The following is a 144,179-nucleotide window of genomic DNA, read 5'->3' as shown; positions in this document are numbered from 1 at the left end:
GACAAAGATAAACGAATAAAATAAAGAAAATTGGGTAATTTTCATTAAAACACCAAGATAAAGCAGATCAAATTGTTGCGAATATGGAGACGATGGTAAGGATAAATTGCTTTTACAGCAATTTGAATATCAAATTTTGCATCAATAGAATTCATATGCCAGTAAAAATTTTCCATTCTGCATATCTGCCTGGGGCAAAGTCATAATTATGTTACCATTACGAACGTATAGTCCTCCAACCTCCAGCGTTCCAGAAAGAGTAACTAAATCTAGTCCTGGCCAAAATCCATAACTTGAATTTCATTTAGAGAGGCTTTAGAATTTCCATTTCACAGTCATAGTCATGGTAATCGTCCGTCCATATAAAACGACTTCAATTTCATTTGCATGAATCTTTCGATTTCATTTCATTTTAGAATATTTTTTATCAATAAATTGCATACAATTTTCTATAATTCTTTTGTTCAACGTTTTTGTTTTTGTTTCCTCTATTTGAATTTATTTTTTTTATATTTTTTTGCACATTCTTTGTCGATGTGCTAACCCACGTTTTGGCACATTGAACATTTCAATTGAATATATGGTGAATGAAGTTCCCAACAAACGGAAGGAATTAGCTTTCTTTCTGGATTAAATAAAATGTTGCAGAATTAAATAATAGAGGATTTAAGTGAGAGACTCTATAGCTCTAATGTGAAATGTTTGTAGGTTTGTTTAATATAAGGCCTTTTAAGGCGATACAATAACTGCGATTTTGATTCTTTACTTTATGCATAAAATCGATATTTCTGTGGAAGCTCGATTTTGATCGACAAAACTTGATTTTTGTCGAATTTCTTGACATATCGATTTTCGTTGATTTTTTAATGAAAACCCGATTTTATACGATTTTTCTATGCCAACTCGAGTTTTATCGAATTTTCTATGAAAACTCGATTATCATAAAATTTTGTATAAAAACTCGATTATCATCGAATTTTGTATGATTATCTTGGATTTTTGTACGAAAACTCGTTTATCATCGAATTTTCTATAAAAACTCAGTTTTCCTGGAATTTTATATGAAAACCCGAGTTTCTTCCAAATTTCTATGAAAACTCGATTATGATCAAGTTTCGTATGAAACCCCGATTATCATCGAATTTTGTACGAAAACTCGATAATTATCGAATTTTCTATAAAAACTCGATTTCCATAGAATTTTATATGAAAACCCGAGTTTGTTCCAATTTTCTATGAAAACTCGATTATCATCGAATTTTGTATGAAAACCCGAGTTTCTTCCAATTTTCTATGAAAACTCGATTATCGTCGAATTTTGTATGGAAACTCGATTATCATCGAATTTTGTATGAAAACTCGATTATCATCGAATTTTGTATGAAAACTAGTTTATCATCGAATTTTATACGAAAACTCAATTATCATCGAATTTTCTATAAAAACTCGATTTTCCTGCAATTTTATATGAAAACCCGAGTTTCTTCCAAATTTCTATGAAAACTCGATTATTATCAAATTTCGTATGAAAACTCGATTATCTTCGACTTTTGAACGAGAACTCGATAATTATCGAATTTTCTATAAAACCTCCATTTTCATGGAATTTTATATGAAACCCCGAGTTTCTTCCAATTTTCTATGAAAATTCGATTATCATCGAATTTGGTATGAAAACCCGTGATTCTTTTAATTTTCTATGAAAACTCGATTATCATCGAATTTTGTATGAAAACTCGGTTATCATCGAATTTTGTACGAAAAGTCGATAATCATCGAATTTTCTATAAAAACTCGATTTTCATGGAATTTTATATGAAAACCCGAGTTTCTTCCAATTTTCTATGAAAACTCGATTATCATCGAATTTTGTATGAAAACCCGAGTTTCTTCCAATTTTCTATGAAAACTCGATTATCATCGAATTTTGTATGAAAACTCGATTATCATCAAATTTTGTACGAAAATTCGATTATCATCGAATTGTGTACGAAAACTCTATTATCATCGAATGTTCTATAAAAATTCGATTTTCCTAGAATTTTATATGAAAACCCGAGTTTCTTCCAATTTTCTATAAAAACTCGATTATCATCGAATTTTGTATGAAACCTCGATTATCATCGAATTTTGTATGAAAACTCGATTATCATCGAATTTTGTATGAAAACTAGTTTATCATCGAATTTTATACGAAAACTCCATTATCATCGAATTTTCTATAAAAACTCGATTTTCCTGCAATTTTATATGAAAACCCGAGTTTCTTCCAAATTTCTATAAAAACTCGATTATTATCAAATTTCGTATGAAAACTCGATTATCTTCGAATTTTGAACGAAAACTCGATAATTATCGAATTTTCTATATAACCTCAATTTTCATGGAATTTTATATGAAACCCCGAGTTTCTTCCAATTTTCTATGAAAATTCGATTATCATCGAATTTTGTATGAAAACCCGAGATTCTTTTAATTTTCTATGAAAACTCGATTATCATCGAATTTTGTATGAAAACTCGGTTATCATCGAATTTTGTACGAAAAGTCGATAATCATCGAATTTTCTATAAAAACTCGATTTTCATGGAATTTTATATGAAAACCCGAGTTTCTTCCAAATTTCTATGAAAACTCGATTATTATCAAATTTCGTATGAAAACTCGATTATCATCGAATTTTCTATAAAAACTCGATTTTCCTGCAATTTTATATGAAAACCCGAGTTTCTTCCAAATTTCTATGAAAACTCGATTATTATCAAATTTCGTATGAAAACTCGATTACCATCGAATTTTCAACGTAAACTCGATAATTATCGAATTTTCTATAAAAACTCGATTTTCATGGAATTTTATATGAAAATTCGATTTTGATCAAATTTTCTATGAAAACCCGAGTTTCTGCCAATTTTCTATGAAAACTCTATTATCATCGAATTTTGTATGAAAACTCGATTATTGTCGAATTTTCTGTGAAAACTCGATTATCATCGAATTTTCTTTGAAAACACGTCTTCATGGAATTGTCTTTGAAAACTCATAGAACTTCCATAAGACCTCAATTTTTTTCAAATTGTTATGAAAACTTCATTTTCAGGAAAATTTCTATAAAAACTCGAATTTTTCGAATTTTAATGAGATCTCGATTTTTTTATGAAAACTCAATATTCATGGAAATTTCTAAGAAAACTCGATTTTCGTCTAATGTTCTATGAAAACCCGATTTTCATGGAACTTTCTATGAAAACTAGATTTTCTTCGAATTTCCTATGAAAACTGGATTTTCGTCTAATTTTCTATTAAAATCCGATTTTCTTCGAATTATCTATGAAAACTCGATTTTCGTTGAATTTTCTTTGAAACGATCTGGGTTTCTACAATTATCGTATGAAAACTTGATATATGTCGAATTTTCATGAGATCTTGATTTTTCTTCGAAAATTCTATTAAAAACACGATTTTCATGGAATTTTCTATGAAAACTCGATCTTTGTCTAATATTCTATGGAAACTTGATCTTCGTCTAATTTTCTATGAAAACTCGATTTTCTTCGAAATTTCCATGAAAACTCGATTTGTGAATACTCGATTTTCGTCGAATTTTCTATGAAACCACTTTCATGAGAGAAACCAATTTCATAAGATATTCAAATTTGCTATGAAAACTAAATTTTATGGACTTTTTTATGGAAACTCGATTTTTTATTTTTGTCGAATTTTCTACGAAAGATCGATTATCATCTAATTTTCTATGAAAACTCGTTTATCGTCGAATTTTTGTATGAAAGCTCAATTTTCATGGAATTTTCAATGAGAACTCGATTTTCGTCTAATTTTCAATGACAACTCAATTTTCTTCCAATTGACTATGAGATATCGATTTTTATCGATTTTTTATGAAACCTCGATTTTTTGTCGAATTTTCATGTGATCTCGATTTTCGCCAAATATTCTATAAAAACCCGATTTTCTTCGAATTTTGAATGAAAACTCGATTTTTTTCGAATTTTCTATGAAAACCCGATTAGTATCGAATTTTCTATGAAAAACCGATTTTAACCGATTTTTCTATGAAAACCCGATGTTTATCGATTTTTCTATGAAAGCGATTTTCTTCGAAATTTCCATGAAAACTCGATTTGTGAATACTCGATTTTCGTCGAATTTTCTTTGAAACCACTTTCATGAGAGAAACCAATTTCATAAGATATTCAAATTTGCTATGAAAACTAAATTTTATGGACTTTTTTATGGAAACTCGATTTTTTATTTTTGTCGAATTTTCTACGAAAGATCGATTATCATCTAATTTTCTATGAAAACTCGTTTATCGTCGAATTTTTGTATGAAAGCTCAATTTTCATGGAATTTTCAATGAGAACTCGATTTTCGTCTAATTTTCAATGACAACTCAATTTTCTTCCAATTGACTATGAGATATCGATTTTTTATGAAACCTCGATTTTTTGTCGAATTTTCATGTGATCTCGATTTTCGCCAAATATTCTATAAAAACCCGATTTTCTTCGAATTTTGAATGAAAACTCGATTTTTTTCGAATTTTCTATGAAAACCCGATTAGTATCGAATTTTCTATGAAAAACCGATTTTAACCGATTTTTCTATGAAAACCCGATGTTTATCGATTTTTCTATGAAAGCTCGATTTGCATAAAATTTTCGATGAAAACTAAATTTGTACGGATTTTTCTATGAAAACTCGAATTTTTTGTGAAAAATCCGATGAAAAAATATTTTCTATGAAAAAAAAACAAGTTTCGTCTAAATTTAGGTATTGTGAGAGACCGTTATTTTAGACTCACTTTGACTATAGTCGTGCTCGAACTGCGTTTCTATGAAAACTCGTTTGTTATCGAATTTTCTATGAGATCTCGATTTTTATCGAATTTTCAATGAAAACTCCATTTTCGTCGAATGTTCTATGAAACCCCGATTTTCTTCGAATTTTTATGATAACTCGATTTTTGTCGAATTTTCATGAGATCTCGATTTTCACGAAGTATTCTATAATAACCTGATTTTCTTCGAATTTTCAATGAAAACTCTTTTTTTTCAAATTTTCTATGAAAAATCGTTGTTTATCGATTTTTCTATGAAAGCTCGATTTGCATAAAATTTTCGATGAAAACTAAATTTTTATGGATTTTTCTGTGAAAACTCGATTTGTTTCGAATTTTCTATGAAAACTCGATTTGCATCATGAAAATGATGAAAACTCGATTTTCACCGAATGTTATATGAAAACTCGATTTTATTGAATTTTCTATGAAAACTCGATTTTGGTCGATTATTTACGAAAAATCGATATTTCTATGAAAACTGGATTTAATAAATTTTCTATGAAAACTCGATTTTTATCATTGTTTTTTTATAAAAAATCGAATTCATCGATTTTTCTATGAAAGCTTGATTTTCCTAAAACTTTGCTATGAAAACTATATTGTGATCGAATTTTGTATGAAAACTCTGAATTTTCTGTAAAAGCTAGAATGAAAATTAAAATTTAATCGAAATTTTCTTTAAAATATCGATTGCAATTCAATATACGATCAATTTTTTTAAGATCTCCATTCTCACCGAATTTTCCTTTAAATCTCCATCTTCATCGAATTTTTCGCTATCTTTCCTAAGGCCTTACCTACTTCGAGTCAATTGATATGTTCAAGTGTATGAGTGTGGAGATCTATATTCAGCTTATTAAACACTTGAGTGCATTTCAATGCTTAAAACTTTATTAGATTTCCGCTTTGGCTTTTGTGGGTATTGCAATTTCCGTTTCCGTTGAGCTCGCCATCATCACCAGCATTCCTGTATCAATGAATGAAGTTAAAAGAATAATGTTGATTTTTTATTATGGCATTTCGTTTGTTTTTTTTTATTTTTGTGCTGGAAATCTCCTCATACCCATCTAGCCACCTTCTCATTTCTATTCTGAATACGTTTAAGCGGTTGATGCAGTTTTTCTCGAATTGCGTTTCTTTTTTTTTGTATTTTCTCTCAATTTTGTCTTTGTTAAAATGCAATTTATTCTGCTCGGTTGTGGAAACTGCTGCCGGAAAAACGATAAAATGTCACAAAGTCAATAATGATGAATTGATGAATGTATAATGAAATTTATTTTTGGCTGAATGGTAAACACCATTGGCATTTTCTCAATGCATTTTAGTGGAGAGAAGAATATCAACGTGGTGTACAGACGATGATGATGATGATGTTGATTGGCAATATGCGATGACATTGAGAGAAAGCTAAGCGCAGTTTTATGTCAGGCATCATAAACGAAAACTCGAATTTCTTCTTTAATGTGGATTGAGTTTTGGGAAATGTTAAGAAACAAAATGAAATTAAGCAGATAACATGAAACAAAGTTGATGAATTGAATTTATAACAAGGCAAATAAAATTTAAATTGAAACTTGAAAATGTAGTAAAAACCAAATTCCACTTCGATTACAACTCTCGTTAATCCGAGGAAAAAATTCTAGCAAAATCAATGACCTACACGCAAAAAAATAATTCTTTCCTCCCAAACGAAATTTTAGACAAACAAAGTTCGTTTTTAATTTGCTTTTCTCTGTAAGGAAGTTTATTTGGAAGAAAAGTATATACTGTTTGTGATAAACGTTTACTCTTTTCCAGGATGTAAAAACAATTTCATAAAGACTAACTCAAAAAACAATCTTTTCTGGCTAATAGCATTTTCCCTCACATCTTTCTCACTTCCACGAGGTTTTTTAGTTCTTAGCGTCTTTTTCTGTAATACAAACAATGTAGAAGAAATTATACGATTTTATAAATTTTTAAAATTTTACCTTTCGCCTGGACGGAGAATCGAACCGCGGACCATACAATTTGTAAGCCAGCACACTATCCACTGAGCTACGTAGCTGTTATTGTCATCAATAGCTAACTATCCATATAAGTTATATTAATATATCATAGCCGATTAAACAAACTTTATTTAACAGAAACAAACATTTAGTTGGGCACCGTGGAGCAGTGGTTGCTACGCCCGCCTTGCATGCCAAGGGTCGTGGGTTCGAGCCCTGCTTCGACCGAACTCCAAAAAGTTTTTTTTTTGTTTTTTACATATACTCCAGATATGTTCGAATGTTCTTTAAAAATTTTTCTATAGAAATAAGAAATTGACAAAATTTCCTATACAAATAAAATTTTGACAAAATTTTTTATAGAAACAAATTTTGGCAAACTTTTCTATCGAAATGCAGTTTTGGCAAAATTTTCTATACAAGATAACATTTTGAAAAAATTTTCTATAGAAATAAAATGTAAAAAAATCTATAAAAATAACATTTTGAAGAAAAAAAATCTATAGAAATAAAATTAAAAAAAAAAAAATCTATGGAAGTAAAATTGAAAAAAATCTATAAAAAATAAAATTTTGACAACATTTTCTATAGAAATAAAATTTTAACACAATTTTCTATGGAAATAAAAATTGACAACATTTTCTATAGAAATAAAATTTTGACAAAATTTTTTTAAAAAAAAATTTGACAAAATTATATTAAGAAATAAAATTTTAGCAAAATTTTTTATAGATATAGAATTTTGACATGTCGACAAGATTTTCCATAAAAATAAAGTTTCTTGAGAACGTTGTATAGAAATAAAATTTTCTTGAGAAAATTTTCTATAGAAAAAAATGTTTTTGACAAAACAAAATTTTGGTAAACTTTTCTATAGAAATAAAATTTTGACAAAATATTCTACACAAAATAACATGTTGAAAAAAAATTTATAGAAATAAAATTTTAAAAATTTATTATAATTAAAATTTAACAAACTTTTCTATAGAAATAAAATTTTGACAAAATTTTGTATGGATATAAAATTTTGAAAAAATTGTCGATAGAAAAAAAATGTTGACCAAATATTCTATAGAAATAAAATTTTGACAAAATTTTCTGTTGAAATAAAGTTTTGACAAAATTTTCTATAGAAATAAAATTTTGAAAAAATTTTCTATAGAAACAAAATTTTGAAAAAATTTTCTATCGAAATAAAATTTTGACAAAATTTTCTATAGAAATAAAATTTAAAAAAAAAATTCAATAGGAATACAATTTTGAAAAAAAATTCTACATAAATAAAATATTCATAGTTCAACCCTTAATACCTTCCATCTACGTCTGCCTCCCTAACTAAGTTTATCGCATCTACAGCCTTCCGGGTTCCCTGGATATATAGTTCTGCCTCTGAGTTGTTCGAATCTACATTCCAAAATAGAAATAAAATTTTGACAAAATCGTCTATAGAAATAAAATTTTGACCAAATTGTCCACAAAAATAAAATTGTGACAAAATTTTACATAGAAATAAAATTTTGACAAAATTTCCCATGGAAATAAAATTTTGACAAAATTTTTTTTGTAACAAAATGTTGACAAAATTTTTTACAGAAATAAAATTTTGACTAAATTTTCTAAGGAATAAAATTCTGACAAAATTTTCTATATAAATAAAATTTTGACAACATTTTCTATAGAAATAAAATTTTGATAAAATTTTCTATAGAAATAAAATTTTGACAAAATTTTCTATAGATTTCAAATTTTCAATATAGAAAATAAAATGTTGACAAAATTTTCCTTAGAAAAAATTTGACAAAATTTTCTTTAGAAAAAATTTGACAAAATTTTTTAAAGAAATACAATTTTAGCGAAATTTTCTATAGATATACAATTTTGACATGTTGACAAGATTTTCTATAGAAATAAAGTTTTGACAAAATTTTCTATAGAAATAAAATTTGAAAACATTTTCTATAGAACTAAGAAATTTACAAAATTTTCTATACAAATAAAATTTTGACAAAATGTTCTATAGAAATAAAATTTGAAAAAATTTTCTATAGAAATACAATTTAAAAAAATATTGTTTTTGGTTTTTGATTGCAGCTTAAAACCATGCATTGACAAAACTACAGGTGTAGCTTAACCAACAGAGGAAAATAATGTTTGTAAAATTTATTTGGGCAAAGCCCTATAGACTGCAAGATGGTTGGATGGACGCACGTTTCGGAATTACCACATTCCTCATCAGCATCCTCTACTTGCAGCAAAACTATCAACCAATTATCAGAATATAAATAAAATTTTGACAAAATTTCCTATATAAATAAAATTTTGACAAAATTTTTTATAGAAATAAAATTTTGACAAAATTTCCATATATAAGTAAAATTTTGACAAAATTTTCTAAAGAAATAAAGTTTTGTCAAAATTTTCTATAGAAATAAAATTTGGACAAAATTTTCTACTGTGCAAGTAATTTTATTCCATAATCAAAAACTTTTCACCAACGAGTGAACTTTAATAGTTTTTTCCATGCTTAAAAATGCAAAACATTATTTTAGCTGGCTAAAAATCTCCTGACTACTTTTTGACTTCCTTTTTCTTGAAAATTGTTACCTTGAAATTTATGCCAAAACTTAAGAAGCATATAATTTTCCTATAAAAGGACATTTTATGATATTCCTTCAGAAAAAATGACTTTGGACTGATGTCCATAGTCATGGACCCCCCACGAGATATTCTTTAATATGGGAAAAGTCATGCTACTATGAAAATATTTTGGTGAAAGACATCATGGCGACAAGTTGTACTGAATTTCTTTTAAAAAATGTTTAACATATTCCTCAATATAGAAGACTACTAGAACAACTACAAAACCAAAAGCCCTTTTGTGCCCCAATCTACTTTAATATTCCGTCAACAGCCAACTATTCAAAGTGGTTGTAGCGAAGACGTAAAATTGTTAAGGTGATATTGTTTAGAGTTGCGGGTATTTTGAAATTCTTTTTGGTGTTTTTGTTTTTTTTTGTTTTTTTTCTTTTTTTGTGGTAAATTAAAACACAAAATGTACTGGTTTTTGCATAAAACAAAACCAAAAGCCATGAACGAGTGAGAAGTATTTGGTTTTTGCATAAAAAAGCAATTTATGAATTTTAAATGAGTCACTGCAGCATTAAAGGTGCATTTATTCATGCCTCGTTGGCACAGAATTTACCAAGATATGACCAGCATATTGGTGAACAGTGCTTTGGTTTAGACATTTTAGATTGGAAAATATTTTCCTACGGTCAAAGCATCTTTTACAATGGATTGCATAATAACAAGAAAAATTCCTGACACAAAAGACAAAAGTCCTTGTGTGGAATTTGTCTTACATTAAAATACTCGGACACTGACACAACAACCAAGGAAATGTTTAAAATTCGAACACAATTCCACCACTGGGACATACGATTATACAGTTCCACCACTGAGTTCTTCAGATCTATACTTTCACCTCTGAGTTCTTCCGATATACAGTTTCCCAGTAAGGTTTTCGGACCTTTAAGCTCTCCACCCTTTAAGCTCTTCTGGTCCACAGTTGTACCACTGAATTATTCCGATCTACTATTCCACCACCGAATTCTACGGTTATGCTGTGCCCGCTTTGAGCTCTACGGATCTACAGTTGTGTCACTGAGTTATTCGGATCTACAATTCCATCACTAAGTTCTTCGGTTCTAGAGATCCATCCCTTAGTTTTCCATCTACGTTCGCCCCCACCCGACCTCGCTGAGTTTTTCGCATCTACAGCCTTCCCTATGAGTTCCCTATGTGCTGCCTCTGAGTTGTTCGGATCTACAATTCCAGAATAGAGTTTTTTAAATATACATTTCCACCAATGATTATTGGTATGTAAAAGTACCGCCACGGATCTAAAATTCTACTGTAGAAGTCTTAGATCTAAAATTCCACCACTAACTCCTTCGGGTCTAAAGTTCCGGCACTTATTTTTTAGGTTCGACATGTTCACCTCTGAGTTCATAAAGTCTACAGTTCTACCACCGAATTCTTCGGTTCTTCCGTGTGAGTTCTCTAGTAGAACACCACTGAGTTGGTCTACAATTCCAAAACTGATCTACAATTCCAAAGCTGAGTTTTTTGAATCTACACTTCCACCGATGATTATTCGGATCTAAAAGTTGGACCTATAGTTGTACTATTGAGGTCTTCAGATCGAAAATTCCACCACTAACTCCTTCGGTTCTACAGTTCCGCCACTTACTTTTAAGTTTCAACATGTCCACTACTGAATACTTAAGATTTTCAGTGATCCTTCTGAGTTTTACGGATTTACGCTTCCCCAGTAAGGTTTTCGGATCTACAGTCCCCGCAACGAGTTCTCTGGATTTATAGTTCTACCACTGAGTTACGTTAATATACGGTGCACCCTTTAAGCTCTTCTGGTCCACAGTTCTACCACTGTATTATTCCGATCTACTATTCCACCACCGAATTCTACGGTTATGCTGTGTCCACTTTGAGCTCTACGGATCTACAGTTATGTCACTGAGTTATTCGGATCTACAATTCCATCACTAAGTTCTTCGGTTCTAGAGATCCATCCCTTAGTTTTCCATCTACGTTCGCCCCCCCCTCGATGAGTTTTTGCATCTACAGCCTTTCCTATGAGTTCCCTGTGTGCTGCCTCTGATTTGCTCGGATCTACAATTCCAGAATAGAGTTGTTTAAATCTACATTTCAACCAATGATTCTTGGGATTAAAAATTCAGCCCCTGAGTTCTTAGGATCAAGAGTTCTACCACTGAGGTCTTCAGATCTAAAATTCCACCACTAACTCCTTCGGGTCTACAGTTCCGTCACTTACTTTTTAGGTTCGACATTTTCACCTCTGAGTTTTTAAGGTCTACAGTTCTACCACCGAATTCTTCGGTTCTACTGTTCCACTACTTATTTCCTTCGATCTACGATTGCCTTCGCGATTGTTCTTCGCGTCTCCAGTCTTCCGTATGAGTCTTCCGTATGAGTTCTCTGGTAGAACACCACTGAGTTGGTCGGATCTACAATTCCAAAATTGAGTTTTTTGAATCTACACTTTCACCGATGATTATTCGGATCAGCGATCCCTCGAGTTATTCGGATATAATATTCTACAGTTTAACCTCTGAGATCTTCGTTTTACACTTCCACCAATGAATTACTCGGATCTAGAGTACCACGACGGAGATCTTCAGATCTACAGTTCTCCCAGTGAGTTCTTCAGATCTTCAGCGACCGAATTGATTTCTTCGGATCAACATCTCTACCACTCAATTCTTTTGATCTACGGTGACTGCACTAAGATCTCCAGATCTACGGTACCCCACATAATTTTTCGGATCTACGGCCCCACCAACTTCCTCAGATCTACGATTCCCAAAACCCGCTTGAACTGACCGGTGAGTTCTTCAGATCTCAAGTTCCAACACTTCGGACCTACAGTTCCAGCACTGAGTTCTTCGGATCTTTACTTCGACCAATGACTTATTCAGATCTACAATTCCGACACTGAGTTTTTGAGATCTTCGGTGCCCTGCAGTGAATTCTTCTGTTGTACAATTTTATCACTGAGCTCTTCAGACCTTCAGTGGGTACACACTGAATTCTTCTCAACTACTGTGTTCTCTACCACTCAATTATTTCCATCGACGGTGAATCCACTGAGATCTCCAAATCTACGGTACCCCACATAATTTTTCGGATCTACGGCCCCACCAACTTCCTCAGATCTACGATTCCTACAACCCGCATGAACTGACCGGTGAGTTCTTCAGATCTCAAGTTCCAGCACTTCGGACCTACAGTTCCAGCACTGAGTTCTTCGGATCTTTACCTCGACCAATGAATTATTCAGACCTACAATTCCGATACTGAGTTTTTGAGATCTTCGGTGCCCTGCAGTGAATTCTTCTGTTGTACTATTTTATCACTGAGCTCTTCAGACCTTCGTGTACACACTGAATTCTTGTCAACTACTGATTTCTTCAGATCACCGTAGCCCCCAATGACTTCATTAAATGATCGGTTCCCACCTATGGTCTTTGAATCTCTAGTTCCAATACTGAATTTTTCAGTTCTAGGGAGCCATCGTGGTACAATGGTTAGCGTGTTCGTCTTGCATACAAAGAGTTATGGGTGCAATCCCAGTTTCGACAAAACACCAGGATTATTCCCCTCAGTAATGCTGATGACATTTCTGATTTTTTCAAAGTTTCTCTATGGGGCTTCACCGCAATGTGATACATTGTTCGGACTTGGCCATTGTCATTGACCTAAACATGGAATCTGACAGCTAGAGAGAAGTTAACCACGTGTTTTATCGCAATGAACTGACTCGTTTTCGGATCTACAACTCAACCACTGAGTACCTCGGATTTACTTTTCGATCGATGAATTATTCGGATATACAATTCCACAGCGGAGTTCGTCAGAGCTTTCAACACAGTTCTGCCAATGATTTCTTCGCATTTACAGTTCTATATCTGAGTTCTTCGGATCTACACTTCCACATCCGAGTTCTCCCAATGTGTTCTTTGGATCTATAGTTCCGCCATTGTTGTTCTTAAAATCTAGAGTTATATCACTGAATTTTTCAGACTTAAGGTTTCTCCACTGAATTGTTTGTAAATAAAGTTCAACAACTGAGTACTTCGGATTGAATTTTCCACTAATGAATTATTCGGATCTGCAGTTTCTCCACGTAGTTACTCAGGTCTATAGTTCTCTCAATGATTTCTTCAGTTCCATCGCTCAGTTCGTAAGATCTACGATACCCCCACTGAGTTCTTCGGATGTACAGTTTCACCATGGAGTTGTTCAGATCTAAGGTCCTCCACTAAGTTTTTCGGATATACACATGCACTAAAGAATTATTCGGATTTACAGTTCCACCACGGATTTATTCAGATTTACAGTTCTCCCAATGAGTTCTTCGAATCTACCGTTGTAGACATTTCTGAGTATTTCAAAGCTTCTCTAAGTGGTTTCACTGCAATGTGGAAAGCCGTTCGGACTCGGCTATAAAAAGTAGGTCCCTTGTCATTGAGCTTAACATGGAATCGGATCTGAGTTGTTCAGATCCACGGTCACACACTGAGTTTCTCTCAGGCAGAAGATAAGGTATAAGGGTTTCTCAGGCAGAAGATAAGGTATAGCCCTGCTATGAGAATTCGTAGGGCTATCGGGGTCATAGCACTTTGCCACTTTGCAATTTGGTTCTATAGGCCAACGTCCACCTGATCAATTATAAACCTGTGGTGACAACCGAAAGTTGATTGTAACAAATATTACAATTTTACTTTTTGAAGTTTTTCCGAGTTTGGAAAGATTGCCCCACCACCTCTTGAGTTTTTAATGGATTGTCAGCAACAATATCAATTTTCCCTTTCAATTCCAATGTCAAGGATTAGTCGATGGTTGCTGTCAAATAAACGATTATTTATATGACTTGCCTACGATTAAACGATTTTGAGTGTGGCTAAAAATGCAATTTTGTCATCTGAATTTCAATTTACTCTCAACTGTATTAAATAAGTCGCTAAATTTCAACATCCGATTTCTTTTGAAATCGGTTCATATTTGAACCACTCATAGTCAAAACCATTCAATGCAAATATAGATCTGTTCATGAAGAGTAAAAAATCTTGATTCTATCACTGTGCATTTGAAGCAATGAAATCCTCAGTTTAGCAACTTCCACGAAAGCATAACAGCAATGAAGAATATCAGCAACATCATAAGAACAACACTACCATCACCATAACCACTAACATCATAAGCAACTCTAGGAAAATAACGTCAGTGTAAAATCATTCTAACAACTTTGGCTTATTTAGCATAGCATAAAAATGTAGTCCTTTCTGTCTCCCCAGCCTTCACAGCTTTGCTACAGCTACTACTCCTACTCTTGCTGGTCTTGGCTACATGTCTCGTTTCCTAGATAGTGAGAAACGGAGAGAGAGAGAGAGAGGGACTTCCATCATCACTATATTGTTAAAAGCAAAATTAAGTAAATTTTCTTGGTGGTCTTGGTCCCTGTTTTCTCTGCATTTTAATTTAGATCAAATACCAACAATGTACGTAAAGGAAAAGCAACAAACATGACAACAAGGACAATACCGCCATCAACAATGGTTATTCGGTTCTGTTTTGTTGTTTTTATGCGGAACCTCAAGCAGCATCAAAAGAGTTTTCACATAATATTACCACCGCAGTTTTTTACTCTAGTTGGTATTTTTACAAAATTTTTAATCAAAATTAATATGAAACACAATGCAAACGGTGACATTTACCATTTACAATTTACAATTTTCATTACTATCATGCGAATTTGTGCTATTATTTTAGAATACTATCGACGTCCACCTTTTGACAAGGCCAGTTCTTAACATAACAGGTTGGCTGATAAGTCCCCGGTCTAACAAAGAAAAACACATTTTTTTCAAATGAGTTCGGAAACTCATTATCAAGCCAAGTTTATGCTTCCACCGTATTTTTCCCCTTCAGAAAACAGTATTTTATCAAAACACGAAATTCCTTTTTTCCATTTTTTCACAATAACAAAAGTTGCTTCACAAAAGACGCTCTATCTCACAAACTAATTGACCTACAGACGTCAAATTTTGACACGAATCATTTGAAGGTTGGTACTATATAAAAATAATATGCATTTAATACTAGCGACGCCATCTACGTGTCAGACCGTGGACTTATCAGTCAACCTGTTATATTGCCTTTTAGGAGGCACTTTGTTCTTTGGTGTTAGTATTAGTATTAGTATTAGTATTAGTATTAGTATTAGTATTAGTATTAGTATTAGTATTAGTATTAGTATTAGTATTAGTATTAGTATTAGTATTAGTATTAGTATTAGTATTAGTATTAGTATTAGTATTAGTATTAGTATTAGTATTAGTATTAGTATTAGTATTAGTATTAGTATTAGTATTAGTATTAGTATTAGTATTAGTATTAGTATTAGTATTAGTATTAGTATTAGTATTAGTATTAGTATTAGTATTAGTATTAGTATTAGTATTAGTATTAGTATTAGTATTAGTATTAGTATTAGTATTAGTATTAGTATTAGTATTAGTATTAGTATTAGTATTAGTATTAGTATTAGTATTAGTATTAGTATTAGTATTAGTATTAGTATTAGTATTAGTATTAGTATTAGTATTAGTATTAGTATTAGTATTAGTATTAGTATTAGTATTAGTATTAGTATTAGTATTAGTATTAGTATTAGTATTAGTATTAGTATTAGTATTAGTATTAGTATTAGTATTAGTATTAGTATTAGTATTAGTATTAGTATTAGTATTAGTATTAGTATTAGTATTAGTATTAGTATTAGTATTAGTATTAGTATTAGTATTAGTATTAGTATTAGTATTAGTATTAGTATTAGTATTAGTATTAGTATTAGTATTAGTATTAGTATTAGTATTAGTATTAGTATTAGTATTAGTATTAGTATTAGTATTAGTATTAGTATTAGTATTAGTATTAGTATTAGTATTAGTATTAGTATTAGTATTAGTATTAGTATTAGTATTAGTATTAGTATTAGTATTAGTATTAGTATTAGTATTAGTATTAGTATTAGTATTAGTATTAGTATTAGTATTAGTATTAGTATTAGTATTAGTATTAGTATTAGTATTAGTATTAGTATTAGTATTAGTATATTAAAATTCAATTTTTCCAAATTTTGAAAATAAATGAAGCAATTTCAGGATCAGTTCAGCCAGTACGCTTCCGAAGATAAATTTAAAGATTCTACCTCTGAAGACTAGAACTTATTAAGGATTTATAAGAACCATTTTTGTTTGAGTTTTAGAGGAATCATAAACACGGAGTATACGCATCCAAAAAAAATGTTGAAATAAAGCCCCCATAAAATCCGGAAATTTTACAATACAAACCGATCCCAAGATTTGACCTCCGGAACCCCTTGGAAGAGCAAAATTCACCCGATCCGGTTGAAATTTGGTACGTGATGTTAGTATATGGTACCTAACAACCATGCGAAACTTGTTCCATAGCGGTCTTAATTATATGTGACTCCCATTTAAACCGATCCCCAGATTTGAAAATTTTATCAAAATGTTATTACTATACAAAATTTTTTCAAAATTTTATTTTTATAGAAAATTTGGTCAACATTTTACTACTATACAAAATTTTGTCAAAATTTTATTTCTATAGAAAATTTTGTCAAACTGAATTATATAAATACGTATTTAATCGGCCTTTTTTTGTTCAATATACCCCCGTATGGACTAACTTGCAATTTAGAAGACTGTGTTAAGAATTTTTAAGATACCTTGCCATCGGCAAGTGTTACCGCATCACAAATAATTTGATTGTGGATGACAATCTTTAGTAGAAGTTTCTATGCAATCCATGGTGGAGGGTACATAAGATTCGGCCAGACCAGGCCGAACCTGAATATTGGCAGAAATCGATTAATCGACTTTTAACAAAAAACTCGAAAATTTGAAATCGAATCGAGAATTGAAAGAGTAGTGTAATGTACATATTTTTATTCTAATGTCAAAAGTCAACATTTCAATTATCGCAAATATTGAAAGTCACTGTTTTCGGAAGACTTTCGATTTATTTATACATTGCTCGTTTTTTCTAAATAGAGTCACTCATAATTTGCCATGATCTTGACAAGATCTAGTCTGTCTCCCATTAAAATCGCTACCACTAAGTGATAAAAATAAAAATCCCCAGATTCATTTTCATTACGACTACGCGAGTATTTGCAATTTTCTCATTAGCAGCAATAAATTTTCCACATTCCCATTCAGATTCAATCGTAAATTACACAAAGAAAAAAAATCTGGCTAACGTAACTTAACAGATTTTATTTTCTTGTGATAAACATAAATTTTCACTATAAACCTCAACGGCGCATTACCACTACCGCAGACCAACCAACAAAGTGATGCCATATAAACAGACCATCATCAGATGGATGGATGGATGGTAAAGAACAAATATACGACAGGGCAAGGAAACCACCAAGCAAAACATCACTGCCAAAGAAACCACGTAAATGGTATGGTAACCAAACACAACAATACCAACAATAGTGGCAGCAGCAGCAACAACAGCAATAACAACAATCATTAATTTGTTATCTTAAATATTTTAATTACCCAACTGCCAACAGTGGTTATAAATACACTTAAACGAAGTCATTACCTTTTCTTTTTGCCACCCCTCCCCGCTTTTCTACCAAATTCTAGCTTTAGCACTGAAATCGGCTGAGTCTCTCTCAGCACACACTCTCTCTCCTTCTTTCATAATAACACAAGGGAAACGGAAATATAATGACATATAACTTGATGGTGTTGTTGTTAGTATAACTCTGTATGGGAAAGTATGTGTGTATATGGGTAATTGTCTCATTCACGTTTTTTTTTTACTACGGCACAGGCATTTAGAAATTATTTATGAAAAAGAAAAACAAAACATAATTGTGATGATAGTGCAAGGAAAACAATAAAAAAATCTTGAAAATAAAGATAATAATTCTATGAGCAATGTTTGTTGTATTCGTGATGGTGTCGCTTATTCGAGCCATTGTTCCTCTTGGTATTATTTTGAGGTTTTTTTGTATGCCCTAAATGGTGGCTGACTAAATCGTTGTTTTTTTTTTCGTTGTCACATTCATATTGCCACAGCTTTAAGGCAAAACGCCTTTTTGTGATAAAGAACCCCCTACCAAATAGGGCATTTAATTCTTTGGAACAATAGAGCGTGGGTTATGGTGACAACTACAACAAACACAACAGCAACGAATTACTTAAATAAATTGAGAGACACTTGGTTGTTCAGTTTGTTTATTTTTATTTTTTTTTTTTCTGTTTGCCTTTCAAATATTTCAGGGTATGAGTGTTGGCCTCTTAAATAAATTATGCGTGAATATTGTATACACTCAAGAAAAAATGTTTCACATAAAAATAAATAAGTAGACCATACACAGAAAAAAATTTCACAAATATTTTCCAATTAAAGTCTTAATTGAGTATTAAAAATATTCAATTAAACATTTAATTGGTACAACAATTTTTTAATTGAAACAAAAATCAATCACAAAAATTAATAGTATCAATTAATTTTTTAATTGACTTCCAATTAATTTTTTAATTGATACTATAATTTCTGTGATTGAAGACATTTCAATTAAAAAATTAATTGAATCAATTAATTTCGTGATTGAATCAGATATTTATACCCTGCGCCACACTGTGGAACAGGGTATTATAAGTCAGTGCATATGTTTGTAACACCCAGAAGGAGACGAGATAGACACATGGTGTCTTTGGCAATAATGATCAGGGTGGGTCCCTGAGTCGACATAACCATGTCCGTCTGTCCGTCCGTCCGTCCGTCCGTCCGTCCGTCCGTCTGTCTTTGAACACATTTTTGTGATCAAAGTCTAGGTCGCAATTTAAGTCCAATCGCCTTCAAATTTGGCACATGTTACTAATTTGGGTCAGAATAGAACCCTATTGGTTTTGGAAGAAATCGGTTCAGATTTAGATATAGCTCCCATATATATTTTTCGCCCGATATGGACTTATATGGACCCAGAAGCCAGAGTTTTGGCCCAATTTGGTTGAAATTTTGCACTAAGAGTACAATTAGTAATATAGTCAAGTGTGCAAAATTTGATTGAAATCGGTTCAGATTTAGATATAGCTCCCATATATATCTTTCGCCCGATATGGACTAATATGGTCCTAAAAGTCAGAGTTTTGGCCCAATTTGGTTGAAATTTTGCACAGCGAGTAGATTTAGCATTATAACTATGCGTGCCAAATTTGGTTGAAATCGATTCAGATTTAGATATAGCTCCCATATATATCCTTCGCCCGATATGCACTTATATGGACCCAGAAGCCTGAGTTTTATCCCGATTAGCTTGAAATTTTGCACAAGGAGTACAATTGGTAGTATAGTCATGTGTGCCAAATTTGATTGAAATCGGTTCAGATTTAGATATAGCTCCCATATATATCTTTCGCCCGATATGGACTAATATGGTCCTAAAAGTCAGAGTTTTGGCCCAATTTGGTTGAAATTTTGCACAGGGAGTAGATTTAGCATTATAGCTATGCGTGCCAAATTTGGTTGAAATCGATTCAGATTTAGATATAGCTCCCATATATATCCTTCGCCCGATATGAACTTATATGGACCCAGAAGCCAGAGTTTTATCCCGATTAGCTTGAAATTTTGCACAAGGAGTACAATTGGTAGTATAGTCATGTGTGCCAAATTTGATTGAAATCGGTTCAGATTTAGATATAGCTCCCATATATATCTTTCGCCCGATATGGACTAATATGGTCCTAAAAGTCAGAGTTTTGGCCCAATTTGGTTGAAATTTTGCACAGGGAGTAGATTTAGCATTATAGCTATGCGTGCCAAATTTGGTTGAAATCGATTCAGATTTAGATATAGCTCCCATATATATCTTCCGTCCGATTTGCACTCATATGACCAGGGGGGTCAAAGTTATACTCCCATTTACGTGAAATTTCGCATTGATAGCAGAATTATTATTCTAACTATACATGTCAAATTTAGTCAAAATCGGTTCAGATTATATAGCTCCCATATATACGTACACCAGAGTTGGGGAAATATGGTAGACTGTTACACATTTGAGACCCATTTTCAATGGAAGTTTCCTCCAATTAACTGGATAGCGTTAGCCGATATATATTTTAGTTCTACAGATTTAGTAGAAGTAAAAAAATTGTCTCCTTTATATAGCTTCCAGCAAATGTGAAGTAGTTGAGATGGTAACACAAATGTTGGCCTACATAGGGATGAAGGGTATAATATAGTCGGCCCCGCCCGACTTTAGACTTTACTTACTTGTTTTTTACTAACATAGTGTACCATCCCAGGGTATTAGCTGACTTAAATTTTAAGTCTATAGATTATTTATTTTGTTCAGATGGAGTCAGATTTAAATGTATGTATTTGGGACAAAAACTTTTATAGCACTCAACATATTTGACGGATGTGATATTGTATAGAAAATTTAGATCTACAAAGTGGTGCATGGTATAATATAGTCGGCCCCGCCCGACTTTAGACTTCCTTACTTGTTATACACACCACCATAGAATGGTGACGGGGGTATAATAAGTTTGTCATTCCGTTTGTAACACATCGAAATATCGATTTCCGACTATATAAAGCATATATATTCTTGATCAGGGAGAAATTCTAAGACGATATAACGATGTCCGTCTGTCTGTCTGTTGTAATCACGCTAAAGTCTTCAATAATGAAGCAATCGTGCTGAAATTTTGCACAAACTCGTCTTTTATCTGCAGGCAGGTCCAGGTTTTGATATAGTCCCCATATAAACCGACCTCCCGATTTGGGGTCTTGGGCTTATAGAAATCGTAGTTTTTATCCAATTTTCCTGAAATTTTAAATCTAGAGGTATTTTATGACCATAGAGAGGTGTGCCAAAAATGGCGAGTATCGGTTCATGTTTTGGTATAGCCCCCATATAGACCGATCTCCCGATTTTACTTCTTGGGCTTACAGAAACCCCAGTTTTTATCCAATTTACCTGAAATTGGATATCGAGAGATACTTTAGAACCGTAAAGAGGTGTGTCAAAAATGGTGAGCATCGGTCCATGTTTTGGTATGGTCCCCATATAAACCGACCTCCCGATTTGGGTTCTTGGGCTTATAGAAACCGTAGTTTTTATCCAATTTGCCTGAAATTGAAAATCTAGAGGTACTTGAGGATCATCAAAAGGTGTGCCGAAAATGGTCCGTATCGTTCCATGTTTTGATATAGCCCCCATATAGACCGATCTCCCGATTTTACATATTGGGTTTATAGAATCCGAATTTGCCTGAAATTGGAAATTTATAGGTATTTTAGGACCATAAAAAGGTTTGCCACAAATGGTGAGTATCGGTCCATGTTTTGATATAGCCCCCATATAGACCGATATCCAGATTTTACTTCTTGGGCTTCTAGAATCCGGAGTTTTTATCCAATTTGCCTGAAATTGGAAATCTAGAGGTATTTTCGGGCCATAAAGAGGTGTGCCGAAAACGATGAATATCGGTCCATATTTTATTATAGACCCCATAAGAACGATCTCCCGATTTAACTCCTTGGGTTTCTAGAAACCGTAGTTTTTATCTGATTTGCTTGAAATTGTAAATATTCTGGTATTTTAGGCTCACAAAAACGTGTATAGGATTAAGTTTTTATCGGTCCTTTTGGTAATGCCTCCATATAGACCGACTTCACTTCTTGAGGGTATAGAAGGCGCACTGATCATGAAAATTGCTTGAAACTCAATGTAAAATTTCCAGATTTTACTTCTATAGATTTAAGATTTCAAATCAAGACGTTATTTTATAATTTTCTCGCACACATACAAGAGATGTTAATGATTCCTCTAAAACTCAAACAAAAATGGTTCTTATAAATCCAGAATCTGATATAGTCCTCATAGGTGAAATTTTTAAATTTATCTTCGGGAAGTGTCCTCAAGTCCTCAAGCCCTCCTGAAATTTCAAAGGAAACCCTAATATTTGGTTCATGGTGGTGGGTATTTAAGATTCGGCCCGGCCGAACTTACTGCTGTATATACTTGTTTTTCCCTAACATTGTGTTCCACCCCAGGGCATTAGCCGACATAAATTTAAAGTCTATAAATGACCAGACCTGCTCAGATTTAGATATATGTATATGGGAACATAAACCTTTATATATAGCACCCCACACATTGTACGGGTTTGATATGGTATCGAAAATGTGGTTGTACAAAGTGGTGCAGGGTATAATATAGTCGGGCCCGCCCGACTTTAGACTTTCCTTACTTGTTTAAAACTCAATTAATTTAATAAATGAATTTTATTGAGAAGAAAATTCATAACATTTGATATAAATATTTTTTTCATTAATATTAGGGCATAAATCATTGAATTTTAGGCCCATCCATTCAAGTCGTTTGTCGTGGTGAAATTTCGAACGAAACAAGCTATCGACTTAAAACTTGACACAAGTAGTTGTTATCGATGTAGGTCGGATGATATTGCAAATGGCCCATAGCGGACCACGATTGGGTATAGCTCCCATATAAACCACCACCCAGATTTGGTTATCGGATTTTCTTGGAGGAGCAAATTTCATTAGATCTAGTTGAAATTTGGTACTTGATGTCAATATATGGCCTCTAATACTCGTGCAAAAATTGTTCTATATTGGATCATAATTTTATATAGCCCCTATATAGACCGATCTCCATATTTCCAGTGCTTCTTGGAGGTACGAATTTTATTCGATTTTGTCCATTATTATATATAGCATCAATATAAACCGATTCCCAGATTTGCCTTTATTTTCAAGAAGCCCAATCTTTGGCTCAGAATCAATACCAAATTCGTGGAAATCTTTGGAGCCAAGTAGACTTTGTTTTGCGTGTGGATATATTAAAAAAAAAAAGTTGCATTGATACACGTACTATTTCCTTGAGTGTACATGTTAGGTGTTGGTAGCAGTATCTCAATTTAGCATTGCTTAATACGCTTAACAACACCAGCCCAAAAAAATATAATAATAACTTTGGTGCTTGTTGCGACAAATGAGCTCTCAAGTCTTTGGCTTCTATTGTTCGCCAATTGTATGGCTAGTACAGACACAACATACTCACACCTACCAACAACAAAAACACTACATCAAAGCTTTATAAGTTTATAAGGATTACGCTTGGCCTGCGGCATGTGGAATATTCGTATACGAGTATGTGTGTATTTATGTTATATTCATGTACGAGCTCTCTCTCTCTCTATGGTGATGTAGAGGAATCCACCACTATCAAGATACCACCTCGGAGTAAGAACTTTGACAATTCATGGATCATGGGAATTTATAGTGACATGTTGTTGTTGACATAACTGTCTTGTTGTGGAGTGGTTTTTGTTGTTGCTCTTTATAAGTGTCTGCCCTAGTCCTGCGTTTACAATAAAATTCTCCACGATAAAAAAAATAGAACACACGCACGATTTCAAATGCTTGTAACCACGTACACAGAAAATTTCTCTCTCTGCTTAACCATTGTTTATATGTGAAGGTGGATGTCTGGGTTCGTATGCCTCTGTTGATGTGTATGTGTGTCTGTGTGTACTTACGAAGTATTGTTATTTCATTGTCGTTATTTGGAGTTTTTTAAGAGTATCTTGACAATCTTAAATACTTTTCTTGATACTGCTCATGCCACTACTCCTCTGGCTGTTGTTGTACTTTGTTGTCCTTTGTTGTTAATCTCATTCTGGTTCCTTGTGATAGTCGGGGGGGTGCCATATCACTTTAATTCTTTTTGTCATTTCGAACATAAGCTATTGCCGTTGTTGTTGTCATTGTTGTGGTTTGTCTTGTATACGGTGTGTTTAGAATAATTTATTAGATTTGCTTTGGCTGCATCTTTGTCACTGGTTTTCTTATTATTTTTGCGCCAGTTATTAGCCGATGCGTATTACATGAGGATAATGCTGGTCAAACACTCTACTTTAGGACTGTTAGGTAGTGTGGATAATCCAATTTAAGGAATGGAATATCTTCCAAATTATTTGTACAAAACTTACCAGGGAACGTATGTGGTGATTATGTGATAGAAAAAAATTTTCCACATTTTCCAATATCTGCTAAGAGAAAATGAGCTTCCCATCGAAGATATTTTTTTTTCAGAAAATTCTTAAAAACCAATTTTTGATTATTGATTATTTGATAGAAAAAATGTTTCCACATTTTTCAATATCTGCTAAGAGAAAATGAGCTTCCCATCGAAGAGTTTTTTTTTTTCAGAAAATACTTAAAAACCTCAAGTTTTTCTCATTAACTTTGTATGTATGCAGAAAAAAATATTTTTTTGTTTCAATCACGAAATTAATTGATTTAATTAATTTTTAAATTAAATATTTTCCATCACAGAAATGATAGTAGCACAACCATCAATTAAAAAAAATATTTAATCCAATTAAAAAACATAATTTAGTTATCGTTTGTGATTGGTTAAAAAAAATTACTTTAATTGAGTATTTTTTAACATTCAATTAAAATTTTAATTGTTAAAATTTTAGTTATATGTGTTGAAATCAATTAAGAAATATCATCAATATTACTGGGATTGAGATCCACCACGCTTTGTTTGCAAGGTGGTTATTTTAACCATTGTACCGCGGTGGCTCCCCTTATTATTAGATGTTGGGTAGGGATGGAAGACCTACTATATTTGGGTCGTCCGTACACCAAAATTTGGTATTTCATTTTTTATATGTGGACGCGAGGGTCCCTCTCTTGCTCAACTTGTCAAGGCAGAGTATTTATATCCTCCACCATAGGATGAGGGCTATCCTAACTTCGCTATTCCGTTTATTACACATCGATATCTTGGTCTCAGACCACGGTTGCCACTTCCGCCAAAAATATTCTACCAAAAATTTTAAGAAAATTTTACCAAAAATCTATCAAATTTAAAAAAAGAAATCTTATTTTTTTAAGTTTTTGATCAAATTTTTGTCAAAATTTTTTAGATTTTTTTGCACCATTTTATTTCTATAGAAATATTTTGCGCAATTTTATTTCTATAGAAAATTTCATTTCCATAGGAAATTTTGTGAAAATTTTATTTCTATAGAAAATTTTGTCAAAATTTATATTACACTCAAAAAACAGTGAACACACTAGGAAGAAAAATTTTGGTTAATTTTAGAAAATTTTGAATATTTTTAGATAATTTTAATTAAACAGTATTACAAACGCTGGCATCACACCGATATCATAAAAATAAGTAAATATTTGTCCACAAATTCAAGAAAATTTTTTACACATAAATATTTTTTTTCAATTGATAAAGAAAATGTTGTAGTTGAAGGATAAAATTGGAGTTCAAAATTGCAGCAATGTCTTTATTAACATACGAAGTTCATGATGGACGCATTTATAATAAAATTTTAATTTTTAAAGAAATAATGAAATATTTTGTGAAAAATACGTATTTATTAAATCTTTATGCTTAATTTGTGTATAATTTTTTCCTGTTTTTTAGTTAACTTAACTGTCGTAGTCCAAAAATTATTAGAGTCAATAAAACTTTCTCCAAACATAATAATTCCATGAACTAAAATAAAGTTGAATTGGCTTTAGTGAAATTGAGTGAGTTCACTTGTTTTTGACGGTACTGTTCTTGTCATTATTATTGGTTTATTCTTCACTCATTATTGTTGAACCTCCCGAAAAAAGGTTTTTTATAGTCGACTTTGTCTAAAAAAAATACAAGCATATTATTTTTCATTTTAAAAAGTCAAATCATAGATTTGAGTGTAGTTGCCTGGGTTTATTTTTAGCATGCTTCCTAAATCTTCAGTTATTTTGTTTGTTATTGTTGTTAAAGAAAATGTTTGCAAAATTTTATTTCTATAGAAAATTTTGCCAAAATTTTAATTGTATACAAAATTTTGCCATAATTTTATTTCTGTAGAAAATGTTGCCAAAGTTCTATTTCTATAAAAAAAATTTGCAAAATTTTTATTTCTATAGAAAATTTTGTCAAAATTTTATTTCTATAGAAACCTTTGTCAAAATTTTATTTCTATAGAAAATTTTGCCAAAATTTTATATCTATAGACAATTTTCTCAAAATTTTATATTTATAGAATATTTTTCCAAATTGTGTTTCTATAAGATATTTGGTCAAAATTTTATTCCAAAACAAGTATATACAGCAGTAAGTTCGACCGGGCCGAATCTTAAATACCCACCACCATGAATCAAATATTAGGGTTTCCTTTGAAATTGCAGGGGGGTTTGAGGACAGATCAATCAGAGCAGTTCAACCAGTACACTTCCCGAAGATAAATTTAATGATTTTACCTATGAAGACTATGTAAGATTCTGGATTTATAAGATTCTGGATTTATAAGAACCAATAAGAACAAATTATAAAATAACGTCTTGATTTGAAATCTTAAATCTGTAGATTTTCACCCGAGAAAAATCTGGAAATTTTACATTGAGTTTCAAGCAATTTTCGTGATCGGTGCGCCTTCTATACCCTCAAAAAGTGAAATCGGTCTATATGGAGTCATTACCAAATGGACCAATAAAGACTTAACCCGATACAGGTTTTTGTGAGCCTAAAATACCAGAATATTTACAATTTCAGGCAAATCGGATAAAAACTACGGTTTCTAAAAACCCAAGGAGTTCAATCGGGAAATCGTTCTTATGGGGGATATACTAAAATATGAACCGATACTCACCGTTTATGGCACACCTCTTTACCATTCACCGTTTACGGCATACCTCTAGATTTCCAATTTCAGGCAAATTGGATAAAAACTTCGGATTCTAGAAGCCCGAAGTTTTTTCACCAATGTGGTATCACAGTGGACTGAATAGTCTAAGTGAGCCTGATACATCAGGCTGCCACCTAACCTAACCTAACCTAACCTAGAAGCCCACGAAGTAAAATTGGGAAATCGGTCTATATGGGGGCTATTCCAAAACATGGACCGATACTCACCATTTTCGGTACACCTCATTACGGTCCTAAAATACCTCTAGATTTCCAATTTCAGACAAATTGGATATAAGCCCAAGACCCCAAATCGGGAGGTTGGTTTATATGGGGACCATACCAAAACATGGACCGATGCTCACCATTTTTGGTTCACCTCTTTATGGTTCTAAAATACCTCTCGTTTCGAATTTCTGGTAAATTGAATAAAAACTGCGGATTCTAGAAGCCCAAGAAGTAAAATCGGGAGATCGGTCTATATGGGTGATATACCAAAACATGGGCCGATACTCACAATTTTTGGCACACCCCTTTATGGTCCGAAAATACCTCTAGATTTCAAATTTCAGGCAAATTGGATAAAAACTATGATTTCTATAAGCCCAAGACCCCAAATCCGGAAGTCGGTTTATATGGGACTATATCAAAACCTGGATCGATATAGCCCATCTTCGAACTTGACCTGCCTGCAGACAAAAGACGAGTTTGTTCAAAATTTCAGCCCGACTGCTTCATTATTGAAGACTGTAGCGTGATTACAACAGACAGACAGACGGACAGACGGACAGACGGACATGCTTATATCGTCTTAGAATTTCTTCCTGATCAAGAATATATATACTTTATATAGTCGGAAATCGATATTTCAATGTGTTACAAGCGGAATGACAAACTTATTATACCCCCGTCACCATTCTATGGTGGTGGGTATAAAAAATAGTACATCTACCAAACCAACAAGAATTCTACCAATCTACCAAAAAGTAATCGATCTACCATTTTTGTAGAATTCTACCAACTATGGCAGCAGTGTCCCGCTCCCATAAAGTATGGTATATTCTGGGACGTGGTAAAATTCTGAGCCGATTTAGGGATGTCTGCTCTTTTGCTCGGCTTTCCGTTGGTCTCTCTCTCTCTTGAAATCACACTAACTTCCGCATGAAAGAATCCATCGATTTAAAAATTGACACAAGTAGTTTCTATTGATGTAGGTTAGGTCAGGTGGCAGCCCGATTTTTCAGGCTCACTTAGACTATTTAGTCCATTGTGATACCAAATTGGTGAACTGTTGACGTAGGTATTGCAAATGAGCCATATAGGACCACTTTTAGAGGTAGCCCCAATATAATCAAACTGCCAGATTTAACTTCCGGACCCTCTTCGAAGAGCAAATTTCGTCCATTGCGACTGAAATTCAATCACTATTTTCAAAGTTACAAGATTTTATACAATATATTACAGCAAGTAATACTTTAATCGAGGGATGTCAACAGACGGACGGACAGGGCATGTCCGACTCATCATTTCAAGTCAATCAAAAATATAAATGCATTACTAAATTCCGAGCCTTTAAATTTTCCACCATTTCATTATAGAGTCTAAATAAAATTTATGACAACATAATCGAATTATACCCACCATAGGGTACAAGATAATCTTTCCAAAAAAAATCATACCTAAAATATTCTCAATATTACTTGAGCTTAACGTTTTCATTTTAATCTTTGAGTTTGTTGGTTTTTTGGTGTAAAATGTTTTGTTAATTTCATTATTTTTGGCATGTTCTTTGGAGATTACATTTATTGCGTTTTCCGTTTGCCCGACTTGAGTTTGTTTTTCGCTATGAATTGGTGGCAGGAGAAACTCAAGGTCTGCTTATTATTTATTTGTTGACCTTGAGGCCATAATTGCCACCCTAATTAGAGGGCTTGTTGTCACGCTTCTCCAAGCAGTGACCATTTAGTGTTTGTGACAAAATCCACAAAACACGTGATAATCTTAATGATTTCAGCCATTAGCCACCAGTTTAGTATTAGCCTCTACACCAGCAGCAGCTGTAGTGAAATAAAAAAAAACATAACCACAACCACGTAACCGCAATAACCATGTTTAGGTCTAAATAACATACGGTCAATTAAAATGTATTATTTCTAGCCTATCATGGCCATAGGGATAAAAATCCTAATGAGATAGGTTTGCTTTTTTCGGCATTTTATTTGGTGTGGGGAGCTCCAGAATATTAAAACACCAACTGATTATTGGTCTATTAAAAAGGATTTCATTTTTTCCCTGTGATTATAATGGAAAAAATCCATTTTAGTTTTATCTCCAAATTTAATGTGGGGTTTTTTCTCGAAAACTTATTTGTCCCAAAACGTTCTAATTGCCCATTTAATGTTAAACACATAATTTTTATGTTATGCCTTTTAAGATAACGACAACAAAGTATTTAGAGCAATTAACTAAAATTTACTAGTTTTTGAATATACTTGCGGTATTCGTCATAGCCACAGGGTATTCAAAACTGAAACGTTTTATATCAGTTTTAGTGGATTAATGCAGATTACATGCAAACAAATTAGGGTTAATTTTAACGGGTTACAAATATAGAATAAAAATCCACTAGAGAGGTTTAAAAAGTTTCCAATGTAAGACTGTAACGGGGTTTTCTCGTCGGCTGAGGTAAGCTCAGTCGCCTCCCGGGTCTCCGTAAGCACCCACTAAACCTTCCGGAATATGAACAGAATTGTTTACCTTTTTCGAATTAAATTTTAATTAATTCGGGTTTATTGTTAAAAAACTATTTTACAATCTTTCTTGTGTGATATTTGCCAATCTCTCTAATATGATTGAAATCTTAAGGGAACAGGCATTCTGGATGTCGTCGATATAGCAACCCTGTACCACAGTAGTGGTGCAGTGTATAAAATCAAAATCGCCATGCCATCAATAAACACTGATCCTTGAGGGAGCTTCATCACCAAAAATATAATTAATTTCATCGATCCACTTTTTATTCCCTTCACCACTACTGTGGTACAGGGTATAATAAGTTTGTGAAATTGTATGTAACGTCAATAAGGAAAAGTCTGAGACCCATCGTTTAGTATACCGATCGTCTTAGAATTAAATTCTGAGTCGATTTAGCGATATCCGTCTGTCTATCCGTCCGTCCGTCTGTCTATCCGTCCGTCTGTCTGTCTGTTCATGTATTTTTGTGTGCAAAGTACAGTTCGCAGTTTAAGTCCGATCGTCCTTAAATTTGGCACAGACAATCGCTATTGATTTTGGAAAAAAATCGGTTCAGATTTAGATATAGCTGCCATATATATTTATCCCCGATCTGGTCATAGTTGGCGTGTTTATCGAAAAACTTGCACAATATCAGTCAAATCGGTTCAGATTTAGATATAGCTCCCATATATATCTTTCGTCCGATTTAGACTCATATGACTACAGAGGCCAAAGTTTACTACCGATTTTCGTGAAATTTTGCATAGAGAACAGTATTTATATTCTACCAATGCTTGGTAAATTTGATTTAAATCGGTTCAGATTTAGATATAACTCCCATATATATCTTTCGTCCGATTTGAATTTATATGACCTCAAAAGCCAGAGTTTTGACCTGACATGCTTCAAATATCGCATAAGGAGTACATTTAATAGTATCGGTAAGTGCACCAAATTTGGTTGAAATGGTTTCAGATTTAGATATAGCTCTCATATATATCTTTCGCCCGATTTGCACTTATATGGCCTCAAAAGCCAGAGTTTTGCCGTGATTTGCTTCAAATTTTGCACGAGAGGTACGTTTGATGGTATCGTTATGTGTGCGTAAGGAGTACGTTTAATAGTATCGTTAATTGTGCCAAATTTGGTTGAAATCGGTTGAGATTCAGATATAGGTCACATATATATCTTTCATCCGATTTGCACTTATATGGCCTCAAAAGCCAGAGTTTTGCCCTGATTTGTCTTAGTTATACTCCCAAATACATGAAATTTTGCAGAGATTGCAGAATTATTATTCTAACTATGCATGTCAAATTTAGTCAAAATCGGTTTATATTTAGATACAGCTCCAATGTATGTGTACTAGAGGTGTGCACGTGAATAATATTTTACTCACGCACACTCACGACGGAAAAATCTTACTCACGCACACTCACGCACGATATTGTTTGGTAGGACTCACACTCACGAAAAGAAAATTTGTATTCACGCACACTCACGCACGAAAATGTCGTGACTCACGAAAAATACCGTGACTCACGAAAAATATCGTGACTCACGAAAAATGTCGTGACTCACGAACAATTTTTTGAGTAATTTACTTTAGCGACGCGTCTGAAAACATGAGCATTATTAAAATCGAGAGCGTTATTACACTCTTAACATCCCAGGTGTCACAAAAATTGTAAATGAATTTAACTCTTAAGCGTTTTATGTTGGTGAGCAGGATTATTTTCGTGAGCGTAAATCTTTACTCACGCACACTCACGAAGATAACATTTTCGTGACTCACGCTCACGCACGACATTTTGGTTTGTTAATCACGCTCACGCACACTCACGCCGTTGCCATGAGCGTGACTCACGACTCACGCGTGAGTCACGAAAATTTTCGTGAGTCACGACAATTTCGTGTCACGTGCACACCTCTAATGTGTACGCCAGAGTTGGGGAAATATGGTAGAATGTTTCATATTTTAATCCCATTTTTAATGGCATTTTCCTCCAGTTGACTTGATAGTTTCTACAGAGAATATATTTCATTCGCTATTTAAGTGTGTCAAGTGTGATCTAATTTGGTTAAGATTTAAATAAATCCTCAATATAGTTGTTCTTCCGGTTTATACAATATAGCCAAAATACCCACATTTTACACAAAATTCTGTATTGATTTCCCAATATCTTAATCATGTCCTACACACTGTAATGCCAGACTTTCCACAGAATGGCTGAGTTTTAAATAGGGCTCCAACTTGTGGAAATATCGCCCGACTTGGCTAAATAATATATCATAACCCACAATAGACCACATATCTTCAAATCGGTTAAGATATACATATTTGAATATGGGAATATAAACCTTCATAATAACGCCAAACAAATTTGAAGGAGATGAGATGGTCACACAAATCTTGGTTTACATAGTGGTGTAGGGAATAATATAGTCGGCCCCTCCCGACTTTAGACTATACTTACTTGTTTTAATTAAACCACGTCGAAAGTTGCACGAAAATGTTCTCAAGTTAATTTCATTTTTTTGAATGAGGTGAATCTTTTCGGTACATTGCTGTAAACAACTCAAATAACGCTCTTATGTCATAAAGTTCTGAGTGCGTATAACATGAAAAATGTCAAGCTTTACGATAGAGTAGGTCTGCCCATTCCCGCCATATAATAGACAAGCCTCATATTAGGTCAATATTTTTCCGTTCCAGAGGCGATGTTACATTAGTGGCAGCCCGTTTTTATAACCTCCACCATACAATGGTGATGGAGGTTAAATAAGTTTGTCATTCCGTTTGTAACACATCGACATATCGATTTCCGACCACATAAAGTATATATCTATTCTTGATCAGGGAGAAATTGTAAGACGATATAACAATGCATGTCTGTCTGGATATCTAGAGTAATGACGGTCATTTTGCATATGATTGACTAAATCGGCCCAGATTTTGATATAGCCCCCATACAAACCGACCCGCCCCCCATTTTGGGTCTTGAGCGTCTAGACAACCCACTCCGAACCGGTTTGCCTGAATTTCAAAATTAAGAGGTATTTTGGATGCAAAATATGGTGTGATTGGTTCGACAGTTTGATATAGTCCCCATATATGCCGATGTCCTAATTTGACTTCTTGAGTTTCTAGACAACACAAATTGTATCAGATTCGCCTGAAACAAAAAATCTAGAGGTATTTTGGGTCTACACATAAGTACGTCGAATATGGTGTGTATCGGTCCATATTTAGTAATATATCCACCCCCTTATAGTGACCTATCTCCCGATTTGACTTCTTGGACTTCTAAACAGATTTGCAATTTTTATCCGATTTGCCTGAAATTCAATATTTTGAGATATTTAGGGATCGTAATCAGGTGTGATGAATATGGTGTGATTCGGTCCATATTTGAATATAGACGTAAAGCCGGCAGAGAACTGAACTGGGTGACGCCGACGCAAACTGTATGATATTTGAGAGAAGCGCCGAAAAAACCGCATGATATTAGATAAATTTTCCTCATGACTGACACCTAATGACGCAGTTTCACTTCACAGTTTCGTTCTCTTGTGTTTTTATTCTCTCTGGAGAACTGAAGTGGGTGATGCCGACGCAAACTGTATGACATTTGAGAGAAGTTTCCCTTCACAGTTTCGTTCTCTTGTGTTTTTATTCTCTCTGGTAATGTGATGACAAAAGTCGCCAGAGGGCCTGTGTTTACCCACAACAGAAATGAAGTCAATATGTTCAAATATGATTAATTTAGGAATAATATGATTGAAATGATTTTTTATGTTTAGTTATCCTATGTGAATTATTTGTTTTGTTTTACTATGATTAAAATAAAACTGAATAGAATTTTCTTTGATGTTAACTATTTGAATGTAACGGATAAGAGACTAGAATAACGCCATCCAGTGGATTTGACGGTTGATTGGGCAGTCAGCTGTGTAGGATAACAGCTGCTTAATGTGTGTGTGGGCGACCGGCATTGGCTATAAAAGGAGTAACGAGACAAAAAACTGGCAGTTGGTTGGCGATCGCCAAAGAGGTAAGAACTAATTTTGGTTGATGCGGAGTAAATCTCAGCTACAAATAAAATTAATAAAAATCTCAAAGGAGGATCTTCCATCCAGCGCAGTTCGATCAGCCAAGAATCTTCGTCTGACCACCCCTCGCCTTGTGCAGCGGGGTATAATCTTCGTCCGTCACCCCTCTCCAGCCACTCCCTGTGCAGCGAAGTAATAAAAACCTCAAAAGAGGATATTCCTGTCACCTCTCTCCTCTTGTGCAGCGAAGTATAATCTTCGTCTGTCACCCCTTTCCTCTCCCCCCTTGTGCAACGAAGTATAATTTTCGTCCGTCACCCCTCTCCACCCACTCCTTGTGCTGCGAAGTATAATGTTCGTCTGTCACCCCTCTCCACCCCCTTCTTGCGCAGCGAAGTATAATCTTCGTCTGTCACCCCTCTCCTCTTCCCCTGGTGCAGCGAAGTATAATCTTCGTCCGACACCCATCTCCGCCCCCGCCCCCTTCATCAGCGAAATAGAACTTCGCCCCCCGATCTACAACTCCTGACTCTGGTATCCGACTTCCCCTGGGTAGTCAGTTCAGAAAACGTGCCCGGATATCCCTGCGCCCCGAGGAGCCACTATCAGTGTGGAACGAATATATTAGTGACTATGTTTAACATCTTTGTGTAATTAAAGTGTTTAAATTGGTGTAAATAAATAACAGTTTGAGCATGTAAAAGAAATAAGAAGCGTTTTCTCTCTCTAGCAGTCAACTATAAATAAATGGTGAGTCTTCCCTGAATAAAAGTTATGAAAACATATCGTTAAGTAACCCGAAGAAGAGTTTTCAAAGAAAAAATATATTATTTGCTTCATGGTGGTGATTCTAGCCCATACTTAGAGACAAAAAACTGGCAGTTGGTTGGCGATCGCCAAAGAGGTAAGAACTAATTTTGGTTGATGCGGAGTAAATCTCAGCTACAAATAAAATTAATAAAAATCTCAAAGGAGGATCTTCCATCCAGCGCAGTTCGATCAGCCAAGAATCTTCGTCTGACCACCCCTCGCCTTGTGCAGCGGGGTATAATCTTCGTCCGTCACCCCTCTCCAGCCACTCCCTGTGCAGCGAAGTAATAAAAACCTCAAAAGAGGATATTCCACCCAGCGCAATTCGGCCAGCCACGAATCTTCGTCTGAACCCCTCTACCTCCCTCCTTGTGCAGCGGGGTATAATCTTCGTCTGTCACCTCTCTCCTCTTGTGCAGCGAAGTATAATCTTCGTCTGTCACCCCTTTCCTCTCCCCCCTTGTGCAACGAAGTATAATTTTCGTCCGTCACCCCTCTCCACCCACTCCTTGTGCAGCGAAGTATAATGTTCGTCTGTCACCCCTCTCCACCCCCTTCTTGCGCAGCGAAGTATAATCTTCGTCTGTCACCCCTCTCCTCTTCCCCTGGTGCAGCGAAGTATAATCTTCGTCCGACACCCATCTCCGCCCCCGCCCCCTTCATCAGCGAAATAGAACTTCGCCCCCCGATCTACAACTCCTGACTCTGGTATCCGACTTCCCCTGGGTAGTCAGTTCAGAAAACGTGCCCGGATATCCCTGCGCCCCGAGGAGCCACTATCAGTGTGGAACGAATATATTAGTGACTATGTTTAACATCTTTGTGTAATTAAAGTGTTTAAATTGGTGTAAATAAATAACAGTTTGAGCATGTAAAAGAAATAAGAAGCGTTTTCTCTCTCTAGCAGTCAACTATAAATAAATGGTGAGTCTTCCCTGAATAAAAGTTATGAAAACATATCGTTAAATAACCCGAAGAAGAGTTTTCAAAGAAAAAAATATATTATTTGCTTCATGGTGGTGATTCTAGCCCATACTTAGCCGAAGATTTGTACGATTTCACAATGATGACACTAAAACTCTTGAGTGATTAAAACCGATAGAGATTGATATCGGTTAACCAATATAATCGAAATCCATAATTCCCTATGATTTAATTGCAAGACTTCATATACCTTCATCCTATGATGCAAGAATGATTCTCCTTAAAAAAAATTAAATAAAACCACACAACAATTTAAGCAAGACGAAAGAACAAAAAACTTTATTCCTTACGAGTCACAATTAAATATTTCAAAAAAATATGGTTTTACAAAATAAACTATAAATTCATATATCAGAAAAATTAGAATATATAGATATATGCATGTATACATATAAATAATTCGTTAGTAGATAAAATTAAAAGGAGACATCCTATATGGCGGAAAAACAAGACTCCTTCAAAGTCATTCAAAAATATCGTTAGTAAATTCATTTAGGATTGAATTGAGTTGGATATGATGACAATGATGATAATCATAATTAATTGAACACGTAGAATAAAGTCTTATTGAGATACTTTGTTTTATGGAGGGACTAAATATTGCCAGAAGTAACATCATCAACTTCAGTGGGAGGAGCAGGAGTGGAAGTTTCATCGGCTACCATAGATTCCTCCATGGTGGTGGAAATTTCCTGAATGGTAAGGCATTTGTTTTCATTTGCTGCAGGCATTTCATTTACTTGTGTTGTTGGTGAAGTCTTATTGGATGTGTCGCCCTCCCCTTCGTCTGGTTTATTGCTGGGAAAAGGAAGTGCTTGCAAACGCCTAACCATATCTTCCAATGATTCTTCTTTTTGATCACAATTTTTACTAGCACTAACACTTTGTAGACGGGCTGATTTTGATCGGGTTGATAAGAGCTGAGTAGCGGGTTTAGTGGTTTGTCCCGCAGTAAGACTTTTGACTTTTGGTATGGCACCTTGATGGGCGGCAATTTGACTGGGTGTGGTGGTTATGGTAACACGCTCTGTTAATTCATCTCCCACAATGCTAGAGCAGGCAACATTTTTAAGAGGTGGTAAGAGGGGGTCTACCCCAGAGGCTGATGGTTCTTTGGCATCTCCCGTAGAGTCTGTTTCCCTTTGAGGTGTAGAACTTGAACGATTCTGACGACTAAGTTCTCTTTCAGCAATACGATTGATCATTTGAGTTCCTTTTTCTGAAGTCTCTGAGAGACGATTGATAAGTTGACGCCCCTCTTCTTCTAGGATACGTAAACGCTGTTCTCGATTCGAGGAGATCTTTTCGATGTTCTCAATACGTTGTTCGGTTGTTAGTTGGCCAGATGCTGGTGTATTTGAGGTAGTTGAAATACGAGTTGAAGTGGTTGGTCTTGGTGCCTCCAGGGATCCATGACGTTCGTGTAGAGTATCAAGACGAGAACCCAAACTATCACCACGTTGATTATTATGTGACAGTTTGGAGAGTAATTGTTTACTCTCAGCCTCAAGTCTTTGGAGACGAGCTGATCTCCGGGCTGTATAAGCTTCTTCTTCGGCGGTTAGAGGACTTTTCTTAGAGGATGAGGCCGTGGCAACATCGTCTCCCATTGAGGTATTTTCATTGAGGTTGGAAGGTAATTCTTCTTCAGATTTTCTAGCTTCGTCTTCGGTATTACTCTCGAAGCTGCCTTCTCGCGAGGGCGGAGCTCTACGTATACGATCCAAAGAGCATCGCAAATAATGACCTCGGTCTGAGGTTCGTTTAATACGGAACAATAGCTGACGACTCTCCTCTTCCAAGCGACCCAAACGTTCTGAACGGCGTCGTGTATATTCTTCCTCGCGAGGAGTTAGAGTTCCTGGTGCTGGAGCTGAACTGGCTCTGGTCATACGATCCACACGTTTTTTATTCAATAACTCATCCAAAGGAACAGCATATTGCACGGGCGACATTTCATCTTGGAAACGTTTCAATTGAATCTCAAGACGTTCACGATTGTCCGAGGTTTCCAACACCTGTTTGATCAAAGATTTGCATTGTTCCTCCAAACGTTGAATACGCACAGCTCTATCTTCGGCAGCCTCGGCCACAACTACTGGTTCTTCTTCATCTAGTTCAGTGGCATTTGAGCGCTCAACACCACGTCGTTGAGGTTTCCTCGAGGACCGAGTCTTGGGTATAGCTCCCCTGGGGTGAGAAGAAGACGACCCCATGTTTTCCAATATTCCACCTCTGAGTAGAGAAGGATCACCGCCATATGCTTCACCACCACCAGCTGCACCCGCACCAATGTCTCTCCAACCACAAGTTGGTGGAGCACTATTCCATCTTAGAACAACTTCATCCATATTGTCCATAGCATTATTGCCATTAGCACGACCAGGAGATGTGCTTTGCATACGTTTAATTTTCCGAGTATTCTCAAACATTTCCCTCAAACGTTTACGCCTATAATTGACACAAGCTCCAGCAGATGTGGAGGTCACATTCATTTCCTCCTCACAATCATCCTCAGCATCAAGGCCACCCTTTGGGCTTACACCAACAGCTCCCTCTGCCTCATCCAATGGCCCAATACCCATCATTGGTTCCTCATCCGAAACTGGGCCACCCGAATCACTATAACCACTCTCAGCTGAATTATTTGCATCTTCCAATTTGCGTCGGGCAAATTCACGTCGTAAATCATTGCACTGCTCTTGACTTTCATCGTTTTTGGCACGAGCTGCCTGCCACTTGCGGCGACAATACTCCAGCTCATCTTTCAGTTCGTGCAAGAGACGACGCTTCTGTTGTAATTGGTAGCGCAGGATCTGCTCCTGGGTATGCAATTGACGATGTTGACGTTGCATTTTGCCAACCAAATGCCAAGTTTTTGTCAACTCCAGACTAACGGCACTCAGGCGTTTCTCCTGTTCGTTTAGGCGATAGTCCAGATGGCAGTTTAATGTTTTCAGGCGATTAGTTTCTTTCACCAAGGACTTTTTCTCCAATATAAGATCCTGTGTGTGTGTGTATGTGTGTAAATGCGTACAGCATGAGACAATGTCGTATTGGTATTGGAGTTTTTCGTTGGTCCATAGTTTTTGCCAGCCCAGTTATTGATAGATAATAAATCATTTTTCAATAGTCCCAGGTTTGGTTTTTTGTTGTCGTCCAGCATACAGAGGTTATTGCCAGTCAAGTGAATCCCGGTAAGTAAGCATCATAAATGAGTTGAACATGATGGAGAAAAAGAAAAAAAGTGAAAGATAATTGATTAGAATTTTGTCGTTTATGATCTTATGACTAGAAAAACAATGGAAAAGTTGCATGCATATTTCCCAAGAGCTTACAACGAGACTATTTGGTTAATGGAGTTTACATAATTCATTAGATACTTTGATTGATTTATCCATGGTAAGTGAATTCAATAAGGACAAGCCTGAATAGGCTTCTACCACGATATAATAATGTCCCATTTTTTATCCATCTATCAAAAGTCTTTCTATCCCTTCGTCTCAGTTTTATCCAGAATTCGGAGGATTTTAGGCATCCTCCCATTTTTAACGAGACTTCCATGCTAGGAAACTAATCTTCGTCGGATGATCGACTCCCGCCCCAGCGAAGTAAATCTTCGACCGACGACAGTCACCCGTGACTGCGAAGTAAGTCTTCGTCAGATGAACGGCGCCCGTGGCGTCGTATTATATCTTCATCAGGTAAACGGCTCCCGTATCTGTGAAGTTAATCTTCATCAGACGATCGTCGCTCGCGACTACGAAGTTAGTCTTCGACAGATGAACAGCCCCCCATCTGCGAAGTAAATCTTCATCACATGAACGTCCTTCGCGACTGCAAATTAAACTTCGCCAGAGGACCACATCCCATTCTAGCAAAGTAAAACTTCAACAGATCGCCGTCGCCCGCGACTTATTTCGCAGTCGCGTCGGATGAACGACTCCCGCACCAACGACAATAATCCTCGACTTACGGCGACAGCGAAGTAAGAACGTCCCCTGCACCAGCGAAGTTAATCCTCGTCAGACGGCCGTCGACTTATGGGGAAAGCGAAGTAAGTCTTCGTCAGATAAACGCCCTGCACACTTTTGAAGTTAAGACAACCGTTGCCCAAGACTGTAAAGTAAATATAAATGAACGTCCTTCGCGACTGCGAAGTAAATCTTCGTCAGAGACGAAGTAAAATTAAAGCGGCAGCCCGATTAAGTTTCAGGTTCACTTAGACTATTCAGTTCATTGTGATACCACATTAACTAAAAGTACCTCTTACATATGGGCACTTCTAGTGCGAAGTTAGTCTTTGTCAGACGACCGTCCCCCGGGCTTCTGAAGTAAATCTTTGTAAGATGAACGTCCTTCATGCTGCGAAGTAAATTGTTTTTAAGACAACCATCACCGCGTCTGCGGTGTAAATCTTCGTCAGATGATTTTGCATATGTCAGCGAAGTAAATCTTCGTCTGAACGGCGTTTCACATTGCTGTGAAGAAGAAGCTTGAAGAAGCTTTGAAACACCCAGAAATTCACCAGCATTACAGAGAGGGAATAATCCACCACTGAAGATCTTTTCGGTGTACGGTCGAAACTGGGATTGAAGTCACGACACTTTGTATACAGGATTAAGACGCCCATGCTAGGAAACTAATCTTCGTCGGATGATCTCCTCCCGCGCCAGCGAAGTAAATCTTCGACCGACAACAGTCACCCGCGACTGTGAAGTAAGTCTTCGTTATATGAACGGCGCCCGTGGCGTCGTATTATATCTTCGTCAGGTAAGCGGCCCCGGTATCTGTGAAGTTAATTTTCATCAGACGATCGTCGCTCGCGACTACGAAGTAAATCTTCGACACATGAACAGCCTCCCACTTGCGAAGTAAATCTTCGTCACATGAACGTCCTTCGCGACTGCAAATTAAACTTCGCCAGAGGACCATATCCCATTGTAGCAAAGTAAAACTTCAACAGATTACCGTCGCCCGCGACAGCGAAATAAGTCTTCGTCGGATGAACGTCTCCCGCACCAGCGAAGTTAATCCTCCTCAGACGGCCGTCGACTTGCGGTGACAGCGAAATAAGTCTTCGTCGGATGAACGTCCCCTGCACCAGCGAAGTTAATCCTCGTCAGACGGCCGTCGACTTATGGGGACAGCGAAGTAAGTCTTCGTCAGATAAACGCCGTGTTCACTTTTGAAGTTAATATTCATCAGATGACCGTTGCCCACGACTGTGAAGTAAATATATATGAACGTCCTTCGCGACTGTGAAGTAAATCTTCGTCAGAGACGAAGTAAAAGTTCGTCAGACGACCATCTCCCGCGAAATAAGTCTTGGTCTAAACAAATCTTCGTCAGAGGACCGTCACCCGTGCAGCTCATAGGTTAAAGTGGCAGCCCGATTAAGTTTCAGGCTCACTTAGACTATTCAGTCCATTGTGATACCACATTAACTAAATGTACCTATATGGGCAATTCTAAAGGGTGATACGGTACAAATTTGGTCAAGGGAAAACGCGTGTAAATCGGTGAAATCGTTTATTTAAAAAATCAAATTAAATTTCTTTTTCAAGTTCAATCAGTATAAAATTCAGGAAAAATATTCAGTTAGGCTTTCGCTTTTCCAAATCCGAATTGCCGGGCCTCACGCTTGACACCTGCCACCTTGTCCACCTTCTTCGATGTAGAAAGCCAGTTTGCCTTGAACTGCTGCTCGTCCTTAGCAGTTTTTTTTTTTTGTCTTCTTTAGGTTCCGCTTGACAATAGCCCAGTATTTCTCAATTGGGCGGAGCTCTGGCGTGTTGGGAGCGTTCTTGTCATTGGGAACCACCTGCACGTTGTTGGCGGCGTACCACTCCATGGCCTTTTTACCGTAATGGCAAGATGCCAAATCCGGCCAAAACAGTACGGAACAACTGTGTTTCTTCGTTTATTCAAACACTCTTTCACGTAAATTTCTTGGTTGACAGTCCCGGAAGCTATGAAAATGCTGCTTTTCAAGCCACAGGTACAGATGGCTTGTCAAACCAGATATTTCTTTGCGAACTTTGACAGTTTTATGTGCTTGAAAATATCTGCTACCTTTCCCATTCCTTTTGCCGTATAAAACTCCTGTCCCGGAAGCTGCTTGTAGTCGGCTTTGACGTAGGTTTCGTCGTCCATTACCACGCAGTCAAACTTCGTCAGCATCGTCGTGTACAGCCTCCGGGATCGCGCTTTGGCCGTCGTATTTTGTTTATCATCGCGATTTGGAGTTACTACCTTCTTGTAAGTCGATAGTCCGGCTCGTTTTTTGGCTCGATGCACGGTTGTAGACGATACACCCAGCTTATTTGCGGCATCTCGGAGAGAGAGGTTAGGGTTTCGCTTGAAACTACCGGTAACTCCCTTTGTCGTCTCAGCGGCTTCCGGTTTTCGATTTCCCCCCGATCCAGACTTCCTGGCTGTCGACAAACGTTCCCCAAACACTTTAATTACATTTGTAACGGTTGATTTGGCAAATTTTAGCGATTTTGCCAGCTTTGCGTGCGAGTAGCTCGGATTTTCGCGATGCGCGAGCAAAATTTTGATACGCTGCTCTTCTTGCTTGGACGGCATTTTGACAACTGAAGAGTGAATTCCAAAATCAAAATAGGAGCAACATTCTACACACACACACCTTCAAAAGGAGGGGTGTTCAGGTTTTTTAAATGCAAAATTGAAAGAAATACGTCAAGTTTATATTGACCAAATGTTGACCGTATCACCCTTTAGTGCAGCCCATGCTAGCGAAGAAGTCTTTGACAGACGACCGTCCCCCGGGCTTCTGAAGTATATCTTCGTAAGATGAACGTACTTCATGCTGCGAAGTAAATTGTTTTTAAGACAACCATCTGCGGAGTAAATCTTCGTCAGATGATTTTGCATGTGTCAGCGAAGTAAATCTTCGTCCTAACGGCGTTTCACATTGCTGTGAAACCGCTTGAAGAAGCTTTGAAACGCTCAGAAATTCACCAGCATTACTGAGAGGGGATAATCCACCACTGAAGATCTTTTCGGTGTACGGTCGAAAGTGGGATTGAAGTCGCGACCCACGGTGGCTCCCAAGATCGGTATTAAAGACAAGACAAGGACACTGTGCCCTTGTGGGAAAAATAATATATATCATTTTTGTAGTATCTATTTGCTGATATCATCCTTCACTTTACCTCCTTGCTTTTACTGGTAATGCCATCTGCATAACTGAACTTAACTGAAGCCATGGGAGTTAATGGGATGTTTCTGAGCTGAAGCTATGATACCCCATTGTTTTATATGTATACCTAGTAGAGGTGTGCACGTGACACGAAATTGTCGTGACTCACAAAAATTTGCGTGACTCACGCGTGAGTCGTGAGTCACGCTGAGGGCAACGGCGTGAGTGTGCGTGAGCGTGATTAACCAACCCAATGTCGTGCGTGAGCGTGATTCACGAAAATAATATCTTCGTGAGCGTGCGTGAGTAACGAATTTCGGAAAAACACGCTCACGAAAATAATGCCGCTTGCGAACATAAAATGCTTAGGAGTTGAATTCATTTATAATTTTAGTGACATCCTAGGTGTTAAGAGTTTTATAACACTCTCGATTTTAATCATACTCATGTTTTCAGACAGGTTCTATAGGTAAATTACCATAATATTGTTCGTGAGTCACGACATTTTTCGTGAGTCACATTTAAAAGATTTTGAGACATTTAAAAGATTTTCGTGCGTGAGTACAAATTTTCTTCTCGTGAGCGTGCGTGAGCGTGAGTTCTACAAAAAAACATAGTGCGTGAATAAGATTTCACCGTCGTGAGCGTGAGCAAACTATTACTCACGTGCACACCTCTAATACATAGGTATCTCCTTTATGGCAAATCTACCTCACCAGTCCGTTCGTCTGTTAAAATCAGGCTAATTTCCGAAGGAAACAAGCTAGCGGCTTGAAACTTAGCACAATTACTTCTTGTGCATGTTCGGAGCCTCCTTCAAAACAAATTTTATCCGATCATGTTGAAATTTAGCACGTGATGTCAGTACAAGCATTTTTTATCTAATCAATAAATATCGTTCATAATCTATCACGCGGCATTTGGTGCGTATAAGTACTCATAATAATCACCATAGGGTGCGTATGAGTATTCTTATTGGTAGAGAAGCAAAATGTATACGCCATACTGTTTAATTTTCAAAATATATTTTCAATTGGTTTCTTTAATGTACAAAAAAAAAACTTGAAGACCCTTATGTTATTTCACCAACTATGTGTTAGTAGCTTATTTATGTATCCATTACGTTAAGCCTTTTAATAACTTTCGTCTCTGACAATTTCAATTTATTTCGAAAATCTTGTTATCCATTCACTTCATATCTCTTCCATTTCTTTTTTGTGTGTTTTGCAACATTCTGGTCATGTTTTGCGATTTTTTGTTTTGTCGTTTCCTTAATGTTGACCCATGCGAAAGCCTTCATAGACACATCATTAAATATATGGATGTTGTCCGGAAGACCCCAATCACTCATTCATTCTATACATTTGGGAGAAATTTGTCTTCAACACTAAAGATATTTTGGGGTGTAGAGTACCGGAGAAAAAAAAGCTCAAAACAACATCCTGTCAATCAAAAAATATCCTTTTATGTTCATATTTTTCATGTTGGTTCGCCTTTTTAGTGTTAGTTTATTTTGTTGTTTTTTTCACTTTACTTCTGGTGAAACAGACTAAGAAGCTTTAACAAATTCCTTCACATATTAACTCATCATTTTTCACAACAACGATAACGACAGCGAAAGCAACAAAATATGAAACTTATTTTTAAGTACATCAGGAGCACAACCGCTGCAGCAACAGCAGCAGAAGCATCAGTTGATGATACTGCCAGGGAGCATCTTCTCATATTAACTTCATTATTGGAATGGTTCGACTAATGGTGAAGAAGCTGAATTCACAGTCGGAAATCAGGAGCAAATAGTGAATATATCTTTGTTGTCATAGTTATTTTTGATAGTAAAGCTAACGACGAATGTTTCTAGGAAATATTAATGACAAAATGTGATGTCATTATCCAACTTCTAGTAAACATGGAAAAATTTGCACATATCGATACAATATTTTTTATAGGCCCCATATATATCGATCCCCAGCCTTGACGGCTTTAGCTTCATGCAGAAGCAAATTTCATTGGACCAGGTGATAATTGGGTATATGTCCTTTAACAACGATTGACAAAATTTTAAACAAGCGATCCGTCAATGCGGGTTCGTTGATATTTATACCCTGCACCACACTGTGGAACAGGATATTATATGTTAGTGCATATGTTTGGAACACCCAGAAGGAAACGAGATAGACATAAGGTGTGTTAAGCAATATTGCTCAGGGCCGATCTAGCCATGTCCGTCCGTCTGTCTGTGAAAGCATTTTTGTGATCAAAGTATAGGTTCCAATTTTAGTCCAATCAACTTTAAATTCCGTATAAGTATGTATTTTGGGTCAGAATAGAACCGTATTGATTTTTGAAAAAAAAAATCGGTTCAATTTTTGATATAGCTTCCATATATATCTTTCGCCCGATATCTACTAATATGGCTCCAGAAGCCAGAATTTCAGCCTGATTTACTTTAAATTTTGCACAAGGAGTGTAATCGATGGTGTCGTAAAGTGTGCCGAATTTGGTTGAAATCGGTTCAGAGTTAGATATAGCTTCCATATATATCTTTCGCCCGATATCTACTAATATGGCCCCAGAAGCCAGAATTTCAGCCTGATTTACTTTAAATTTTGCACAAGGAATGTAATCGATGGTGTCGTAAAGTGTGCCTAATTTGGTTGAAATCGGTTCAGAGTTAGATATAGCTTCCATATATCTTTCGCCCGATCTGCACTTATCAGAATTAACATTCTGAATATGCATGACAATTTTGGTTGAAATCGGTGCAGATTTAGATAAAGCTCCCATATAAACCATTCGCCCGATTAAGGCTCATATAACCACAAAGGCCAAAGTTTTACTCTGATTTATGTCAAATTTTGCGTAGGGAGTAGAATTAACGTTTCCTATATACATGCCAATTTTGGTTGAAATCGGTTTAGATTTAGATATAGCTCCCATATACGAGTATATCTTTCGTCCGATTTACACTCAAATGACACCAAAGCTCAAATTTTTAATTAACAATTAACATTGTAACTATGCATGCCAAAAACTTTGTCACAATTTTATTTCAATAGAAAATTTTGTCAAAATTTTATTTCATTATTTTTAAAAATTTTATTTCTATAGAAAATTTTGTTAAAACGTCATTTCTATAGAAAATTTTGTTAAAACGTCATTTCTATAGAAAATTTTGTCAAAATTTTATTTCTATAGAAAATTTTGTCAAAATGTCATTTCGATCCAAAATTTTGTCGAAATTTTATTTCTCTAGAAAACTTTGTCAAAATTTTAATTTGACAAAATTTTATTTTGTAAAAATTTTATTACTATAGAAAATTTTGTCAAAATTTTATTTCTATAGAAAATTTTGTCAAAACTTTATTTCTATAGAAAATTTTGTCGAAATTTTATTTCTTTAGAAAAATTTGTCAAAATTTTATTTCTATAGAAAATTTATCAAAATGTTATTTCTATAGAAAATTTTGTTTAAATTTTTTTTCTATAGAAAATTTTGTCAAAATGTTATTTCTACAGAAAATTTTGTCAATATTTTATTTCTATAGAAAATTTTGTCAAAATTTTATTTCTATAAAAAAAAATATGTCAAAATGTTATTTCTATAGAAAAATTGTCAAAATGTTATTTCTATAGAAAATTTTGTCGAAATTTTATTTCTATAAAAATTTTTGTCGAACTTTTATTTCTATAGATAATGTTGCCAAAATTTTATTTCTATAGAAAATTTGTCAAAATATTATAACTATAGAAAATTTTGTCAAAATTTTATTTCTATAGAAAATTTTGTCGAAATTTTATTTCTATAGAAAATTTTGTCGAAATTTTATTTCTTTAGAAATATTTGTCAAAATGTTATTTCTATAGAAAATTTGTCAAAATGTTATTTCCATAGAAAATTTTGTCGAAATTTTATTTCTATAAAAAATTTTGTCGAACTTTTATTACTATAAAAAATTTTGTCGAACTTTTATTTCTATAGCAAATGTTAACAAAATTTTATTTTTATAGAAAATTTGTCAAAATGTTATTTCTATAGAAAATTTTGTTTAAATATTTTTCTATAGAAAATTTAGTCAAAATTTTATTTCATTATTTTTAAAAATTTTATTTCTATAGAAAATTTTGTTAAAACGTCATTTCTATAGAAAATTTTGTCAAAATTTTATTTCTATAAAAAATTTTGTCAACATTTTATTTCTATAGAAAATTTTGTCAAAATGTCATTTCGATCCAAAATTTTGTCGAAATTTTATTTCTCTAGAAAATTTTGTCAAAATTTTAATTTGACAAAATTTTATTTTGTCAAAATTTTATTACTATAGAAAATTTTGTCAAAATTTTATTTCTATAGAAAATTTTGTCAAAACTTTATTTCTATAGAAAATTTTGTTGAAATTTTATTTCTTTAGAAAAATTTGTCAAAATGTTATTTCTATACAAAATTTATCAAAATGTTCTCTATAGAAAATTTTGCCAAAATTTTATTTCTATACAAAATTTGTCAAAATGTTATTTCAATAGAAAATTTTGTTTAAATTTTTTTTTTCTATAGAAAATTTTGTCAAAATGTTATTTCTACAGAAAATTTTGTAAATATTTTATTTCTATAGAAAATTTTGTCAAATTTTTATTTCTATAAAAAAAATATGTCGAAATATTATTTCTATAGAAAAATTGTCAAAATGTTATTTCTATAGAAAATTTTGTCGAAATTTTTTTTCTATAAAAAATTTTGTCGAACTTTTATTTCTATAGATAATGTTGCAAAAATTTTGTTTCTATAGAAAATTTGTTAAAATGTTATTTCTATAGTAAATTTTGTCGAAATTTTAATTCTATAGAAAATTTTGTCGAAATTTTATTTCTTTAGAAAAATTTGTCAAAATGTTATTTCTATAGAAAATTTGTCAAAATGTTATTTCCATAGAAAATTTTGTCGAAATTTTATTTCTATAAAAAATTTTGTCGAACTTTTATTTATATAGAAAATGTTACCAAAATTTTTTTTCATAGAACATTTGTCAAAATGTTATTTCTATTGAAAAATATGTCAAAATGTAAAAATCTGTCAAAATGTTATTTCTAAAGGAAATTTTGTCGGAATTTTATTTCTATCAAAAATTTTGTCGAACTTTTATTTCTATAGAAAATTTTTCAAAATGTTATTTCTATAGAAAATTTTGTTTAATTTTTTTTCTATAGAAAAGTTTGTCAAAATTTTATTTCTACAAAAAATTTTGTCAACATTTTATTTCTATAGAAAATTTTGTCAAAATGTTATTTCTATAGAAAATTTGTCAAAATGTTATTTCTATAGAAAAATATGTCAAAATTTTATTTCTATAGAAAATTTTGTCAAAAATTTATTTCTATAGAAAATTTTGTCAAAATTTTATTTCTATAGAAAATTTTGTCAAAATTTTATATCTATAGAAAATTTTGTCAACATTTTAGTTCTATAGAAAAATATGTCAAAATGTTATTTCTATAGAAAAATATGTCAAAATGTTATTTCTATAGAAAAATCTGTCAAGATGTTATTTCTATAGAAAATTTTGTTGAAATTTTATTTCTATAAAAAATTTTTCGAACTTTTTTTCTATAGCAAATGTTGCCAAAATTTTATTTCTATAGAAAATTTGTCAAAATGTTATTTCTATAGAAAATTTTGTTTAAATATTTTTCTATAGAAAATTTAGTCAAAATTTTATTTCATTATTTTTAAAAATTTTATTTCTATAGAAAATTTTGTTAAAACGTCATTTCTATAGAAAATTTTGTCAAAATTTTATTTCTATAAAAAATTTTGTCAAAATTTTATTTCTATAGAAAATTTTGTCAAAATGTCATTTCGATCCAAAATTTTGTCGAAATTTTATTTCTCTAGAAAATTTTGTCAAAATTTTAATTTGACAAAATTTTATTTTGTCAAAATTTTATTACTATAGAAAATTTTGTCAAAATTTTATTTCTATAGAAAATTTTGTCAAAACTTTATTTCTATAGAAAATTTTGTTGAAATTTTATTTCTTTAGAAAAATTTGTCAAAATGTTATTTCTATACAAAATTTATCAAAATGTTCTCTATAGAAAATTTTGCCAAAATTTTACTTCTATACAAAATTTGTCAAAATGTTATTTCAATAGAAAATTTTGTTTAAATTTTTTTTTTTTCTATAGAAAATTTTGTCAAAATGTTATTTCTACAGAAAATTTTGTAAATATTTTATTTCTATAGAAAATTTTGTCAAATTTTTATTTCTATAAAAAAAATATGTCGAAATATTATTTCTATAGAAAAATTGTCAAAATGTTATTTCTATAGAAAATTTTGTCGAAATTTTTTTTCTATAAAAAATTTTGTCGAACTTTTATTTCTATAGATAATGTTGCAAAAATTTTGTTTCTATAGAAAATTTGTTAAAATGTTATTTCTATAGTAAATTTTGTCGAAATTTTAATTCTATGGAAAATTTTGTCGAAATTTTATTTCTTTAGAAAAATTTGTCAAAATGTTATTTCCATAGAAAATTTTGTCGAAATTTTATTTCTATAAAAAATTTTGTCGAACTTTTATTTATATAGAAAATGTTACCAAAATTTTATTTCATAGAACATTTGTCAAAATGTTATTTCTATTGAAAAATATGTCAAAATGTAAAAATCTGTCAAAATGTTATTTCTAAAGGAAATTTTGTCGGAATTTTATTTCTATCAAAAATTTTGTCGAACTTTTATTTCTATAGAAAATTTTTCAAAATGTTATTTCTATAGAAAATTTTGTTTAATTTTTTTTCTATAGAAAAGTTTGTCAAAATTTTATTTCTACAAAAAATTTTGTCAACATTTTATTTCTATAGAAAATTTTGTCAAAATGTTATTTTTATAGAAAATTTGTCAAAATGTTATTTCTATAGAAAAATATGTCAAAATTTTATTTCTATAGAAAATTTTGTCAAAAATTTATTTCTATAGAAAATTTTGTCAAAATTTTATTTCTATAGAAAATTTTGTCAAAATTTTATATCTATAGAAAATTTTGTCAACATTTTAGTTCTATAGAAAAATATGTCAAAATGTTATTTCTATAGAAAAATATGTCAAAATGTTATTTCTATAGAAAAATCTGTCAAGATGTTATTTCTATAGAAAATTTTGTTGAAATTTTATTTCTATAAAAAATTTTTCGAACTTTTTTTCTATAGCAAATGTTGCCAAAATTTTATTTCTATAGAAAATTTGTCAAAATGTTATTTCTATAGAAAATTTTGTTTAAATTTTTTTTCTATAGAAAATTTTGTCAAAATTTTATTTCTATAAAAAATATGTCAACATAGAAAATTTTGTAAAAAATATGTCAAAATATTATTTCTATACCAAATTTTTCAAAATGTTATTTCTATAGAAAATTTTGTCAACATTTTATTTCTATAGAAAATGTTGTCAAAATTTTATTTCTATAGAAAAATATGTCAAAATGTTATTTCTATAAATAAATATGTCAAAATGTTATTTCTATAGAAAATTTGTCAAAATGTTATTTGCATAGAAAATGTTGTCGAAATTTTATTTCTATAAAAAATTTTGTCGAACTTTTATTTCTATAGCAAATGTTACGAAAATTTTATTTTTATAGAAAACTTGTCAAAATGTTATTTCTATAGAAAATTTTGTTAAAATTTTTTTCTATAGAAAATTTTGTCAAAATTTTATTTCTATAAAAAATATGTCAAAATGTTATTTCTATAGAAACATATGTCAAAATGTTATTTCTATAGAAAAATATGTTAAAATGTTATTTCTATAGAAAATTTGTCAAAATGTTATTTCCATAGAAAATTTTGTCAAAATATTATTTTTACAGAAAAGTTTGTCAACATTTTATTTCTATAGAAAATTTTGTCAAAATTTTATTTCTATAAAAATATGTCAAAATGTTATTTCTATAGAAACATATGTCAAAATGTTATTTCTATAGAAAATTTGTCAAAATGCAGCAAAACTATCAACCACTTATCAGAACAAATTCTGGTAGTTCACCAAACGCAAAGTGAAGCAAACTTGACCCTTCCGAAAAAAGGTTTATCATAGACGGCTTTTGCCGAAATAAATCTTTGTACATACATTTTTCTTTTATATAGAAATTTTTGTCAAAATTTTATTTCTATAGAAAACTTTGTCAAAATATTATTTCTATAGAAAATACATTTAACTGATTTGATATTGTATAGAAAATGTGGACTTTCCTTACTTGTTGTCAACTTATCTTCGGTGGTAACCATATTCGGGTACCTTACACCGTACGGTCTTAGATCCAACGGAGAATTAATTTTCAAATTTAAAAATAAAATTTAAAAAAAAATTTAAAAAAAAAAACAACAATTAAAAAAAAAAACATTGCACTGTCCCCAGTAATTTCGACCACTGTCTACGTAATTCTTCTTCTTCCTGTTCTTCTCCAGTTATTATATGAGTATGTACTCTTGCCTCTTGAGTGAGAGTGTGCTCCCTTTTTTGTTTTAAGTAGCATTTTGTAGTCACCATGATAACAACATCATTGGGGTTTTGAGTTTCGAAAAGTGATGGGTGTGTATTTAAGAGAGCGAGAGTGTGTACAAGTGTATGTGTGTGTGCGTGTATCTTATGAAGTTGTCTTCTCTTGTTATTGTAAATTTTTCTAAGTACCTTAAATGTAAACTGAAAAGTTGGCTTTAGCATCAACATAACCATCACCACCGACATTATTATCCTCATCATTGCCATTCTGCTATGTCCTTGGGATCCCTTTAGCTTCTGTGTTGGGGCAATTTCATCGTGTGATTATGGATAACTTAACATGAGTCCCAAATCACCCTGTGTGCGAACACTGCAGAGTACTAATGGTATTGTGGGGTTGTCCTTTCCTTCTCAAGTACTGTTGAATAACTGGTAATTGAATTTATTGTCTATCTCCGTTGAGGTTTTTTTTTCGTTTACCACCTTCAAGAAGGCATACAAGGAGTCCCAAAAAGCTAATGGCACCAACATAAGAAAAAAAAACAGATTCCCTAATATTGAGGAAGTAAATGGTAAAATAATGTGGAAATATTGAGGTTAGATTTTCCTGTCCTGTCCCTCGTAGACTTCCTGTTTCCTGCCACCTTTCCCTTTTCCTATGTATCATGGATGAAAATCTCTAACTATCGACTGTATATAAATATTTACAATATTGAAGGGTATTGGAAAAAAAATTTTGCAACACTATAAGACGTTAGTGCTGATGTTATTGTTGTTGCTGTTATTGTTGGGGTCTACTTGGAGAGTGGGCTGATGGTATATTAGTATTAATGTGATCGTATTGAAGGTTTTATGGTTATTCAAAGAGGATATACAAAATTTTTAACAGTTTGTCTTTAAGGAATCTTAAAAGGAAGAGAGTTTGTCATGGCATGGTTTTGTAGAAACAGAGGATATCGTTTCTATTGCCTTTTTTCATAAATGTATGCGGTTGGTTATTTTAATGAAATCGAAGAATAGGAAATTTACGATTTCTACAAGCTTGGTTAAGATGGCTAATTCTACTACTTTCCAATTGATACAAATGTTAGAGCAATTTACTATCGAGCAAGGCCGTATTCAGGGGGGGGGATGAGGGGGATCAAACCCCCCCCGAAATGAATGAATATTTTTATATAAAGAAATATATATTTTTAGCTGCATAGGTTTTATTTTGAAAAACGCTTACCTATAAAACTTGCACAAATCATAGAATACTAGTTGAAAAGCCCGTCAAACGACGGTCGAAAAAATCAAATTGTTTTTGTTCTCGCACTACAAATTTCATTTTTGGAAAATGTATTTCTGCTTTTTATGTGTGTTTGTTGTTCTTTTTGTGAACATGGCTTGCTTGTTCGGCCATAGCAACAACAACGAACCAGCCAAACACACATGTGTAAATGAAATGGCGCAAAACCTGCGAAAAGAACCTGCCTAATTCAGCGATGGAAGCACTTTGAGAGTGCAATAAAGAGATATTTCCAAACGTGCATATTCTTTTAAAAATTTTGGTCACTTTGTCAGTTACTCAGGGATGGAAAATACAATTTTTAAGAAAGTACAAAAAAGGTATTTTTTGAGCGGAAAGGTACTTTTTACTAAATTTCAACAAAAATGTCACTGGAAGATTATTGTCAAGAGACTGAATTTTAAAGAAAATAAAATTTTGACAAAATTTTCTATATAAATCAAATTTTGACAAAATTTTCTATATAAATAAAATTTTGCAAAAATTTTCTATAGAAATAAAATTTTGCAAAAAAATTCTATAGAAAAACATTTTGCAAAATTTTTTCTATAGAAATAAAATTTTGCAAAATTTTCCTATAGAAATAAAATTTTTACAAACTTTTCAATTGAAATAAAATTTTGACAACATTTTCTACCGAAATAAAAAATCGATAATATAGAATCGCATTCTTTTTTCGACTAAAACATTCTTGAAGTTCAATAAACTCCTGTTTTTGACTATGTCTTTTACAAAATCGAGATTTTCTTCGCACATGAACATGTCTGTTTTGCCATATTTGTAAAAGATTATTAGCAAATAAGGTTGATAAAGACTTTCTCAAAATATTAAAATATTTTGTCAAAGCTATTGTACCATAAATCTGATATCGACTCAAAAATGTCTACACAAAAGGTACTAAATCATTCGCGGGGGTACTACGGTACTGACCGGGGTGAAAAAGTATTGAAAAAAGTACTTTCGTACTGCATTTTCCATCCCAGCAGTTACTACACACAAAAATTTTTTTTCTGATTCAATCACGAAATTAATTGATCCAATTAATTTTTAATTGAAATGTCTTCAATCACAGAAATGATAGTATCAATTAAAAAATTAATTGAAGGTCAATTAAAAAGTTAATTGATCCAATTAAAAAATTAGTTGATACTATTATTTTTGTGATTGATTTTTGTTTCAATTAAAAAATTTGTTAAATCAATTAAATTTTTAATTGAATATTTTTTAAAACTCAATTAAAATTTTAATTGGAAAAATTTTCGTGAAATTTTTTTGTGTGTACGTGCTCATCCGAACGTTCATTTTCAACAATGAAGAGATTAAAGACGTATCTTAGAAATTCGACTAGCGAGAGTAGACTCAATGGATTGGCATTAATGTCGGTTCATCGCCAAATAAATGTGCCGACTGAAAAAGTCATTGATTTATTTGCTGCCCAAAAAGCCCGTCGGCTCAATTTAATATTATAACAAGTATATACAGCAGTAAGTTCGGCCGGGCCGAATCTTAAATACCCACCACCATGAACCAAATATTAGGGTTTCCTTTGAAATTTCAGGAGGGCTTGAGGACTTGAGGACACTTCCCGAAGATAAATTTAAAGATTTCACCTATGAGGACTATATCAGATTCTGGATTTATAAGAACCATTTTTGTTTGAGTTTTAGAGGAATCATCAACATCTCTTGTAAGTGTGCAAGAAAATTATAAAATAACGTCTTGATTTGAAATCTTAAATCTGAAGATTTTCACCCGAGAAGTAAAATCTGGAAATTTTACATTGAGTTTCGAGCAATTTTCATGATCAGTGCGCCTTCTATACCCTCAAGAAGTGAAGTTGGTCTATATGGAGGCATTACCAAATGGACCGATAAAAACTTAATCCGATACACGTTTTTGTGAGCCTAAAATACCAGAATATTTACAATTTCAACAAAAATCGGATAAAAACTACGGAAACCCAAGGAGTTAAATCGGGAGATCGTTCTTATGGGGGCTATACTAAAATATGGACCGATACTCACCGTTTTCGGCACACCTCTTTGTGGCCCGAAAATACCTCTAGATTTCCAATTTCAGGCAAATTGGATAAAAACTGCGGTTTCTATAATCCCAAGACCCCAAATCGGGTGATCGGTCTATATAGGGACTATACCAAAACAAGGACCGATACTCACCATTTTTGGCACACCTTTTGATGGTCCTCAAGTACCTCTATATTTTCAATTTCAGGCAAATTGGATAAAAACTACGGTTTCTATAAGCCCAAGACCCCAAAACGGGAGGTCGGTTTATATGGGGACCATACCAAAACATGGACCGATGCTCATCATTTTTGGCACACCTCTTTACGGTTCTAAAGTACCTCTCGATTTCCAATTTCAGGTAAATTGGTTAAAAACTGCGGTTTCTATAAGCCCAAGAAGTAAAATCGGGTGATCGGTCTATATGGGGGCTATACCAAAGTATGGACCGATACTCACCATTTTTGGCACACCTCTTTATGGTCATAATATACCTCTAGATTTCAAATTTCAGGCAAATTGGATAAAAACTACGATTTCTATAAGCCCGGTTTATATGGGTACTATATCAAAACCTGCACCGATATAGCCCATCTTCGAACTTGACCTGCCTGCAGACAAAAGACGAGTTTGTGCAAAATTTGAGCACGATTGCTTTATTATTGAAGACTGTAGCGTGATTACAACAGACAGACAGACAGACGGACATCGTTATATCGTCTTAGAATTTCTCCCTGATCTAGAATATATATACTTTATACAGTCGGAAATCGATATTTCGATGTGTTACAAACGGAATGACAAACTTATTATACCCCCGTCACCATTCTATGGTGTTGGGTATAAAAATATTGTATACATACCTATGCATAAATAAAATTTTCTACACATGAGATTATATGAATATTTTTTTCTAAAGTTGAACCCCCCCCGAATTAAAATCCTGGCTACGGCCTTGATCGAGCACTGACATAAGTCACAAGAGTTGCCTTAGTATTAACTAGTGCACAAGTGCACACCAGGGCTACAACTTTTGCCGATTTATCGGCATTTTGACGAGTTTTTACTCAAAAAATAGCAAATTCCAATTTTTGCCCCAAAATTTTATTTCTATTGAAAATGTTGCCAAAATTTTATTCCTATAGCAATTGTTGCCAAAATTTTATTCCTATAGGAGATTATATTTCTATAGAAAATGTTCTCAAAATTTTATTTCTATAGAAAATTTTGTCAAAATTCCATTTCTATAGAAAATTTTTGTCAAAATTTTATTTTGTAGAAAATTTTGTCAAAATTTTATTTCTATTGAAAATTTTATTTCTATAGAATATTATGTCAAAATTTTATTTCTATAAAAAATTTTGTCAATATTTTATTTCTATAAAAAATTTGTCAAAATTTTATTTCTATGAAAAATTTTGTACAAATTTTATTTCTAGAGAAAATGTTGTCAAAATTTTATTTCTATAGAAAATTTTGTCAAAATTTTATTTCTATGGAAAATTTTATTTCTATAGAAAATTCTATAGAGATTTTGTCATGGCATGGTTTTGTAGAAACATCGTTTCTATTGCCTTTTTTCATAAATGTATGCGGTTGGTTATTTTAATGAAATCGAAGAATAGGAAATTTACGATTTCTACAAGCGTGGTTAAGATGGCTAATTCTACTACTTTCCAATTGATACAAATGTCACAAGCGTTGCCTTAGTATTCAGTAGTGCACACCACTTTTGCCGATTTATCGGCATTTTGACGATTTTTATACCCACCACCATAGAATGGTCACGGGGGTATAATAAGTTTGTCATTCCGTTTGTAACACATCGAAATATCGAGTACCGACTATATAAAGTATATATATTCTTGATCAGGGAGAAATTCTAAGACGATATAACAATGTCCGTCTGTCTGTCTGTCTGTCTGTTGTAATCACTCTACAGTCTTCAATAATGAAGCAATCGTGCTGAAATTTTGCACAAACTCGTCTTTTGTCTGCAGGCAGGTCAAGTTCGAAGATGGGATATATCGGTATGGTCCCCATATAAACCGACCACCCGATTTGGGGTCTTGGGCTTATAGAAATCGTAGTTTTTATCCAATTTGCCTGAAATTTGAAATCTAGAGGTATTTTATGACCATAAAGAGGTGTGCCAAATATGGTGAGTATCGGTCCATGTTTTGGTATAGCCCCCATATAGACCGATCTCCCGATTTTACTTCTTGGGCTTATAGAAACCGCAGTTTTTACTCAATTTACTTGAAATTGGAAATCTAGAGGTATTGTAGGACCACAAATACGTGTGTTAAAAATTGTGAGTATCGGCCCATGTTTTGGTATGGTCCCCATATATACCGATCTCCCGATTTTACTTCTTGGGCTTATAGAAACCGCAGTTTTTGTTCAATTTACTTGAAATTGGAAATCTAGAGGTATTGTAGAACCACAAAGACGTGTGCCAAAAATTGTGAGTATCGGCCCATGTTTTGGTATGGCCCCCATATAAAACGATCTCCCGATTTGGGGTCTTGGGCTTATAGAAACCGTAGTTTTTATCCAATTTGTCTGAAATTGGAAATCTAGAGGTATTTTAGCACCATAAAGAGGTGTGCCGAAAATGGTGAGTATCGGTCCATATTTTGGTATAGCCCTCATATAGACCGATTTCCCGATTTTACTTCTTGGACTTCTAGAATCCGTACTTTATATACAATTTGCCTGAAATTGGAAATTTATAGGTATTTTAGGACCATAAAGAGGTGTGCCACAAATGGTGAGTATCGGTCCATGTTTTGGTATAACGCCCATATGGACCGATATCCCGATTTTAATACTTGGGCTTCTAGAATCTGAGGTTTTTATCCAATTTGCCTGAAATTGGAAATCTAGAGGTATTTTCGGCCCATAAAGAAGTGTGCCGAAAACGGTGAGTATCGGTCCATATTTTAGTATAGCCCCCATAAGAACGATCTCCCGATTTAACTCCTTGGGTTTCTAGAAACCGTAGTTTTTATCCGATTTGCCTGAAATTGTAAATATTCTGGTATTTTAGACTCACAAAAACGTGTATCGAATTAAGTTTTTATCGGTCCATTTGGTAATGCCTCCATATAGACCGACTTCACTTCTTGAGGGCATAGAAGGCGCACTGATCATGAAAATTGCTTGAAACTCAATGTAAAATTTCCAGATTTTACTTCTCGGGTGAAAATCTACAGATTTAAGATTTCAAATCAAGACGTTATTTTATAATTTTCTTGCACACTTACAAGAGATGTTAATGATTCCTCTAAAACTCAAACAAAAATGGTTCTTATAAATACAGAATCTGATACAGTCCTCATAGGTGAAATCTTTAAATTTATCTTCGGGAAGTGTCCCCAAGTCCTCAAGCCCTCTTGAAATTTCAAAGGAAACCCTAATATTTGGTTCATGGTGGTGGGTATTTAAGGATCGGCCCGGCCGAACTTTCTGCTGTATATGCTTGTTTACTCAAAAAATGGCACATTCCAATTTTCGATTTTTGCGCCAAAATTTTATTTAAAAAAAAATGTTGTCAAAACTTTAATCCTATAGAAAATGTTGCCAAAATTTTATTTCTATAGAAAATTTTGTCAAAACTTTATTTCTATAGAAAATTTTGTCAAAATTTTATTTCTATAGAAAATTTTGTCAAAATTTAATTTTTATAGAAAATTTTGTAAAAATTTTATTTTTATAGAAAATTGTGCCAAGATTTTATTGCTATAGAAAATTTTGTCAAATTAAATTTCTATAGAAAATTTTGTCAAAATTTTATTTCTATAGAAAATTTTGTCAAAATTTTATTTCTATAGAAAATTTGGTCAAAATTTTATTTCTAGAGAAAATTTTATTTCTATAGAAAACTTTGTCACAATTTTATTTTTATAGAAAATTTTGTCAAAATTTTATTTCTATAGAAAATTTTGTCTAAATTTTATTTCCATAGAAAGTTTTGTCAAAATTGCATTTCTATAAACAATTTTGTAAAAGTTTTATTTCTATAAACAATTTTGTAAAAATTTTATTTCTATAGAAAAGTTTGTCAAAATTTTATTTCTTAGAAAATTTTGTCAATATTTTTTCTATAGAAAATGTTGTCAAAATTTTATTTCTATAGAAAATTTTGTCAAAATTTTATTTTCATAGAAAATTTTGGCAAAATTTTTTTTCTAGAGAAAATTTTGTCAAAATTTTATTTCCATAGAAAATTTTGTAAAAATTTTATTTCTAGAGAAAATTTTATTTTTATAGAAAACTTTTTCAAAATTTTATTACTATAGAAAATTTTGTCAAAATTTTATTTCTATAGAAAATTTTGTCAAAATTTTATTTCTATAAAAAATTTTGTCAAAATTTTATTTCTATAAAAAAGTTGCCAAAATTTTATTTTTACAAAAAATTTTGTAAAAATTTTTTTTCTATAGAAAATTTGGTCAAAATTCTTTTCTATAAAAAATGTTGTCAAAATTTTATTTCTATAAAAAATTTTGTCAAAATTTTATTTCTATAGAAAATTTTGTCAAATTTCTTTTTTCTATAGGAAATTTTATCAAAATTTTATTTCTATAGAAAATGTTGTCAAAATTTTATTTCTATAGAAAATGTTGTCAAAATTTTATTTCTATAGAAAATTTTGTCAAAATTTTATTTCTATAGAAAATTTTGTCAAAATTTTATTTCTATAGAAAATGTTGTCAAAATTTTATTTCTATAGAAAATTTTGTCAAAATTTTATTTCTATTGAAAATTTTATTTCTATAGAAATTTTTGTCAACATTTTATTTCTATAAAAAATTTTGTCAATATTTTATTTCTATAGAAAATTTTATCAAAATTTTATTTCTATAGAAAATTTTATCAAAATTTTATTTCTATAGAAAATTTTGTCAAAATTTTATTTCTATAGAAAATTTTGTCAAAATTTTATTTCCATAGAAAATTTTGTCAACATTTTTTTCTAAAGAAAATTTTGTCAATATTTTCTTTCTATAGAAAATTTTGTAAAAATTTAATTTCTATAGAAAATTTTGTCAAAATTGGGAACACGAACAAATTTTAACCCCACCCAATGGTATTGCCTTGAAAACAACTGAATTTTGCATCCATTTCCTTATAACAAGGAAATTTTTACATATTCTAAAACTTAATTGATTTTTTTTTTTCAGTATAGATTTTTTTCTCTTTAAAATCCAATTTTCCCAATTTAACAATGCTACTTAATTTCTATTCAAATTATTTCCAACATACCTTGAGTTTCAAATAGGTCTTGCTAACACTCAACTCTGCCTTGGGACCATGTGGTGTCTCCACAGACTTGTAACAATCTTCACCCTTACCATTCTCTTCGAATGGCACTGGATCGGTGTGATGATGATTAAGCAGTTCCATTAGGACACGCCATACCTTCGGTAGGTTACCAATAATTTCTTGAGTTGAAGTAACTTTACCCATTATGGAAGCATCATTGAATTTCATTGTACGACGAGAAGAGGTAGTAGATGTAGAGGCGGTGGCCGTTGCCGTGGCGTTGGTGGCATTGGCATTTGTGGATGCAGACGATGACGACGATGATGCTCCTCCAATGGCAAGACTTGAAGAAGATGAACAACTGGCGGTGGCTTTTTTATTGCCACTATTCGAACCTTTACGATGATGTGAGTGATGATGTTGCTTTTTGCTTTTAGGTTGGTCCTGGGCAACACTAACTTTTTCATTAATGGTTGCCATTGGGACTTCAGCTGGAATAGCACCCATAGGGGAGCTTACCATAGATGCAACAACAGCATCAACATTATCAACTTGCTCTGTATGATCTTGGTTGGGTTGTTGTTGTTCTTGTTGCTGATGCTGTTGTCCTTGTTCATGAACATCAAACTGTTGTAGCCTTTGATTGCCATGGTCTAAGGCATTTGTTAATGTAGCTGAAGGTGATGGTTCTGGTACTGGTACTGGTGCATCATTGTCATTATTTGCTCCTAATGCCATCATAGATTCATCACCATGTTGCTGCTCTTCAACTTCAACATCATCTTCCTGTTGAGAATTTGTATTGCTGCCATCCCCATCACTATCACCACTACCCATGCCATCCTCATCCATGGGCCCATCTTCATTGGCATTGCCAACAATGTTGGAATTATTCTTTTGTGTCACTGGCATACTATCAGCATCCTTAAGGCCCAGTGATGAGAATGCAGGAGATGGTGATGAAGCTTTTTCGTTATCGACTACACTGGCTTGCTCCACTAATTCGAATAATAATTTTGGCAAAGTTGCACCATCCGTACACTCTTTGGTTGCCATGTCATTTAACAATGTACGATTCTCCTCCAACATGGTTGTCAGTCTATCGATGTCCAAATTGTTTTTGCCATTAAAACCCATCACCATTTGACTGAAGAGCTGAAACGACGAACCAAATGTCCAACAAATGAAGAAAATGAAAAGAGAAAGAGAAAACAAACAAAAAAAAATGTTAAAACAAAGTCTGATAGTGTATGTGTGTGTGGGTGTGTCTGAGAGATAAAATTGAGATTTTTTAAGGACCTCTCTTCGTCAAGGATTTGGTATCTAATGCTTCAAAAAAAAACTATTGTAGTAAAAGTTTTAGTAGCCATGCAATGGTGTTTGCAGCTATAAGTAGGGTATAAAATACTTCTTTGCTGCCACATAATCCATTGCTACTAAAGTGGAGCTTTTTTTTTTTGAGGAGTGGATCTATTTGGGGTGTTATTATCAGATAAGCTAGTGATACTACTCAAATTTTACTATTTGTACTATTGGTGTGCTTAACTTTAAGAGAGAGATGATATTGACAGGCGTTATTTTTTTTCTTAGAAAATCAAAATGTAGAAATTTTAACAGAAATACTCAATGACAAGTGATGTCCTTAACTCTCTTTTAGAATACAGAATATGTTAACAAAAACAAAAAAAAAACAAGTATGTACGGCCGTAAATTCAGCCAGGCCGAAGCTTATGTACCCTCCAACATGGATTGCGTAGAAAATTCTTCTAAACACTGCCATCCACAATTGAATTACTTAAGTTGTGGTAGCGCTTGCCGATGGCATGGTATCTTAAAACCTCCTAACACCGTCTTCTAAATTGTATGTATGTCCATACGTGGTTATATTAAATCAAAAAAGATCGATCAAATACGTATATAATTCAGTTTGAAAAAATTTTCTATAGACATAAAATTTTAACAAAATTTTCTATAGAAATAAAATTTTAACAAAATTCTTTATAGAAATAAAATTTTAAAAAAATTTTCTATAGAAAGAAAATGTTGACAAAATTTTCTACAGAAATAAAAATTTAACAAACTTTTCTATAGAAATAAAATTTTAACAAAATTTTCTATAGAAATAAAATTTTGACTAAATTTTCTATAGAAATAAAATTTTGATAAAATTTTCTATAAAAATAAAATTTTAACAAATTTTTCCATAGAAATAAAATTTTGACAAAATTTTCTATAGAGATAAAATTTTGGTAGATTATTTTTGGCTCGAGTGTCAACCATGATTATGAACCGAATAAAATTTTAACAAAATTTTCTATAGAAATAAAATTTGGTAAATTATTTTTGGCTCGAGTGGCAATCATGATTCTGACCGATATGGACCAATTTTTGTGTGATTGGAGATCGGCTATATATAACTATAGACCGATATGGACCAATCTTAGTATAGTTGTTAGCGGCCATATGCTAACACCAAGTTCCAAATTTGAACCGGATCGGATAAATTTTGATCCTCCAAGAGGCTCCGGAGGTCAAATCTGGAGAACGTTTTATATGGGGGCTATATATAATTATGGACCGATGTGGACTAATTTTTGCATGGTTGTTAGAGACCATATACCAACATTATGTACCAAATTTCAGACGGATCGGATGAAATTTGCTTCTCTTTGAGGCTCCGCCAGCCAAACCTGGGGATCGCTTTATATGGGGGCTATATATAATTATGAACCGATGTGGACCAATTTATGCACGGTTGTTAGATACCATATACCAACACCATGTACAAAATTTCAGCCGGATCGGATGAAATTTGCTTGTGTTAGAGGCTCCACAAGCCAAATCTGTGGATCGGTTTATATGGGGGCTATATATAATTATAGACCGATGTTGACCAATTTTTGCATGGTTTTAGAGACCATATACCAACATAATGTACCAAATTTCAGCCGGATCTGATGAAATTTGCTTCTCTTTGAGGCTCCGCAAGCCAAATCTGGGGATCGGTTTATATGGGGGCTATATATAACTATGGACCGATGTAGACCAATTTTTTCATGGTTGTTAGAGACCATATACCAACACCATGTACCAAATTTCAGCACGATCGGATGAAATTTGCTTCTCTTTGAGGCTCCGCAAGCCAAATCTGGGGATCGGTTTATATGGGGGCTATATATAATTATGGGCCGATGTGGACTAATTTTTGCGTGGTTGTTAGAGACCATATACCAACACCATGTACCAAAGTGCAGCAGGATCGGATGAAATATGCTTCTGTTAAAGGCTCCACAAACCAAATATAAGGGTCCCTTTATATGGGGGCTATACGTAAAAGTAGACCGATATGGCCCATTTGCAATACCATCCGACCTACATCAATAACAACTACTTGTGCCAAGTTTCAAGTCGATAGCTTGTTTCGTTCGGAAGTTAGCGTGATTTCAACAGACGGACGGACGGACATGCTTAGATCGACTCAGAATTTCACCACGACCCAGAATATATATACTTTATGGGGTCTTAGAGCAATATTTCGATGTGTTTCAAACGGAATGACAAAGTTAATATACCCCCATCCTATGTTGGAGGGTATAAAAAGGCCGATTAAATACGTATATAATTAAATTTAAAGTTTCTATAAAAATAAAATTTTGACAACATTTTCTATAGAAGTAAAAATTGGAAAAAATAATTCTATAGAAATAAAATTTGGAAAAAATTTTCTATAGAAATAAAATTTGGAAAAAAAATTCTATAGAAATAAAATTTTGACAAAATTTTCTATAGAAATAAAATTTTGACAAAATTTTCTATAGAAATAAAATATTGACATTTTCCATAGACTATAACTATATAGACCGATATGGACCAATTTTGGCATGGTTATTAGCGGCCTTATACTAACACCACGTTGCAAATTTCAACCGGATCGGATGAATTTTGCTCCTCCACGAGGCTCCGGAGGACAAATCTGGGGATCGATTTATATGGGGGCTATATATAATTATGGACCTATATGGACCAATTCTTGCATGGTTGATAGAGACCATATACCAACACCACATACCAAATTTCAACCGGATCGCATGAATTTTGCTCCTCTAAGAGGCTCCGGAAGTCAAATCTGCGGATCGGCTTATGTGGGGGCTATATATAATTATGGGCCGATGTGGACCAATTTTTGCATGGTTGATAGAGACCATATACTAACACCACGTACCAAATTTCAGCCGGATCTGATGAAATTTGCTTCTCTTTGAGGCTCCGCAAGCCAAATCTGGGGATCGGTTTATATGGGGGCTATATATAACTATGGACCGATGTAGACCAATTTTTTCATGGTTGATAGAGACCATATACCAACACCATGTACAAAATTTCAGCAAGATCGGATGAAATTTGCTTCTCTTTGAGGCTCCGCAAGCCAAATCTGGGGATCGGTTTATATGGGGGCTATATATAATTATGGGCCGATGTGGACCAATTTTTGCATGGTTGTTAGAGACCATATACCAACACCATGTACCAAATTTCAGCCGGATCGGATGAAATATGCTTCTGTTAGAGGCTCCACAAGCCAAATCTGAGGGTCCCTTCATATGGGGACTATACGCAAAAGTGGACCGATATGGCCCATTTTCAATACCATCCGACCTACATCGATAACAACTACTTGTGCCAAGTTTTAAGTCGATAGCTTGTTTCGTTCGGAAGTTAGCGTGATTTCAACAGACGGACGGAAGGACGGACGGACATGCTTAAATCGACTCAGAATTTCACCACGACCCAGAATATATATACTTTATGGGGTCTTAGAGCAATATTTCGATGTGTTACAAACGGAATGACAAAGTTAATATACCCCCATCCTATGATGGAGGGTATAAAAACAAATATATAGGGCCGTTCGTCCATGTAGATTCAATACCTATATAATTCAGTTCCTGACGGGTATATATAGAGAAATTTACAAATAATTACGAACCGATATGAAAGGTACATGATTTTTCTCTATCTGGTTGGGGAATAGTGACGTTGGGTTGTTTGTGAAATGCATATAGTGAATTTACGATATCTGGTTGGGGAGGAGTGAAAGAGGGGGTTTCCTTTTTGCCCAATTTTTTTGAAAATAGAAAGTAGAAGATTTTCGATGAATGCGAACTCGGTACATAGGTTAGGTTAGGTTATGTGGCAGCCCGATGTATCAGGCTGACTTAGACTATTCAGTCCATTGTGATACCACATTGGTGAACTTCTATCTTATCACTGAGTGCTGCCCGATTCCATGGTAAGCTCAATGACAAGGGACCTCCTTTTTATAGCCGAGTCCGAACGGCGTTCCACATTGCAGTGAAACCACTTAGAGAAGCTTTGAAACCCTCAGAAATGTCACCAGCATTACTGCGGTGGGATAATCCACCGCTGAAAAACTTTTTGGTGTTCGGTCGAAGCAGGAATCGAACCCACGACCTTGTGTATGCAAGGCGGGCATGCTAACCATTGCACCACGGTGGCTCGGTACATAATTCTATGATTTTTCCATAGGCTTCGGCCAGACATTTTTTAGTAAAAATAAGTGAGTAAAGTAGAAAGCCGGGCTAGGCCGACTATATGATACGCTAAACCAACTCTACTGAATTAGTAAACATCCCAGCAAAAAAAGCGTCGCCAAAAAAGTAATGAGAATGTTCTTTTTGGTTCCGGAAGTGGTGCAAAATTGACGCAGAAGCGATGAATATAACATGGGCTTGTCATAGGACGGAAGTCCTCCATTTCAACAGTCGTTGCACTGAATTTGCATCACTTTTTTAGGTGTGATCCGAATTCAATGTTTTGGATGTAAATTAAAAAATTCGGTGATATTTTGTCAAGTACATAATTTTTATAATTTTTTATAATTTTTAATGGATTCTAACGCTTGTTGGAAACGCTTGACCTCAAATATTTTTAAAAATTCACAATTTTTATACCCTAAACCACATAGTGGTCAGGGTATAATAAGTTTGATCGGTCAAAAAATGTGCCTACCAGAAATATTGATTTTAGACCCCATAAAATATATACCGATCGACTCAGAATCACCTCCTGAGTCGATCTAGCGCTTGGTGTCCGTCCGTCCGTCCGTCTGTCCATGTATTTGTTGTTCACAGGATTCCGGTCGCAATTATTAACCGATTTTGATGAAATTTGGTACAGGGAGTTTTTTGGGCACAAGGACGAACGCTATTGAATTTGGAAGAAATCGGATCAAATTTAGATATAGCTCCCATATATATGTATCGCCCTATTTCGACAAATGGGGTCACGTTGCGCTCTTTTTCAAACGGATCGTCACCAAATTTGGCAAAAGGTACTCTTTTCCATCGCCCTTCAAGTCTGCAAAATTTCATCCAAATCGGTTCAGATTTAGATATAGCTCTCATATATATATATATATGTATCGCCCGATTTTTCTAAATTTGGCCACAAAACCCTTATTTATCAACCGATCTTAGTCAAATTTGGCTAAATGTAGTCTTCTATAGCACTTACTATATGTGCAAAAAATCATCGAAATCGGTTCAGAGTTAGCTATAGCTCCCATATAATGTACCGCCCGATTTTTCTAAATTTTGCCATAAAACCCTTATTTATCAACCGATCTTACTGAAAGTTGGCTTAATGTAGTCTTCTATAGCACTAACTATATGTGCAAAAAATCATCGAAATCGGTTCAGATTTAGATATAGCTCCCATATATATGTATAGCCCGATTTTCCCAAATTTGGCCATAGAACCCTTATTTATTAACCGATCTTACTAAAAGTTGGCTAGATCCAGTCCTCTATAGTACTAACTATATATGCAAAATTTCATCGAAATCGGTTCAGATGTAGATATAGCTCCCATATATGTATCACCCGATTTTGAAAAATTCGCCCCTAATAACCTTATGTTTGACCATACAGGCCACATTTCTTAACTGATCTTACTCCTTTAACCTTTTGTGGTATTAATCAAACCAGCAAAATATTATGCAAATATAGCTTCCATATATATGCATCGCTCGATTTTCCCAAATTTGGCCATAGTACTCTTATTTATTAACCAATGTTACTCAAATTTCAAATTTTGATGTACTGGCCGATCGTATTTATACTGTGAATATTGCTCGATTTTTACAAATTTGTATTTATTACCCACACTAATTTAACGATTTTCTCTTTTTCTTAATAATGGGCTCAATATTAGTGGCATACTAACTCCGTAGGTGCAATATCAACACAGCCAGTGTTGCTAGAAGTAGGGGAAATTCCCTATATGTAGGGTTTTTCTAATATTTAGCGTCTTGTATGGACGTAGGGCCACAATGTAGGACATTTTCACTCACACAATTTGTAATAATTTTTACATTTTGGTGGCTCTAGAGGAGGAAATTAGAAGCCGGCAAGGCTTGATCTTTAACAATGTAAGGTAAACTTTATTCCTGTAGAAAATTTTGTCAACATTTTATTTCTATAGAACATTTTGTAAAAATTGTATTTCTATAGAATTTTTTTTCAAAATATTATTTCTATAAAAATTTTTCTCAAAATTTTATTTCTGTGGAATTTTGTCTCAAAATTTTATTTATATAGAATTTATTGTAAAAATTTTATTTCTATAGAAAAGTTTCTCACAAAAATTTGTTTATAGAAACTTTTTCCAAAATTTTATTTTTATAAAGATTTAACAAAAAAGATTACTAATTTGGGTAGAATTCTATTTATATAAATATAAATTTATATTCTAAGTTATATACGTTGCATATTCATGTTTTAAGACAATAAAGTACTTAGAACCATTTTTGTTTTGTAAAATTTTTTTAAATTTAACGACAAATATAGTAGGGAAAATTGTTTGGGAATGTATAGGAAACTAGGGAACTTTTTTTGTCCTTGTAGGGTAAACCGAACATTTTCCCTGGCAACATTGACTATGAGATATAGTCTGATTGACACAAAGCACCCACAGACATGTACCCCTTAATTTTCTTAAATATGCAACTGCGGTTTATCTCCCTGACCTATATGTTACCCCACAAATGCTTATGATTACTAATTCTGTAATGGTGGTTTAGGGTATGATATAGTCGGCCCCGCCCGACTTTCTACTTTACTTACTTGTTTTAGATTGGATTTATCTTTTTTTTCGACAAAAATTAAATGATTTGTACCATTTTATGAATTCTTAAACTGTTTTTAACCAAACAAAAAAAGTTAAAATTACCCATTAAAAATATGAAAAAGGCATGTTATAAAAAAATTCAATGAAAAGAACTTCCTGTGTATTTAAAATAAGGAACAACATTGAGAGTACATCTTCTGGAAGTGCTTTTAAAGTTGTGCCTTTGGCAGAACTTTCAAATTTTTTTGCTGGGCAGTAGTTCAGTTTTTGTGCCAGACTTCCCCTGACCCTACTGTTTAAAAGAGTTCAAATCTTTTCGAATTTATTTTCAGATCGAAGGATATGGTTGACTAAGTTAACAAAAATATGCTCTGGTTAGGTTAGGTTAAATATTACTACTAAATTTTACTTCTAAAAATCATCTTTCCTTTTAACCTCTTAACCTTAGTAAAAGCAGTGATCAAACACTGTGACACATTTTATGGAAAATTGTATGAGCCTCGTAAAAAATAAAATAGAAAACAAAAAACACCCATCAAAAAGTTTCAAATTCATCACCGTGTTATTACATTTCAAGTACCTCTTGAGAGATAATCAAATATTGCTAAATCGTTTGCTATTATGTCTTAATTCAAGAGCCAGTGAAAAAGGCACAAATCCCCCTCTCGGCCCCCTCCTCACCACCACGAAGTATACACAAATGTCTAAAAGTTGTGAATGCAATTTCACATTCTCGAAAATAAAATCAAGGAGCAAAAACAAAATTCAATTCAAATTCAAGGACTTGATTCAAATATTCAAACATTATTTTCGAACATCTATAAAATTTTCGTTTTTTTTTTTTGTTCTCGCTCTTCCTTTATTGTGAAACATAGAATAAAAGCCCAGCAATTTCGGTGCAGATTTTCAATGAACACATGTTCGTACATAAAATCTAACACTCGTAAACAGACACACAAACACACACACACACACGCATATATAAACAACAGCCCATATAGACCCACACAAGCTTAAGCTCAAAACCAAAAGAGACCGAGGGATAATCAAAAAATATGAATGTAAACTGCGGAGAAATAAATCGAAATCAATCAATTCAAGTACTTGGCAAATAATTTCGACACACTTTCAATATGCCACACAGTTAGAAAAAGCTTGTCAATAGTAGGAAATGTTTGAGTTTGTGTGTGTGTGTAAGTGTGTGTGATTTTGTTCTTTTATGCAGGTTTCTATTCAAGAGCAATACCACCCCCACCACCAAAGGCTTGAAAATCCCATTGAGAGTAGGATTTTTTTTCTATCACTTGGGAGCTGGAAAGGATATTCATAGTAAAAAAAATCTTATGATTTCTATACATATGTGATTGCCAACCTTATGAATATCCTGGCAAATTTTCGATTATATTATCAATGGTAATGTTTTCCCTAAGTGGCAGAGACGGAGAGTGTAAGAGAGAGAGAGAAAGAGAAACGCATAAAGAGAATCTATTAACTTTGTAGGAAATTAGTAGTTGTTTAACAAGACAAACTTAAGTGAGATCGTATTCTCTTCCGTAATTTTTAATGCATGGGGGATATTCTTCGTATTTACAAATGATTAAAATTTTTTTCCAGGAAATATATGAATTTTTCCAAATCAAAAGTTTTTCAGCATGTATACCCTCACATGGCTACCAAATGTGTGGTATTTGTCATAATTGAAAGATGTAGAAAGGGAGAATTGCAATTTCTTATTGCCCGTCGTATTATTACCATACTTGCTAGTATGAGGTCATTTTATCTGTAAAGGTGGGTATTAAGTTCGAGTTCGAGCCGCTAATTTTCACTAAAGTGAAAACTAAATGAGTAAAAAACGTCATAGAATTATACATATTTGTCGCAGATTTCATTATAACTTGATGGGGAATATCCCAAAGCAAGTTTTCACAAAGTTTGTATTCCTTAAAATGGATTATTACAGAAAAGTAATCGTGAAAAAATGACGATTTTAGCGGCTAAAATCGAACTTAATACCCACCTTATGACCAAAAATTGGGATGCTTAAATGTATCCCTATCACTTAAGCATCCCAATATTGCCCTTGAAAACATATACTCCCAAAAATATTCGGCTTCAAGCATATATATTTCCAGAATTTAAAAAAAAGAAAAACCCAGCATAAAAAATATCTTTCGAATAAAATATTCGATAAAAAATTAGCGCTGCTGGGGTTTGAACATGAAATCTTTTGCTTTTTATTCATAAAAATAAAGAACATCTCAAAAAGAAGTTAGGCCTTCATGTGATAATACGATGCTATCACACACATTTGAATTATCGTGAAATTCATATCAACTTTAAGGTTTCATGGTAGCTTACAATATTACTGATAGCCTCAAAGGCTTAATAGAATCTCAATGCTCCAGAGGATCCTCAATATCCTTCAGGAAAGATGAAAGTTACAGGTGAACCTAATAGGTCCAAGATTCTCTATAAGTTTCAGGCAGTCTGCAAATAGTTGGCAAACCAGAAGGATGAATGAGGCCGCATATCTTTCGGGAACTAAGACTAAAGAGCACGGTTACCACAGCTGGTAGGATTCTACCAAAAATGGAAGATTTGTTACTATTTGGTAGATTGTTAGAATTCTTCATGTTTTGGCAAATTTTGCAAAACCTAGAGGTACAAAATTTTCTATATAAATAAAATGTTGACAAAATGTTCCATATAAATAAAATTTTGACGAATTTTTCTGTAGATATAAAATTTAACTAAATTTTCTATATAAATAAAACGTTGACAAAATTTTCTATAAAAATAAATTTTTGACGAAATTTTCTATAGAAATAAAATGTGATGAGATATTCTGAAAAAAAAAAAACAAGTAAGGAAAGTCTAAAGTTGGGCGGGGCCGACTATATTATACCCTGCACCATTTTGTAAATCCACATTTTTGATACTAAAGGGTGATTCTTTTGAGGTTAGGATTTTCATGCATTAGTATTTGACAGATCACGTGGGATTTCAGACATGGTGTCAAAGAGAAAGATTCTCAGTATGCTTTGACATTTCATCATGAATAGACTTACGATCTGCCACAACGTCGAATTTTCAGTGAATGGGCCCTAGAAAAGTTGGCAGAAAATCCGCTTTTTTATCGACAAATTTTGTTCAGCGATGAGGCTCATTTCTGGTTGAATGGCTACGTAAATAAGCAAAATTGCCGCATTTGGAGTGAAGAGCAACCAGAAGCCGTTCAAGAACTGCCCATGCATCCCGAAAAATGCACTGTTTGGTGTGGTTTGTACGCTGGTGGAATCATTGGACCGTATTTTTTCAAAGATGCTGTTGGACGCAACGTTACGGTGAATGGCGATCGCTATCGTTCGATGCTAACAAACTTTTTGTTGCCAAAAATGGAAGAACTGAACTTGGTTGACATGTGGTTTCAACAAGATGGCGCTACATGCCACACAGCTCGCGATTCTATGGCCATTTTGAGGGAAAACTTCGGAGAACAATTCATCTCAAGAAATGGACCGGTAAGTTGGCCACCAAGATCATGCGATTTGACGCCTTTAGACTATTTTTTGTGGGGCTACGTCAAGTCTAAAGTCTACAGAAATAAGCCAGCAACTATTCCAGCTTTGGAAGACAACATTTCCGAAGAAATTCGGGCTATTCCGGCCGAAATGCTCGAAAAAGTTGCCCAAAATTGGACTTTCCGAATGGACCACCTAAGACGCAGCCGCGGTCAACATTTAAATGAAATTATCTTCAAAAAGTAAATGTCATGGACCAATCTAACGTTTCAAATAAAGAACCGGTGAGATTTTGCAAATTTTATGCGTTTTTTTTTAAAAAAAGTTATCAAGCTCTTAACAAATCACCCTTTATATCAAATCAGTCAAATGTGTTGGGTGCTAACATAAAGGTTTTTGTCCCAAATACATACATCTGACTCCATCTGAACAAAATTTATAATCTATAGACTTAAAATTTAAGTCGGCTAATGCCCTGCGATGGTACACTATGTTAGTAAAAAACAAGTAAGGAAAGTCTAAAGTCGGGCGGGGCCGACTATATTATACCCTGCACCACTTTGTAGATCTAAATTTTCGATACCATATCACATCCGTCAAATGTGTTGGGTGCTATATATAAAAGTTTGTCCCAAATACATACACTTAAATATCACTCGATTTGGACAGAATTTGATGGACTTTTACAAAATCTATAGACTCAAAATTTAAGTTGGCTAATGCACTAGGGTGGAACAAAATTTTAGTAAAAAATATGGGAAACATTTAAATCTTAAGCAATTTTAAGGAAACTTCGCAAAAGTTTATTTATGATTTATCGCTCGTATATATGTATTAGAAGTTTAGGAAAATTAGAGTCATTTTTATAACTTTTCGACTAAGCAGTGGCGATTTGACAAGGAAAATGTTGGTATTTTGACCATTTTTGTCGAAATCAGAAAAACATATATATGGGAGCTATATCTAAATCTGAACCGACTTCAATCAAATTTGGCACACATGACAATATTACTAATTGTACTCCTAGTGCAAAATTTCAACCAAATTCGGCCAAAAATCTGGCTTCTGGGGCCATATAAGTCCATATGGGGCGAAAGATATATATGGGAGCTATATCTAAATCTGAACCGATTTCAATCAAATTTTGCACACTTGACGAAAAGTTATGTTTGTACAAAATTTCAAATCAAATCAAAGCAAATCGGTACAAAACTCTGGCTGCTGGGTCCATATTAGTGCATATCGGGCGAAAGATATATATGGGAGCTATATCTAAATCTGAACCGATTTCAATAAAATGTAGCTCTCTTAACTACACTACTAATTGTACACCTGGTGCAAAATTTCAACCAAATTGGGCTAAAACTCTGGCTTCTGGGGCCATATAAGTCTATATCGGCGAAATATATATTTGAGAGCTATATCTCAATCTGAACCGATTTCAATCAAATTTAGCACACCCGACTATAATACATTTGTTCTCTTGGTGCAAAATTTCAAGCAAATTCGGGTAAAACTCTGGCTTCTGGGTCCATATAAGTGCATATCGGGCGAAAGATATATATATATATATGGGAGCTATATCTAAATCGGAACCGATTTCTTCCAAAATCAATAGGGTTCTATTCTGACCCACAACAGGAACATGTGCCAAATTTGAAGGCGATTGGACTTAAACTGCGATCTAGACTTTGATCACAAAAATGTGTTCACAGACAGACAGACGGACGGACAGACGGACATGGCTAGAACGACTCAGGGACCCACCCTGAACATTATTGCCAAAGACACCATGTGTCTATCTCGTCTCCTTCTGGGTGTTGTAAACATATGCACTAACTTATAATACCCTGTTCCACAGTGTGGCGCAGGGTATAAAAATGTGGACCAAAATTTTGTATAGAAATAAAATTAAAAAAAAAATTCTATAGAAATAAAATTTTGATATAAATTTCTGTAGATATAAAATGTTGACAAATTTTTCTATAAATTCAATTTAAATATTTCTTTCGAATAAAGAAACCAAAAATTTGATCAACAACTTCAAAATGAGATTTTTGTTTTAATTTCATAGATTTTTGGTAAAATTTTCTTCATATTTTGGCAGATTATATTGGGCAATTTTGACAAAATTTTCTATAAATATAAAATTTTGACAAAATTTTCTATAGAAATAAAATTTTAACAAAATGTTCCATAGGTATAAAATTTTTGACAAAACTTTCTATAGAAATAAATTTTTGACAAATTTTTTTCTGGAAATAAAATAAAATTTTCTACAGAAATAAAATTTTGACAAAATTGTCTATAACAATAAAATTTTGACCAAAACTTTTTAAAGAAATAAAATAAATAAAAAAATTATCTACAGAAAAATGTTGACAAAATTTTCAATAGATAAAAATTTTTAACAAAATTTTCTGTAGATATAAAATTTTGACAAAATATTCATAAATTCAATTTCTTTCGAATAAAAAAACAAAAATTTGATCAACAACTTCAAAATGAGATCTTTTTAATTTGGTAATTTTTTTTCATATTTTGGAAGATTATTTTTGGCAAAAAATTTGATAAAATTTTCTATCGAAATAACACATTTTTTTTATAGAAATAAAGTTTTGACAACATTTTTTTTTTTTTTTTTTTTGGAAATAAAATATTTGACAAAATTTTTTTATAGAAATAAAATTTTGACAAAAATTGTCTATAGAAATAAAGTGTTGACCAAACTTTTTAAAAGAATAAAATTTTGAACAAAATTTTCTATAGAAATAAAATTTTAACAAAACTGTCTACAGAAATAAAATTTTGACAATTTTTTCTATAGAAATAAAATCTTGACAAAATTTTCTATAAAAAATTAGAGGATTTTGATGTTCTCTAAAGATCATGATAACTGAAAGTAATCTAAACCGTTTATATATCAATGGAAGGCTCAAGGCAACCTACAAATATTTCAGGGTTATGGTGAACATCAAAGATTAGGGAATCTCAAGGGTTAAGAGGAGTCTGCGAGAAAATAGGTTCAGGGAAACCCAACAATTTTGAGTTACACCCAGACGGCTTAATAGAACATGCAGGGCTGGAACGTTTTGGTATCTCCAAGAGTGCAGGAGACCTGTAAGCTCCAAGGGCACACCAAAACTTCAATTGAATTACAAGGTTAGGTTAGGTGGCAGCCCGATATATCAGGCTCACTTTGACTATTCAGACCATTATGATACCACAGGGGTGAACTTCTATCTTATCACTGAGTGCTGCCCGATGCCATGTTAAGCTCAATGACAAGGAACCTTCTTTTTATAGCCGAGTCCGAACGGCGTTCCACATTGCAGTGAAACCACTTAGAGAAGTTTTGAAACACTCAGAAATGTCACCAGCATTACAGAGGTGGCATAATCCATCGCTGAAAAACTTTTTGGTATTCGGTCGAAGCAGGAATCGAACCCACGACCTTGTGTATGCAAGGCGGGCATGCTAACCATTGCACCACGGTGGCTGAATTACAAGGTTCGGGCGAATCTCAATGATTCAGAGAAACCAAAAACAATTAAGGAGAACCTATACGTTTCAGAGAAACCTGAAAAATTCGTGGCAACAGCAAACCTGAAGCGAAATGTTCAAGACTCAGAAGCATATGATGGGAAATTTCAAAAAACTCTTCATTCATGAAATTAAATGTTGGAGGGATGAAGGGTCAACCAACCCTCAGAAGCTTATGAGTTTCCAGGAGCTAAATCAAACCCGAAAGGTTGGGAGCAATCTAAAAATTTCAGAGGAACCAGAGAATTGTGTGGACCTGAAATTCAGTACAATATTAAGTTTTTGGAAAAATTTAAAAGCTAATGCCAACCTGAAAAGTTAGGAAAAAACTGGGAGATTGAGGGTAGTCTAAAAGCATATTGGTAACCGGAAAGGATCAGGGACCCAAGACGTTCAGGAAACCTGAATTACGTTAGATTCAGGGGGATCTGAAAAGGGTCAATGGGAAACCCGAAACGTCCAAGAGGGATCTAAAAGTTCCAAAGGGGTCCTTAAAGCTTCATGGAGGACCTGGAAGATCGAAGTAGCGTGGACTGAACATTTTTTAAGGATGTCGAGGGACCATTGATGGTTAAGTGGTAACAAAGATTCATGGAACTGGAAGATCCAAGGGGTACTGAAACATTGTGAGCATCCCGAATGTTTTGGCGACCATGGATGGTTTAGGGAGAATGAAGATTCAGGGAATCACAAAGGGTCAAGGAAATCTGAAAAATAAAGATGAATAAATTCGCGAAGATGTAGAATTTTGGAAATTTAAATACTAAGAAACTGAGAACATGAATATAGAAGATTCAAAGGTAGGTTAGGTTAGGTGGCAGCCCGATATATCAGGCTCACTTTGACTATTCAGACCATTATGATACCACAGGGGTGAACTTCTATCTTTTCACTGAGTGCTGCCCGATGCCATGTTAAGCTCAATGACAAGGAACCTTCTTTTTATAGCCGAGTCCGAACGGCGTTCCACATAGCAGTGAAACCACTTAGAGAAGTTTTGAAACACTCAGAAATGTCACCAGCATTACAGAGGTGGCATAATCCATCGCTGAAAAACTTTTTGGTATTCGGTCGAAGCAGGAATCGAACCCACGACCTTGTGTATGCAAGGCGGGCACCCAACCCATTGCACCACGGTGGCTTAAAACTTAAAATGAATTAAAATTTCCATTCAATTTCGAAGTTTGAACTTTCCCGAAATTTATTGTTAACGAATTCAACGAGTATTCAGAGAATTAAATACCGAAAAGGATGCTTGACTAATTTTATTCACTCAATGGTCATACATACCGTATTTACAGCTCCCATTTCTTCCTTCAAGGCGGCCTTTTCAAATCTATGCTCCTTACATTCATCACGTAGACACGCCAATTCATTGTTGGCCAATTCGATTTCACGGACCATATTTTGATTTCGTTCCTCAAGGTTCTTTGTCCTAGTAAAGCAGAAGGGAACAAAAGAAATTGATTAATATTTTCCTTTAAGAATAATGGATTATTAATTTTGACGTTTGTCAAACAAAATAGGCCTATTAACCCCATTTCGATTGCACTCAATGTAATTTATGGCCCTAAATTATCCTACACATACTTGCAAATCTGTTAACACTCTCACACTTCCTCTTTCTCTCTCTCTCTCTCTGCTTCTCTAATGAATTGCAATATATACAAGGGTAGCTGATATGTATTGTTGTCAACTGCAGGTCGCTATCATTTCTAATCCACTAGTTTGACAGCTGACAGACCGTTCATTGTTTTGTTTACAAGCTGACAAAAGCATTTTGATTTATTAAATTGAGAAATAGAGTAATTCGTGATTCGAGAGTAATAGTGTGATTGCCACAAGTGGCTACAGAGCCCTACAGCATTTAAATGTAAATAAATCTTTTGTGTTTCGTACCATTGCTCATTAACGTGATACCGGCAGTGTTGCATCGAAAAATCCCGTTACAACAAAAGAAATTATCCGAAAAATGAAGACCGATTTTTATGGAAATCTACGCCGCAGTGGTAGAAAACTTGCTCTTGACATGAACATATAGAGGGAACGGATGTCACATATATTACAAAATGACCTTGGACTAAAGCTATTGAAATCATATACTAATATATGAGAGCTATATCTAAAACTGAACGGATTTCTATGATTAATTGCAGGTATAGTTCGTACTATAGAAGATAACATTGTATCAACTATGAGTAAGATCGGTTAATAATAAGTCTATTATGGCCAAATTTGGGAATATTTTGACAAATTTTTCTATAAAATTAAAATTTTGATAGAAATAAAATGTTGACAAAATTTTCTATAGGAATAATATGTTCACAAAATTTTCTTTAGAAATAAAATTTCGACAAATCTGTTTATATGAATAAAATTTTAACAAATTTTCTATAGAACGAAAATTTTGACAAAACTTTCTATAGAAATAAAATTTTCACAAAATTTTCTTTAGAAATAAAATTTTGACAAATTTTTTTGTATGAGTAAAATTTTGACAAAATTTTCTATAGATCTAAAATTTTGACAAAACCTTCTAAAGAAATAAAATTTTGACAAAATTTTCTGTAGAAATAAAATTTGGACAACATTTTCTTTAGAAATACAATTTTGATAAAATTTTCTATAGGAATAAAATTTTGACAAAATTTTTTTGCGACATAAAAGTTTTGACAAAATTTTCTATAGAAACAAAATTTTTAACAAAATTTTCTATAGAAATAAAATAAGTCTATTATGGCCAAATTTGGGGATATTTTGACAAATTTTTCTATAAAAATAAAATTTTGATAGAAATAAAATGTTGACAGAAATTTCAATAGGAATAAAATGTTCACAAAATTTTCTTAAGTAATAAAATTTTGAATTTTTTTTTTTATATGAATAAATTTTAACAAAATTTTCTATAGAACTAAAATTTTGACAAAACTTTCTATAGAAATAAAATTTTCACAAAATTTTCTTTAGAAATAAAATTTTGACAAATTTTTTTATATGAATAATATTTTGACAAAATTTTCTGTAGAAATAAAACTTGGACAAAATTTTCTATAGAAATACATTTTTGATAAAATTTTCTATAGAAATAAAATTTTGTCAAAATTTTCTTTAGAAGTAAAATTTTCTATAGATATAAATTTTCACAAAATTTTCTATTGATATAAAATTGTGACAAAATTTTAATAGAAAAAAATTTTACAAAATCTTCTATAGAAATAAAATTTTGACATAATGTTCTATAGAAATAAAATTTTGACAAAATTTTCTGTAGAAATAAAATTTTGACAAAATTTTCTATAGAAATAAAATTTTGACAAAATTTTTTATAGAAAGAAAACTTTAACAAAATTTTCTATAGAAAAAAAACTTTAACAAAATTTTCTATAAAAATTAAATTTGGACACAATTTTCAACAGAAATAAAATTTTGACAAAATTTTCTAAAGAAATAAACTTTAGACAAAATTTTCCATAGAAATAAACTTGTGACAAAATTTTCAATAGAGATTTTCACAAAATTTTCAATAAAAAAAAAAATTTTGTACAAAGTTTTCTAAAGAAATTAAATTTTGACAAAATTTTCTGTAGAAATAAAATTTTGAAAAATTTTTCTATAGAAATGAAATTTGGTAAAAGTTTCTATAAAAATAAAATTTTTACAAAATTTTCTATAGAAATAAAAGTTTTAACAAACTTTTTTATAGAAATAAAATTTTGACAAAATTTTCTGAAGAAATAAAATTTTGAAAAAATTTTCTATAGAAATGAAATTTGGTAAAAGTTTCTATAAAAATAAAATTTTTACAAAATTTTCTATAGAAATAAAATTTTCTTTAGAAATAAAATTTTCACAAAATTTTCTTTAGAAATAAAATTTTGACAAATTTTTTTATATGAATAATATTTTGACAAAATTTTCTATAAAAATAAAATTTTGACAAAATTTTCTATAAAAATAAAATTTTGACAAAATTTTCTATAAAAATAAAATTTTGACAAAATTTTCAGTAGAAATAAAATTTTGACAAAATTTTTTTGCGACATAAAAGTTTTGTCAAAATTTTCTATAGAAACAAAAGTTTTAAAAACATTTTTATAGAAATAAAATTTTGACAAAATTTTCTTTAGAAGTAAAATTTTCTATAGATATAAATTTTCACAAAATTTTCTATTGAAATAAAATTGTGACAAAATTTTAATAGAAAAAAATTTTTTAAATCTTCTATAGAAATAAAATTTTGACATAATGTTCTATAGAAATAAAATTTTGACAAAATTTTCTGTAGAAATAAAATTTTGACAAAATTTTCTGTAGAAATAAAATTTTGACAAAATTTTCTATAGAAAGAAAACTTTCACAAGATTTTCTATAGAAAGAAAACTTTAACAAAATTTTCTATAAAAATTACATTTGGACACAATTTTCTACAGAAATAAAATTTTGACAAAATTTTCTAAAGAAATAAACTTTAGACAAAATTTTCCATAGAAATAAAATTGTGACAAAATTTTCAATAGAGATTTTCACAAAATTTTCAATAAAAAAAATTGTACAAAATTTTGATAAAATTTTCTGTAGAAATAAAATTTTGAAAAAATTTTCTATAGAAATGAAATGTGGTAAAAGTTTCTATAAAAATAAAATTTTTACAAAATTTTCTATAGAAATAAAAGTTTTAACAAAATGTTTTATAGAAATAAAATTTTGACAAAATTTTATTTAGAAATACAATTTTCTATAGATATGAATTTTCACAAAATTTTCTATAGAAATAAAATTGTGACAAAATTTTCAATAGAGATTTTCAATTGTGAGAAAAATTTCTATAGAAATAAATATTTTACATTTTACTATGTTGCATTACATAACAGCCATCTTGTACATGTTCTTTTGGTAGCAAATCAATCGAATTTAAATTATTCCTATATGTCCTACTATGTCCCTTTCAAACCACAAACATTTCTCAGTTATTGCATACAAATCCATTACCCCTTAGTATGTTCCAAACGATTGTATTTGCCTAAACTCATACATATGCACTGAAAAAAATATTGACGTGATATTAAAGATTACGCAACCTAAATTTTAGGATGCGAAATTTACAAAATGTTAAGGACAAATTCCATTAAAATACTGAAATTTTAATTAACCCTGGACAGTCATCCTTCGTCAAAATGACGACGCGTAATTTCATTTTCGATTTAAAGTGCTTTTTGGTCGATTGGGAAATGTTAAATTTGAGTTATACCAATAAAACCATTTTATGAATTTTTGTGTTATACCAATTAAAAACATATTGAATAAGGAAATAAACAAGTTTTTGGGTCTCATTTTTGCTCATGATGCAAATTATAGCGTCATGAAATAAGCCGTAGTCAAAATGACGAAGGATGACGTTTGTGTACAAAAAATAAGAATGACTTTCCAGGGTTAAAATCAAGTTTTTAATCTTGGATTCACTTTTTTTTCATTAAATTTAGAACAAAAATTTTGTAAATTTGCGTCCCTCCGTTAAAGTCACATGTCTTTGAACTGAGGCTAATTTTCCTTAAAGTAAAGAAACATATTTTTGATTTAAAGAAATTGTCCTTAAATTAAGTGAAATATTGAAACTTTAGGTTTAAGATAAAAACGCGTCAACTATAGGCTAAGACTTATTTTGAGGATTTAGCGTCTTTGGTTTAAAGTTTTTTTAGAATTAAGAAAACATCTTTGGCTCGGAATCAATACCAAAATCATTAGGGAAGGTCAAAATCTTTGGAACCAAGTAAACTTTTTTTGTGAGTGTACAAAGTGTAAATGGGCATTCGTGTATGCAAGCGTGTGTGTGAGTGCTTGTTTGTTTTAACCAAAAATTAATTTGGCTTTTTGCCACAAAAACTTTCCTAAGTTTTCGTTATGCGTCAGTAATCATGAGAGTATTGGTGTAACTACATACGTATGGTATATCTGTGTAAGTGTTCATCTCTTTGTGTATGGGTGGGTATGTGAGTTAGTGTGTCTGTGGACTTTTAAGTGTTTAATTTGATTTTGATTGATTTTCAAATGTTCGCTCTTCATTCATTTGGAATTGAATGGAATGGAGCCATCAGACTTCGTTTGCCAGAAACTCCGATAGCCCAGTCACAAAATCACACATCCCAAAAATGTACATTCAATCGGTTTTTGCATGGAAAGTTTGCATTTGCGAGGACAAACTTTTGTGTGTGTGGATGGAGAAACAAAAACCTAAAACGAATGTGGGTTTTAGTTAAAAATTTAACATTGAATTGAATAAACAAACGAACGAACAAACGAACCAACCAATGAAAGAACAAACGAACTGAACAAATCAGTGGAAGTAGTTAAAGTTCCACTTGGCAATTGTTTATTTACTTAATACTTCTCCCCCCATTCATTCTACCCCCACCACCCCTTCTTTTCGAGGATTCACACAAACAAGCCCACCACATTGTGTAAAATGATTTGTTAGATTATTGGAATGATTACTTGGGTATGCAGGACGAGACAAATTCCCACACACACATACACGTGTACGATGTGTGTTTGCGATATCCTAACTCATATTAAACTTTGGTTAAATAAAATTAAATTACAAAAGTGTTAAAATTCAATTTACACTATATTGGATCTAACGGGAAACTGATGGATATTTCCCCCATGCCCTTTGTGGTTGTGTTAGGGGGAATCAGTAAGTTTGTTAAAGCCGATTTGTACAAGGGAAAAACAAGTGTCAACACTGCAAATGGGAATGGGAATACAGTTCATCCCACCGGGGATAAAATGTTTAAATACTAATTGAAAATGAGCTCAACTAGAGCTAAAAGCTCTAATCTTTGAGTGATGAGTGTAGGACAAAGGAATTCCATTAAATCGTTATTATTAGCTGACATGGAGTTATTTTCTATTTTTATAAACGCCCTGCGAGCAATAAACTCCTTGTAATAATAAACAGATAACAAATTTGTCTGCTATCAATGTGTAGGGTCCATTCGGCCTGGGCGAATAAAAACTTGCTTCGAAAAATTTGCATCCTATCTTGTTACTTGCAAATATATCGAATTTCAGGTGGATTTGATGGCAGATACTCTTTCCAGTAGGTCGGCACAGTTTTGTTTGAGTTTTAAAGGAATCTTAAAAATCTTGTCTAAGGGTGCCAGAAATTTCTAATGGAACAATGCCTATGATTTTAAATCGAAATTCTATAGATTTTTACCCCCATTTTTCAAATGAGCACGAGATGTAAAATCGGGAAATTTTACTTCTAGTTTCGTGCAATTTATGATATCTCTGCCCTCAAGATGTCAAATCGGAAAATCGGTATATATTAGAATTATATAAAAGCCTTACAGATATAAAACAAATTTTTCAATTTAAATTTTAAAAAATTTTAAATTTTGAATTTGAATCAAATCAGATAAATCTCGGAGTGTCTAGACCACCGTTGCCACTCGATCCAAAAATGATATACCAAAATTTGGAGAAAAATTTACCAAAAACTACCAAACAAAAAAATCTTAATTTTCAAAATTTTATTTCTATAGAAAATGTCAATATTTTATTTCTACAGAAAATTTTGTCAAAATTTTATTTCTATTGAAAATTTTGTCAAAATTTTATTTCTATAGAAAATTTTGTCAATATTTTATTTCTATAGAAAATTTTGTCAATATTTTATTTCTATAGAAAATTTTCTAAAAATTTTATTCCTATAGAAATTTTTTTCAAAATTTTATTTCTATAGAAAATTTTGTCAAAATTTTATTTCTATAGAAAATTTTGTCCAAATTTTATTTCTATGGAAAATTTTGTCAAAATTTTATTTCTATAGAAAATTTTGTCAAAATTTTATTTCCATAGAAAATTTTGTCAAAATTTTATTTCTATAGAAAATTTTGTCAAAATTTTATTTCTATAGAAGATTTTGTCAAAATTTTATTTCTATAGAAAATTTTGTCAAAATTTTACTTCCATAGAAAATTTTGTCAACATTTAATTTCTATCGGGAATTTTGTCAAAATTTTATTTTTTTACAAAATTTTTTCAAAATTTTATTTTTTTACAAAATTTTTTCAAAATTTTATTTCTATAGAACATTTTGTCAAAATTTTATTTCTATAGAAAATGTTGTCAAAATTTTATTTCTATAGAAAATGTTGTCAATATTTTATTTCTATAGAAAATGTTGTCAAAATTTTATTTCTGTAGAAAATTGTGTACAAATTTAATTTTTATAGAAAATTTTGTTAAAGTTTTCTTTCTATAGAAAATTTTGTCAAAATTTTATTTCTATAGAAAATTTTGTCAAAATTTTATTTCTATAGAAAATTTTGTCGAAATTTTATTTCTGTAGAAAATGTTGTCGAAATTTTATTTCTATAGAAAATTTTGTCAAAATTTTATTTCTATAGAAAATTTTGTCCAAATTTTATTTCTATAGAAAATTTTGTCCAAATTTTATTTCTATAGAAAATTTTGTCCAAATTTTATTTCTATAGAAAATTTTGTCCAAATTTTATTTCTATAGAAAATTTTCTCAAAATTTTGCTTCTATAGAAAATGTTGTCAAAATTTTATTTCTATCGGAAATTTTGTCAAAAATTTTATTTCTTTACAAAATTTTTCAAAATTTTATTTCTAAAGAAAATGTTGTCAAAATTTTATTTCTACGAAAATTTTGTCAATATTTTATTTATATAGAAAATTTTCTAAAAGTTTTACTTCTATAGAAAATTTTTCAACATTTTATTTCTATAGAAAATTTTGTCGAAATTTTATTTCTATAGAAAATTTTCGTCAACATTTTATTTCTATAGAAAATGTTGTCAAAATTTTATTTCTATAGAAAATTTTGTCAAAATTTCATTTCTATAGAAAATTTTGTCCAAATTTTATTTCTATAGAAAATTTTGTCCAAATTTTATTTCTATAGAAAATTTTGTCAAAATTTTATTTCTAAAGAATATTTTGTCAAATTTTATTTTTATAGAAAATTTTGTGAAAATTTTATTTCTATAGAAAATTTTATTTCTATAGAATATTTTGTCAAAATTTAATTTCTATAGAATATTTTGTCAAACTTTATTTTTATAGAAAATTTTGTCAAAATTTTATTTCTATAGAAAATGTTGTCAATATTTTATTTCTATAGAAAATGTTGTATAGAAAATGTTTGTATAGAAAATGTTGTCAAAATTTTATTTCTATAGAAAATGTTGTCAATATTTTATTTCTATACAAAATGTGTCAAAATTTTATTTCTATAGAAAATGTTGTCAAAATTTTATTTCTATAGAAAATTTTATTTCTATAGAATATTTTGTCAAAATTTAATTTCTATAGAATATTTTGTCATATTTTATTTTTATAGAAAATTTTGTGAAAATTTTATTTCTATAGAAAATGTTGTCAATATTTTATTTCTATAGAAAATATTGTCAAAATTTTATTTCTATAGAAAATGTTGTCAAAATTTTATTTCTATAGAAAATTTTGTCAAGATTTCATTTCTATAGAAAATTTTGTCCAAATTTTATTTCTATAGAAAATTTTGTCAAAATATTATTTCTATAGAAAATTTTGTCAAAATTTTATTTCTATAGAAAATTTTGTCAAAATTTTATTTCTATAGAAAATGTTGTCAAAATTTTATTTCTATAGAAAATGTTGTCAATATTTTATTTCTATAGAAAATGTGTCAAAATTTTATTTCTATAAAAAATGTTGTCAAAATTTTATTTCTATAGAAAATTTTGTCAAAATTTTATTTCTATAGAAAATGTTGTCTAAATTTTATTTCTATAGAAGATTTTGTCAAAATTTTATTTCTATAGAAAACTTTGTCCAAATTTTATTTCTATAGAAAATTTTGTCAAAATTTTACTTCTATAGAAAATTTTTTCAAAATTTTATTTCTATAGAAAATTTTGTGAAAATTTTATTTCAATAGAAAGTTTCTGAAGTAACTCTTGTTGGAGAGGAAGGAATTTGTGTGGTACCTCTTGTTAGAGAGGAATAATCTACCAAAACATCAAGAATCCTACCAATCTACCATTTTTGGTAGAACTCAACCAACTGTGACAACCGTTGGCTAGATCCCCAGGAAGACACACCCAAAAAAATAATGGAGAAAAGTTTACTTGATTTAAGCCGCAGCGGTGTCAAAAGTACGGTAAGTACGAATTTTCTAAATCCAAGAAGAAAATTCTTAATTTAATCCCGAAAATATTATGTACAGATTTCTTAATTTTAGAATTTTTCAATCGTGTTTGTGCTTCCTTTAAGTACGGGAAGTGCTTGATTCAAGCCTAGTGAATGAAATCCCTAATCGGGACTTGATTCAATCCACATTTAAACTTTTCTTAAGCCAAAAGAAACTTTTTTTAAGCGGAATCAGGGCTTGGAGCAATATTTTTTATTCTTGAATATATATAATGTGCTTGTTTCAAGAACGATCTGTTCTTAATGTAATCCCGAACCGTATTTAATATTATTTTTATATGGGCTGGATTTTATTTTTATATATATATATATATATATATATATATATATATATATATATATATATATATATATATATATATATATATATATATATATATATATATGTATATATATATATATATATATATATATATATATATATATATATATATATATATATATATATATATATATATATATATATATATATATATATATATATATATATATATATATATATATATATATATATATATATATATATATATATATATATATATATATATATATATATATATATATATATATATATATATATATATATATATATATATATATATATATATATATATATATATATATATATAATTTTTTAAAAAAATAAACTTTATTTTTACTTTTAAATATTTATGTGATGCATTCACTTCTTTATATTCATAATTTTTCATTCTCCTCGCTTTCACGTCACTTAGGTTCTAAGTACACAATAATACTAAAAGAATTTGACAAACAAAATGCAATCGAAAAACCAGTTTTTGGAGGTTAAACATCTGTGCGAGTAACAAGGAGAGCAAAACTTTATTTTGCATTCCAATTGGCTCATAAATGAATGTCAAGTAATAGTTTTCTTATTTTAAGCCAAGTCGGCTTAAGATAGCAAATCAAATGCAAGCCAAACAGTAAGCACACACGCACGATGCTCGGGGGTTCGATGAGAGCATCGAGGAGAAAAAAACTCTATTTTGTGCTCTCAGCACCTAACTCTCACAGACGAATTAAGTAACAATTTTCTTGTTTTAACTCAAAACAAGATTAAATCAAACTTTAAGTACTTGAATTGCACAAATAAGCATATTATGTACTTAATATGAGCAAAACTTAGTTTTTGCGTACTTAAAATTTTAAATACGAATTAAGGCTAAAAATAAGAATTTGAAACTTGATTTTAGAAATCTACTATTCTTGGGGTACAAATTGGGAAATCGGTCTAGCTCCCATACTATACGAAAACATGAACTGATACACACCATATTGGGCACACCGCGTTGTTAACCTAAAATAGCTCTACAATTTGAATGTCCGCCAAATCGGATAAAAATTGAGGTGTCTGGACGCCCAAGTCAAATGACGAAATCGGTCTATAGCCGGCATGGATATACCAAACCATGGACGGATATATACTATATTTGGCACACCTCTTTGTGAACCTAAAATAGCTCTAGATTTCAGGCTAATTGGAAGAAAAATGCCGTGTCTAGACAATTAAGCCACACTCAAAAAGAACTTCATCTTGTTCCAAAGATTTTGACCTTTAAGACTTTGGTATTGATTGCGAGCTAAAGATGCGACCAGCGTTGCCAGAATTGTTTCACCAAAAACCGCTAGATTTGCCCAAAAAAATAGCTAAAAAAAGCTAAAAAATGCTAAAAAATAGCTAGAAAAAAAGCTAAATTTTTTTGTATCAAAAGTCACATTTTTGATTGAAATTTAACAAACTTAAAGGCTTTTTTTCATTTACAATGCATATTATTTTCATTTTAATTCCACTTCTGTGAGACTGTAACAATATCTAAGGGATATTAGCTCTGTTTGCGTATTCGATACATTTTGATTACTATCACAATTTTTTTACTGGAAGTCCTTCGTTTTGTGGGAGCTACCTTCCCAACACCTCTATTTTATTTACATGTTATTTTAAAATATTAAATGATCTAAGCATGCTTTGGATTTGGTAAAAAAATGATTTGTCATTTTTTTAAATAAAATTTTAGTTTGGATTTGAAATTGTGAAAAATTCGAAATACATTACTTTTATTTAAATTGTAGAAAATACCTATAGTTTACATTTCCCAGTAAAAACATTTTCCTTTTCTTCATGAGCTACCAAAGTGCTTTAAAAACGTGCTAACGCCAACTTAAATTTCCAAATTCAGACTCGACTTCAAGTAGAAATTATTGTATATATACGTTTTTAAAATAAAGTGTTGAAAAACATCTTCTATTTTTGAACGCTATTTTGGTTTGTGGTTAAGATGCAAAAACTCCTCACATTTAAAGACTATTTCATTAATTCTTCCTTCTTTCATGAAAACATACCCATTTTTAAGTTGAATCACTTAATTATAAGGACAAAACGACTTTATCGTCTTTTGGACAAGGAAAACAGTTTATATAAAAGAAATTCACAAATGCTATTATAACCAAAATTCGCGTTCGTATTTTAAGGAGACGACAATATTTTTTCAGTGCACAAAGCTATTCACATCTACTATTTTAATTCGCGTTCGTATTTTAAGGAGACGACAATATTTTTTCAGTGCACAAAGCTATTCACATCTACTATTTTAATTTAGTAATATCGTAATAACTTTAGAATATTATAATAACATAAAAAGGATAAACTAGTCAAATGATAATATTCCCAATAATTTACTGACAGTTTATCTAACAAATTTGTATGGTAATAGTAGATTTAAAGTTTACGATAACTTTTATGTATATAATGAAAAAACTTTACAACAAGGTGTATTTGCTACAAAAATGCCCGCATAATGGCTGGGCTCATTATTAATGTTTCAACTGAGCTTTGAAATATGTGGAAACCCTTATACTTGCAGCAAGGCTTAGATAAAAACGCCGATTTATCCATATTTCAATAGAAACATGTCGAAAATAAAAAAGCCAAAAATAGCTAAAAGGGTCATGAAAAAAGCCAGAAAAAAAGCTAAAAGCTAAATGCATTTTTTTCCCGCTAAACGTCTTCAAAAAAAGCCAAATCTAGCGGGAAAAAAGCTAAATTGGCAACGCTGGATGCGACTTCTTTAAAATAAACACATTTTTAGCGACATATCTGGCTTTAGGTCTAGGATCAATAAAATTAACATTAGGAAATAAGTTTCATTTTCGCGGTATATTAATAAAGCTATTCACGTACAAACAAATCCCAGTTTAAAAATCTAAATTATGACGGATACTACTTTGAAGTATATATGTTTTTTTCTAATTCCAAAAAAAAAACTTTAAACCAAAGAGAAAATATGTTTTAGCCTATATTTGAAGCGTTTTTATCTTAAATATAAAGATTCATTTCAGTTAAATTAAAGACGATTTCTTTATATCAAACATGTGTTTTTATATTTTAAGGACATTTTTTATTAGTTCAAAGACATATGACTTGAACGGAGGGATGCAATTTTGCATGGTTCGTGTCTTAAATCTAATGAACAAACTTTTGAAGCATATATTAAAAAACTCTTTTAATTAAAATTTCATTATTTTAAAGAACTTTGTCTTAAATATTGTGTATATTAATATTAGGTCTATAGTTTTTTCAATGTAGACTCATCTTATATGTCTATTTCTTGAACATCTAAAATTATTAGCTTTGTCTGTTGGAATCATTTGGAATCAGATCTCGCAGTAGACACCTTCAATTTTTAATAGGGTCCCCTTCTGATTTGTTTCAGAGAGTAAATTATGTATTCATCGAAATTCTCCTTATTATTCATCACTTTTAGTATCCCTTCCTAATACACCCCCCCCCCCCCTCGCCTTTCCACACAAAACAAATAGTTCTGTCATGTTTTCTTTGTCAATGCTTCGGGCTAAACACTAAACATTTTCCCATATGGGATACAGAACACCTCCCACAACGTCGTCAATCAATTTTTCATTTATACCACGGTGTGAAGACAACTCAAACAAATTATGGCCATATTCTGTTGCCAGTTTTAGTGTGTTTTTCTCTCTCGCTAGCACAACAAAACATTTTTGGAATAAGCGAAACACATGTGGTCTAACTAAACTTAAAAATTGTCTGCCATCCAGTCACTATTTCTGGGAGAGGGTTCATTTTAACATGAACTCACACATACACACACATACATACATCATCATCATCAGTCTTCATCAAAAGTTTGTGGAGTCTATTCACACACCACTAGACATAGACCGCAACATATTCAACTCTTCCGTTGGTGCGTGTGTACGGCCTAAGAGGCTGATAGTTAATACGGTGTGTGGTAAAAGAGTGAATTTCTTTATTATTTTCAATTTAGACTAAAACAGAAACATAGATCTCAAAAGTAAATAATTTTGAGTCGTTTTGTTTTTATACTCTCCACCATAGGATGGAGAGTATACTAAATTTGTCATTCCGTATGTAACACATCAAAATAATGTTTTCGGACCCCATATAGTACATATATATTTTTGGTGGTGGTGAAATTCTCAACAGATTTAGCGATTTCACTCCGTTCGTGAAAAATTTTTTCTATATAGAATTATACACCGATATGGAGCCACCTTGGTGCAATGGATAGCATGCCCGCCTTGCATACACAAGGTCGTGGGTTCGATTCCTGCTACGAACGAACACCAACAAGTTTTTCAACGGTGGATTATCTCACCTCAGTAATGCTGGTGACATTTCTGAGGGGTTCAAAACTTCTCTAAGTGGTATCACTGCAATGTGGAACTCCGTTCGGACTCGGTTATAAAAAAGGAGGTCCCTTATCATTGAGCTTACCATGGAATCGGGCAGCACTCAGTGATAAGACAGAAGTTCACCACTGTGGTATCACAATGGACTGAATAGTCTAAGTGAGCCTGATACATCGGGCTGCCACATAACCTAACCTAACCTAGGTCGGATGTTATTGCAAATGAGCCATAAGGGACCACTTTTACGTATAGCCCACATATAAGCCCACCCCCAGATTTGGCTTGCGGAGCCTCTTAGAGAAGCAAATCCCTTCTGACCCATCTGAAAGTTGGTACGTGGTGCAATTTTTTTCTGTGTAGAATTTTTGAAGTTTTGGTAGATTTTGCAACATATTTCTCTCCAACTAAGAGTTACTTCAATTTTAGGGAGCCACCGTGGTGCAATGGTTAGCATGCCCGCCTTGCATACACAGGGTCGTGGGTTCGATTCCTGCTTCGACCGAACACCAAAAAGTTTTTCAACGGTGGATTATCCCACCTCAGTAATGCTGGTAACATTTCTGAGGGTTTCAAAGCTTCTCTAAGTGGTTTCACTGGAATTTGGAAAGCCGTTCGGACTCGGCTATAAAAAGGAGTTCCCTTGTCATTGAGCTTAACATGGAATCGGGCAGCACTCAGTGATAAGAGAGAAGTTCACCACTGTGGTATCACAATGGACTGAATAGTCTAAGTGAGCCTGATACATCGGGCTGCCACATAACCTAACCTAACCTACTTCAATTTTATACAGAAAAAAAATGTCGAAAATTTTTTCTAATGAAATAAAACTTTGACAAAATTCTACAGAAATAAAATTTTGACAAAATTTTTCCATAGAAATAAAATTTTCACAAAGTTTTGACAACATTTTTCTATAGAAAAAAATAGACAATATTTTCTATAGAAATAAAATGTTGACAAAATTTTCTATAGAAATAAAATTTTGACAAAATTTTCTATAGAAATAAAATTTTGACAAAATTTTCTATAGAAATAAAATTTTGACAAAATTTTCTACAGAAATAAAATTTTTATAAAATTTTTAATGGAAATAAACTCTTAATAAAATATTCTATAGAAATATAATGTGAATAAAATATTCTATAGAAATACAATTTTAACAAAACTTTCTAAAGAAATAAATTGTTGACATTTTCAAATTTTCGATAGAAATACAACTTTGACAAAATTTTGTATAGAAACATTTTTATTTGCAAATATTGTTTATTGAAAATGTTCTATAGGAAAAACAGTTTGACAATTTTTTTTATTATTTCTATATTTTCTATAGAAATAAAATTTTGACAATATTTTTCTATAGAAGTAACATGTTGACAAAATTTTCCATAGAAATAAAATTTTGACAAAATTTTTCTATAGAAATAAAATTTTAACAAAATTTTCTATAGAAATATAATTTTAATAAAATGTTATATAGAAATAAAATTTTGTTAAAATTAGACACATTTTTGAAAATATCTTGAAAATATTGTTTATTGAAAAATGTTCTATAGGAATAAAAGTTTTACAATTTTTGTTATTATTTCTATATTTTCTATAGAAACAAAATTTTGACAAAATTTTCTATAGAAATAAAATTTTGCCAAAAATTTTCTATAGAAATAACATTTTAACAAAATTTTCTATAAAAGTAAAATTTTGATAAATTTTGTTATAGAAATAAAATTTTATATAGAAATACAATTTTGACAAAATTTTCTATAGAAATAAAATTTTGAGAAAATTTTCTGTAGAAATAAAATTTTGACAAAATTTTCTATAGAAATACAATTTTGAAAAAAATTTCTATAGAAATAAAATTTTGACAAAATTTTCTATAGAAATACAATTTTGAAAAAAATTTCCATAGAAATAAAATTTTGACAAAATTTTCTATAGAAATAAAATTTTGACAAAATTTTCTATAGAAATAAAATTTTGACAAAATATTCTATAGAAATAAAATTTTGACAAAATTTTCTATGGAAATAAACTCTTAATAAAATATTCTATAGAAATAAAATGTGAATAAAATATTCTATAGAAATACAATTTTAACAAAACTTTCTAAAGAAATAAATTGTTGACATTTTCAAATTTTCGATAGAAATACAACTTTGACAAAATTTTGTATAGAAACATTTTTATTTGCAAATATTGTTTATTGAAAATGTTCTATAGGAAAAACAGTTTGACAATTTTTTTATTATTTCTATATTTTCAATAGAAATAAAATTTTGACAATATTTTTCTATAGAAATAAAATGTTGACAAAATTTTCCATAGAAATAAAATTTTGACAAAATTTTTCTATAGAAATAAAATTTTAACAAAATTTTCTATAGAAATAAAATTTTGACAAAATTTTTCTATAGAAATAAAATTTTAACAAAATTTTCTATAGAAATATAATTTTAATAAAATATTATATAGAAATAAAATTTTGTTAAAATTAGACACATTTTTACTTGAAAACATTGTTTATTGAAAAATGTTCTATAGGAATAAAAGTTTGACAATTTTTGTTATTATTTCTATATTTTCTATAGAAATAAAATTTTGACAAAATTTTCTATAGAAATAAAGAAATAAATTGTTGACATTTTCAAATTTTCGATAGAAATACAATTTTGACAAAATTTTGTATAGAAACATTTTTATTTACAAATATTGTTTATTGAAAATGTTCTATAGGAAAAACTGTTTGACAAATTTTTTTATTATTTCTATATTTTCTATAGAAATAAAATTTTGACCAAATTTTCTATAGAAATAAAATTTTGCCAAAAATTTTCTATAGAAATAACATTTTAACAAAATTTTCTATAGAAATTAAATTTTGACAAAATTTTTTTAATAGAAATAAAATTTTGACAAAATTTTATTTAGAAATAAAATTTTGATAAAATTTACTGTAGAAATAAAATTTTGTAAAAATTTACTATAGAAATAAAATTTTGACAAAATTTACTGTAGAAATAAAATTTTGACGAAATTTTCCATAGAAACATTTTTATTTGAAAATATTGTTTATAGAAAAATGTTCTATAGGAGTAAAAGTTTGACAAAATTTTTTATTATTTCTATATTTTATATAGAACTAAAATTTTGACAAAATTTTCTATAGGAATAAAATTTTGACCAAATTTTCTATAGAAATAAAATTTTGACCAAATTTTCTATTGAAATAAAATTTTAACAACATTTTCCACAGAAATAAAATTTTGACAACATTTTTTAACATTCTTGCGAAAATTGGTCCAGATCGGTCCATAATTATATAGTCCCCATATAAACCGATCCCTAGATTTGACCTCTGCTCTTTGAGGAGAAATTTCATCCGATTCGGTTGAAATTTGGTACGTTGTGTTAGTATATGACTGCTAACAACCATGTCAAAATTGGTCCATATCGCTCTATAGTTATACATAGCTTCCAGATTAACTGATCCCCAGAGCCTCCTGGTTAAGCAAATTTCATTTGATCTTGCTAAAATTTAATACTAATCACACAAAAATTGGTCCCTACCGGTTCATAATTTTATATAGCCCCCATATAAACCGGCCCCCATGGTTAGGTTAGGTTAGGTTAGGTGGCAGCCCGATGTATCAGGCTCACTTAGACTATTCAGTCCATTGTGATACCACATTGGTGAATTTCTCTCTTATCACTGAGTGCTGCCCGATTCCATGTTAAGCTCTATGACAAGGGACCTCCTTTTTATAGCCGAGTCCGAACGGCGTTCCACATTGCAGTGAAACCACTTAGAGAAGCTTTGAAACCCTGAGAAATGTCACCAGCATTACTGAGGTGGGATAATCCACCGCTGAAAAACTTTTTGGTGTTCGGTCGAAGCAGGAATTGAACCCACAACCTTGTGTGTGCAAGGCGGAAATGCTAACCATTGCACCACGGTGGCTCCCATATTTCCCCCATATTTCACCTCTGGCTGTCTAATTACCGCGCAAAAATTCATATTGGTTCGTAAGTATTTATAGACTACCCTATATACATATACCGGTCAAGAGGAAGGGAGAGTCAAGGGATGGTCAAAATCTTTGGATAGAAGTAAACTTTCTTTGAGTGTAAAGGTATTTTAGGTTTCTAAAATTCTGTGCCAAATTTGGTAAATATTTTATATACCCCCCATATAGACCGATTTCCACTTCGAGCATGGAAGCCCCAAATTTCATAAAATTTGCTTCAATCTTTAAATCTAGAGATATCTTAAATCATTAAAGATCTGTGCTACCATTTGAAGGATAGTATTCCATAAAATTTACTTTAAAATCTTTATATTAAATGTATGGCCTCAAATGTCAATATATAGACCCGATATTAACCAAATTTGCATCATTTGTGATCAGCAACAAAAGTCGTACTATTATATTCCTATGTATGATATATGAAAACCCATTAGGAGAATATGTTTTCATCAAAAAATATATTGTATGTGTTCCATGGTAGAGGGTATCTAAGATTCGGCATGGCCGAACTTTCGATCGTTTGTACTTGTTTTATCTATCATAGGTAGTTCAGATCTGTTTTTCTTTATGAAAAATTTCCATTTACTTATTTTGTGTGTTTTCTTTTTTTTGCGTTGTGTAGGAAAAGTCGCGTGAGGCATCACCTCTATTTTTATAACCCACGCATATTAAGGAGAACATGTGCGCGTTCTATATTGAGGATGCTTGTGGAAAATAATTTTGGATTTAAATTTCAACCGGAAACAATGAACTAAATAGATTTATTTAGGAAAATTTAATATTTTATAGTTTTCAATGACAGACAATTAATAGAAGAAACATTTTAATTTCCAAATTATTTTCCTAATAAATTCAGCATTTCATATTCATATCCTAGATTAAATTCCCCCCAAAGAAAACATTCCCGGCCTTTTATGTCCCACATAAAATCCCCAGTACTTTATAAGTTCACTTACTTTTCTTGCTCTTGGCCCAATTCATCGCGTTTAATCGAGATTAAACGTTGAAGATTTTCATATTCTGCAGCAGCTACACGTTGTCTTTCCTCGTACAATTGCCTCAATTGACGGATATTAACCAATTGTCTTTCGTATTCCTGACGTAAATTATCCGACATGATTTTCATTTCATGCTCGGCAAATGATTCTTCAATTTCACTCAGCCTTTGTTTTAACTGCAACGATACATAAAAAACACAATACAAAAATGTAAGATAAGAGACATCAGAAGAATAAATGAGAAAAATTCACTAAAGAATAAAAAACAAAGTTTGAAATGAAAATTGTCAGTGGTAAAAGGTGATAAGTCCACTTAAAACAATAATCATAAAAATATATATTTTTTAAGGAATAAATTATTCAAGATCGAGGTGACCGGCTTTGGGTGTTTACGAATTGTTCACATCATCTGACAAGTAATCCAAGGCCTTTATTTGATAAACTCAACATCTCAAACGGTTCTATATTTCAATATTTCATCCCACTGTGCATAGGATTGACTTCAGCCTGTGTACATAGGGGTAGTTGCTATGTATTGCAACCAACTTCAGAAAAAAATATATTTTCTTATCTATCATGATATTAATATTTAACTACAATTTCTTTAATCACAGAAATTAAAAATTTTAATAGATTCAATAATAAAAAAAAAATTGATAAAAGTCAATTCTGTTATTGTTTTAATTTAAAAAAAATTGTTAAATTAGCTACATTTTTTATTATTTTTTTAGTTTAATTAAAATTCTAATAGAAACATTTTTGGTTATATTTTTTATAACCTGTGCCACACTGTGGAACAGAAAATAAAATTTTGTTATAGAAATAAAATTTTGAGAATTTTTTGCTATAGAAATAAAAATTTTCAAAATAAAAAAATGGGAAATATTTGATAGTTTTTGTTTTTTTTTTTTGCAAATTTTGGTACATTATTTTTGGCTTTAGTGACAACCGTGCTCCTGAGTCGATCTAGCCATGTCCGTCTATCTGTGAATACATCCAAGTCTAGGTCTAGGTTTCCAACACCCAAAAAACAGAAGAAGAAAATTTTCTATAGGAACAAAATTTTGACAAAATTTTCTATAGAAATACAATTTTGAAAAAATTTCTATAGAAATAAAATTTTGACAAAATTTTCTATAGAAATAAAATTTTGAGAAAATTTTCTATAGAAATAAATTTTTGAGAAAATTTTCTATAGAAATAAAATTTTGAAAAAATTTTCTATAGAAATAGAATTTTGAAAAAAATTTTCTATAGAAATAAAATTTTGAGAAAATTTTCTATGGAAATAAAATTTTGACAAAATTTTCTATAGAAATACAAATTTGAAAAAAATTTTCTATAGAAATACAATTTTGAGAAAATTTTCTATAGAAATACAATTTTGAAAAAAAAAAATCTATAGAAATAAAATTTTGACAACATTTTCTATAGAAATAAAATTTTTGACAAAATTTTCTATAGAAATAAAATTTTGAGAAAATTTTCGATATAAATACAATTTTGACTAAATTTTCTATAAAAATAAAACTTTGACAAAAATTTCTATAGAAATAAAATTTTGAGAAAATTTTCTATAGAAATACAATTTTGAAAAAAAAAATTCTATAGAAATAAAATTTTGGCAACATTTTCTATAGAAATAAAAATTTGACAAAATTTTCTATAGAAATAAAATTTTGAGAAAATTTTCTATAGAAATAAAATTTTGACAAACTTTTCTATAGAAATAAAATTTTGACAAAATTTTCTATAGAAATAAAATTTTGACAAAATTTTCTATAGAAATAAAATTTTGACAAAATTTTCTATAGAATTAAAATTTTGAGAAAATTTTCTACAGAAATATAATTTTCACAGAATTTCCTGTAAAAATAAAATTTTGAAATTTTTTTCTATAGAAATAAAAATTTGAGAAATTTTTCTACAGAAATACAAATTTTCAAAATAAAAAAACGCGAAATGTGTGATAGTTTTTTTGGTAAGTTTTTCTACAAATTTTATTAGATTATTTATGGCTTGAGTGACAACCGTGCTCCATGTCCGCCCGTCTCTGAACACATCAAAGTCTAGGTTGCGGTTTTAGTCCAATCGACTCAGTTATTGGATATGTTTGCAACACCCAGAATGAGAAGAGCTAGACACATGGTTTCTTTGACAATAGTGCTCAGAGCCGGCTCCTAAGAGAAAATTTACTATAGAAAAAGAAGAAGAATATTTTCTATATAAATAAAATTTTGAGAAAATTTTCTATAGACATAACATTTTGACAAAATTTTTTATAGAAATAAAATTTTGAGACATTTTTCTATAGAAATAAAAATTTTGAGAAAATTTCCTACAGAAATAAAATTTTTCAAAAGGAACAACCAACTTCAGAAAAAAAATATTTTTTGTTTTCTATCATGAAATTAATAGTTAACTACAATTTCTTTAATCGCAGAAATTAAAATACTAATTGATTCAATAATAAACAAGTATATACGGCCGTAAGTTCGACCAGGCCGAATCTTATGTACCCTCCAACATGGGTTGCGTAGAAACTTCTACTAAAGACGGTCATCCACAATTTAATTACTTTGGTTTCGGTCGATGGCAAGGCATCTTAAAACTATGTAGTAGACAAAAAAAAGGTCGATTAAATACGTATATATTCACTTCTTGACCGGCATATATAGGGAAGAAATAATTACGAACCGATATGAACTTTTGTGCGGTAATTATAGAGCAAGAATTGAAATATGGGGGTCACTTTATATGGAGGCTATATACAATTATGAACACGAATCTACCAAAAAATGGCAGATTTTTTACTGTGTGGTAGATTGGAAGAATTCTTGATGTTGTGGAACATTTTGCAAAATATTCCTCTCCAACTATGAAATGCTTCCTAAATTTTCTATAGAAATAACATTTTGACAAAATTTTCTACAGAAATAAAATTCTGACAAAATTTCCTAAAAACATAAAATGTTGACAAAATTTTCTATAGAAATAAAATTTTTACCACATTTTCTATGGCAATAAAATTGTGATCAATTGTTTTTGGCTCGAGTGACAATCGTGATTTTTCTGTGATTGGGGATCGTTTTATTTGGGGGCTATAAATACTATAGATCGATATGGACCAATTTTGGCATGGTTGTTATCGGCCATACACTAGCGAAATGTCCCAAATTTCAACCGGATCGCTCCTTCAAGAGGCTCCGGAGATCAAATCCGGGGATAGGTTTATATGGGAGCTATATAATTATGGACCGATATGGACCAATTTTTGCATGGTTGGTAGAGACCATATACTAACACCATGTACCAAATTTCAGCCGGATCGGATAAAATTTGCTTCTCTTAGGGGCTCCGCAACCCAATCGGGGGATCGGTTATATATAATTATGGACCGATGTGGCCCAATTTTTGCATGGTTGTTAGAGACCATATACTAACACCATGTACCAAATTTTAGCCGGATCGGATGGAATTTGCTTCTCTTAGAGGTTCCGCAAGCCAAATCTGGGGGTCCGTTTAAAAGGGGGCTATACGTAAAAGCGAACCGATATGGCCCATTTGCAATACCATCCGGCCTACATTAATAAAAACTACTTGTGCCAAGTTTCAAGTCGATTGCTTGTTTCTTTCGGAAGTTAGCGTGATTTCAACAGACGGACGGACAAGCTTTGATCGACTCAGAATTTCACCACGACCCAGAATATATATACTTTATGGGGTCTTAGATCAATATTTCGATGTGTTACAAACGGAATGACAAAGTTAATATACCCCCCATTCCTATGGTGGAGGGTATAAAAACTTGATACAAGTAAATTTTGTTATTGCTTTAAATTTTTTTTTTATTTTTTTAGTTTGATTAACATTTTAATAGAAACATTTTTGGTTATATTTTTATACCCTGCGCCACACTGTGGAACAGAAAATAAAATTTTGACAAAATTTTGTTATAGAAATAAAATTTTCAGAAATTTTTTTCTATAGAAATAAAGGGTGATTTGTTAAGAGCTTGATAACTTTTTTTTAAAAAAAAAACGCATAAAATTTGCAAAATCTCATCGGTTCTTTATTTGAAACGTTAGATTGGTCCATGACATTTACTTTTTGAAGATAATTTCATTTAAATGTTGACCGCGGCTGCGTCTTAGGTGGTCCATTCGGAAAGTCCAATTTTGGGCAACTTTTTCGAGCATTTCGGCCGGAATAGTCCGAATTTCTTCGGAAATGTTGTCTTCCAAAGCTGGAATAGTTGCTGGCTTATTTCTGTAGACTTTAGACTTGACGTAGCCCCACAAAAAATAGTCTAAAGGCGTCAAATCGCATGATCTTGGTGGCCAACTTACCGGTCCATTTCTTGAGATGAATTGTTCTCCGAAGTTTTCCCTCAAAATGGCCATAGAATCGCGAGCTGTGTGGCATGTAGCGCCATCTTGTTGAAACCACATGTCAACCAAGTTCAGTTCTTCCATTTTTGACAACAAAAAGTTTGTTAGCATAGAACGATAGCGATCGCCATTCACCGTAACGTTGCGTCCAACACCATCTTTGAAAAAATACGGTCCAATGATTCCACCAGCGTACAAACCACACCAAACAGTGCATTTTTCGGGATGCATGGGCAGTTCTTGAACGGCTTCTGGTTGCTCTTCACTCCAAATGCGGCAATTTTGCTTATTTACGTAGCCATTCAACCAGAAATGAGCCTCATCGCTGAACAAAATTTGTCGATAAAAAAGCGGATTTTCTGCCAACTTTTCTAGGGCCCATTCACTGAAAATTCGACGTTGTGGCAGATCGTAAGTCTATTCATGATGAAATGTCAAAGCATACTGAGCATCTTTCTCTTTGACACCATGTCTGAAATCCCACGTGATCTGTCAAATACTAATGCATGAAAATCCTAACCTCAAAAGAATCACCCTTTACAAATTTTCAAACTAAATACAATTATAAATTTTGGTAAATTTTTGGTAAATGTTTCTCCAAAGAAATGTTTGTGCAATTAACATTTTTTGATGTGTGCCACATTTTGTCCAAATCGGCCCGCTAAAAAAAGCTCCCATATATATGTTCTCCCGATTTTGGAAAATATGGCCCAAAAACCCACATTTTCCTAAATAATTATGTAAGATTCGGTTCATGAATTTTGTAAAAAAAAATTCATGCATAATTCACAGTTTACAAAAATTATATTATGTAAAGGATCATATATTTTATGAAAAAGTTCATGTATATTAAAAATAATTCATAATTTAAAAACAAGTATTTATAGTTTTAATATTATAAAAATTAAAACTATAAATACAAAATCATATTTTATATTTTTTGTAGGACATCATATGGCTATGCTGCCAATTTTACCACGAATACCAATATTTGACTAGTGTGTTTGACACATTTGCAATGAAATGCTTAGTCAAACTAAACGAAAGTTTTCCCATTGAGTCTTATTACAGCTCTATACAATTAGGCAGCAATTACCAAAAAACTCATATTTACCTAAACTGAATAAAAGATTTTCTAATGTAAACATTATTCAGCCTTATAGTTATGAATTACATTTTCTCCTCTTAATGAACATAGCCCAGTTTCAATCTGAAGACAAGAACTGCAAGTGCAACCGATATGAATACAAATGAAAAGAAGAATTGATGAAAAGATGCATAAAATTCCATCGAATTTAATTGGCCAAATGCACATATGCGATACGAAATCACAAGGATTTTCCCCCAATATCCACAGATGTGGAAAAAGAGAAGCTGCTTCATAGTTAATACGTCGAACAATGGTTAATTACAATTTTAAGAATTATTGTGCTTTTTATATGCACGAAAAGACTTTATGATGTGGAAAAACATGGAAAATTCTTATGAGATTTTGATACAGATTTAAATGCCCCTTTTATTGGGGTTTACGTATAAAACCCATTAAGTAAAGGCATGAAAACATTTAATGTTTTAAGAGACGAAAGATAAAATGCCCGAAAATGAGTGTACTTTCATGACATTCCGTTCAATTAAAATTCTTTGTTTAATCAGTTGGAAAAAGGGAAAATTACAGTGAGAAAATTATATTAAATGGAAAAAGATTTGCAGCTAGAAAGAATTGAAATGTTAATTCCTTCATTTAGCCAGGCTGAATTGAAGTTTTTCTATAGAAAACTTTGTTCAGCCAGGCAGAATTTAAGTTTTCCTTTATTCAGCCAGGCTGAATTGGAGTTTTCGGCCAGGTTGAATTGAAGTTTTCCTATAGAAGACTTTATTCGGACGGACTGAATTGAAGTTTTCCTTTATTCAGCAAGGTTGAAATGAAGTTTTCCCTACGAAAACTTTATTAAGCAAGAGAGAATTGAAATTATCCTAAAGAAAACATTATTCAACCAGAATTAATTGAAGTTTTTCCTATAAAAAAACTTTATTCAGCCAAGCTAAATTGAAGTTTTTCTATAGAAAACTTTACTCAGTCAGGCTGAATTGAAGTTTTCCTATAGAAAACTTTTTTCAGCTATCCTGAATTAAATTTTTTTTACAGAAAACTTTATTCAGCCATTTTCTACTAGAAAACTATAATCGGCCAAGCTGAATTAGAGTTTTTCTATAGAAAATTAAAAAAATAAATAAATAGAAATTTTACAAACTTTATTCAGCAGCTAGACTGAATTGAAAAAAGAAAACTTTATTCAGGCAGGCTGAATTTTCCCTTAGAAAACTCTATTCAGTCACGCTGAATTCAGTCGGGCTCACTTGAAAAACTTTATTCAGCAAGGCTGAAATGAAGTTTTCCCTACGAAAACTTTATTCAGCAATGCTGAAAAGAAGTTTTCCTTACGAAAACTTAATTCAGTCAGACCGAATTTAAGTTTTCCTAAAGAAAACATTATTCAACCAGAATGAATTGAAGTTTTTCGTATAAAACTTTATTCAGTTAAGCTAAATTGAATTTTTTCTATAGAAAACTTTATTCAGCCAGGCTGAATTGAAATGTTCTTATACAAAATTTATAGAAATAAAATTTTGAAAAATTTTTCTATAGAAATGAAATTTTGAGAAAATTTTCTACAGAAATAGGATCTGCCCAGCTAAAATGAAGTTTTTCTATAAAAAACTTTATTCAACCAGGCTGAATTGAAATTTTCTTATACAAAATTTATTCAGCCAGGCTGAAATTAAGTTTTCCTACAGAAAAATTTATTCAGAGCACTTTATTCAGCCAGGCTGAATTGAAATTATCTTATACAAAATTTATTCAGCCAGGCTGAAATTAAGTTTTCCTACAGAAAAATTTTTGAAGTTTTCCTATAGAAAACTTTATTCAGCCGAGCTGAATTGAAGTTTTCCTTTAGTAAACTATATTCAGCCAAGCTGAATTGAAGTTTTCCTTTAGAAAACTATATTCAGCCTGGCTGAATTGAAGTTCTCCTAAAGAAAACATTATTCAACCAGAATGAATTGATGTTTTTCGTATAAAAACTTTATTCAGCCAAGCTAAATTGACGTTTTTCTATAGGCTGAATTGAAGTTTTCCTATAGAAAACTTTATTCAGCCGAGCTGAATTGAAGTTTTCCTTTAGAAAACTATATTCAGCCAAGCTGAATTGAAGTTTTCCTTTAGAAAACTATATTCAGCCAGGGTGAATTGAAGTTTTCCTAAAGAAAACATTATTCAACCAGAATGAATTGAAGTTTTTCGTATAAAAAACTTTATTCAGCCAAGCTAAATTGACGTTTTTCTATAGAAAACTTTATTCAGCCAGCATGAATTGAAATTTTCTTATACAAAATTTATAGAAATAAAATTTTGAAAAAAATTATATAGAAATTAAATTTTGAGAAAAATTTCTACAGAAATAATAAAATACAGAAATAGGATCTGCCAAGCTAAAATGAAGTTTTTCTATAGAAAACTTTATTCAGCCAGGCTGAATTGAAATTTTCTTATACCAAATTTATTCAGCCAGGCTGAAATTAAGCTTTCCTACAGAAAAATTTATCCACCTAGGCTGAATTGAAGTTTTGCTATAGAAAACTTTATTCAGCTAGGCTTAATTGAAGTTTTCCTTTAGAAAACTATATTCAGCCAAGCTGAATTGAAGTTTTCCTAAAGAAAACATTATTCAACCAGAATGAATTTAAGTTTTTCGTATAAAAAACTTTATTCAGCCAAGCTAAATTGAAGTTTTTCTATAGAAAACTTTATTCAGCCAGCCTGAATTGAAATTTTCTTATAATGAATTGAAGTTTTTCCTATAAAAAACTTTATTCAGTCAAACTAAATTGAAGTTTTTCTATAGAAAACTTTACTCAGCCAGCCTGAATTGAAATTTTCTTATACAAAATTTATAGAAATAAAATTTTGAAAAAAATGTCTATAGAAATTAAATTTTGAGAAAATTTTCTGCAGAAATAATAAAATACCAAAATAGGATCTGCCAAGCTGAATTGAAGTTTTCATGTAGAAAACTTTATTCAGCCAGGCTGAATTGAAGCTTCCCTATAGAAAACTTGATTCAGCAAAGCTGAATTGAAGTTTTTTTCCATAGAAAATTGTTATTCAGCTAGGCTGAATTGAGGGTTTCCTATTAAAAGCTTCATTCATCCAAGCCGAATTTCCTAATTGACGTATTTTTTTCTGATATATTCATTTCGCTTCATTTTAAAAGACCTAAACCCTGCAATGGCCATTAAAATTCTACCCTAAATGCCTCATCGCATGCCAAGCCACCTGTTATATATATGATATTCATTTGTTAATATTTCATTTATTTGCACAATCTTTAATTCACAATGGCTTTTCAATAAAAAAAAAAGAAGAAAACAAACTGCAAAAACCTGCTACCACAACAACAAATCAACAATGTCATTGTCAAAGTTTCTCTATGGCTGCTTAATCGACCAGTGAATATCTAGTGCATTTTTTCATGCTAGTGACGGTGATGATGTATATTTTTCGCCTTTTTGCCATATTTATTAATAAATTTCTTGATTATCTGTTAAAAAAAAAAAAAAACATCTATAGATCTCATAGCAGTTTTTCCGCTTGCATTTTCACAACACAAAGGTTTTTCACGGTTTTGCTATTAAAAGTCCACCGGGTATTGTGGCCGTTTTTATTTTCTATCTCTCTATTCGTGTATTTACATGATTATTGCATCAAGCCACCACTAGGCGCGTGCTTTCAAAAATAGCATATATTTTTTGTTTGATATTTATAATGATGATGATGTATGAACCATGGGCTGGTTATTTGTGGCTATGATAGTGCACTGCACTGTCATTGCTATCACATATTAGCCTGATTTTTTAAAAAATTTTACATTTTCCCATTTGACTAATTTGCTGGTTGAAAACATCAAGTCGAAGGTGACTATGACTGAATCATGTTGAATAATTTTAATGGTTTTTTCTTTGTTAGTGAGTGATTAAGTTAATTGCATTCATGTGATAATCACTTGACTGGCAGATTTTCCTTCGTAGATATTAAATAATCCCGAAGGTAATGGTGGATTTTTTCATGGATAGACGACCTACACTCAAACAAAGAGAGAAGTTCACCACTGTGATATCACAATGGACTGAATAGTCAAAGTGAGCCTGATATATCGGGCTGCCACATAACCTAACCTAACTTAACCTACACTCAAACAAAACATTGATTAGGATCCTTCCCATCAAGGATTTAAGGATTCATAAGGACATTTTAAATCTATCCTTATACATAGGCCGCATAAACTTATTAATTATTTTCTTTCCCTTTTTGCATTTGCAATATATTAACAAAGCATTTTCGTACAAAAAAATATTTCTATAGAACATTTTGTCAAAATGTTATGTCTATAGAAAATATTGTCAACATTTTATTTCTCGAGAAATGTATGTCAACAAATTTTATTTCATTAGAAAATGTTGTCAAATTTCTATGGAAAATTTTGTAAAAATTTTATTTCTATAGAAAAAATTTATTTCTATGGCAAAAATGTGTCAAAATTTTATTTTTATAGAAAATTTTGTGGAAATTTTATTCCCACAGAAAACCATGTATAGAAAATTCTATAGAACATTTTATTTCTATAGAAAATTTTGTCAAAATATTATTTCTATAGCAAATTTTATTTCTATAGAAGTTTAGGTTAGGAAGCAGCCGATGTATCAGGCTCACTTAGACTATTCAGTCCATTGTGATACCACATTGGTGAACTTCTCTCTTATCACTGAGTGTTGCCCGATTCCATGTTAAGCTCAGTGACAAGGGATCTCCTTTTTATAGCCGATTCCGAACGGCGTTCCACATTGCAGTGAAACCACTTAGAGAAGCTTTGAAACCCTCAGAAATGTCACCAGCATTACTGAGGTGGGATAATCCACCGCTGAAAAACTTTTTGGTGTTCGGTCGTAGCAGGAATCGAACCCACGACTTTGTGTATGCAAGGCGGGCATACTAACCATTGCACCACTATGCCTCCCGTGGTGCAAATGTTGTCAAAATTTAATTTCTATATAAAATATTCTCAAAATTTAATTTCTATAGAAAATTTTGTAAAAATGTAATTTCTATAGAACATTTTGTCAAAATTTTATTTCTATAGGAAATTTTGTCAAAATTTTTATATCTATAGAAAATTTTGTCAAAATTTTTATTTCTATAGAAAATGTTATCAAAATTTTTACTTCTATGGAATAAATTAAATTTCGATAGAAAATTTTCTCAAAATTTTATTTCCACAAAAAATTTTATTCCTATAGAATATGTTCTCAAAATTTTTTTCAATAGACCATTTTGTCAAGATTGTATTTTATAAAAAAATTTGCCAAAATTTTATTTCTATAGAAAACTTTCTCAAAATTTTATTTCTATAGGAAGCTTTCTCAAAATTTTATTTCTATAAAAAATTTTCTGAAAATTTTATTTCTAAAGGGTGATTTGTTAAGAGCTTGATAACTTTTTTTTAAAAAAAAGCGCATAAAATTTGCAAAATCTCATCGGTTCTTTATTTGAAACGTTAGATTGGTCCATGACATTTACTTTTTGAAGATAATTTCATTTAAATGTTGACCGCGGCTGCGTCTTAGGTGGTCCATTCGGAAAGTCCAATTTTGGGCAACTTTTTCGAGCATTTCGGCCGGAATAGCCCGAATTTCTTCGGAAATGTTGTCTTCCAAAGCTGGAATAGTTGCTGGCTTATTTCTGTAGACTTTAGACTTGACGTAGCCCCACAAAAAATAGTCTAAAGGCGTCAAATCGCATGATCTTGGTGGCCAACTTACCGGTCCATTTCTTGAGATGAATTGTTCTCCGAAGTTTTCCCTCAAAATGGCCATAGAATCGCGAGCTGTGTGGCATGTAGCGCCATCTTGTTGAAACCACATGTCAACCAAGTTCAGTTCTTCCATTTTTGGCAACAAAAAGTTTGTTAGCATCGAACGATAGCGATCGCCATTCACCGTAACGTTGCGTCCAACAGCATCTTTGAAAAAATACGGTCCAATGATTCCACCAGCGTACAAACCACACCAAACAGTGCATTTTTCGGGATGCATGGGCAGTTCTTGAACGGCTTCTGGTTGCTCTTCACTCCAAATGCGGCAATTTTGCTTATTTACGTAGCCATTCAACCAGAAATGAGCCTCATCGCTGAACAAAATTTGTCGATAAAAAAGCGGATTTTCTGCCAACTTTTCTAGGGCCCATTCACTGAAAATTCGACGTTGTGGCAGATCGTAAGTCTATTCATGATGAAATGTCAAAGCATACTGAGCATCTTTCTCTTTGACACCATGTCTGAAATCCCACGTGATCTGTCAAATACTAATGCATGAAAATCCTAACCTCAAAAGAATCACCCTTTATAAGCAATTTTGTCAAAATTTTATTTCTATAGGAAATTCTGTCAAAATTCTATTTCCGTAGAAAATTTTGTCAAAATTTAATTTCTATAGATAATTTTGTAACATTTTATTTCTATAGAAAATTTTCTCAAAATTGTATTTCTATAGAAAATCTTTCTCACAATTTTATTTCTATAAAACAATTTTGTCAAAATATTACTTCTATAGCAAATAATGTCAAAATTTAATTTCTATTGAAAATTTTTTCAAAATTTTATTTCAATAAAAAATTTAGTCAAAATGTTATTCCCAAAGAAAGCCTTGTATAGCCAATTCTTTAGAAAATACTATTTCTATAGAAAATTTTGTCAAAATATTATTTCTATAGAAAATTTTATTTCTATAGAATATGTTATCAAAATTTAATTTCTACACAAAATATTCTCAAAATTTGATTTCCATAGAAAATTTTGTCAAAATTTAGTTTCTATTTAAAATTTTGTAAAAATGTTATTCCTATATTTTGTCAAATTTTTTATTTCTAAAGAAAATGAATTTTATTTCTAAGGAAATTGAATTTCTATAGAAAATTTTCTCAAAATTTTATTTCCACAGAAAATTTTATTCCTATAGAAAATATTCTCATTTTTTTTTTCAATAGACCATTTTGTCAAGATTGTGTTTTACAAAAATGTTGCCAAAATTTTATTTCTATGGAAAACTTTCTTAAAATTTTATTTCTATAGAAAACTTTCTCAAAATTTTATTTCTATAAATAATTTTTTCAAAATTTTATTTCTATACGAAATTCAGTCAAAATTTTATTTCTATAGATACTTTTGTAAGATTTTATTTCTATAGAAAATTTTCTCAAAATTATATTTCTATACAAAATCTTTATCACAATTTTATTTCTATAAAACAATTTTGTGAAAATGTTATTTCTATAGCAAATGATGTAAAAATTTAAATTCTATAGAAAATTTTCTCAAAATTTTATTTCAATAGAAAATTTTGTCAAAATTTTATTTCTATACAAAATTTTGTGAAATTTTATTTCTGTAGAAAATTATGTCACAATTTTATTTATTTATTTCTGTAGGAAATTTTGTCAAAGTTTTATTTCTATAGAAAATTTTCCCAAAAATTCATTTCTACAGAAAATTTTGTCAAAATTTTATTGCTACAGAAAAATTTTGTCAAAATTTTATTGCTACAGAAAAATTCGTCAAAATTGGTCAAAATTTTCTTTCTATACATAATTTTGCAAATTTTATTTCTATAGAAAATCTCATCAAACTTTTATTTCTATAGAAAATCTTTATCACAATTTTATTTCTATAAAACAATTTTGTGAAAATGTTATTTCTATAGCAAATGATGTAAAAATTTAATTTCTATAGAAAATTTTCTCAAAATTTTATTTCAATAGGAAATTTTGTCAAAATTTTATTTATATAGGAAATTTTGTCAAAAATTTATTTCTATACAAAATTTTGTGAAATTTTATTTCTATAGAGAATTATGTCACAATTTTAGTTCTATAGGAAATTTTATTTCTATAGGAAATTTTGTCAAAGTTTTATTTCTATTGAAAATTTTCCCAAAAATTCATATCTACAGAAAATTTTGTCAAAATTTTATTGCTACAGAAAACTTTTGTCAAAAGTTTATTGCTACAGAAAAATTCGTCAAAATTTTCTTTCTATACATAATTTTGCAAATTTTATTTCTATAGAAAATGTCATCAAATTTTTATTTCTATAGAAAATCTTTATCACAATTTTATTCCTATAAAACAATTTTGTCAAAATTTTATTTCTTTAGCAAATGTTCTCAAAATTTTATTTCAATAGAAAATTTTCTCAAAATTTTATTTCAATACAAAATTTTGTCAAAATTTTATTACTATAGAAAATTTTCTCAAAATTTTATTTCAATACAAAATTTTATTTTTATAGGAAATTTTGTCAAAATTTTATTACTATAGAAAATTTTCTCAAAGTTTTATTTCCATTGAAAATTTTTCCAAAATTTTATTTTTACAGAAAATTTTGTCAAAATTTTAGTGCTACAAAAAAATTTTTCAAAATTTTACTTCTACGGAAAATTCGTCAACATTTTTCAAAATTTTCATTCTACAGAAAATGTTGTCAAAATTTTATTTCTATGCATAATTTTGTCAAATTTTATTTCTATAGAAAATGTCTTCAAACCTTTATTTCTATAGAAAATCTTTATCACAACTTTATTTCTATAAAACAATTTTCTCAAAATGTTATTTCTATAGAAAAATTGTCAAAATTTTATTTCTATAGAAAATTTTCTCAAAATATTATTTCAATAGAAAATTTTTTCAAAATTTTATTTCAATAGAAAATTTTATCAAAGTTTGGCAAAGGAAAAAGAGATATGCTGGCAAATTTGTTTAGGCAGTAGCCGACTATCAAACCCTTTTTCGGGAGGTTCAAGTGTAGTTCACTTTGGGTTGAGTGAATTACCCGAATTTATTCTGATAATTGGTTGATAGTTTTGCTGCAAGTAGAGGATGCTGATGAGGAATGTGGTAATTCCGAAACAGCTGTACATCCAACCATCTTGCAGTCCATAGGGCTTTGCCCAAATAAATTTGACAAGCATACTTTTCCTCTGTTGGTTAAGCTACACTTGTAGCTTAAAAAAACAACAATAACGATTGAAGAGAAGCCAACAATAACAAACAAAACAAAATTTTATTTCTATAGAAAATTTTGTTAAAATTTTATTTCTATAGAAAATTTTGTCAAAATTTTATTTCCATAGGAAATTTTGTCCAAATTTTATTTCTATACAAAATTTTGTGAAATTTTATTTCTATAGAAAATTTTGTCAACATTGTATTCCTATAGAAAATTTTGTCAAAATTTTACTTCTACAGAAAATTTTGTCAATATTTTATTTCTATAGAAAAATTTGTCAATTTTTTTTTTTATTTATTTTTATTTTTTTATTTTCTTCCTACAGAAAATTTTCTCAAAATTTTATTTCTACAGAAAAATTTCTCAAAATTTTATTGCTACAGAAAAATTTGTCAACATTCTTCTGAAAATTTTGTAAAATTTTCATAATCTTTGCTTTTAAAATACTATGTTTTTTAATTTAGATCACGAATCTTAAAAAAAGTAACTGCTATAATTTGTATTTTTGGTGACTTTTATTTATTATTTATAGCTGTGTTAATATATAGCAAAAAGAGAATAAAAATTCGATAAGTGAGATCTGTATCCTAGTTTTAATTTTATAATACCTAGGAAAGACTAAACATTTTGATACGGTCCTCCTGACTAAAATAAGCTCTTTCTTGGGTTTTACTTTCCATTTCACACAATTTCCCATTAAATTTAAAGCTTTAGTCAAAAAAACAGTTCACTTATATTGTGTAAAGGCAAATAACAAATCCCAATTTCTAATTTCTAATATTTTTGTAGTCATTTACTTTTTCTTCTAGCAAAACTAATCGACATAAGAATCATAAACCTCAGAAATAAGTCAAACATTCAATACCGAAAAAACACATTCAAATCTGAATTTAAAGAATATTCCATTTAATTCAATTACGTATTTCCCTTTTACAATTATCGACAAAATATTTATTTGATTCCATTTAATCCAGTTATTTCCCTTTCATAGCTATTGACCAGAAAAAATTTGTAATTTGTAAGTTAAAGGCATCCATTATGAAGTTCAATAGTTTTTGCTCTTTTGAGGTTTTCTAATCAATGCAGTAAAATTTATTAAAATATGCTTTATGTAAATATTTTAATAATAAATATATTACAATATTTGTATGTATCTGTATCTGTGATGCATATTTAATTGTACATTATAATGAATTATGACAATATTATGTGCCAAAAAATTTTTATGCAAATAAATGAATGAAAATGTGCTTGGCATTAAATTTATGGACAGATGTGTTGATACTCGTATAGATTCAGAGCTATATTAACGTTGAATGAAATTGGGTCAATCTGTTGATATTCGTTGTAAATTTAAAATGAGTATGCAATGTAATGCAGTAATTGGAGAATATAACATGTAATAAGTAAATACACGTAGAGAAGAGTCGGGAGGAGCCGACTATATTATACCCTACACAACCAGTTTCGCTACCACCTAAGGTCCTTTGGTGGCAGCGAATTACAAGAATATATACTCCATCTCGATAAACAATTTAAATCTTACACTAAGTTCTTCCTAAACCATTACTTTTAAAGTACGTCCAAAAATGCTCTTCTGGAGATGGATTTAATTTTCTCTTCACATGAAGTTCTTTTTAGGGGTTCCCAAAAATCCTTTATTTTACGCAGTTACCAATAAATTCAAATTTTCGGAGTTTTCCTGAGCACAAAACTCAGCAATAACAAATAAATTAATAGAAATTTCGAAAAAATATTTGAAAAGTGTATCCATCACAACTGAAGAACTAATGCGAAATCAATGCAGCGGTTTCGTGTGAGTTCTATTGAAATATTAGGGCAAATCGGGCGAGGATGTATAAGAGAGCTATATCTAAATCTGAACCAAAATTTATTCTGGCCTTTCATTTGGAGAATTTTTTCAAATCAGAGTGGGGACCAAACTCAGTACACTTAATAGGTTGGCTGATAAGTCCCCAGTCTGACACATAGATGGCGTCGCTAGTATTAAATGCGTATTATTTTTATATAGTACCAACCTTCAAATGATTCGTGTCAAAATTTGACGTCTGTAAGTCTGTTTTGTTTTCCAATTAACAAAACGATTTGTTAAAAAAGTTCAAGTTTTTGGTTTTGGGTTTTTTTTTTTTTTTATTGATTTAGGTTTTATTCAGTTTAACAAAGGTAAGTGTATGGTTTCCAATTGGTAAGTTTTAGGTATAAAAAGTTAAGTATAATTTGGTAAGTATAAGTTTCTATTTAACAGGTAAGTTTTAGGTTTTAACCATTTGTTTTGCTTTCTTTTGTAGGTAAGTATATTCTTGAGTTCAAAAAGGTAAGTTTTGTCTTTTCTTCTCCCCTTTTTTTTTACAGGGTAGTTTGGTTTTACAGTTATTTATTTCATTTATTACAACTTAGTTATTTCAAGTTTTCTTTAATTTCAACAAATATTCAATTAAAATTAAATAACAATTTATTTCACTTTTTTCCTTTAGTTTATCTCACTTTGGTTCTTTAATTTAGTTCACTTTATTTTTTGATTGTCACTTGCCACGGGGAGCGATCTTATTGTGTCGGCGCAAAAAAACATATTAATAATATTTGACATATATCAATGTCACTCAAGTCAAGCCGGCAAAACTTTCGGCAACATTCAGCCAATAATTACAACAACAATGAAAGAGAGTATTTGTCACTAGCGATTGCAACTATGTATGATGTGACGTATGTGTAAAAGGGCAATCCGCTAGTCACAGTGCCGATCACATGTTTAGGACCACACTGTTGAGTATTAATTTAGGGTAATGCTCAACATTCTGGCCCCCCATGACAAGTGTTACCTTTTCTTACTGTCTAGGCATATTTCGAATAGGACCCAAAATTATGTAGCCAAGTGTTGTTTGGTATGCATAGACATCTCCAAGGCCGGTATGGACATGACCGTCCCTTCGAAGCGCGGGGAACACGTCTGCCCCTAGTTCCAAGTCGATTGGTGAGTTAGACCGCGGGTCCATGTCGGCTAACGTATCCTGTGGCAAGTCACGGGTCGGGTCATCGATCATAGGGTCCGAATAGGGTCTGGTTGGTAGAGTGTCCGTAATTAGCGCATTAACTCTTAAAGCCCAAGTACTGTTAGTTTTGCGAGGCATCAATTTAAAACTGGTGAACCTTTGTCCCTGATAAGTAAAGGACCGCAGTCCAATGCGGCGAAACGTAGAGTAGGCTATCTTGGACATGGTAGACGATTGACAGATGAGCGCTCGAATTGTGGTATAACGATCTACCTCATCTTCTGACACCCGAACTATAGCTGTGGGGACAAAAACCAGATCCCACCTAAAAGAACTTGATTCTGCCCGCTGCGCTGGCGCTTCAGGTAACCCCCCAAAAAGATGAGCAGGTCGCAAAGGATCTTCGTGTTGAGGGGCTCCATGCAAGAGAGTGTGATGGCGTTGATCACATTGGCGGCACCCTGTAATGGACGGACAGTCAGGGGTCAGGTGGCTTCGTGCGAGACAGTTTCGACAATATCCCCTCCGCTCTACCGTCTCATATCGCTGTGATGGTGTCTTCTCCCGAAATCTAGGACATGAACTGAGGGCATGGTCTTCTTGACAAATACCGCAAGAGTACTGCCAAAATGTGGGTCTGCCTCGCCGGTCAACATGGCCATTCCGGACGTTGTTTGAGCGCTGCCGCTGAGGTTGTAGCCGTTGATTTGACCGGCCTAACCGATCTAGACCGCGGCGACCTTCGCTTGCATTCTCCACACGGGGTAAATAAGCTGCCATATCTGAAATGAAAAAATGCTGCGAGTACCTTGTTTTGTTGATAGTTGCGCAACAGCCTAGTCACGCGGAAAAAAGTTTGACGAGTTTAGTAATTGGTCTGCTTATTACTCCATTCACGGTCCGAATGTCTACTACGCGGTTTTTTTGGTCAGAACCAGGATATGTTTTCTCAATACGACCCATAACCCAATCCGTTGGAGGAAACCTATCATCTCGTACGACAACAAGATCATTTTCCTCAAGGTTATCCTGAGGATATTTCCACTTAGTACGACGATGCAGTTCTCGGAGATATTCAGATTTCCAACGCATACAGAAATATTGGGAAACTATCTTAAGGCGTTTCCATCGATTTGCTAAGGTTATATCTTCGTCTGAGACGTTAGGCTCCGGAGGAGCAAGCATGGAAGTGGCAATCAAAAAATGCCCAGGAGTCAATGGAGAAAAATCATTCGGATCTTCACTAGACTTACTTAAAGGTCTGGAATTCAGACAAGCTTCTATACGGGCCAGTATTGTAGAAAGTTCTTCAAAGGTAAAACTCATTGTTGGAATGTACTTGCGTAAGTGGGTCTTTAAAGATTTTACTCCTGCCTCCCATAAGCCACCCATATGTGGTGCACCTGGAGGTATAAATTTCCATGTAAGATTATGATGTGAATTTTGTTGAACAGTTTGGATTTGCAAATTTTTTATAAATACAAGACGATCCTTTTTAAGCAGTTCAGCTGCTCCTACAAAGTTTTTTCCGTTGTCTGAATATATACACGACGGACATCCGCGGCGAGCGATAAAGCGAGCAAACGCTGCAAGAAAAGCTTCCGATGATAGGTCACTAGTGACTTCCAAATGAATGGCTTTAGTAGCGAAACATACAAATATGCAAATATAACCCTTTGTTATTAAACATACGCGGGTTTTATAATTTTTTATATGGAAGGGTCCTGCAAAATCGACCCCAGTATTTGTGAACGGTCTTGAGAGTAACGTACGTTCAGGAGGCAGAGATGCCATAATTTGAGATTGTGTGTGTCGTTTATACAGAATACATATCTTACAGTTGTGTATAACTTTCTTTATCAATGGTTTTAACCTGAAAATCCAAAATTCGGATCTCAATACTCGGGTCATAAGTTGATTTCCACCATGAAGAGTAACCTTATGTGTAAACTCAACCAAAAGTTGTGTAAAGCGAGCATCGTATGGCAAAAGAATGGGATGTCTTTCGTTATAACTTAGAACAGGAGATTGAACAAGTCGCCCATTTGACCGCATAATTCCACTTGAGTCAATAAATGGGTTCATTGTCAATAAACTACTAGTAGACGCAATTTTTATTTTCTTCACTAAGTTAGTGTATTCGTGTGCAAAATATTGACTTTGAGTGATAATGAGCAACCGTCGTTTGGCTTCTTGAATTTCTTCTGGAGTTATCTCCTGGGTCGAAATTCTAAGATGTGATCTATTTTGCCCGGTGTTTCTCCAAAACCGTAAAACATAACTCATTACCCGGTAAGCTCGTGGTAGTGAAGAGAATCGCATCAAAGGGTCTTCAAAAGTGGAAGCAGTTAAAACCTTCACAGTCTTTGTTTCTAAATTTGTGTCTCCCAACATTTCAAATTTCGGCCATCTATCTCTAGGCAGTTTCAACCATTGTGGTCCATGCCACCATAAATGATGAGTTTTTAATTCAGAAGGTGTACAACCTCTGCTAGCTACATCAGCTGGGTTATCTTCGGAGTCAACATGTTGCCATTTATCGTTGCCAACATTTTCCAGAATTTCAGAAACACGATTTCCCACAAATGTACTCCACGCACATGGAGGCTTTTTCAACCACGCTAACACTATTGTAGAATCTGTCCAAAACTGGGTTGAGAAATTTGAAATTTGAAGATTTGTAATGGTTGCTGATGCTAATTTAGAAAGTAAAACTGCTCCGCACAACTCGAGTCGGGGCAATGAAATCTTTTTAATTGGGGCAACTCGGGTCTTAGCAGCAATCAGATGAGTTTCTACTTGGTTATCTTGGAGTTCAACACGAATGTATAAAGCTGCCCCATATGCACTCTCGGATGCATCGCAAAAACCGTGAATCTCTATTTTTGAGCTTGGGATATAATTAATCCATCTAGGAATTTTGACAGAATCAATAGCGCCACTGTTTTTTACGAAATTTTGCCAATTCATGAGCGTAATAGTTTTCAATGAGTCATCCCAGTCGATTTTGTCCAGCCATATCTGCTGCATAACCAATTTGGCCACTACAACGACTGGAGCTAACCATCCACAAGGGTCAAATAATTTTGCAATAAAGGATAAAACTTCTCTTTTGGTATAATTTGGCCTAACTTCTATAGTTGGCTGATTAAAAGTGAAATAATCCCCCGATATGTTCCACCTAACTCCTAGAGTCTTGGTTGATGAGTCCTCAGATAACTCCAACCAGTTTAGTGGAAGCAATTGTTCCGAAGGCAAATCTTGAATGACGTTATGATTATTAGATGACCACTTCATTAGTTTAAAACCCGCAGAGTCCAAAGCTAGAATTGACTCTTGACGAGATTTAATAGCTTCCTCTATAGTGTGTGCGCCAGCTAAAACATCATCTACGTATAAATTTTCTCGTATAATTTTTGATGCAATGGGATATTTGTCCGCCACATCTTCTGCAAGTTGAAGAAGTGTCCGGATTGCCAGGAATGGCGCGCAGTTAACTCCAAAAGTGACTGTTAAGAGCTCAAAGTCTTCTAAGGGGTCTGTGGGAGATTTTCTAAAAAGTATACGCTGATATTGAGTCTGATTTTTGTCGAGCAGAATTTGTCTGTACATCTTTGTGACATCCGCACTATAAACGTACTTAAAGAATCTCCATTTCAAAATTTGTAATACAAGATCTTGCTGGAGAATGGGTCCAGTAAACAAATTATCATTAAGACTTCGCTTGTTTGACGAAGGGCTTGAAGCGTTGAAAACCACTCGAAGTTTTGTTGTCAACCGATCAGGCTTAATTACCGCATGATGCGGCAAATAATAATTCGGAGTCTTCGTGATTTCTCGAGGCGAAATTTTTCTCATGTGCCCAAGTTCCAAATATTCTAAGATTGTTTGATCATATTGTGCCTTTATATCGGGAGTCTTCATTAACTTCCTCTCCATTCGGAAAAATTGTGCCATTGCGATATTTCGAGAATTTCCTAATTCTTCACAATTTTTAAATGGGAGGGTCACAATATATCTGCCCTGTTCATTACGCTTTGTAGTGTTTTTGAAGTTTAATTCGCAAAATGAATCATCTTCTGATCTCAAAATCTTTTTTGGGATTTCCTCCACCTCCCAAAAACGAGTGAGAATATTTTCAATGGAAACAGTGTTGTGTAAAGAAATTCGGTGTTTGTTCACCTTTTCTTGAATTATTGGACCACCAACAATCCACCCAAAAACGGTATGTTGAGCCAACAAAGAGCCGATTGATTTCATAGGAGTTTCAATATCAAAAATTAAGGGTCCTATATCCATTCCAATTAGAAGATCAACGGGTTGACTGATGTAGAATTTTGGATCTGCCAAATCAAGGTTGACAACATCCCTAAGTTGTGCTAGATCTAGGTTTTGTGCTGGTAAATTTGACGGAAGGGTCCGCAAAACAGGAGCCCAAACTTCTAAATGGAAACTAGGGTCTAGACGAGAATGTAAATTGAAAAGACAAGCTTTCGTAGAAGTTTCTGCCAACATCTCACTAACTCCCGTGATATGAACTAAATTTCGTCTAGTTGGCAAACAAAATTTATTTTTAAGTTTTTCAGATATAAAAGTTGATTGAGATCCAGAGTCTATTATCGCTCTGGCATTGAACAATTGTCCGCGAGATTCGATTTGGACCAAAGCTGTGAAAAGTAATGTACCCCTGGGATGATACGCACAAGTTTGATCATCTTGAAGGGTCAAAGTTGTAATGTTGTTTTCCATGTTTGGAGTGGACTGTATTTGTGTTGTTAGAGCCGAAGCACTAGTGCTAGGTCGTGCTACGTCTCTTATTGGGTCATGACTACTAGATTGGGTTTCGGTTCCCTTGTGTAACATTGTGTGATGCCGCATCTTACATTCTCGACAAGTGTAGTTGCTTTTGCAGTCTTTAATTCCATGACTGGACGAAAGACAATTATAACAAAGATGAGAGATTTTAACCACATGAATTCTGTCGTTCACAGTTTTCTCAATAAATTTCGGACAATCCCGAATGAAGTGCCTTTCTTTACAAAGTGGGCAATTTTGTTTGTTTGGACTCTTATTTTTGGACGATAATTTAGAATCGAACTTATTTTTACCCCCGTTGTATTGGGCTTTTTGTGAGATGTTCGTTTGAAAACTATTGACAAATTTCCCTTTATCTGGTTTATAACGATGGCTTTCGAACTTATCCTGATATTGCCTACTGAAAATTGGCTTTATATTTCCCACTGACTCGAGAGTTTTGAATTTATGAGTCAAAAAAAGATCGAATCGATGCCAAGTTGGAAGAGTCTTGCAATCCTCTAAAGAACTTTCGAATTCTTCAAGAAAGGGTCTTGGTAACTTTGCAGAACAAAGATAAATTAAGATCGGGTCCCATTGCTTGACTTCTATACCCAATGATTCTAAAGTTTGAATACAAGTATTTACTGTCCGTTGCAGCTTTTGAACCGATTGACTTGAATCGATGGAAACATTTGGTAAATTAAAAATTATTTTCAATTGTTCATTAACCTGCATTCTTTTGTTCTCGTAACGATCTTTCAAATTTTTCCACGCCAATGTAAACCCGTCATTGGTGAGTGGAACATTACTAATTATTTCCCTTGCTTCACCTGATGTTTTTTGGGTCAAGTGGAAAAGTTTTTCGACATTGCTGAGTCGAGAGTTGTTAATATAAATGGCGGAAAATAAATCCCTAAAAGATGGCCACGCTGAATATCCCCCTCTGAAAATGTCTGTGTCACAGGGAGGCAGTCTTAATGCTGTTGAAAAATCACTATTAGTAGGAGGGGTCCCACACGATTGCCTTTCTTCCTGTTCTTTGGAAACCTGATCTTTTAAGGCGATTATATCCGCATTAATTGCACTCAGAACACGTTTATATGACGACATTGCCTCACTATAGTGGGTACGAAGTTTTGATTTGTCAATAGCCTGTTCATCCCCTTGTGGAATATGATCGCGACAATCCAAATATGATTTTTTAACGTTTGTCCATAGGGTCTCAACTTCTGCTCTTAGGGCTTCAAGTTCCCGAATGTTTTCAGTAGTTTTTGCCACGGCATAAATGCTCTCGAAATCATTTAAATCATTGATGCTGTTGGCAAATTTCTCTCTAATAATTTTCTCCATTTTACTCAGTTTGGGGTCTTAAGCCAAAATTTCGAAACGGCAAAACTTTGCAAAGATGAACAAACTGATATATGTTTTGCGAAATTTAACTGCTTACCAAAAATTTTCGAAAAATTTTGAAGAGTTCTTCGCAAAAAAAAAAAAAAACAGTAACGATTTATTTGTATATATAGGAAGAAAATTACGTTAAATAACCAATTACTTGCTCACTTTGGCAAGACTATCGGAGCCAGAAGAAATAGCATCGATATCGGGTCAGTTCCAGAATAAAGCCACGATAATGACAGAAACATTTGAAATTCACAATAGCCGCCAATAATGAGCTTCAAAATATCAATTAAATTATCTCAGGAAAAACGAGTTAATTTTCAATAAAAATGACTTGGGTTATTTTGTATATGACCGCCGTAAAGTCAGACAACAAATTTCGACCTTTGACATACGGTTTTTACACAGTGAAATTTCCCTCAAGAACAAACATGATATTTGTATCACACTGTAAATTAATGGGTCGAGTTATCAGCATACGAAAAAATTTACCGATACGGTTACCAACGGATATCACCAGAAAATCAATTTAAAATTTACGAAAATTTTGCCAAATCTTAAAATCCAATAAGTAAAATCCAAAAAGTAAAAGAAAATTGAATATTGCCAACCGGTTCCAAATTTAGATAAGAGTCTTCAACCAAAACAATTTTTTTTTTTTTTTTTTTTTTTTAAATTTCAAATATTAAAAAAATTTAGCTAAATTTTGAATTTGCATGTATGGGGAACGTTGTGAAAAATTTATTCGAAACGTTCAATAATATGGTTGTAGATATTAATCCCAAAATCTGACTTTATAAAATTTTTGACTTAGGTCATTTAAACAAATCAATGGTAGAATTTATCTCAATTGGACTTGAGTCATTTTGTCAAATACCGGAGGGAAATATGTATACGAGGGAGTATTATCGTAGTTTGTATACGTAGCCGCTTTGAAAGTTTCAGTTATCTCTCCCCCAAAAAATTATATAAAATATACATATTTTTAACAAATCAAAAACCGCTCATGTAATTGGGTCAAAGTAAACAATTTTCACACTTCGAGTCGTTATCAACCATAAAAATTTTCCATTATGAAACATAGAATACTTTAATGTGAAATCAAATTATTTTTTCAACAGCAAATAAATGTGTGTACAAAGCAAATTCACCACAATCCAAAAAACAAATATGTTATTAAATTTCCAGCATTTCACACAATTCAAACTTTAACCGAAAATTTTCTTTCTACGCCCGACTTTCAACAACAATTTAGACGTTTCCGAAAACATAGATGCATGAGAATTGTAAAGGGTCACGAATAACTAAGAAAGGTTTTCAAAAAACCCTTTTTTGTTTCTTTCAAAATACTTTGCAAAACATCGGTTTAATTTTTCTTCACTTGACTTAAGGCACTTTGTACATTAACGAAGGAAAATTGTGCGAGAGACGACGCTAAATCAAATATACGTGGGTCAAGGCAAAAGTTCAAAAAACCATCTGAACAAACTTTTCCTTGTGGTGTTCAAAATAAATATTCTGGGTCATATCCCAATTGAAATATATCCAAGATGTTTATTTTCACTGAATTTTAAAAATATCAAAGGTTTTCCATGATTCAAAAGTTGTGTTAAAACGGACTTAAACCACTTTGCAAAAGACTTGGCTAATTTATTTTTAATTGACTTAAGTCAGTTTGCTAATTACCCACAGAAAAGTATACGAGGGGTGTTGTCAGAGTGAGTATACGAGGGTAAGTACAGAAGTTTCGGAATTTTAAAAGAACTTCAAACAAAACAATTTCAATTTATTTTTCTTTTTTAACCAAGGGTAATTAAAATATTTTTGGCCTCATTTACTGTGAAAGTGAAAATAAGCACAAATTATATACATATTTTTTTTTAAATTTTGATCACACATTCAAACAAAAAATTAAAAAATTTCCAAAAGTGAACTTAGATTCATAACAAATGAGCTATGTTATGCATCAGAGATTACTAAACAATCAATATTTCGGTTCAGAGTTCGGTTTAGATCAGATCTTTCCTTCCGAGATTCAAGTTCTTATTTTGAATTCTTATTTTGTTCTTATTCTTATTTTGAATATTTTCTTCAATCAGTTTGAGTCACATAAAAACCATTTTGAATTCGAGGACTTAAGTTAATTTGCTCATAAACAAACAGAAAATGAGTTGGGTAATTTTTCACTCAGACAACATGCAAAATGGCTACCAATATAAGTCGTTGGAAATTATGAGGTCGTTTTGAGATTCACTAAATTCTTTTCGGTCTCAGTTAAAATTGAGTCTACGGTTCATTAATTGTTATTGGGTCACGTTTTCTCAAAGCAAGATTCAGACAAAAGGGGTCAAACTATTTTCCACGGAATTAAAGCTTGCACGGGTCAAACATCCAAAATATACAGGGTCAAAGCATATAAGAAAAAAAACCAACAACTCCTTGGATGAAATCATGCGGAGAGAGTTGAAGTCGCAGCGCCCAGTATATTTCGTTGGCTTGTCGCGCCAAAGAACAAAAAACAACGCTTGTACTCACTTTGACTTTTGTGTTTTTGTATGTGTGTGTGTGATGTGCGTTCTACCGTTAAAACGGGAACACCTTTGGCTCACTTTGGTTTTGCAGAAAATTCTGGATTTGTATTTTATTGTTTTTGTAAACCGTACCGTCCCGATTGATTTATTGTGTGTTATGTAATTATTTCAATTTATTTGGTTCACAATTTTATTTTTCGTTCAACACAAATATTTGTCTTTTCAATTGATTTTGGCAAGCCTCACAACGTTTATGCACTGATCACAATGATTTGATCATTATTTTATTTGTACAAAGTTTTGAAAACACTGTAATTCTTAAACACTTCACTATTCGGTTCGAATGGACCAAAAATGTTTTGTTTTCCAATTAACAAAACGATTTGTTAAAAAAGTTCAAGTTTTTGGTTTTGGTTTTTTTTTTTTTTTTTATTGATTTAGGTTTTATTCAGTTTAACAAAGGTAAGTGTATGGTTTCCAATTGGTAAGTTTTAGGTATAAAAAGTTAAGTATAATTTGGTAAGTATAAGTTTCTATTTAACAGGTAAGTTTTAGGTTTTAACCATTTGTTTTGCTTTCTTTTGTAGGTAAGTATATTCTTGAGTTCAAAAAGGTAAGTTTTGTCTTTTCTTCTCCCCTTTTTTTTTACAGGGTAGTTTGGTTTTACAGTTATTTATTTCATTTATTACAACTTAGTTATTTCAAGTTTTCTTTAATTTCAACAAATATTCAATTAAAATTAAATAACAATTTATTTCACTTTTTTCCTTTAGTTTATCTCACTTTGGTTCTTTAATTTAGTTCACTTTATTTTTTGATTGTCACTTGCCACGGGGAGCGATCTTATTGTGTCGGCGCAAAAAAACATATTAATAATATTTGACATATATCAATGTCACTCAAGTCAAGCCGGCAAAACTTTCGGCAACATTCAGCCAATAATTACAACAACAATGAAAGAGAGTATTTGTCACTAGCGATTGCAACTATGTATGATGTGACGTATGTGTAAAAGGGCAATCCGCTAGTCACAGTGCCGATCACATGTTTAGGACCACACTGTTGAGTATTAATTTAGGGTAATGCTCAACAAGTCAATTAGTTTGTGAGATAGAGCGTCTTTTGTGAAGCAACTTTTGTTATTGTGAAAAAAAAAGGAATTTCGTGTTTTGATAAAATACTGTTTTCTGAAGGGAAAAAATACGGTGGAAGCAAAAACTTGGCTTGATAATGAGTTTCCGGACTCTGTCCCAGGGAAATCAACAATAATTGATTGGTATGCAAAATTCAAGCGTGGTGCAATGAGCACGGAGGACGATGAACGCAGTGGACGCCCGAAAGAGGTGGTTACCGACGAAAACATCAAAAAAATCCACAAAATGATTTTGAATGACCGTAAAATGAAGTTGATCGAGATAGCAGAGGCCTTAAAGATATCAAAGGAACGTGTTGGTCATATCATTCATCAATATTTGGATATGCGGAAGCTCTGTGCAAAATGGGTGCCGGGCGAGCTCACATTTGACCAAAAACAACAACGTGTTGATGATTCTGCGCGATGTTTGCAGCTGTTAACTCGTAATACGCCCGAGTTTTTCCGTCGATATGTGCCAATGTATGAAACATGGCTCCATCACTACACTCCTGAGTCCAAACGACAGTCGGCTGAGTGGACAGCGACCGGTGAACCGTCTCCGAAGCGTGGAAAGACTCAAAATCCGCTGGCAAAGTAATGGCCTCTGTTTTTTGGGATGCGCATGGAATAATTTTTATCGATTATCTTGAGAAGGGAAAAACAATCAACAGTGACTATTATATGGCGTTATTGGAGCGTTTGAAAGTCGAAATCGCGGCAAAACGGCCCCATATGAAGAAGCAAAAAGTTTTGTTCCACCAAGACAACGCACCGTGCCACAAGTCATTGAGAACGATGGCAAAAATTCATGAATTGGGCTTCGAATTGCTTCCCCACCCACCGTATTCTCCAGATCTGGCCCCCAGCGACTTTTTTTCTTGTTCTCAGACCTCAAAAGGATGCTCGCAGGGAAAAAATTTGGCTGCAATGAAGAGGTGATCGCCGAAACTGAGTCCTATTTTGAGGCAAAACCGAAGGAGTACTACCAAAATGGTATCAAAAAATTGGAAGTTCGTTATAATCGTTGTATCGCTCTTGAAGGCAACTATGTTGAATAATAAAAACGAATTTTGACAAAAAAAATCACTGTACAACAACAGGACACAAGCCCAACTTTACAGACGTCGACATACTTGCTCAAGAGAATAATCATAGACGAAGATACACTCTTGAGATGCTCAATATAATAGATCTCTCTCCTGACAAAAGAATGAATTTCAAAAAAGACACTTAAGAATGCGCCAGAATGTATCGACATATTATAAACAAGCATCGACACAAACGAAGTTTAGTGTACGGTGAATTGCGAAACAAACAGCAGCACAAGAACTCAAGTTAGTTATTTTTCGATAAAATATATTTTCAATAACAATTGTGATTTTTGTGAACATTAAATGTAATTTAATTTTTGTATTTTATGTAGATACAAAATCCCAGATGATGGTTAGTGGCACTAACCGAAATATTGGAAATAAATATTAAAACAAATCAATAATCGATTGTTTCTATGACCTCAAGCCGAACAAAATTCATACTCAAAATTTTCTATAGAAATAAAATTTTGATAAAATTTTCTTTAGAAATAAAATGATTACAAAATTTTCTATAGCAATAACATTTTGACAAAATTTTCTATAGAAATAAAATTTTGACAAAATTTTCTATAGAAATAAAATTTTGACAAAATTTTCTATAGAATATAAAATTTTGACAAACAAATTCTATAGAAATTAAATTTTTACAAAATTTTCTGTAGAATATAAAATTTTGACAAAATTTTCTATAGAAATGAAATTTTGACAAAATATTCTATAGAAATAAAATTTTAACAAAATTTTCTATGGAAATAAAATTTTTACAAAATTTTCTATAGAAACAAAATTTTGATAAAATTTTCTTTAGAAATAAATTGTTTACAAAATTTTCTATAGCAATAACATTTTGACAAAATTTTCTATAGAAATCAAATTTTGACAAAATTTTCTATAGTTCTATAGCTTATATGTTGATTAAGCTACTCTTGTAGTTTAATCAACGCAATGGTTTTAAAGCTGAGATCAAAACAACAAATATGTAATAAAATTTTGACAACATTTTCTATAGAAATAAAATTTTGATAAAATTTTCTATAGAAATAAAATGTTTACAAAATTCTCAATAAAAGTACAATTTTGACAAAATATTCTATAGAAATTAAATTTCTACAAAATATTCTAGAGAAACATAATTTTGACAAGATATTCTATAGAAATAAAATTTTTAGAAAATTTTTATATATGTATAAAATGTTGACAAAATTTTCTTAGAACTAAAATTTTGACAAAATTTTCTAAAGAAATAAAATTTTGAAAAAAAATTTCTAGAGAAATAAAATTTGTTCAAAATTTTCTATAGAAATAATATTTTGTAAACAATTTTTACAATATTTTCTATAAAATTTCGACAAAATTTTCTATAGAAATAAAATTTTGACAAAATTTTCTATAGATACCAAATCTTTACAAAATATTCCATAGAAATAAAATTTTGACAAATTATTCTAAAGAAATAAAATTTTGACAAAATTTTGTATAGAAATAAAATTTCGACAAAATTTTTTAGAGAAATAAAATTTTGACAAAATATTCTAGAGAAATAATATTTTGTAAACAATTTTCACAAAATTTTCTATAGAAATAAAACTTTGACAAAATTTTCTATAGATATAAAATTTCGACAAAATTTTCTATAGAAATAAAATTTTGACAAATTATTCTATAGAATATAAAATGTTGACAAAATTATCTATAGAAATAAAATTTTGACAAAATATTCTATAGAAATACAATTTTGACAAATTATTCTATAAAATATAAAATTTTGACAAAATTATTTATAGAATTAAAATTTTGACAAAATTATGTATAGAAATAACAGTTTGATAAAATTTTCTAAAGAAATAAAATTTTGAAAAAATTTTCTATAGAAATAAAATTTTGAAAAATGTTTCTATAGAAATAAAATTCTGACAAAATTTGCTATAGCAATAATATTTTATAAACAATTTTTACAAATTTTTCTATAGAAACAAAATTTTTACGAAATTGTCTATAAATTTCTATTTTGACAAAATTTTCTATATAATTAAAATTTTGAAAAAATTTTCTATAGAAATAAAATTTCGACAAAATTTTCTATAGAAATAAAATTTTGACAAAATTTTCTATAGAAATAAAATGTAGACAAAATTTTCTATAGGAATAAAATGTAGACAAAATTTTCTATAGAAATAAAATTTTGACAAAATTTTCTATAGGAATAAATTTTTGACAAATTATTCTATAAAATATAAAATTTTGACAAAATTATCTATAGAAATAAAATTTTGACAAAATTTTCTATAGAAATAAAATTTTGACAACATTTTCTATAAATGGCCGTAAGATTGACCAGACCGATTCTTATGTACCCTCCACCCTCGATTGCGTAGAAAGACTGTCATCTACAATCGAATTACCTTGGTTGGCTTAGTAGTGAACCTATATATTAACCATTTTCGCACGGTAATTGGAGGGCCAAATTTCATATGGGCCACACTGAAGCCACAGATGAGCATCTTAGCATCAAGCAGCATACCAGGAAGGTCAGATATGGATTCATGAATTGTCCATAGCGAAGGCCGTAACCAGCTAGAAGGTTAATTCAGCACTCCAAGTCCAACCATAGAATCGAAAAAACATGACCTATATTGGCAGATCAGAATATTGTTGGCCTACCTAAATCCAGACCATTACGGTCGTTTCACCTCCAACGAAATTGGTTGCAGCGTGGATGACTTGTATTCCCCTGCAATTAAAGCCCACATGGCACATATCACGAATATTTGAAATGTATTGTTAGGCATTTTCTTTTTCTGGTTCGTACAGGAATTTATACATCCAGCACCTCTTATTCCCGACAGAAGAGGAATGCAGTGCCATATTTTCCTCTCAACACAAAATCCGTAATTATCCAACAAAGAAAATGATCAATATTGATACATGCATTAAAATATTTTAATGTTTTCATTATATTCTTGTTTGTTTTTTCCTCCGAATTCCATTACAATTTCAGAAATTTGGGAAACAAAAATCACATTAACAAAAAAATCTTAAATATAGATTTTGTTATAGAGACCCCACAGCATAGTCCATGATCATTTCCTTGTGTTAAATGCAAGCGGCGGCATCATCCAATGAATTATTAAGGAATGATGACCTCTCGTTTGTGGCAAAGACGAATTTTTGAACATCGTCATCAAAATGTTAACCTGATCTGTAGAAAATCAGGTAGAGTACAAACAATTCTCAACTCATACACACAGTGGTATAGATGGCATTGTGTTATGGACGTTTAAGGGCTTTATCCAGCATTTCAATGATTACCTGAATCGAATGCAAATTAGAAAGAAAGAAGAAACCAAAATAAAAACAGAAAAATAGACCGAAATAATTCAGTACAAATTTAATTTGAATTTAATTATAAAGATACAAATTAGAAAAACCCCCTACTCTGCGGGGCTATATCTAGAAATGTACATATAAAAATATCACTAATATTTTTCCAATTAAATTTTTAATTGAATTAAAAAACAAAAAACCAATCAATTGAAGATTTAACTAATTCGAAAACATTTTCATCAAAACAAAAATCAATTGCAAAAATTAATGGTCGATTATTTTTTTTAAGTGGCGTTGGTTATTGATGCTATCATTTTTGTGATTGAAGAAAATTCTATCAAAAATTATTTGGATGAATTAATCACGAAGTTTGGAAACAAAAATTATTTTTTTTCCGTGTAGGAATATATGAAACGATCTTGGATTACTTCTCAGCTTGATAGCTCCATTATGGAAGACCGTAGCGTGATACAACCATACGGACGGACATTGCATTATTGAAGACCGTAGCGTGATCCAGACGGACGGACATTGTTACTATCCAACACATTTTGGTGATTTTATTTTTCATACAATCACAAAATTAATTGGCCCAATTAATTTGAGTTTTCCTCAATCATAAAAATGATGGTATCAATCTCCAAGGTCAATTCTAAAATAAAGTGACAAATTTTGAAAAATTAATTGAAAAATTAAATTTTGTGATTGATTTTTTTCCAATTAAAAAATTGTTGAATCAATTAAATTTTTCATCGAATGTTTCCTAAAATTTTAATTTAAAAAAATTGTTTCATTTTTTTCTCTGTGTTAGAAACATTTTGGAGAAATTTTCATGTGTATGCCGAATTGCAAAATATTCTCTTATCCTCGTGATGTAAGTTTACAATGACTTTAGTTTTTTTCTTAGTGTCTAGCGGCGCTGTCACAATGAATTTTTATTTTGGACCAACATTTTTCCTAAATTGGACCAAAATTCGTACCAGCGGACCATCTTTCCAAATTAAAATAATATCATTTAAAAGTTAAAAATTTTGTCAAAATTTTATTTCTATAGAAAATTTTGTCAAAATTTTATTTCTATAGAAATTTTTGTTAAAATTTTATTTCTTTAGAAAATTTTGTAAAAATTTTATTTCTATAGAAAATATCGTCAAAATTTTATTTCAATAGAAAATGTCATCAAAATTTTATTTCTGTAGAAAATTTTGATAAAAAATACCGATTTGACGAAAATGGACCAAAATCAACCAAATTCCATTTAGTCCGACCATCGGACCGAATTTAAAAATCAATAATTTTCTCCAATTTTGTTCCAATCGGAGCAAATGGCAACCCTGGTGTCTAGTGTAACTTGTAAGATGGAGAGACTTCACAAATTCCTTCAAACACCAAACTAATTTCACTCACTGACCCACTACTTACCTCATTACATTGCTCCTCTTTAAGAGTCAACATCTGTTTGCAACAGGAAATGACATCTTTCAGTGAGATGACTTGCTTTTGTACAATATCCAATTCACCACGCAAAGAGAGATTCTCGGAATTGGCCATTTGTAAAGCTAACTGGGCATTGGCCAATTCAATATTGGCATGACGACTACGACTCAAAGGATTTTCATCGTCATCATCATCAGCAGCATTGGCCAAATCTACTTTGGCTGACACCTTTCGAACAAGGGCAGTGGCTCCCTGAAGATCTTCATCATCAGTGTTGGCAAGAGTTTTGGAGACAGTGGCCTTTGGTTCTACGAAATCCAATTCGGTTTCCTCGACTTTTTCTCCTCTACGTAGACGTCTGGAAATCTCACGTTCTCTTTCCAATTGTTTACGCAATTCAGCCATTTCATCACGCATACTCTGAATGGCAGTTTGACGAGTGGCTCTTTTGATTCTTAATTCCTCTTTAAATTCCTCCAAAGATTGATCTTTGCTTACGGAAGAAGTTGAATCACGTCGTGAAGACTCTTGGCCTTCCAGTTTCAGGGAATCGGGAAGACTTTTCTCACTCGATTCACTTAAGTGGCGTTCTCTTTGCTCATTCATCGTATTCTTAATGCGTTTGGCAATGCGATGTAAACGCTCAAATTCCTCCTCATAAGCAGATATTTGAGCCTCATCGACACGGGCTGGTTGCTCCAGGATATCCTCGGGCGAAGGAGTAAATACTGAAGTTACATTTGGTACCTGGTCTAAGGTGAGATTATCATTTTCCACTTCCCACCACCAGGATTCATCTTCATCGTTACCCACCACTTCAGTGGTGGCAAAACGTACACCTCTATAAGCGGCCGATCGACGGCGTGTTGTTCCAGACATTGAGGAACTAGATTCCTCTTCCTCAATGGCAGACAAATGTTGGCTACTTTCACTAGGCATTGTTGTTGTTGATGTATCACTCTCGATATTCAGTTCTTCAAATGACTCGGCTGATTCATTACTGGCCATGTTGTAAGAAATTGCAGCTTATTTATGCAGAAATTTATTTTCACTCTTGCCAGAGTGTGTGCGAGAGAGAGAAAGGGGTAAATTACGAAGTGTGATCTTTGTGCAAAACCGCCGTTTCGATTTATTGTTGCTTCTTGTTCTTCTTCTTGATTTATTGTTAGAGATTATTGGCACTTGTATGGGTTAAGGGGGACGGGGGCGGCTTCTTGGGGTCTTTGATATACAATTAACCGTAGGTAGGTGTGTGTGTGTGTGTGTTTAAGTGTGTGTCCGATTGCAACAAATTTACATGAAAAACAAAGGATTTGTCTCTGATCTGCGAATCAATATTGTTGGGGATGAAATTGCGTTGTTCCCCTAGTTGTCGGAGAAAAACAAAATTCTTCAGAGATTGTTTTTCTTTTTTGTTGATACGATTTCAATTATTTTCACTTTTTTTCATTTAATTTTCATCGAATGCATAGAGTCGATTGAAACAATGAAAATCCTATATCCACATATAATGAACCAACGACACAAAGGTATATAACCGAGACTAGAGCATATATAACGCGCAAATTTTGTTATAGATAAATTTTGCTTTTCTATTTTCTCAAAAACGACGACAGGCAAAGGTTAAGCGTTTTTAATTTCGACGTAATTGTTTTTCCTCGATTTTCGTTTTTTTTTCTTGTATTTTTCTTTCGCAATTTTTCCGAATTTTTCTTTTACACTTTCGCAGTATGTAAAATGGTAATCGCTTTAAAGGATTTTCTTTTCTTCTTATTTAGAATTATTTAACATCATAATTTTATTTTATTTTCCTTACATTATAAAATTTTCTTCTTATGGAAAATTCTATAGGAAAATTTTATGAATTTCTCACTTTCTGGCAATTTGTTTAAATTTCACAATTTTCTTTTGTATTTTTTTGTTTTTTTTTCAGATATTTCCAAATTTCACTTGTTATCGTTGGCACTACTCGAGGAAAACTGACTGACTGTTGATGCTATTTTTAAAAATAGTATTTTTTCGAAAGAAGTGTTGAATGAATCAAATTCATTATTTTTACTCAAATACATGCTCTATGATGATGTTCATTCGCTCATCTCTCACACTCTCTCCCTATCTCTCTCGTCATTTTCTATTGATCTTGGGCTAAGGTATATTAGGTTGAAAATTGAGGGTGGAAAATAAAAGAAACAAATTAAATGAAAGCACTAAATGAGGCCGTAAAGCAATCCTACACAATTGCCCGAAGATTTTGTGCCAAGCATAGCATTGTCATCAGTGTTGCCAACTATTCAGAAGGAAAAATAGATAGATCAAAAAATAGTCAGAAATAAATAAATAGATATAATGAAAATAGCCAAATAAAATTTATATATTTTTCTAAAAAAAAAAAAAAAATTGATTAAAATCTAGTATTTTAAACCAGTATTACCATAATATTTAAGTCAAGAAAGTCTACATAATTGATATTGCTATACGAATCATTAGTTACAAAATTTTTTAGATAAGTTTTGCATACAGTGTCACAAAAATCACATTTCATCACTTTTATAGAAAAATAGTCGATCAGTGAAGACTATTTTTCTATAAAAGTCGAAGTCAACTTTTGGTGGCAAATATTTGAACTTTTATTTTTTGAAAATTGAATCTAATCAGCTGATATACTTTTGATGTTGGCCAAAGTCGACCAATCGACTTTTTACATGTTTAAAAGTCGAAAAGTCAATTTTTGATTACAATCTCTAATATGGCCACATCGGTCCATGTTTTGATATAGCCTTCATATAAACCGCTCTCCCGATTTGGTTTCTTAAACATGTAGACAGACACCGCAATTTATATCCGACTTGATTGAATTTGGAAAAATAGAGGTATTTTAGATTCACAAACAAGAGTGGTTATATTCGGTTATTTATTAACGAGTATTTATTTCTATAGAAAAATTTGTCAAAATTTTATTCCTATAGAATATTTTGTCAAAATTTTTTTTCTATAGAAAATTTTGTCAAAATTTTATTTCTATAGAAAATTTTGTCAAAATTTTATTTCTATAGAAACCTTTGTCAAAATTTTATTTCTATAGAAAACTTTGTCAAAATTTTATTTCTATAGAATATTTTATCAAAATTTTATTTTTATACAAAATTTTATCAAAATTTTATTTCTATACAAAATTTTGTCAAAATTTTATTTCTATAGGATATTTTATCAAAATTTTATTTTTATACAAAATTTTATCAAAATTTTTTTATACAAAATTTTATTTCTATACAAAATTTTATTCCTATTGAAAATGTTGTCAAAATTTTATTGCTATACACGATTTTGTCAAACTTTTATTTCTATAGAAAATTTTGTCAAAATTTAATTTCTATATAAAATGTTGTCAAACTTTTATTTCTATAGAAAATTTTGTCAAAATTTTATTTCTATTGAAAATTTTTCAAAATTTTATTTCTTTAAAAAATTTTATCAACATTTTATTTCTATAGAACATTTTGTTAAGATTTAGATTTTTGATTTTTTGGGGCTTTTGATATACTTTTGATGTTGGACAAAGTCGACCAATCGACTTTTTAAATGTTTAAAAGTCGAAAAGTCAATTTTTTGATTACAATCTCTAATATGGCTAACATATATCGGTCCATGTTTTGATATAGCCTTCATATAAACCGCTCTCCCGATTTGGTTTCTTAAACATGTAGACACCGCAATTTATATCCGACTTGATTGAAATTGGAAAACTAGAGGTAACAAGAGTGGTTATCTTCGGTTATTTATTAACGAGTATTTATTTCTATAGAAAAATTTGTCAAAATTTTAATCCTATAGAATATTTTGTCAAAATTTTATTTCTATAGAAAATTTTGTCAAAATTTTATTTCTATAGAAAATTTTGTCAAAATTTTATTTCTATAGTTTATCAAAATTTTATTTCTATATTTTATCAAAATTTTATTTTTATACAAAATTTTATCAAAATTTTATTTTTATACAAAATTTTATCAAAATTTTATTTCTATACAAAATTTTATCAAAATTTTATTTCTATACAAAATTTTATTAAATTTTATTCCTATTGAAAATTTTGTCAAAATGTTATTGCTATAGAAGATTTTGTCAAACTTTTATTTCTAAAAATTTTGTCAAAATTTTATTTCTATATAAAATGTTGTCAAAATTTTATTTCTATAGAAAATTTTGTCAAAATTTTATTTCTATAGAAAATTTTGTCAAAATTTTATTTCTATAGAAAATTTTGTCCAAATTTTACTTCTATAGAAAATTTTGTCCAAATTTTGTCTCTATAGAAAATTTTGTCAAAATTTTACTTCTATAGAAAATTTTGTCAAAATTTTATTTCTATTGAAAATTTTTCCAAAATTTTATTTCTTTAAAAATTTTCTCAACATTTTATTCTATAGAAAATTTTGTTAAGATTTAGATTTTTGATTTTTTGGGGCTTTTAAACACAAATTTCCCTACAAATCTAGCGTTATTGTATTTTTATATAACATTTTATCAACATCTTGTTTCTATAGATTTTTTTCAAACTTATATTTCTGTAGAACATTTTGTCAACATTTTATTTCTATAGAAAATTTTGTCAAAATTTTATTTCTATAGAAAATTTTGTCAAAATTTTGATTTTTAATTTTTTGGGGCTTTTAAACACCTCAATTTTGACCAAAAATAGAAAAAATATATTTTGTCAAAATTTTATTTCTATAGAGAATATTGTCAACATTTTATTTCTATAGAAAATTTTGTCGACATTTTATTTCTATAAAAAATTTTGTTAAAATTCTGGATGTTTGGGACTTTTAAACACCTCAATTTTTTCCTAAAAATAGGAAATCTAGCGTAATTTTATTTCTATAGAAAATTTTGTCATTTTTTTTTTGTAGAAAATTTTGTCAAAATTTTATATAGAAATTTGTTTGGGCTTTTAAACACCTCAATTTTTACCAAAAATAGAAAAAATAGATTTTGTCAAAATTTTATTTCTATAGAGAATATTGTCAACATTTTATTTCTTTAGAAAATTTTGTCGACATTTTATTTCTATAGAAAATTTTGTTAAAATTCTGGATGTTTGGGACTTTTTTCCTAAAAATAGGAAATCTAGCGTAATTTTATTTCTATAGAAAATTTTGTCATTTTTTTTTGTAGAAAATTTTGTCAAAATTTTATATAGAAATTTGTTTGGGCTTTTAAACACCTCAATTTTGCCTAAAAATAGGATATCTAGAGTAATTTTATTTCTTATATTACATGTTAGCCTGATACCGAAACAGGCAATTGACGTCCAAATGCATTATATCTAATTATACAATTATTTTTCGAGCTTTATGGACAGATATAGATTAAGGAACATGGTTAATAGAGCCATTGAAAAGAAAACGCCAGATACAAATCTATACACGCCTGGACTGTACATGTTTCGGTTCGGGCGAATGAACCTTTCCACAGCCTTTAGTATAGATCTGGCTGGGAGAGATAACTCAATTTTGGGCCCTTTATGATAACTCCTTATGGAGAAAACATTTGGCTCTATTAATGGCTCTATTAACCATGTTCCTTAATCTATATCTGTCCATAAAGCTCGAAAAATAATTGTATAATTAGATGTAATTTTATTTCTATAGAAATTTTTGTCACAATTTTATTTCTATAGCAAATTGTTTTAAAATTTTATTTCTATAGAAAATTTTGTCAAAATTTTATTTCTGTAGAAAATCTTGTCAAAATTTTGCTCGTATTTCTATAAAAAATTTTGTCAACATTTTATTTCTATAGAAAATTTTGTAAACATTTTGATTTTTGATTTAGGTCCATAAATAGGTGTGCCGAATATGGTGTGTATCGGTCCAAATTTTAGTTTAGACCCGATGATCGCAATACGCACCGAATATTATCGGGATATATCCAAAAAGACAGTATTAGAGCCCTTGATAACCATTCTACTGCAGACCATGGAAATTCCCACAGGACTCCGCACCATCGCACTCAGCACGCGTCAACCAACTTCATTTTTATCGTACAATGGCCACCGAAATCTTCGGTCCTCTATCCATTGGACTTTTGAGCCTAGGGCAATTTGGATACTAAGATTGACACCTAAAACAAAATACATCTCAAGATGGCGATTCGCCAGAATGGGCCAAAATTACGCAGATCCACTTTCGTGAAGCATGTAATGGCGTTTGTCGACCGTTTGAAGACCACATACGTGCCAAAGGCAAGGCGAATGAATCTAAACTGACTCTAAAATTTTATGTTATTTCCGACATTTCTGCCTTCTTCTAAACAATTATGATAATATACTATTCTTCCAAACAAACCTATTTTATCGCGAACATTGTTGGGAAATTTTCATTTAATTGGGAAATTGACATTTCAGCCACCCTTTTCTAATATTTACCGCGAAAAAAATTACCAATGATATTCGTTGGTCTAACATTTCGTTTGAGACAAATGTTGTTTGTTCACGGACACTGAATATTTTTGCAGCTTACTCCCTATACAGCTATGGTTATTTTCCCTATTTTTTTTTTTTTCAATATACTATGTACTCATTATTAACATTTACAAAAATTCCACATATTTTCATTACAACCTAATGTATTTTAACATCTGATTTTCATTAGAAGTGTTCATTCAAATAATTTTCATTTAGTTCTTGGCAATAAGACAAATGTTTTCTTCCATTTTTCATCGATTCATATAAAGTATTTTCGGAAAAACAAGAGAGTCCAACATCAACAATGTTATTAGGAGAGAGAGAGAAGAAGAAGAGAGAATGTACAAGAGGAGAAATGCTTTCATCAATCTCCACTCCAAGTTATTCGAAATTGGGAGAGTTTGTTTTAAGCAAAACGGTATTCACTATATGAGTATACATATATACACGTACACCGAAAAAGAAACTTAACTCCATCAAAAGAATTGTTTTTTTTTTATACCCTTCACCATAGGATGGGGGGTATATTAACTTTGTCATTCCGTTTGTAACACATCGAAATATTGCTCTAAGACCCCATAAAGTATATATATTGTGGGTCGTGGTGAAATTCTGAGTCGATCTGAGCATGTCCGTCCGTCCGTCCGTCTGTTGAAATCACGCTAACTTCCGAACGAAACAAGCTATCGACTTGAAACTTGGCACAAGTAGTTGTATTTGGCTTGCGATTGCTCTACGAGAAGCAAATTTCATCCGATCCGGCTGAAATTTTGTACATGGTGTTATTATATGGTCTCTAACAACCATGCAAAAATTGGTCCATATCGGTCCATAATTACATATAGCCCCCATATAAACCGATCCCCAGATTTGGCTTGCGGAGCCTCTAAGAGAAGCAAAATTCATCCGATCCGGCTGAAATTTGGTACATGGTGTTAGTATATGGTCTCTAACAACCATGCAAAAATTGGTTCATATCGGTCCATAATTATATATAGCCACCATCATAAGCGTAGGAAGGCCTCTGGGGAGTGGGCTTAGACCCCCCAGAAAAATTTTAGCCCCCCCCAGAATTTGAAAACCTATTTGCGATTTTCCATTTTTATAAAAAATAAACAAGCCCAGCCAAAAAAGCGTCGCCAAAAAAGTAATGAAAATGATCTTTTTGGTTCCGGAAGTGGTGCAAAATTGGCGAAGAAGCGATGAATTTAACATGGGCTTGTCATAGGACGGAAGTCCTCCATTTCAACAGCCGTTGCACTGAATTTGCATCACTTCTTTAGGTGTGGTCCGAATTCAACGTTTTGAATGTTAATTAAAAAATTCTGTTACATTTTGTCAAATAAATAATTTTTATAATTTTTAATGGATTCTAATGCTTGTCGGTAACGTTTGACCTCAAATATTTTCAAAAATTCACAAGTTTTTCAGATTGGATTTAGAATTTTTTTCGACAAAATTTAAATTATTTATACCTTTTTTATGAATTCTTACTTCGTTTTTAAGGTATTTGAAACAAAAAAGTTAGTTATAAAAAAATGAATTTAAAGAACTTGCTGAGAAGTTAAAATAAAGAACATCATTGGGAGTACATCTTCTGGAAGTGCTTTTAAAGTTGTGCCTTTGGAAGAACTTCCAAATTTTTTTGCTGGGAAATGTGTGGATCTACTTTTAGTTGCTTTATTATAAATTAATTTTCGAGTTATTTTGATGTCTATTTTTTTGTTAATTTTTTTGAAATAAAACATTATTGAAATATAAATAAATGAAATATAAATTTTTAGCTAGGGGGGCTATAGCCCCCCCTAGGAAAATTGTCTAGCTACGCTAATGGCCACCATATAAACCGATCACCAGATTTGACCTCCGGAGCCTCTTGGAAGACCAAAATTCATCTGATTCAGTTGAAATTTGGTAAGTGATGTTAATATATGGCCTCAAACACCCATGCAAAAATTGGTCGATATCGGTCCATAATTATATATAGCCCCCATATAAACCGATCCCCAGATTTGACCTCCGGAGAACCTTGGAAGAGCAAAATTCTTCCCATTCGGTTGAAATTTGGTACGTGATGTTAGTATAGGGTATCCAACAACCATGCAGGAATTGATTCCTATCAGTCCATAATAATATATAGCTCCCATATAAACCGATCCCCAGATTTGACCTCCGGTGCCTTTTGGAGAAGCAAAATTCATCCGATCTGGTTGAAATTTAGTACGTGGTGGTAATATATGATATTTAACAACCATGTGAGTTGAAATTTGTGGATGACAGTCTTTCGTAGAAGTTTCTACGCAATCCATGGTGGAGGGTACATAAGATTCGGCCTGGCCGAACTTACGGCCGTATATACTTGTTATTATTTACGATTTTTTTTTATTAATTCTATGTTTTCAAGTTTAAAATGTTGGCAATCAAAGCTTATAAGTTTAATTGTAATTAATTGTAAATATAACAAACAAATAAATGGATTAATCTCATTTTATTCTAATCTTTAGTTTTTGTTTGTCATAATTGGTGAGAAAAAAAATGGCCAGAATTTCCAAAACAAAAAAAAACATATGTATTTTACCAACAATTTTACCTTAAACTTCGTATGAAGCTAAATAAATTTTTGAAATTTCTAACTCCGAATTGTTTACTTGAACATAAGACATTTTATTGAACAAAATTAACAATTCTTCCCGAGGTTAAATACCTAATAAGTCACTTCAGTTCTTCATCGGTCAAATTTCAGCCGGATCGGAAGAAATTTTCTCCCAAAAATATATCTGAGAATTGCTTTATATTCACTCAAGAAAAAGGGCTACTTGGATCCAAAGATTTTGACCTTCCCTTAAGCATCAATACCAAATTGATTCCGAGCCAAAAATGTGGCTTCTTCTTCAATCCAAAGATTCAATATCTCAGTTATTTTAATGATTCTTTAAATGGAAAAATTGTTTCTTTACTTTAAGGAAATTTTGCCGCGAATTTCAAAGATTCGTGTCCTAAATTTAAAAAAGGAAATTTTTAAATCAAAAATTATAAAATTTCTTTTAATTAAAATTTGTCCTTAATATTGTGTAAATTGGGTGACCTATGGACCAAATATTTCGACGTATTACAAACGGAATGAAAAATTTGTATACCCCCAGCCTATGGTGGAAAAATGTATTTTTGTGTATTTTAAGAGCAAGTAATTTTTGTGTTTAAAATAATATTTTATTTTTTTTTCTTCAGTGTATAAACTAGATCGTCATTTTCGTAAATTGTCAAAAAAAAAAAAAAACAAAAAACAATTTAATTAAAAACATTCACTAAAATCAGCCTCATTTGGATTATTTTCGATTATATGTAGATCTAATATATAAAGAACTTTAACCGATCTTCTAGAAATGTTGTTCTAACTGCAAACAAAAACGCGGTCAGTTGACGAGACCACAATGATTAATCATTCGACTTAAAAATTCTATATTAAATTTATAACAAGTATACATGCATGTAAAAATCTATCTGCTGCTAAAAAAAAAAATAAATGTTATGATACATTTTATTACTAAACCTATTTTAAAATTTATAACTTTTTTTGATTGAAACCAAAAAATTTTTTTCGGAAATTGTTATAAACTTTTCAAAAATGTTTAAATTTTTCATATGTTTCTTGATTAACACCTTATAATTCAGATACACTCAATAAAGTAAATATTTTAATGAGAGCAACTATGATATCTTCGTAATAATTCGAATATCTCAGAATTATATTCGAAATTCAAATGAATTCTTCGAAATACTAAGAACTTAGATGAATTTTTTGGTTGTTCATTCATTTGAAATTCATTTTTGTATATTTTTTTGTTTCAAATCTACTTTTCATCAAAATTCACCCAAACAAAACAAAAAAACATGGCAGCAAGATCAAAAAGTCACGTTTTTTGGCAAAAGACCTAAATAAGAATGAATACAACAATATAATAAAATATACCCGTACAAAAAAATAATACAAATTATTTTTTTGTTTCTTGTAACATCGAATAAAACGAAAAACTGTATGTCTCGTAAAAATACACCTGATGCAATTAAGACAATAGATTTTGACATTTTATTACAGAATGTATTAGTGTAGCTGACGTGAATTTTGAGTCATGTGAATAAATACAGCGAATGGCAGTGCAGGGTAACACAAAAGGCGAATGACAACAAAAATATGTTTTCTTTTTACTTTGAGATATTTAATGTCATATAGTTAAGGCAAAGCGGGCAAAAGATTAATAAAATATGTAACTGATTTGGTGATATTCGGAACTGTAGAGAGGTATTATAAGGCTCTACGAAATAAGTCTTCGCGTAAGCCCGCTTCAACTTGTCAACATTTTTTTTTTTACCAAATTTTATTTCTATAGAAAAATTTATCAAAATTTTATTTCTATAGAAAATTTCGCCAAAACTTAATTTCTATAGAAAATTTTCACAAAATTTTATCTTTATAGAAATTTGTTTTAACATTTTATTTCTATAGAAAGTTTTTTCAACATTTTATTTCTACCGAACATTTTTTCCAAATTGAATTTCTATAGAAACAAAATTTTGTCAAAATTTTATTTCTATAGCAAATTGTGTCAAAATTTTATTTCTGTGGAAAATTGTGTCAAAATTTTACTTCTGTAGAAAATGTTGTCAAAATTTTATTTCTATAGAAAATTTGGTTAATATTATAATTCTATAGAAAATTTTGTAAAAAATTTTATTTCTATAGAATATTTTGTCAAAATTTTATTTCTATAGAAAATTTTGTCAAAATTTTATTTCTATAGAAATCTTTCTCAAAATTTTATTTTTATAAAAAATTTTGTCAAACCTTTATTTCTATATAAAATTTTTTCAAAATTTTACTTTTCTAGAAAATTTTCTCAAAATTGAATTTCTATAGAAACAAAATTTTGTGAAAATTTTATTTCTATAGACAATTTGGTAAAAATGTTATTTCTATAGACAATTTGGTCAAAATGTCATTTCTATAAAAAATTTTGTCAAAATTTTATTTCTATAGAAAATTTTGTCAAAGTTTTATTTTTATAGAAAATTTTGTCAACATTTTATTTCTATAGAAAATTGTGTCAAAATTTTATTTCTATAGAAAATTGTGTCAAAATTTTGTTTCTATAGAAAATTTTTCCAAAATTTAATTTCCAAAGAAATTTTTGTCAAAATTTTGTTTCTATAGAAAATTTTTCCAAAATTTTATTTCTATAGAAAATTTTGCCAAAATTTTCTTTCTATAGAAAATTGTGTCAAAATTTTGTTTCTATAGAAAATTTTCCAAAATTTTATTTCCATAGAAAATTTTGTCAAAATTTTGTTTCTATAGAAAATTTTGTTAACATTTTATTTCTATAGAAAGTGTGTCAAAATTTTATTTCTATAGAAAATTGTGTCAAAATTTTGTTTCTATAGAAAATTTTTCCAAAATTTTATTTCCAAAGAAAATTTTGTCAAAATTGTGTTTCTATAGAAAATTTATCCAAAATTTTATTTCTATAGAAAATTTTGCCAAAATTTATTTCTATAGAAAATTGTGTCAAAATTTTATTTCTGTAGAAAATTTTCTCAAAATTGAATTTTTATAGAAACAAAATTTTGTCAAAATTTTATTTCTATAAAAAATTGTGTTAAAATTTTATTTCTGTAGAAAATTGTGTCAAAATTTTATTTCTGTAGAAAATGTTGTCAAAATTTTATTTCTATAGAAAATTTTGTTAATATTATAATTCTACAGAAAAATTTGTAAAAATTTTTTTTTCTATAGAAAATTTTGTAAAAAATTTTATTTCTATAGAAAATTTTGTCAAAATTTTATTTATAAAATTAAAGTTTTTTCACAATTGTATTTCTATAGAAATCTTTGTCAAAATTTTATTTTTATAAAAAAATTTGTCAAAACTTTTTTTCTATATAAAATTGGCTCAAAATTTTATTTCTATAAAAAATTTTCTCAAAATTGAATTTTATAGAAACAACATTTTGTCAAAATTTTATTTCTATAGACAATTTGGTCACAATGTTATTTCTATAAAAAATTTGGTCAAAATGTCATTTCTATAAAAAAATTTTGTCAAAATTTTATTTTTATAGAAAATTTTTCCAAAACTTTATTTCCAAAGAAAATTTTGTCAAAATTTTATTTCCATAGAAAATTTGATCCAAATTTTATTTCTATAGAAAATTTTGTCGAAATTTTATTTCTCGTCAAAAATTTATTTCTATAGCAATTTGTGTCAAATTTTTATTTCTATAGAAAATTGTGTCAAGATTTTGTTTCTATAGAAAATTTTTCCAAAATTGTATTTCCATAGAAAATGTTATCAAAATTTTATTTCTATAAAAAATTTTTCCAAAACTTTATTTCCAAAGAAAATTTTGTCAAAATTTTATTTCCATAGAAAATTTGATCCAAATTTTATTTCTATAGAAAATTTTGTCAAAATTTTATTTCTACAGAAAATTTTGTCAAAATTTTATTTATAAAATTAAAGTTTTGTCAAAATTGTATTTCTATAGAAATCTTTCTCAAAATTTTATTTTTATAAAAAATTTTGTCAAAATTTTATTTCTATATAAAATTTTCTCAAAATGAAATTTCTATAGAAACAAAATTTTGTCAACATTTTATTTCTATAGACAATTTGGTCAAAATGTTATTTCTATAAAAAATTTTGTCAAAATTGTATTTCTATAGAAATCTTTCTCAAATTTTTATTTTTATAAAAAACTTTGTCAAAACTTTATTTCTATAACAAATTTTGTCTAAATATCATTTCTATACAAAATTTTGTCAAAATTTTATTTCTATAGAAAATTTTGTCAAAATTTTATTTCTCGTCAAAAATTTATTTCTATAGCAAATTGTGTCAAAATTTTATTTCTATAGAAAATTGTGTCACCATTTTATTTCTATAGAAAATTTTGTCAAAATTTTATTTCCATAGAAAATTTTGTCCAAATTTTATTTCTATAGAACATTTTGTCAAAATTTTATTTCTATATAAAATTTTTCCAAAATTTTATTTCCATATAAAATTTTTCCAAAATTTTATTTCCAAAGAAAATTTTGTCAAAATTTTGTTTCTATAGAAAATTTTTCCAAAATTTTATTTCCAACGAAAATGTTGTCAAAATTTTATTTCCATAGAAAATTTTATCCAAATTTTATTTCTATACAAAAATTTTGTCAAACTTTTATTTCTATAGAAAATTTTGCCAAAATTTTATTTCTCGTCAAAATTTTATTTCTTTAGAAAATTTTCTCAAATTGTTATTTCTATAGAAAATTGTGTCAAAATTTTATTTCTGTAGAAAATTGTGTCAAAATTTTATTTCTGTAGAAAATGTTGTCAAAATTTTATTTCTATAGAAAATTTTGTTAATATTATAATTCTATAGAAATTTTTGTAAAAAATTTTATTTCTATAGAAAATTTTTTCAAGTTGTATTTCTATAGAAAATTTTGACAAAATTTTATTTCTATAAAAAATTTTGACAAAATGTCATTTCTATTTTGTCAAAATTTTATTTCATTAGAAAATTTTGTCAAAATTTTATTTTTATAGAAAATGTTGTCAACATTTCTATAGAAAATTTTGTCAACATTTTATTTCTATAGAAAATTGTGTCAAAATTTTATTTCTATAGAAAAATTTTCCAAAATTTTATTTCCAAAGAAAATTTTGTCAAAATTTTATTTCCATCGAAAATTTTGTCCAAACTTTATTTCTATAGAAAATTTTGTCAAGTTTTATTTCTATAGAAAATTTTGTCAAAATTTTATTTCTATAGTAAACTTTGTCAAAATTTATTTCTATAGAAAATTTTTTCATTTTTTTTTTATAGGAAATTTTCTCAAAAGTTTATTACTATAGAAAATTTAGACAGTTTTGACAAAATTTTATTTCAGTAGAAAATTTTTTCAAAATTCCATATCTATAGAAAGCTTTATCAAAATTTTATTTCTATAGAAAATGTTGTCGAAATTTTATTTCTATAGATATTTTTAAGAAAATTTTATTTTTATAGAAAATTTTCTCAATATTTTGATTTTATAAACAATTTTCTCAAAATTTTATTTCTATGGAAAATTTTGTCAAAACATTATTTCTATAAGAAATCTACCAAAAGATCAAGGATTCTACAGTAAGAAATCTACCATTTTTGGTAAAATTTTAACAACTATGGCAGCCGTGATCGCATTTCGCTAAAACCTAGTTGTTGTTCCGGAAACCATTGATACTGTGAACCAACTGATATTGCACGATTGTCATGTGACTTGATAACCTTAGGCATTATCGGGACCAGAATACATTTAATATTGCATGAACTTTTAACTATAACGCCAAATAGATTGTTCGCATCGGATCCCACACAATTTGTCAATCGCTCAAAAAAGCTCATATCGATTGCTCGAAAGAAATGTTCCAAAAATCCTGACTGATTTCAAAAAATTTAATGAGAGGTCAACTTGTTTCGACACCTGGAGAAGCATTAGATGCGTTCAGAATGCATGTTTTGGAGATATCTCAATCAGAGTGGCAGCAAAAGGAAAATTCTAAAACTATTTTCGTTGGCCTAAAATATCCTTTGGGGTAAAGAATTTTGTTTTTGATTGCATATCGTCGACAATCTGGCCAATAAATTGAATGCAAAACATACGCAGTGTGTCACCATTTATTGCGTGGTAATTTTATTATTATTGTTATTAAAAATTGCGTTTGACAAATAAACGATCATTATGTTAGTTGTATTACCATCCTAAGTGCGTATTGGGGAATTTCGTTTTCACATTTTATTTTGCATCCCATAAACTGCCACAGATGACTAAAAACAATGGATGATGATGGGATCTAGAATTCTGGTGTAGTTTTATAAACAATTTTTTTTGTAAATTCTGGTCGTCATAAAAATAGCGTTGCCAACAACAAGGAAGAAATATGGTCAATCACAAAGAAACTGCAATGGCAACATATGTTGCCATGCATCGTAGGGGGCAAAGTACGACAAAGCTGACAAAAGAAGGGAGCTAAAAATTAACAACAACAACCAAAAAGCCAGCACAACCAAAAGCCAAACAAAAATGGAAAATTCTTAGCCATATTCAGATGTACCATAAATTTGCAGAAATTGAAAAATTGCAATTTTTTGTTTTTCGTGTTTTTTTTTCTTTTCTTTGTCCTTGGTCTTGACGACGATGATGGTTGTGATGCT

The 144,179-nt window shown here is 31.3% G+C and overlaps 2 protein-coding genes and 1 long non-coding RNA gene across 4 annotated transcripts; 1 reads left to right on the top strand and 2 right to left on the bottom strand.

Moving 5' to 3' along the window:
* Window positions 1-36,084: 36,084 nt before the first annotated feature.
* Window positions 36,085-130,446, bottom strand: LOC142226879 (uncharacterized). Of its 2 annotated transcripts, none has more exons than XM_075297118.1 (6): window positions 130,293-130,446; window positions 128,462-129,841; window positions 95,202-95,419; window positions 76,586-76,730; window positions 60,084-61,238; window positions 36,085-38,838 (listed from the first exon to the last, which is right to left on the bottom strand). In XM_075297118.1, exons 2-6 carry the CDS (start codon window positions 129,482-129,484, stop codon window positions 36,427-36,429), a joined length of 4,953 nt encoding a protein of 1,650 aa, XP_075153233.1. In that variant the 5' UTR covers window positions 129,485-129,841; window positions 130,293-130,446; the 3' UTR covers window positions 36,085-36,426. The 2 variants fall into 2 exon arrangements, with proteins under 2 accessions (XP_075153233.1, XP_075153235.1); XM_075297120.1 differs by having other exon boundaries at window positions 130,350-130,429.
* Window positions 111,901-122,571, bottom strand: LOC142226880 (uncharacterized). The gene is made up of 2 exons (XM_075297121.1): window positions 121,491-122,571; window positions 111,901-113,542 (listed from the first exon to the last, which is right to left on the bottom strand). The coding sequence occupies exon 2, from the start codon at window positions 113,538-113,540 to the stop codon at window positions 112,596-112,598; it is 945 nt and encodes a 314-aa protein (XP_075153236.1). The 5' UTR covers window positions 113,541-113,542; window positions 121,491-122,571; the 3' UTR covers window positions 111,901-112,595.
* On the top strand, window positions 130,047-130,580 carry LOC142226881 (uncharacterized). The gene is made up of 2 exons (XR_012719766.1): window positions 130,047-130,216; window positions 130,410-130,580. It is a non-coding gene; the product is annotated as an uncharacterized LOC142226881 (long non-coding RNA).
* Window positions 130,581-144,179: the final 13,599 nt, after the last annotated feature.

Source organism: Haematobia irritans, chromosome 2 (genome assembly GCF_050003625.1).
Source record: "Haematobia irritans isolate KBUSLIRL chromosome 2, ASM5000362v1, whole genome shotgun sequence".
Lineage (NCBI taxonomy): Eukaryota > Metazoa > Arthropoda > Insecta > Diptera > Muscidae > Haematobia > Haematobia irritans.
This window is presented reverse-complemented; position numbering and strand designations above follow the sequence as displayed.

Coding starts and splice junctions, on each gene's coding strand:
- LOC142226879 (XM_075297118.1), bottom strand. CDS start 129,484: ATGGCCAGTAATGAATCAGCCGAGTCATTTGAAGAACTGAATATCGAG. Junction 76,731..95,201: donor TTGGGCCAAGAGCAAGAAAA/GTAAGTGAACTT, acceptor CTGCTTTACTAG/GACAAAGAACCTTGAGGAAC. Junction 61,239..76,585: donor AAATGGGAGCTGTAAATACG/GTATGTATGACC, acceptor TCGTCGTTTCAG/CTCTTCAGTCAAATGGTGAT.
- LOC142226880 (XM_075297121.1), bottom strand. CDS start 113,540: ATGGCAGCTTATTTACCCCGTGTGGAGAATGCAAGCGAAGGTCGCCGC.